Source organism: Cyprinodon tularosa, unplaced genomic scaffold (genome assembly GCF_016077235.1).
Source record: "Cyprinodon tularosa strain WSP-4 unplaced genomic scaffold, ASM1607723v1 ctg131, whole genome shotgun sequence".
Classification (NCBI taxonomy): Eukaryota; Metazoa; Chordata; class Actinopteri; order Cyprinodontiformes; family Cyprinodontidae; genus Cyprinodon; species Cyprinodon tularosa.
The window spans coordinates 219,205-362,517 of NW_024038126.1; the positions used below are offsets into that span (position 1 = coordinate 219,205).

The 143,313-nt window shown below is 36.9% G+C and overlaps 12 protein-coding genes across 15 annotated transcripts; 6 read left to right on the forward strand and 6 right to left on the reverse strand.

The window, feature by feature from the left end:
• The first annotated feature begins 1,184 nt into the window (after positions 1-1,184).
• btbd17b (BTB (POZ) domain containing 17b) lies at positions 1,185-6,031 on the forward strand. The gene is made up of 3 exons (XM_038277411.1): positions 1,185-1,456; positions 2,617-2,902; positions 3,952-6,031. The coding sequence occupies exons 1-3, from the start codon at positions 1,369-1,371 to the stop codon at positions 5,024-5,026; spliced, it is 1,449 nt and encodes a 482-aa protein (XP_038133339.1). The 5' UTR covers positions 1,185-1,368; the 3' UTR covers positions 5,027-6,031.
• Positions 6,032-6,396: 365 nt separating this feature from the next.
• LOC119778260 (dual specificity mitogen-activated protein kinase kinase 6-like) lies at positions 6,397-22,068 on the forward strand. The gene is made up of 12 exons (XM_038277412.1): positions 6,397-6,725; positions 16,589-16,658; positions 17,484-17,532; positions 17,615-17,728; positions 17,837-17,956; positions 18,057-18,173; positions 18,270-18,321; positions 18,422-18,549; positions 18,695-18,772; positions 19,697-19,836; positions 20,064-20,109; positions 20,325-22,068. Exons 1-12 carry the CDS (start codon positions 6,710-6,712, stop codon positions 20,400-20,402), a joined length of 1,008 nt encoding a protein of 335 aa, XP_038133340.1. The 5' UTR covers positions 6,397-6,709; the 3' UTR covers positions 20,403-22,068.
• A 20,187-nt stretch (positions 22,069-42,255) lies between these two features.
• LOC119778261 (inward rectifier potassium channel 2-like) lies at positions 42,256-47,227 on the reverse strand. The gene is made up of 2 exons (XM_038277413.1): positions 47,045-47,227; positions 42,256-45,708 (listed from the first exon to the last, which is right to left on the reverse strand). The coding sequence occupies exon 2, from the start codon at positions 45,482-45,484 to the stop codon at positions 44,168-44,170; it is 1,317 nt and encodes a 438-aa protein (XP_038133341.1). The 5' UTR covers positions 45,485-45,708; positions 47,045-47,227; the 3' UTR covers positions 42,256-44,167.
• A 1,433-nt stretch (positions 47,228-48,660) lies between these two features.
• Positions 48,661-52,532, reverse strand: LOC119778296 (inward rectifier potassium channel 16-like). Its single transcript, XM_038277462.1, has 2 exons — positions 52,312-52,532; positions 48,661-50,017 (listed from the first exon to the last, which is right to left on the reverse strand). Exon 2 carries the CDS (start codon positions 49,987-49,989, stop codon positions 48,847-48,849), a length of 1,143 nt encoding a protein of 380 aa, XP_038133390.1. The 5' UTR covers positions 49,990-50,017; positions 52,312-52,532; the 3' UTR covers positions 48,661-48,846.
• Positions 52,533-54,919: 2,387 nt separating this feature from the next.
• LOC119778262 (5-hydroxytryptamine receptor 3A-like) lies at positions 54,920-60,848 on the forward strand. 2 transcript variants are annotated; one of them, XM_038277414.1, is made up of 9 exons: positions 54,920-55,025; positions 55,111-55,256; positions 55,360-55,404; positions 55,488-55,594; positions 55,736-55,902; positions 57,189-57,304; positions 58,082-58,292; positions 58,377-58,535; positions 58,651-60,848. In XM_038277414.1, the coding sequence occupies exons 1-9, from the start codon at positions 54,986-54,988 to the stop codon at positions 58,905-58,907; spliced, it is 1,248 nt and encodes a 415-aa protein (XP_038133342.1). In that variant the 5' UTR covers positions 54,920-54,985; the 3' UTR covers positions 58,908-60,848. The 2 variants fall into 2 exon arrangements, with proteins under 2 accessions (XP_038133342.1, XP_038133343.1); XM_038277415.1 differs by having other exon boundaries at positions 58,654-60,848.
• A 2,077-nt stretch (positions 60,849-62,925) lies between these two features.
• Positions 62,926-66,000, reverse strand: zgc:112148 (uncharacterized protein LOC550424 homolog). Of its 2 annotated transcripts, none has more exons than XM_038277417.1 (7): positions 65,883-66,000; positions 65,671-65,738; positions 65,437-65,581; positions 65,206-65,295; positions 63,571-63,696; positions 63,337-63,465; positions 62,926-63,253 (listed from the first exon to the last, which is right to left on the reverse strand). In XM_038277417.1, exons 1-7 carry the CDS (start codon positions 65,892-65,894, stop codon positions 63,227-63,229), a joined length of 597 nt encoding a protein of 198 aa, XP_038133345.1. In that variant the 5' UTR covers positions 65,895-66,000; the 3' UTR covers positions 62,926-63,226. The 2 variants fall into 2 exon arrangements, with proteins under 2 accessions (XP_038133345.1, XP_038133344.1); XM_038277416.1 differs by having other exon boundaries at positions 63,337-63,498.
• A 3,160-nt stretch (positions 66,001-69,160) lies between these two features.
• otop2 (otopetrin 2) lies at positions 69,161-72,381 on the reverse strand. The gene is made up of 6 exons (XM_038277463.1): positions 71,933-72,381; positions 71,703-71,839; positions 71,556-71,614; positions 70,607-70,746; positions 69,674-70,521; positions 69,161-69,592 (listed from the first exon to the last, which is right to left on the reverse strand). The coding sequence occupies exons 1-6, from the start codon at positions 72,366-72,368 to the stop codon at positions 69,422-69,424; spliced, it is 1,791 nt and encodes a 596-aa protein (XP_038133391.1). The 5' UTR covers positions 72,369-72,381; the 3' UTR covers positions 69,161-69,421.
• Positions 72,382-75,794: 3,413 nt separating this feature from the next.
• On the forward strand, positions 75,795-86,914 carry ush1ga (Usher syndrome 1Ga (autosomal recessive)). 2 transcript variants are annotated; one of them, XM_038277418.1, is made up of 4 exons: positions 75,795-76,166; positions 83,346-83,799; positions 83,903-84,690; positions 86,302-86,914. In XM_038277418.1, exons 1-4 carry the CDS (start codon positions 76,003-76,005, stop codon positions 86,303-86,305), a joined length of 1,410 nt encoding a protein of 469 aa, XP_038133346.1. In that variant the 5' UTR covers positions 75,795-76,002; the 3' UTR covers positions 86,306-86,914. The 2 variants fall into 2 exon arrangements, with proteins under 2 accessions (XP_038133346.1, XP_038133347.1); XM_038277419.1 differs by lacking the exon at positions 86,302-86,914 and having other exon boundaries at positions 83,903-84,694.
• An 8,024-nt stretch (positions 86,915-94,938) lies between these two features.
• Positions 94,939-101,700, forward strand: LOC119778266 (tripartite motif-containing protein 16-like). The gene is made up of 6 exons (XM_038277421.1): positions 94,939-95,620; positions 95,736-95,831; positions 95,922-96,155; positions 96,897-97,068; positions 98,677-98,751; positions 98,827-101,700. Exons 1-6 carry the CDS (start codon positions 95,243-95,245, stop codon positions 99,360-99,362), a joined length of 1,491 nt encoding a protein of 496 aa, XP_038133349.1. The 5' UTR covers positions 94,939-95,242; the 3' UTR covers positions 99,363-101,700.
• amn (amnion associated transmembrane protein) lies at positions 99,604-101,252 on the reverse strand. Its single transcript, XM_038277420.1, has one exon. It carries the CDS (start codon positions 101,192-101,194, stop codon positions 99,776-99,778), a length of 1,419 nt encoding a protein of 472 aa, XP_038133348.1. The 5' UTR covers positions 101,195-101,252; the 3' UTR covers positions 99,604-99,775.
• A 5,937-nt stretch (positions 101,701-107,637) lies between the features above and the next one.
• Positions 107,638-119,623, reverse strand: hid1a (HID1 domain containing a). Its single transcript, XM_038277422.1, has 19 exons — positions 119,472-119,623; positions 118,758-118,907; positions 118,202-118,372; positions 117,513-117,629; positions 116,953-117,059; positions 116,744-116,860; positions 114,043-114,250; positions 113,890-113,946; positions 113,661-113,801; positions 113,476-113,566; positions 112,997-113,148; positions 112,827-112,905; positions 112,533-112,697; positions 112,221-112,448; positions 110,917-111,068; positions 110,750-110,836; positions 110,576-110,667; positions 110,324-110,482; positions 107,638-108,266 (listed from the first exon to the last, which is right to left on the reverse strand). Exons 1-19 carry the CDS (start codon positions 119,535-119,537, stop codon positions 108,203-108,205), a joined length of 2,403 nt encoding a protein of 800 aa, XP_038133350.1. The 5' UTR covers positions 119,538-119,623; the 3' UTR covers positions 107,638-108,202.
• Positions 119,624-120,931: 1,308 nt separating this feature from the next.
• On the forward strand, positions 120,932-126,108 carry LOC119778268 (protein FAM104A). The gene is made up of 3 exons (XM_038277423.1): positions 120,932-121,475; positions 122,786-122,903; positions 123,313-126,108. The coding sequence occupies exons 1-3, from the start codon at positions 121,459-121,461 to the stop codon at positions 123,526-123,528; spliced, it is 351 nt and encodes a 116-aa protein (XP_038133351.1). The 5' UTR covers positions 120,932-121,458; the 3' UTR covers positions 123,529-126,108.
• Positions 126,109-143,313: the final 17,205 nt, after the last annotated feature.

Genomic DNA, 143,313 nt, shown 5'->3' on the forward strand with positions numbered 1-143,313 from the left:
AAAGGATAGAAATCAATCTGACCTTTAAAGTCCTGATTTCTCAAGCAAGATAGGCAATGACTCACCCTGGCTAACCTGCATAGGGGTAAGCAAACGACTCAGATTAAGGGAGTGATGGTGTAAGAGTTTGATATTAGTGACCTTAAAAAGAGTCACATTGTAAGATATATCCTTTAAATTCACTTAACCACCAACAACTGTTCTGCTTTGAGTTTGTATTCCAAATTTGTTTTTAAAAGAATATCATGGGGGAACTCTGGGGTACTTTTGCAATAAAATATTTTGTAAAAGAGACAGTTGTACCTGCCATTCCTTTGGTCTAGTCATAATACACTCTTTTTCCATGTAGGAGGCACCAAGGAATCTCAAAACTGTAATTGTTCAAATTACCTTGACAGCTAAAATGCTAAAAATGAAGAGGAAAAATCCTTGTCAGTGTACTGTAATGCACAGACTTATTTTAGAACACTGGACCTTTGATAAAACATGCATCAGAAAAACAGGTTTCTATATCTCTGATGCTTTTGATTTTTCAGGATCAGTTAATTCAAGTGAGACTGGCACTTGTATGATAGACAAAGCTCTGGGTGAAAAGCCTGCCTCAGATTAATTTTTCCAGCATTTTGTCGTCTTTATACTGTAAGAAGTACAGGGCAACGAAATGTACTCTGCATTTAACCCATCTCGTTGGGAAGCAGTGTGCTGCCACTGTGCAGCGCCTGGGGATTATCAGACCAAGCATATAATAAATTATCCTTATATTAGGAAGATTAAATGAGCTGTCAAATGAATAAGGGCTGAAGAAATCTGCTTGAGATGGATTGCTAAATTTCACTGATTGCCGTTGGTCACACATATTACAGGCTCAATTACTCTTGGCTGATTGACTTAGCGGCTTCTGTGAAAATGAACCGACTAATTAAGGCAATGGTGGTGCTTTGTTTCAAAGTTCTGCAGGCCCGAAGATCTGCAGCATGTCAGTGTAATTGCAAAAGCAAACTGTGTTTTTATTGATCCCTAATAGGACCAAATGCTAGCACACTTTTAAAAAGACATTAAGCCGAGTTCATGGCTGGCATAGTGCCACTGATCAATGCCATGTTACATCCAAAAAAGGAGAGATTCAAAATCAAAGCTGTCGCTATAGCAACGCCCCTGCCCGAATCCACCAATCAATGGAGTCCGAGGGTTTGTGAGAGATGCGCCAGGGGAAAGGCCAGCGTCCTACATAAAGAGTCCAGGACAGGGAGCCGGGCAGCACACCAGGCAGAACACCTTTCTGTGCACATACGGCCAGGAGGAGAGCGCCACCAACAAAGAGCGGAGAGGGGAAAAGACAAAGGAGAAGCAGTGAATAATTGTGAAGAGATGGAGCGCTCATACAAGATTCCTTGCTGGGTTTATGTGGGCACTCTGCTCTTCTTTTTTCACTTCTACTCAGTCTCAGTTAGTGGAGGTAAGACAATACAAATGTTGATGGCTTGCTTTCACTTCTACAAAAATATATTCTGCATTGTAAAGAAAGCTGAATTGTTCTATTTCAGTCCTGCTTCCCCCATGCTGTTACTGGATAGGGGGAATCAGCATGAGACTGTGTCTTGATGGATGATTATTTAGGCAGCTCATTCGGTTCTCATCTGTATGCATGTAAAGAAAAAGCCAAGTTTATTTGTCATCTGGTGTTAAATTAGGAAAAGAGTTACTTTACAGTCTATACCTGCTTTTCTAGGGAAATAATTTTGACAGTGCTGCATGTAGAGCTACACATCTCTAGATTGTTTTTATGATTATGAACAATATTTATACACATAACCCAAATATAAATAGCTTTTTTCTTGTTAGGTGAAAGAAGCAAATGGGCATTCTTCGTTATTAAGTTTGCATGTGTGGGTATACCTGCTTTGTAGGTTATTTTTCCCTTTTTTCTAAAGAAGTAAAAAATAGTTTATTACATAACAGTTGAACTGCCCTGTGTAATGCAATGCTTTTAGTTACGATTGAATGGGACGTGCAGTCAGTAACATCTAACGGTTCACATCCACATTCCACTTTGGGCTCATTTTCTTAAAAAGAGAAAGGAGACTTTGAAGTGGGGGTTCTTCATTATAGTAGGGAGTCGAAAAATCTGAGGGGAGATAAATATACTCCCCTGATGTCTCATTAAATCCCCAATAGAAGACCAACAAGGCTACTTGAATGACTCTTTCATGTAGGAGTCTCTAGGATGTCCACATTTCTCCTTGTGTTTACGAGAGCCTATAGAATAATAAGCCATCTGCAAAGGAGCTGCAAATGCAGGTTTCTCTTTTGGTGTGCACCTGGTATCTGAGGTTTCCTGTGCAGTTTTTAATCAATTAGGAGCTTGAGAAGAGAGGTTGTGCAAGTCTGAAGTTCCGCTAGCAGGTTATATATTGGTAATACATTTACATTTATCAGCTAGAGCTCAGTTCAAGAGTTAAAATATGCTTTTTTTCTAAATTTTTGCTGTTTGAAGTAAACTTAAAGTAAAATAAATGTCTATCTTCCTCAGTCAAGCAAACTCTCCAATTACATATACAGAGTAATCTTTATAGTCTGAATCTAAACCCACCCCGCTGTTTTTTTTTCTTTGCATAGCTCCAGTGAAGCAGGAAGCAGCATTGGACAGCGGTGCCACAGTTCTCAATCACTCCATGCATTTGGTGCATCGTATGGAGAACCTGCTGACCCTAGGGAACAGCAGCGATGTTAGCCTCCGGGTGCAAACAATTAATACAGACGAGGTGAAGGTGATTCAGGCCCACAGTCTGGTCCTTTCTCTGCAGAGCGACGTGTTTGAGGAGCTGTTGCTGAACCGCAACAACAGCGCTCTAGTTTTGACGGAAACACCTGAGTGCGCTGCTCTCTTTGACAAGTTTGTCAGGTGAGGATCGCTGGGGTACCTCTACAGAGAGACACACAATCAGATAAATTTTTTTGGCCAATCTTTGCAGCAAAATGTGTAGGTATTGGAATAGTAAAACTATGATTTCTTAAAAGCAGCTGAAAGTTATAGAGTGAAGTTATGTTGCAATCCTTTCCAGGAGGTCTTCCAAATAATGTTGCAGAGATATCAAATAATAAAACCAAACTATAATGACATTCTAACTCTTTTGCAGACCTAAATCCTTTTGAAGATCACTCATACATTGTACTTTTACAGCAGCCCAAATTTATCTTTCACAAATAAATCATTAGTTATTCATCTAAAAAAAAAAAAAACAGTACTAATATGTCACAAAAAAATAAATTCAGAGTTAACGCTTAAACTAGGGTTAGGTTGGAATCTCATAACATCTATGAGAATGATTAGCAGGGACTAGTCCTACTTAATGTATACATCAGCCTCAGTGAATTATCCTTGCTGATCCCTATTTGTTGGATTTCCAGAAGACGGGCAGCAGTTTTATATCCAACATCTTTTAAGAAAGAGAAAGTAAAATTCTTCAAAGGGGTGTAATGTTCAGCTTTATGATATCTGCTGATCAAACTACTATGCTGTTGTAGATGGATTGAACGGTGAACATGCCTTTGAAGAAAATGCTATTTCCTATATAAATGTTTCCAACAACCTTTGTGCTTCCTCAAATCTGGTCCAGTGTCCTGCACCTTTAAAACGTGCTTCAGCTTCAACACACCTAACTTAGATAATCAGGTCATTAGCAAGACTAAGGCAAAAGTGACTGCATACTAAAGAGATAATCCAGCCATTTAATACAGGTGTGTTACAAGGTGTGTCGGAGACACATCTAAAAGGTGCAGGGCACCAGACCTTGAAGATCATAACTGAGGAACCGTACTATAGGTTATAATTTTAACAATTGAACAATTTCAGACACCAATCAGTTTTTCTGTTAATCTATAATTCTTTAGAAACCTTCCAAAAATAAATGTTCTGTCTAACAATGATTTTAAAATTTGTATTTTTTTCAGATATTTGTACTGTGGTGACATCTCATTACGGCTCGATCAGGCTGTATCCCTGCACAAGCTGGCCAGCAAATACCATGTGTGGGGCTTGCGGCAAGGCCTAACCCAGTACATGACTCAACATCTTTCCAGTGATTCACCCACAGGCCATGTTGTTAGTTGGTACAACTATGCACTACAAATTGGGGACGCAACCCTGCGGGATAGCTGTCTGCAGTACCTGTCCTGGAATCTGTCCTCTGTGTTGCAGAGTGGAGAGTGGGGTTCTATTAGTGAAGACCTGCTCCTGTCCTTGCTCCAGCGCTCTGACCTCATTCTGCATAGCGAACTGGAGCTCTATGAGGCTGTGGAGGCCTGGATTAACCAGAACCAGCCAGTCAGCACAACAGTAGAGACTGCCCTTAGGGCGGTTCGGTATGGCATGATCCCCCCTCACCATCTCTTCCGTCTTCAGAAGCAGTCACCCCTCATGGCAAAGTATTATGAGACCATCCGTGATCTCCTTTATCTCGCCTTTCAGTTTCACTCTGCCTCACCGATCCAGCTGGCTAAATATTTTGATGTCAACTGTAGTATCTTCACTCCCCGTAACTACCTGTCCTCTTCTTGGGGTTCTCCTTGGATCATCAACAACCCTACTCGTGACGACCGTAGTTTCAGCTTCCAGACCCAGCTTGGGCCAAGTGGCCATGACTCCAACAAGAGAGTAACGTGGAATGCCCTGTTCTCCCCTCGCTGGCTCCCACTGAGTGCGAGGTCTACCTACACTGAGCTGGGTGCCATGCAGCCTACTCGTACAGAGGGAGGCCGACCTCGCATCATCGTAACGCCTGCCACCTCCAGCCCCGACTTTGCCGGAGTCAGTTTCCAGAAAACAATTATCGTGCTGGCAAAGCAGCAGGGAAAAGTGATTGTCCGCCATGTGTACAACTTCCACCAGAGCACAGAAGAGGCTGGAGATTTCTTGATGGATGCTGACCTACAGCGCCGTGCATCAGAGTACCTCATTGATAGCTCCCTCTATCTGCACATTGTGATCAAACCTCTCTACCATAGCTTGCTTGTTGCCAGGAAGTAAAAACAGGAATTCTGTATCACCTCACTGTATCTGCCCACACAATCACATGCACATTTTTCAAAGCACACTCATATCATGTGTCAGCTGTATGATAATCACATTTTAACATTTCCTTTATTCTTTTGTCTTCCAGCTATAGCAAAACACTGAAAGAAAAGATTGACAGACAAGCTGTGATTATCACTGCAATAGTAGTAAGATATTTCTGTGACTTGTGTGTAATAAGAGCAACATGACATCGAAGTTACTGTATTTTTTAAAATCATCTTATTAAGTAGAAGTTTCTCCTTGAATTCATGGATTGTTGTAATTGTTAATGAAGACTGAGTGGGTCATATACTGATATTGCTTTAAGAAAACAACCCCCACTATTTATGGATTATTATTTTCTCTTAAGTCAAATAGAGATATTTAATCCATTACTCACATTTTAGAACCACAGTTGTGTGCACCACTATATTATATTTAAACTAAAATGTTTTCAAAGGTTTTGGTGTGATGTAGTTGTCTTGCAGGACTAGATATGTATGATTACTACCCAGAGATGTTTTTCCTTTTAGAGGTATTGCTTGTCAAATTTCTTTTTTTGCTTTCTTACAAATATATGTGGGTGTGGGCCGCTGTGTAGCCTCATAGAGGAGAATAGATTTTTTTTATTCTAGGTATTGATTTATCTTTCAATATAAGCTTGTTTTCATGAATTATTTACTTATTTTGAATGACATTTTTTTTCTCTCCGTTGTAAAATAAATTATGAATTAAAAATAACTTTTGTTTGTTGATGGGATTCATGACTAATCTTGCATCAGTGCTATTAATGTTTCCCAAGACGAGCATCTTTTTCTTTCATCTATTTCAACCCCTTAAAAGCAAAAAAAATAAATAAATAAAAAATTTTGTTCTCTTTTATTTTTGCTTGTAAATCTAGGTCATGTGCAGATTTGCTATGTACCTTCTGGGTTTATCTCAAAGTTAACAAATACAAATTAAATCCTTGTGTATCATTGCTAAAATGTCTTTTATTTTACGCTTTTGCAAAAATCAGAAAAAGAACACAAAGGGAACAAATCATTTATAGTTTACGGCTAATAAACTTTAGGGTTGATCAGTAAAAGCCACCGAATAAGCACGACCTTACAATGCTTAAGTGATTAATAAATATTTTTCACTGATATTACTGATTTGAAAATAAGTTTTAAAATGTTTTTGCTTTTACTTGTTTTACTTCTTTATTTTTTTCATTAAATGATGAATATGTAAAGTTTCGCTTTCTCAAATTTTATATTAACTCCAGGATCAGGTTAGTGTTTGCCGTTTTACGTCCTGAAACTACACCTTCCATGATGCTTAGCACCTGACAGGAACTACGTCATCACGTTGCTGGAGTCCTCAGCTGTCAGACTTTGGCCACCCCGGCGAAGGTTTTTGTTAGCAAACTAACTCGAACTGCTCGGCTTTACTCAAGGTTTAAAGTTGTGCACCTTGCTGCCAAGCGTTTTTTTTAGCAGGTATTTTAGCGCTAGGCTAGCTCCAAGGGAAAGTGCTTATTTTTGTCCACCTTTAGATATTTGCACCCACGAAACAGCGTTCCTGAGCGGGTTTAAGAGTAGATGCAGGGAGGGGGGAATAGAAAAAGGCAAAAGTCTTTGTGCTTCCCTTCCCCCTCATCAAAGAAAAGGGGAAATGTCTTTATCCAAAGGTAAGTGTTTTTTGGTCAATTTTGCACGCGCATTCTTCTACCGCTGTGCCGGTGGAGGGAAACTTCAGCTAGCTTTGTGTAATGTAACCTTGCCAGGTGGAAGCCTAGCTCAAGCATTTCCTGCCTTTTTGGAAATCACTAAACAAAATGTAAAGATTTTCAGAAGTTGAATACAATCTCCTTATCATATCGCATGTTAATTAGTAGTTTTTAATATTAAATTGGCTAAATTTGCTTTTTTTTTTAAGTTAGCCGTAGTAATGACTAATTGTGCTGACTTAAATGTTAAGATACTTAACATTAAAATCACTGCGATCTATATATGAAGTTAAATCCACAGGTGTTTTTTTTTTTTTTTTTTTTGTTGTTGCTGTTAGTTTCTTCTACACTCAGGTATTTATAACGTTTTACACGTCTCAACAGATTCGTTTCACAAAGATGTGAAATTAGATGGAAAAGGGAAACAAGCAAGAAAAAAAAAAAGAAGACAGAAACCACTCCTTGGAAAAATGAATCAAGCTTCTTGCTTTGCGTCACTCATAGCGTGACTGCAATGATGTCAATTTACATTTCAAGTTCAGCGCTCGCGCTGTTGTTACACAATAATAGCAACGTTACCATGGTGGGCAGCAGCCGCGGCGCGCGCCCCGGCCCCAAGGCGGCAGGTTTAGACCTGCAACACAGTTTCCTCATTAGTTAACAGTTGACTGTCTTCATGTTGCTACACAGGTTCTGCGTTTACGGGACATTTTCTTCGTGTCATTCCGACTTTTTTTTTTTCTTTTTCAGAGAACATTGAGGTCTCGTAGTTTTGCGGCATGTTTAGAGATTGGCTTCTCCCTAACTGTCCTGATAGGGTGGTGTGGAAGATTATCTGTGCATGAGTCATCACTGTCTGTATATGGACCTGCTCTAAGGCTGGTGCTTCCTGATGGTGACTCTGCTCACAGCTATTGACTCTTTGATCCCATACACAATCCAGAAATTCTTGTTCACATTACGTATGTATTTCGGGTATTTTCCACCGAACATCTAGCTGGCTTAGAAGCAGAGGCGTAGCCAGAAAATCCTAATAGGGGTGGCTGAAAGGCACCAGAACCTCGGGGTCAATCTACACTGTATTAATAGGAACAAGCACAACTTCCATATTTTCTAAATAAAGACAGACTATACTTTCCTGCAGCCTTTGCTAACAAATAGACGTATTTATTTCAGGGTTTCCGTGGGTCATTCAATTATTATTTTTTTAAAGTAAGGCCTTAATTGGCATTAAATTCATTAAATTTGATAATCGTGGCATTAAAATGGCTTCGGAAAAGAAGCTTGAGGTGGAGAAAAGGCTAGAGAATGGGGAAAAATGCAAATTTGAACCAAAGTGGCGGAAAACGAGTAACTCGGGATATGGCTGTCATGGGTAGTTGCTGATTGCATTAGGATTATTTCTAAGAGCATTAAAAAGTGTTAAATAAGAGTTGCACATTTATGTATAAACACTGTATTTAAACAGTGGTGGTTTTAGACCAAATGTTTGAGGGGGCTAGAGTGTTTTTATGGGGGCCCAGAAAAGCATGAAATAAAAAACAGGGCAAGGGACTCAAATATATTAAGATAGCTGCATGAAGTGAAATTTCTATTCAGTTATGTTTAATAAAAATTCTATTTCTTATTAGGTCTATATTCATTCATAATTTAGGAATTTTACATATTTTTGACTTCATTTAAGTTAAAATTGCCGTGTTCTATAAAATCTGAATTAGAACTCAAGAAAAACTGATAAATTCAGCTGTAAAAATTTAGAGCAATTTGTTTTGGAAAAAAAAAAAAATAGCAGATGAAAACTGGGATCCTACCTCAATACCACTGAAGGTATCACCTTATTGTTTTTAAATAATTAGTAAAAAATAATTTGTAAAGAAAAAAAAATGAAATAGATCCAAAGGATCTATCTGTAACCATGTCTGTTCCAGCGCATATCATCATTTGAATTTCTTTGAGTTTTATGTCTTCAGTGCAGGGGCCAGGACATGATCTACAAGGGTACTGGCCCCCGTTGGCCCCTGTCTAGAACCGCCTATGTATTTAAACATCTATGCTGTGTAAATAAAAGTGATGGTGGACAAAATTGTTTCAGGTTTGAGTTCTGGCGCGAACATATTTTAGATTGTCATTACCTACTTTTATCAATAATCATTCAGCAAAAAAATTATATTTAAATCTACTAATATCCACATTTAATGAATTTTTAAGTTATTATTAAAGTAATTATCCATTATTTCACTGAGGACTCCTAGGTGACTTGCAGAGGCACATATTTTATCTTTACCCTAAATTATTCAAAATGTATTTCTGAAAAGAGCATTAATTCCGTATCTATCATCTTCAATGTTTGTATATTGATGTGCATAATTAACCAGAGTGTTTCTGTTGTCAAGTAGTTGTTAATATATGAAAAATTTTAATGTTGCCATTGATTGGCTAAGGGTAGCCATGGCCACCCCTGGCACCCCTCTAGCTCAGTCCCTGCTTAGAAGAGCTCATACATTTCTCAGTACTCCCGTTTTTTTTTTTTTTTATATCATTTAGAGAATTTAAAATTCCTAAGACAGCTTTTTTTTTCTCTTTCATTAAACATCCCATTTCTTGGAACTATTGGTAATCATATCCTTTTTTTTTTTTTTTTTTGAAGAAAACAATTGTCATGAGTTGTGTTGCTTGATAAACTTTGACCACAACTGATGCTGATGTCATAGCACCATTGTATCTGATGAGTCAAGATGGCCTAACCCTATTTAGTATTGGCATTAGACCAGAAACTGATGTCATCTATTAGAAAGATGTTTGGCTCAGGGTGGGATGGGTCACATATTATTTTACCTGAAAAAAAAGTTTTCTAATTGTGAAATATTAGCAAGGTAAAATCCTGATTGGCTACATAAAAGAAATTCAATAATATGGACATGCATAAGAATTAGTAACAATATTGATGCATTAGGTTTCATTTGTTTTATCATTGTATCTGTTAACCAATTTGATGATTTTTGCAATGAATACATGCCAGGGAGAAAATGTGGTTTACATTATTAACACATAATTTATCCAGGATACTATACATTGTTTTATAAAAATGCATTTGAAGTTCAGAGACAACAGTATGAGTTTAGTTTTAGTAAAATATATTCTCTTTTTCTGGGCTGATGCTTAAAAGTGTTAAAAAATGTTTTCCTACACTGCAGAAAATACAGTAATCCAATAAAGGTTCTGAAGTCTAATATATCTGATTGATTAGTAGCAAGCCAAGAAGACAAACCAGACATTCAGCTAAATGTTTTGATGACTTATTTAGGGTGAGCTTTAGCTGCCAGGTAGCTAACTGCTGCTGAATGAGAGGAGTGCTCTTGTAGTTTCCTTCTGCCTGCAGTAAAAACAAAAACAATAGTGAGAAGCAGTCTTCCTTGTGCAGCTTTGATGCTCAAAATTTAGCTTCAATAAGCTTTTGCATTACACATAATGTGTTGAATAAAAAAAATCACATTGGGTAAAACTAATTGTCACAAGGGTATTTATTTAAATAAAGTAAACATTTCTTCCTACAGTAAATCAAAAAACACAAATTAAAAATTTAGAAAGTCAAACTGGGGGTGTGAAATATTTTAAGCCTTTCTTACTTTGTTTGTTGTGAACAGATAACAGAAAACCCATTGTCTCCAAAATGTAAAATATCTGCAAATATTTGAGAAGTATCTAGATACCAGTGCATTTAATACTTGGTTGGGCCTCCTGCAATAAATAGTGCATCAGTGCAGCAGGGCATGGCTTCTCCATGCCTGTATCTTAATTTTGAGATTACCTCATCCTTTCCCTTTCAGGTCAGTTTGCTGACCAACCAAGCATAGTAACACTGGGGTCAACATTTGGTACTTTTTGCGGCTTGGAGAGCTACCAAGCCCTGCTGGAAAATTAAATTGGCATCTTAATAAATCATTTCAGCAGAAGGAAGTTCAAAGATCTCTAAAGTTTATTTAGAAAGAAATGACAATCAGTGGACCATCACCAGAAGATAACATTGTGATACTTTACAATTGAAATATTTTAAGCCTTTCTTACTTTGTTTGTTGTGAACAGATAACAGAAAACCCATTTTCTCCAAAATGTAAAATATCTGCAAATATTTGAGAAGTATCTAGATACCAGTGCATTTAATACTTGGTTGGGCCTCCTGCAATAAATAGTGCATCAGTGCAGCAGGGCATGGCTTCTCCATGCCTGTATCTTAATTTTGAGATTACCTCATCCTTTCCCTTTCAGGTCAGTTTGCTGACCAACCAAGCATAGTAACACTGGGGTCAACATTTGGTACTTTTTGCGGCTTGGAGAGCTACCAAGCCCTGCTGGAAAATTAAATTGGCATCTTAATAAATAATTTCAGCAGAAGGAAGTTCAAAGATCTCTAAAGTTTATTTAGAAAGAAATGACAATCAGTGGACCATCACCAGAAGATAACATTGTGATACTTTACAATTGACTTAAAGCATAGTGGTTTAATTATTCTACTCTTCTTAGTAGCAACATTTTACTGTTAAGCCAACATAATGTTAGCGAGCTTCATAATGTCACTATGTTCATGTTGTAGAAAATATCCAAACCTTTCTCCGCCTTTGGGTCTATAGGGTCATCAAACCATTTTGGGTTAAATATGTTGGTTCGATGTTTAACATGACGGCTTCAACAAGGATGCTCTGACGATGTGCTAGCAGCAATTTTGGATTGCAATTTAACAACGTTGCGGGAGTCTCTTTTCACTCCTGGTGGCCGCCACCAAAACATGCCACTATTTAAATAAGATGGTGTTGAGAGAGAGAGAGGCAGTGATTTTCCAGGTTCAACCGATGACTCCCTATGTGTCATAGGTAGAAGCATAAGGTGTTGCTACTGCGCTATCAACTGTGTCACCAAAGATGATCTATTTAGTAGTTAAGGAGCGGCTTGATGCATTTGTGGGCCGTATTTAGGAGTCTTATTTATACCTACTGGCTCTTGATGACTGATTTCAGCTTTAGTTCACTCCTTGGGAAACTTAATGCAACTGTCCTCACTGCTGAAGCACTTTTTCCTTCCACTTAACTTTCTGTAAATATGCTTAGAGTGCTCTGTAAGCAACCATCTCCTTTAACATTGTCTCTTTGTGGCTTACCCTCCCTGTGGAGGATGGCAATGACTGTCTTCTAGATATTTGTCACGTCAGCAGGCTTCCCCATGATTATGAAGCCTACTGACCCAGATTTAGATGAGACCTTGAAGAGGCTTGGGAAGCTTTTGCAGGTCTTTTGAGTTGAAATTAATCAATTTAGTTAAAGGCTTGACATATTTCACTCTTATTGATCTATATAAGGATGGCTTTCTGTAATGAGAGACTAAAAATATTGACTTTTTTTTACACAATTATAGTACTTTTGAGATGTACAAGAGATATACAAAGCTGCATTAAAGGTAAACAATCATCTGTTTGTAAGGGGGAGCATAGATTAACAATGCCTTTAATGTGCTGTGTGAATTTTCTTTATATTTATTTGTTTATTTTTGTTTTTTTCTGCCAAAAATTCTAATTGGAATTTATTTTTAGCTTTTTCCTAATTGTGATGTTGTTTTGTTTTTGTGCACTGACCAAAAAATTTATATGTTTGGCTCCAGGGTTTTCCATTTTTTTTAAATGGCCTTTAAAACTCAATAGAGTCTCCCAACAATAGACTATATTGTTTTGTAAAAAATTGTGTACTGTTAACATGCGTGCATGGGTCTGCACGCTAGCTGCTACTTTTCCTACATGTATGCATGTAAATGTCACACATTTTACAGGGCTGAAGTAAAAAAGTTATTGTTTTACCTCTATAAATGTTAACGCTTTTAATTGTCAAGCCCTACTATTAAGCTTTAACACTTTCTGATATAATATGGCTCACCTCTAGGCTCAGGCCACCTTTCTATCCTCTGATAACAGTCCAGACTTTAATAGTTCTAAATGCATCAATTTTAGATCTTATAGATGTCGCAAGTAAATACTTTGACACAATACGTAGTAGTGAACTATTTTTCCAAGTGTCATGTTTTCACCCTCTGTGTATCGATAAAAAAAAAAATTGTCCAGCTGGATGGACTTTTACTAACCTAGAAAACCTTTGAAAATAAAACTAATTGAAATTTTAAGGGATTTTATGTTATGTAGAAAAAAAAATTTAAAGGTCTATTATTAGTTTGGCTGCATGGTGGCATGTTTGTCATTATTGTTTCCTGACATGAAAAAGATCTGTGGTTTTAAAAGCCTGGTGATCTTTGCATGGAGTTTGCATGTTCTCCCCCCTGCATGTATAGGTTCTCTCTGCACTTCAGGGCTTCCTCCCACAGTTTAGAATGGTCCATGCTCGGTTAAGCTGTCACATCAAAATTTCCCTATGGGTTGAGTGGGTGTGTGCATGGTTGTTTTTTTTTTTCCATTTCTTTACTTGCAATGCTTTGGTTGTACCCTGCATAATGTCCACCCACCACTGGAGTTTGGCACCCCTCCCTCTCTCTGTATACATTGCACAGGTGCAGACATTGGATTGTCATTATTTACTTTATTCTTCCAAAAAACACAGAGTCCAGATTAATTTTTTCCATTTGGTTTAGTTGTAGCTAAGAATAGCTTTTGTTTTGGGGTTTTCCTGTCATCTAACTTTAAATCTTAACTGGGAGAACGAGAAGCTAATGTTTGTCGGTCTTGTACTAAAATCTTTATTATAATTAAAAGGTCTTAAAGCAAGCTTAAACTCTGATAAAATTGCAGGAACTCTGTGATTGGCATTATCCTGTGTTGCTGAGGGTCATATTTGGACAAATTTTACTGTTGAGGTCCAAGCCCGCAGCAAAAACAAAAACGATAATCATAATGTTCTTTGCTGCTTAAATAATCAAGCAGCAAAGAACGAGATTTGTTCGGCTATCGCATTATTCTTTCATTTATTATGATGATTTACAGTGATCTAAAGTGACCAAATGGAGGAAGTGATAATGCATTGATCTCAATGTTTGTCTGCTAAATGCACTGATGAATCTGCATATGCATGTCCATATCTGATGACGTCGATACAAGGAAAAAAGGGTACTAATCAGCTAACCGATGTATCTGTCTATCCCTAATGATATGACCGACTGCTAAAAGGGATTCATGATTTTGACTATGAATATAACAGCATCCTCATAGAGCATCATAAGCTCTACTCTAAAAATAAAACATTGCCTTCATCAGCAAAGGTATTTCACTGCAGCAGTTGCATTTAGCACTGCAACTCTTAATCATTTTTAAAACATAAATGCAACATTGACTAAACTAATTGTAGAAAAGTATTTTTTTAAAAGCCAAGATAACTAAATTCTTATAACCCCCCCCCATCTCAAAAAATCCGTCTTCATGTATTTGATTGATTTAGATGATTTAGAGATTAACTTAAACAAACTCAAACTTAAATTACCTTAAATTTTTAGGCTTAGTTTTAGATTGCTGAGCTCTACCAGCAGAACCCTGCACCGAGCTTGGCCTAATGTTTACCTCAGTAGCACCGCATGTAAGCCAAGTGAAATGACATCATTTTCCCTGAAGGGTCCTGACAGTCGTGGTGTTTTGAGACGATGCGTCCGTTGGGATTGGCTCTTAGTTTTGTCATATCCCTATCCGGAGCCTTGGCTGTTTACTGGACACACCTGTTGCTGACTAAGAGGAGATACTGTTTCTAAACCATTAATATTTTACAGTAGGCAGGCAGGTACTTGGTCTGTGCGGTTGATGCTTTTATGCCAAAAGCACTCAAGCTAAAAGCTTTGATTAATTCGGTAGCTAGCTGCTTAAAGTCCAGCATTGTTGTAAACCTGCAAACTGTTTTATGTAGTTTCATGTGCAAACGACTGCCTAATGTCTTGATCAGCTGCAGCATTTTAATGATTTTGCTTTATGGCAAACAGAGGAAATGTAAAATCAATTTTTGTCTAAGTATGTGTGAGTAAATTACAGACAATTTCTCTCTACCACATCAGGCTCGTAGTCTGTCTGGACACAGTGAGCTTATTTTAGCCTTGCAGCTCAAAACGGCTGGTTTTTCTTTGGTGGTCTTTTGTATCTATGTACAAAACCCCCCACTTCCTTGTCAGCATATTGTAGAAAGGGGGGTTACCCAATCAAACTTCCTCCAAAGCATTGCTTTGTGACTAGGTTAATGGAAAATGCAGTCCTGCAACAATAACAGTTACAGTTGAGCATAGCTTCGATGCTTCAAACACATTCTAAAAGTATAGTTGCATTTGTCTTGGATTAAGAAGAAACACATGCCTTTAACAGTTGTTTTCTAAAAAAAATATGTATATTTTAATTCAATATTTAATGTTAGATTTAGCACTGCAATCCTTTAACTGTCCAGATTACCCCACAGATATGTAGTTAAGAAAAGTTGAGACATTTTTCCTGAGAAGCTGCCTTTAGGGTGAGTAGCTGCGTCATCCTGGCAGAGTCTGCAATGACTTTTGGGAAGTCCCCAAGGCTGCTGGTAAACGGTGTTTATGAGTGGATTGCTATCTCTTATTCAGCAGAGAGGGATCAAATAGCTGCTCATGCTAACTCACAGTGCTGTAGGAACAATGGAAGGGGTTTGTACAACATGTGAAAACCGATGTAGGACGATTTATATAAACAAAGAAGAACGACTTTTCAGTGTTATACCTTGAAAAAAAAAAAAAAAACTTGAGAGGAAGTTATGCTTCCCTTTCACCTACATGCCTTTCACTTCTTACCTAAGCTAATAGTAATTTTTTTCTCAGTTCTTTATTTCAAATTATGCTAATTCTTTTTTTTTTATTATACCAATTATTATGACTTTAGATGATCTCTAAGAAAATACAAAACACATCTGCAATATGTTCTAATGACATTGTGTGCATTACTTATTGTATTTGAGCAATAGGGATTGTCTCTTTAAATAAAATATGAAAAAGAAAATATGATGCTGCCTAAATACTGTAATATATGGATTTTTCACTGATCTAATATAATCTCTACCATGTATTGTTTTATAACTGGATATGTGGATTTAAGCAACATGCTTGATTTAGTCATAACTTTTATTTCATTTTCTTATTGCACCACATATATACCTTTATTTCCTGTTCTGTGATTTGTAGAGTAACATAATTATAACTAGCTGCTTTTTAGCAGGTTACTTTGTTGAACCATCTGCTAAAGAAACTGTTTTGCAGGTGATTGCATAATAGATGTGCTGCTCTTTGCCTAATATTTTCCATAATAAAAAGTTTACCTTTATTAATAGATCTCCTTTAGTGTTTGGATTTTTTATTTTATTGTTTTACCACTGGGTATATTTCTAAATAATTTCTTTAGTAAGAGGGGGAAACGTGTATCGGCCAGCTGACTGGCATTGTGCAGCAACAGGTAGGAGAGGGGCAGTGCTGGGTTTCAATATACTGCATAAATCTGAGGAAAACCTCCTGCTAATCCATCACTTTCTCTAACATGTCCTTTTAAAAACTTCAGTTTGCAGATGTGAAACACCAATGTTTGGAAATCTTGTTGTATTTTGCCCCGACCTCGTCAAAACTGGAATGATAATATTACCAGGATTTTCAGCTTGGAACCTATTGTAAGAATTAACGATCAAGTTGAAGTTACCAGGTTGATGCATTGGTGAATAAAAAGTTTGAGGGGCAATCTTTTGTCTCTTACGGTTATTTTGTAATGATTCAGTTTATGGGATTTGCTAGTTTGGTTTATTGTTAAACATGTGTTGGAGTTGGGGTTGTAATGTATGTTTTTTTTTAATTTGTAGGCAAGAAGAGGAACCCAGGGCAGAAGCTACGCATAGATGATCTTCCACCTACACCGCCCCAAGCTACAGCGTAAGGCTCTTCTCTTCATTCTAGCAATAAAACCAGAAAAAGGGACACCTGATTTGCTCAAAATTTGTTTTCAACAAGACTATTTCCAATAAACAGAAAGCTGTAATTTAACAGTATAGCAAACTGATCACTCGTAACATGTTATTAAGAGCTACGATTGTCTATGGTCTTAATTTATTAAATCATTAACTTGTTTAAAGTTTAAAAAATGATATATAGTATTAAATAACTGGCCTAAAACTTATTTTTTAACGGGCTGTGTTTAAAAACATTGCTATATGGGGACAGTTCTAAAATATAAAAAATGTTTTATTTTTGTTACTTAATTCTTGTAAATCCAAAGTCAGACCTTTAAGATGGCCTAAATATGCGGTTTTTTTTATATAACAAATGGTGTTTTTTCATCAATTTGAATGTCATGTTATTAACTTTTCACAGAAAAGGGATTTAATAAAGAAAAACTCTCTGATGCCCCCTAGAGGCTGCTCTGCTGCATTTTGTTTAGGCTCTAATAAATTAATCTTTTTTTTTTTTTTTTAATAAAAGCCAAAGCAGCAAAGGTCTGACAAATTACCGATATGTGAATTGACCGCAACCATGAGAAACTTGGACTTGATTAGAAAATGCACCCTTTTTCTTCCATTTGACAGTTATTTTAACTTTTTGTTGCACCATTACTTTAAGTTATTAAGGGACAAAAATATGACAATTAGCATAGGTTGTAAACCCTGTAGCAAAACACTGTATAAAGAGTAAGTTAGTAGTTTCACCTCCCCTGGACTGTTTATTTCTTTCATATCATTTTGCTCTTTTTTATGTCTGCAGGCCTCCTCGAGACCTAGACTCTAAGGCTTGTGTCACAATCGGAGATCAGGTAAAGCTTTGTTTTCCTCTACCCTGATAGCTTGCTGTGCCGAAGATGTGCAACAGTAACATTTTCCCGACTGCTGATACAGAACTTTGTGGTGGAAGCTGATGACCTGGAGCAGATTGAAGAGCTGGGGAGGGGCGCCTACGGAGTGGTGGACAAGATGAAACACGTCCCCAGTGGTGTAATCATGGCCGTCAAGGTAGACTGGGAAGCTCACAGTTGTATTTCTTTTGTTTATTGTTACATTTAGTTTTTTTAAGTACCATAAATGGGTTTGTAAGTAAGTCTGTGCTGCTGGTTTCCTCAGAGGATTCGTGCAACAGTTAATAGTCTGGAGCAGAAGAGGCTCCTGATGGACTTGGACATTTCCATGAGAACGGTGGACTGCTTCTTTACTGTGACTTTCTACGGTGCCCTTTTTAGAGAGGTAACAGCTGTTTACCGATGTTATGAAGTCAATATTCCTGCATTTTTATTTTTTTATTTTGTTTTTATCTGTACGTTTAACAACTTTAACTGTTCTTCAGGGAGATGTTTGGATCTGCATGGAACTAATGGACACGTCTTTGGATAAGTTCTATAAAAAGGTTATTCAGAAAGGCCAGACGATTCCAGAGGACATCCTGGGCAAAATCACAGTAGCAGTACGTCCTTCTTTTCAAACTCTCTCTCCAACTGGATAATGGTTTCATTTAATTTGCATAGGTTTTAGCATTTCCTTTCTTATAATTCATCCATAGATTGTCAAGGCTTTAGAACATCTGCACCACAACCTCTCAGTGATACACAGAGGTAAGCAAAAGGAAGATCTGTTTCCCAATGATAACACTGTACAGCTCCATCATGCTCTAAGGGTTTTAAATTCTCTCACATTCTCAACCTCCGTCCTCAGATGTGAAGCCCTCCAATGTCCTGATCAACGCTCAGGGTCAGGTGAAAATGTGTGACTTTGGCATCAGCGGCCACCTGGTGGATTCTGTGGCCAAAACATTGGACGTCGGCTGCAAGCCGTACATGGCGGTAAGGGGGGTAAAGAGGAGGGTGAAATTAACTTGACATCTGCTGTTGGTCCAGTGGAATTGGTCAAATTTTTATTTGGTGCCGAAATAAATGATGGCCTTTGCTGTTGATGTATTCCTTATGTTGCAAATTCTATTCCTTTCAGCCTGAGAGGATCAACCCCGACCTCAATCAACAGGGTTACAGTGTTAAATCAGACATCTGGAGTCTTGGCATCACTATGGTGAGCAATGTTACGTGTGGCTCTTCTTTCTTTCCTTTGGCTCAGTGTTAATGTTTTAGCCTTATGTAATCATGTCAGTTCTCTGTAGATAGGGCTATAGTTACAGTTTTCTGACTTTACCAATGTCACTAATTTCTAAATGGTAAAACAGCACACTAATCAATAAATATTAATATTGACCAATATGAATTGAATAATATTGTTACCTATGTTTTAGTCATATTGCACAGCTATAAAGGTATAGTGGAGGATGTTTTTTTTTCTGGGTGGATCATCAAAATAAGTGGTCCTCCTAATTGTCAATCATTCTGGTGATATGTTTACGTAAGGCCGTCCTACTTGCTCGTCTCCATTTTCAATTACCAGTGGTGAGTCTGACGTAGTGAAAAAACTGCAGTAAGCTTGCATGAGCGATGCAAACAGCAACTTTTTAACAGCGTGCAAAAGGGAAATAGGCTTGTGAATGTTCTTGCATGTGTTTAATAGGCGTTCCCTCTCAACAGCGGGTATGGGGTTGTGCAAGTGCTTTTTTTCAGTGGAGAGGGCAGGTGATTTAAAAAAATCACAAAAATGCTCAAACTATACCATTAACTAATGTAAAACACATTTGATTGTTTATTTTCAAACATAAATCAAATCTTTATTTCTCCTAAATTCCCTAAAACTGCTTCTCTGCAAATCTTATAAATGTATAATATACATTCATATGCAAAATATTTGATAGAATAATTAGGACATTGTGTGACATATATGGATGACATAGTCATACAAATATCCTTCAAATACCTTCAGTTTCAGATAGTTTCCAGCATTTATAAACATTTAATAGATGCATGACCTTAAAGTAAAGCCCTGAAATTGCACAGGAATTTGAACAGCTCTGGTTAAAGCAGGTTTTCTTATTTTTCCTCTCTCTCTTCACAGATTGAGCTGGCCATTCTGAAATTCCCATATGACTCTTGGGGTACCCCATTCCAGCAGCTCAAGCAAGTGGTGGACGAGCCGTCCCCACAGCTGCCTTCAGATCGCTTCTCCCCAGAGTTCGTAGACTTCATCTCGCAATGGTGAGCCTCCCGCAAGCAGTCAGCATCTCAATCACTGCTACAGTTGCAGAGAACATAAAATTCAGAGGCCCTGCAGGGGTCACTATTTGCTCTCTGTTCAATTAAAGGATATTAGGTTTCAGCATTATAACTTTTTTTAGGTCTGCACTCTTTGCATGCTTTGTTAATTTATGATAGATATTTTTATTAATATTTAAAAAAATATGTTTATTTTCTGCTCCTTGCAGCTTAAGAAAGAGACCAGATGAAAGGCCGGCCTACACAGAATTAATGGTTAGTAATTTTTTCTTTAACATTGCTTCCTATAAATAGAGCATAATTACTGTCAGTCCTTCTGTTTCTCTCTTCTGTTTTTCATCCACAAGAGGTCAGACTCATCCCATTAACTCACTATGAGTGTTCGCAGTTATTTGTTTAAACAGCATTTAAATGTAAGATTCTGAGCTCAAAGACTGGTTTCTCACCTCTTCATTCTTCTTTTTCTGCAGAAGCATCCATTTTTCACTCTGCACGACTCTAAAGAGACAGATGTGGCCAGCTTCGTCAAGGTCATCCTGGATGATTGATGGGCTCAATGCAGGCTCCACCTCGTCAACATGTGGACCTGTCATCGAATCAATGGCCCCTCCCAATTTTTTTTTAATGAGTAAAAAAAACAAAACTAAACTCACTGGAATAATAGACTCCCAAACGCTCCCATTATGGGAGGATAAATTAGACTGACAGCACCTCAGGACAGGGAGAGCGATGGTAAAGTGAACTTATGCGGTCACTCCTTTAAGCTTCGTGTGTGGGCAGCTCTCCAACTTGACAAAATATGAACTCGGTTCAATCAGCTGTTTTGTATTGGCCCCCATAACACACACATATTCCCTCTAACTCCTCAGAGCCAGCTCATTATATGTTTGTAACATCTTGTTGATGAATTATATATGCAAAATCAACTCTTTTATTTGGGTGTGCTGAAAGCTATTTTTTGCATATTTAAAACGTTTTTCTCATGATAGTGAAGGTTTTGATACTGTTTATGGTTGAAGTGCGAATACAACGACACCCAAGCCTTCTCTGTCTGACCTCCTTTTGCCATGATGTGATTGGTCAGAACAAAGGCTGCAGCCTGTGGGAGGCTCAGGGGCGAAGAGAAAACTGAATGAAAATGTCAGAGGTTCACCTTCCGGGCAGGAGGATTCATTCCTGGAGTACTCGGCGTTGTGACTGTAAAGCATCCCGTATTGGCTTCGATCAGAAGCAGCCATCGCTCTGTATTCATCCCTCTCTGGTATCAAAGAGTCAGCTCAAGTGTTGTGATGTTACTACCTGATAGTATTCAGGGGTTTTCATAATCAAGCTTAAAGCTTGATCTATTTCTACGTGCCATTTTCCAAGTTGTTCTGATGTAAAACTGCATTAATTCTGTTTCCTATTTTTGGACTTGCTATGGTTTTGATTTATGTTTTATCAATATTTCAATGTTTTCTCTGCTTGTGCCCATCTTTTGAAATCAGAAGTCAGTTTAATCTTTTTGTATGAGGCACTTATGTTTTTGTGTTTGATTGTTCCAGAGAGCTTAATATGCCTTACAAAGATGGTGTTTTAGGGAAGTAATTTATATGCTGAAGATGTAAATATTATTCCCTATTTTTTTTATGTAACATGACACTGTCTAAACCTGTCAGTGTAGCTGGATGGAAGTTGTTAGTGTTAGTTTAAATGCAGTGTGCCAGATATACACAGACTGTACTCATATGGCCAGCTGAATATCCTACATTTATAGGACTGCTGCTCTGGTTTTCTGTGCTCTCCCATACTCTATGCAGAGGCATAAATTATTCCTGTCAGACTATACATACTATGCAGAGGCAGTTTTCCTTTTCCTTTTCAGAAACCAATGATAATACTATAGCTGTCTGTGCAATGTCTCTGGTAAGCTTTGCCACTTTCTTTTTGGAAACTAGTGAGTTGGTTTTCATTATTTGGAATAATAAGGGAACGCTAGCAAAACCTCAGAAGCTGCTGTTCTTGAAACCTTTTTTTTCTATCAGTTGGCCTCCTTTTAGATGGTCAATCCTTTTATGTATAAAAGTCTTGGTTTTATATTTACACTGATCACAGTAAGAATGGAACACTTGCTCTACCTCTTACTTTTTCAATCTTTTTGGCCGCTTTTCATTGGGTGGCACTGACAAACTTGAACTATAGAAAGACAAAAAAAATAAATAAAGGCTGTATTCAGTAAAGCTTGACACAGTCGTCATTTCTGGTAAAATCTTCATCAATTTATAAGGCAAGGCAAATTTATTTGTATAGCACAATTCAGTACAAAGACAATGCAAAGTGATTTACATGATTAAAATGCAGGAAGATAAAACAATCAAAGCAAGTAGGAAAAATAATCTCAATATTCCCAATTACTCATGTAGTTTTGAATTCTCTTGCTTACAGTTTACAGGCTTATATAACATTTGTTTTTCATTTACATTTAGCTGTTTGCGTTTACTAATCTATTTTAATCTCTTCTGAAACAAAAGGAAATGCAAAGAAGGGTAAATGTGAAAATCAAGAAGAGGGGATGCTCCAGCCATAGCAAACGCAGTCCGAGTGATATTAACCCTCCTCCAGTTGACATGAAGCTTCTAGTTTTTTATTTAGTTTATGGTCTACAGATCTTTACTCCCCATATAAAGTATTTAATAAAGTAAAAATGGAGGCTTTTGGCTTATATTTTGTGATATTTTTACTTGTTTGAAAAATGTTGATTATTCCTCTGCAGGTATGTAAAACTTAAAATGAGGCGGTATTCTAACCTTTACAATAAAATGCGCATATTTTGTACCTTAATTCATCTTTCCCAATTTGAATTATGAATAAAAGAATATTCTCATCATAGCAGATCCCTATTAAAAATTAAAATATGCTTAAAGCAAATACATCTGAAGCAGTTTCCATAAACCCACCATTTGCTTTAGTTTGACAAAGTTTCAATTGCCACTGTTCTTGTTAATCTCTAAATTTCTCATCTATGCCCTATTCTAATTTATCTTAAAATGTACAGTTGGTATGACATATTAACAGAAATCAAACTACCAAAATAATAAACCATGAAAGCAAATTTTAGCAGTTAGCCAATAATTTGCTTCATGCTTAGAGACATTGAGTGAAAACCAGCAACTGTGCAGTATAGAGTTGCCTTATAACTAGGGTTGCAAAATAGTCCCAAGGAGGAGTCAAGATATATTTTGTGGTATAAAAAGGTGCAAATTTTAAATCTCTGCAATCTTCTCACTATTAAAACCCAATATGTTGCATTTGTTTGGGAGTTTATTGAAGTCAAATGGTGGTAAGACCCGATGCTTTAAATCCACTCTGATTATTGTTGCAGTTTATATAAACATACTTATGAAAGTCTGCAGAAGTCAATGAACATTTCTTGACGGCCTGCTGCTCTTAAGGGCATAGGATGAATGCATAAAGCCCACTCAGATGGTTATTTAAGTCTCACTATTATTTCTTCCTTTATCTGTGAAAGTTAGCAGCGCAGGCTAACAAAAGCTCAGTTTCAACATGCTCTGCGTGTTTGTCGGAGTCATATAACCTTATGCATGAATGACAACACTCAATGTGAGTCGAATACTTTTAGAGCACCCACGTTGCATAGCAGAGCAGATTCTCACTCGAACCAAAACAGCCTTTTTTATATAATAAAGAAAGGCTTTTTATGGCTTAGAGCTTACATAATATTTCCTTAAAAGACTCATGTGAAAGGAAAAACTCTACTAGATGTATTTGTTGCATTTCAGTTGAATGTGGGCTTTGATACAGAAGTAATTTACAATGTCTTGACAGTTAATTGGCAGTTAAGCAAACAAGGACAGGAGTCAGAGTTGATTAGCTTCTTCTTTCTTTTTTTATTGTCTGGGTTTGCAAACAAGCAAGTGCAGAAGATGGACTCGCTGCCTATTTTCTGCCCGTTAAAGTGAAGTTTGGGAACTTGTGCTTCTGGCCCAAGGGACCAAGAGTTTGACAGAAGAGTGCGAGCAAGATTTAGTATATATGTGCACTCCACTTAAGAAATGCTTCCTCAATCTCTTGCCAGATCTCACGACCTTTTGACTGTTATTAGGCATGGAACTTCAGTATAAGCATTTGCCAACCACTCTTAAGCTCCCCTGAAGTTAGTAAAATTGGTGATGAGACGGAGTTAGATAGAGCTATAGAGAGAGATGACCTTGCAAGTAAATTCACCTGTTTTCTATTTTTTTCTTGTTAACAATCCATCTATTCCTTTGCCTCAGGCCCCAGACAGACAAAAAGGAGAAAACATGGTTTATTTTTGCTTCCCCAATGCAAAACGTAGGGCTAGCCAAGGGTGAAAATTCAGCATGGGTCAGTTTAACGGAGCAAAGTAAAATATGTCTTTATGGACAGAATATGCTTTAGCCCTGGGGTGAAATAACCTTATGCAACATGCTGTAGTGTTTAGGCTTCTATTGCACCATAGCTTTCTGTCTGAAAGGGACAGGGTGGTCAGGGTTGAGTTGACATGATGTGAACTTAGACAGGGTGACTGTCCCCAGCCAGTTCCATTAGGCCATATCACAAGAATTCATAAAAAAAATATATATATATGATGGATACCAAACCGGATTTGTTTGTTTCTCTAAAATACTTCATGTCATCTATTTGTGTTACAACACTATAATGCATATATTAGTTAAAATAAAAGCCATAAGAGGAGGATTTATTATTTCACCTCAGGTGGTCCTAAGTAAAGAGCGCTGTAACATAGAGTGCATGTTTTATTAACATGTTCTTCCCTTTTATTAAAAACTTTAAAGTGTCTTGGCTCTGTGAATACAGAGGTTTGTTTGACAAAGCTGGCCCATTATTACATCCTGGACATAAATTAAGACATTTTAAAGTTGATTTTACAGGATGTGGAAATTATATAATTATTTTTGGTTAAATCTTTGGAATGGAATAAACTTTAAATGAACCAAAAAGAGAAAAACAATTTAGAATACAACCCAGGTCTTATTTTTAGCTTCTTGAACTCATTGGCAGGAAGGATTAGATGTATGATTCTGAACTGCCCGAACCTTTACACATGGGAAAAAATACATGCTTTGTGTTAAACATTCGTATTTAGTCTTTCCACCAACAGGTTGTCTTGTATTTGAATAAGCAGTATTGAAGTATTTTAACTTCTGTTGTAGAATTAACTCTAACTTTTGCAGCTGTATGATAAAATAGAGCCTTATAAACAAATAAAAAAAAATTTATAGGTTTAGAATCACACATAAATGATTATAATAAATATGTGCAAATGTATATAGAGGGTTACATACATATAAAGTATTTTTTTCATATGTAGTCTTAAGCTAAGGTCAATAGAGATATTGCAGCAGACATAAAAATTAGTCGGCATGGAATTGTTTTAACATCAGTGGATCTTTTGTAGTGAGGTTTGTTTTTAGTCTTTGTCTGTGTTTATTAGACCCATTTCCCACTGGCTGGACAAAAAAAAAAAGTTTAAAATACGGGAAAAAATGGCTTTTAGTGGCAGGGCGAACAGCTCCCTGACGTGTGTCTACCCATGGCTCGGATCAGCATGCTGTGGGATCACCAGACCTGGGTTGACCAGCTAAATCATGTGAAATCATTGAGAGCAACGTATAGACATCTACCACACCAGTTATGTCTGATCTAACAAGCCGAAATAACTCTGCTTAAATCTATAAACATGGTGTAGCACTGGTAAGAGAGATTCAGAAAGATAATAGAGCTAAACAATAAAGCACAACTGCACTGGTCACTCTGGTGACATCATCAACACCAACCCTGCACGATGGCATCACCAGACACGCTAGGGGTTAAACCCAGCTTTTTTTCCCAGTGGGAAGGGATCCAAATGCCAATTGTTAGCAGGTCGACCCATGTTTGAAAAACTTGCATTAACTCGCTGTTTTCAGTGGGAAAGAGGCTTTAGATACCCTGTGCCATATTTAACAGCACCACTTACTCATATCTGCTGTCTCAAATTGTGGGGATGCAAAATTTTTTTATTCTTCGATAAAAAGCAAATGAATCTTCAAACTGCATTGGCAGATACTAGCATATATTCAATAACAGAAAATTGATTTAGCTTCACAGGACTGCATGGTGATGCAGAGTGTAGTGATGCTGCCTTGCAGCAAGAAGGTCCTAGGTTCGATTCCTGGCCCAGGGTTTGCATAGTCTCCCCATACATGCAGGGTTCTTTCCACAGTCCGAAGCATGACCAATTAGGTTAACTGGAGGGTGTGTGCATGGTTGTGTGTTTCTGTGTTGCCCAGCAACAGACTGGCAACCTGTCCAGGGTGCATCCCGCCTTTCACCAATAGACTACTAGAGAAGGGGCACCAACCCAATCATGACCCTGACAGATAAACAGGAGAAGATGGATGGATTTACTTTCAACCCTCTACATTTCTAACTACCAATGGCACCATTGGTATTTGGAGTGTTATGTGCAAACAGGATACAATAAGTGAAGATTTTCTGTAATCTAATCAATTCCATTCTTCATAAAAACAGAAAGACCTCAAGTAGTTGAAGAAATGTTGGATCACAACCAAATGAGAACATGACCTTAACACATGATACAACGATGTAAAATTAAAGAGGGAGAATTCAGACTCAGCTTATTTAAGTGATGATTCCTCAACCTGAGCCACCATATACAGTAAGAAGCAATAATAGAGGCAATAACTACATAAACCCTACTTGAAGGATCACACAACATAGCACACGAGGAAAGCCTATGTTGTTTACTGCATGATTCGGATCATTTGCACTATTTTAAAACACAGGGACAGCTAAAGAAGGTGAAAGTTAATATCTTCACATTCTGGAACAGACGTGCTCTGAGCTGATGTCAACAAGTGGAACAGCTGCAGCAAGTTGAGCCTCTCTCTACTGTTAACTCCTCTCGCTGCGTGCTGAACACTCACCATCCAAATCTAGCCACACTATCACTGATTAATATTTATTCAGTGAAGTTAATCTAATTTGTTCATCAAACACAAGGAATGTTTCAACCAGTCGTAAAAAAAACAACAACAAAAAAAACAGTAGAGGACTTTTTTTTTTCCCCTCTTGACCCTTCTTCTGTGTGGCTGATTACATAAATGTGTTTCCATGTTTCAATTGATGACCTCCAGCATGACAAGCAGTTATTGATTCACCAGTTGTGATGTGGGTTGTCGTCTAAGTGTGAGCTCACACCAATTAAACTGCTAGAATATTTGTGAATTCTCCCAGGGGAACAAGGGAGAGGTTCTCTGCCAATATCAACATATGCCAACCCACACAGAAGACAAAGAAACCAAACCGTGCTTGGGTTAACTATCATGAAATCTTGCATAGATAGCATTAAATTAGCTCCTGAGTCTGAGTTTATCGTTTATGGATATACTTGATTTGGGTTAGCCTTTGTTTGTTAAAGGTTAAATCAGTTCCTCTTAAACATCACAACTTCCTACTTTTATTACTAAGTGAGACCTGTAATGGGAGATAAAGAAAAAAGAAAATATAATATATAATTTTGACATCATACCACACTTAACAGAGCCAGCAACTTTTATTGGTGTAACTGATTTGTGTTGTTAAAGTGTAACTCACCCCCAAATCCACCTTTCCCCAGCTATTTTAATGTTATCTATATATAGTTTTATCTTTACATGTGTGATTTCTTAGTTCTGCACAATTTGTATTCAAATCAGCTCAGTGCTACCTTAGTGGCTGAATGGTGGCTATTGTAGTTGAATTTCCTGGTTGGTTCAAACTTTGCATGCTGGTACATGTCTTAGTCACAGATACAGTCATTACCATAGTCCTGCATTCTGGTATAAATATGATTTACTCAGACATACTGAATCATCCTGTTCTCTGGTACCTCTGCAGCACTGGCTCTGGACATTGGTGTGTCAGCACCTTTGAACTAGTTGCTTAAACTGTCCACTGGGTTCCATAAAGCCTTCAACAAAGCCTCTTACTGTTCATGTTTCAATATGTTTACAACTTTAATTGTCCAATCTCAGCATGGAGTTCTTATTTTTGCCATTACTTTGAAATTAATCATAGTCAAATCAATTTGAAATCCACTCAATCAAAGTATAATTTTTTTTCTAGAAGTTGATCAGTTTCTAGTACTTCTCACTGGGGTTATCGAGGCCTCTTTAGCAGCCATCAAGTGTTACTTACATGCCATCTAATCTTAGATTACAGTAATGCCAAAACTGGACTCCAACTGGAACTGTGAGCTTCTGGAAACAAGAACTCAAGATGTTTTTTTACAAAATAAATATGTGGAAAAGCCCCTTTTACCCACTGTTAGGTTAGGCAGAGGATGTGTGATGCTGTTTCTCCTCCAAAAGTGATGGAAGACAAGCTGTGGTTATCATAAAACTTGGAAACATAGTGAAGTTTTGAATGTTTTCTCTCTCTTTTTTTTTTTCATCACAGAAAATTTAACCAAAATTCTGATGAGTTTGGAAAAAGTTTTGTTTACCCCATTTAGAGCTCTAGCATGTTTGGAAAATGTAAATGCAATACAACAACTTCCGGTTTTCTAGCAGGGGGTTATGAGTAAAAAAAAAAGGCTTTTTCGTTGTTTTTTGTGAAAGTATGGCAACATATTGTGCTGGCAGGTTTTGTGGGAAAATTGAAGGATATTTCAAACATATACTAATCAATCAGTCATTAACAGTCACATCATCTAAAACTAAAATGACCCCAACGGCTTCATTTTGCATGCTGGGTCCTGCTATCTTAAGAACAAACATCAAGCTTTAGGGTCAAAGGGTTGACAGTTACATTTGAGAAGAAGACCACTGTTGTTTTTGTTGTGTGCTTCTAGTGGTGCTGAATAATGGCTCTTATCCAGTAAATTTGTTTACAGTTTTTTTCATTTGATCCAATTAAAATAAATAATGCAGGACATGTATTAATGTCATCCCATTCCTTTTAGGTTTGTTGTTCAAAAGTACAGTTTAGGATTTTTGATTGGGTTTAGGTAAGGAGACTGGCAAGGCTGCTCCAGTATCTTGAGATGCTTCTCACTCCTTAGTTGCCCTGGTTCTGTGTTCCTTGTCTTGATTATGCTGGTAGTCTTGATAAATCTTCACCACAGATCGATTTGTTGATCTTCCCATCCGTTTTTCCTTACTCCTGAACCGGATGAAGATACTCAAACTCCTTCACTTCATACAGCAATTCTCCACAAACCTGAAGAGGACAAACCACCTTTTTCTGGTCCAGAACATTGTTCTCAGACTCTTCACTTGACTGAAAAACTCCAGCTCATGGTGTTGGTTTTGAACCTTGTCTTCCACAAAAAAAGGGATAAAAACCGCTGGTCCTCCAAACCATACCTCCTCCAGCCCTTTGCTGCGCCTAAAAGTCCTGCTCATAAAGGTTATGATCAGGACCGGTGACAGAGTGCACCCCTGCTGGAGTTCAACATGCACTGAAGAAAGGTCTCATTTAATGCCAGCAAAGAAGACCAGACCCCTGCTTCCCTTGTACAGTAACTGGAGTAACTCCCTGACTTCGTACTCCTGCAGTCTGAAGTATGTATCACAGGGACATGTATGAACTATGTCCCTGTTGTGGTGCTACAAGGAACATAGTAAAATGCCTTATCCACAATGTACATGTGGACGGATTAGGCAGACTCCAATGAGCCCTGAAGCACCCTGCGGGTAGAGCTGGTCCAGTGTTCCACAGCCATAATAATGAAAAGCCGAGTTTCAAACCGCCGAACTCTCCAGCACCCTAGGATAGGCCTTCCAGTGGATGCTGGGAAGTGTTATCACATCTGTATTTGGAACACACCCTGCTGTCCCCCTTCTTTTGGAGGGGGACAACCACCCCAGTTTGCCAGTCCAGAGACTCTGTCCCCAGCCACCACACAATACTGAAAATGCATGTCGACCTTGACATCCCAACAACATCTAGAAATCTAAAAAAAAAAGTACTGGAATGATGTTATCAACCCTTAAAGCCTTGCCAATTTTTTTTTTTTTTTACCATCTCTATGACTTCAGTGTGAGTGATGAACAAGTCCAGATTTAAGCACCCAGTCTCTGCAACTTCAAGACAAGACATGATGGCCTGGTTGAGGAGACCCTCAAAGTATTTATTTTACCATTGTTGGGCTAATCAACAATGAAAGTCTAGTGCCTCTGACTTCCTACACAAAGGGATAAGGTCCAAGCACATATGGCCTGGTGCAGTAACTATCCAGCTCAACACCAAGAAGAAAAAAAATTAACTAAAACATGAGCATCAACAGGGAAGAAGTGGAGTGGGTCGCAAGTTTAAAGTTTCACTGCCTGCTCGTCTTAGAAGATCTGGTCTGTTGTTTTTCCTGTCACCTTTCAGAAGCAACATATTCCCTCCACCTTATCTGAGGTGACTAACTATACCTATTTTCTTCTGAGAAATGTGATAAAATTGGTCAGAAAAAAACTTGTCTAAATATCATAGCACAAATGCTAAATTTTCACTTAAAGTTTTCCAGCACAATAACAGACCTATTCCATGTATCCACTAGTGCTATTAGTTTCCAATCCTGGCACATTTAATTTAGCACATGGGCATGGAAAACAGAAAACAACAAACAAACATGGTGTCTCTTGAACCAAAGAGGAAAGACGTAGTGTTCAGATCCCAGTTGATCTAATGGAAACCATGGTGTCCCCAGTGACTATGAGTGCATCATGCTTTTCTGCAAGTCTCAGCCTGCTAATTCAAACCAACCACTGCGTACATAAAAAGAACCAGACTGCTGAGACGTTGCTTTATTTTAAACCCTCTCCTGTCCTCTGAAACTGATGAGTGCCTGCAATCATCTCGACCTCTGAGGACTTTTTAATGCAGCCATTGTAACCATACCTCTTAATTAGTTGTGTAGCAAATAATGAGACAACCCTGAATGTTTAAAATTCAACCAAGCTTCAGTTTTAATTAGTAATGATATTGAAGATTACAGCTGAAGGGATTTCATAGAATATTAACAGAAAAAATAAACCTATACAAGCATGTCAAACGTGGACTTTAAAATATTTCTAATACAGAAGGGTTATTAAATCAATAAGGATTTTGATTCCTTCCTTCTGGTAGAGCTCAAGGACTTTCTTTGCACTCTTGTGATTTACCCACAAGTACAAAGTCAGCCTGCTGGTCTTGCTGTATATAGGCCTTTTTATATCTCCAGCATGTGATTATGGCCGTACCCAATTTTCTTTTCTTTTTTTAAACCAGAGAGGCAAAATAATTGTCTCATGAATGGCTGATGTAATGTGTCTCAAAATGACCTGGCACAGTGTTTGACTTTTGCCCAGATTAGTTTCAAGTCTGCCAATGTTTAAATGACATGAAATAATCCGGACTTCTGGGAAAATGGCAATGTCATATGAGCTGTATCTACTTTCCAAAGTAATCTCTCAAGCTGGCAGAACTGTGTATTACATGCACCTCAATAGTGAACTGCTCCACCTGAATATTAGAATCCATTTTTCAGACCTCAGGAGTTTTGTGCAGAATATGGAAAAAATGTCTTGAATTTGTATTCGTCCTGATTTAATTAGTACCTGCAAAACCACCTATTTCCTCAGACAAAGCTGGACTGGGTCCAAAACTGGCTCTGTTATTTTTGGTAATGGCAGCCCACAATGATTAGTTATAATTTATGGGGAAACATACCAGAGGACGTTTGCACACATTGAGTGCTTTCAAAAAGGAACAACTAATTATCAAAAAGCCTACTTAAAAACTGAGTAAGAACTTCTAATATCTGCCATAACCACTTGCCAATTTGTGCCCACAGTTTTATTTATTGCAAAAAAAAAAATGATCAAACAAACAAAATTGGGGGCATAATCTGTTTTTTTAAACACCAAAATGAAAAATATATCAACATAACTTCATGAAGAACAAACTTGTTTTTGAATATTCTTTTTTTAAGACAACAGGAAACCAGTATTTATCGGATTTAATGACTATTTGTTAATGTATATATGTGAAGATCCTCTGTCATCCATCATGATCAAGCTTGAAAGGTTCAGTCTAGGCAAATGGATGCGAAGTTTTCTAGAAAAGGTTGCGCCTCTCATCCAGGAGGCTTCTTCAGTTCTAACTAGTGGTAGGAAACACTCAGATTGAACTGCATTGACATTTTTCTACGTATTTCCTTGTTGCACCTACAGTATATTAATCTCAGTCCTCCCTACCACTAGTTAGAACTGAAGGAGCCACTTAGGTTTGTTACTGTATACTTACTTTTTTTTCTAAATGGCTAGCATTAAAACAACAAATCTAGTGGTCATGTGAGATGTCTCATTTTAAAATAAATGTAGCTGTGTGTATCGGTAACTTTATGGTTAAAACAACTCAGTTCTGTATTCAGTAAAGCAGCCTGTTATTTCAACCACTTAAGAGTAAAAATGTAATGTTTCAAATAGATTTTTATTAAAGATTCCATAAAATGAATACATTTCCACATAAAAAAACAAAATATGTGTTAAAAAAATCTTAGCTTACTTTCTTATTTATTTATTTAACAATGTATTAATTTATTTTTCAAGCTTTATATGTAAAGACATATTTTATTTATTCAATTCATATTCTTTTGTTTATTTATTTGATATAAGATGTATTTATTTATGTTAAAATGCATTTATTCATTTCCATGTAATGGTGGATCTTATTTAGAAGAACTATACTGACTGGGGCTTGCTACAGGATCTATGCAGACTGTGTTTTTCAAAGTTTTGTTAGTAAGAAATGTGGAAACACATATTATTCAACTTTAAATATAAATTATGCATCACTTTCTGTTTTTGTGTTAGGCTACAAAGAATCCTAAAAGGCAACACTGAATTTTATAGGTGCAATATGAAAAAATATGCAAATTTCCAAGGGTTATGACTAGCTTTGGTAATTTAATTACATTAATTACAATTCTGGAGAGCTAATTTGTCTGTGTTCTTGCTCTTTCTTTGCATGAGCAGGATGACTTATTGTGACCCGATCGCTGTGCTGCTTTCAAAAGTGTTGATAGTGACAAGGAAAGTCACCAGATAAGAGCACAATTGTGATTAACTGAACCTTCAGGTGTAACATCAAACCCTCTCTTTACTTCAAGGACATCTTGGAAAAGGCATATGCAATTCTCCTGTTACCCCTTTATTCCTGACCTTCTTAACTTGAAAACCTGCCCAATTGTCAATGCTCCACTAGAGCAGCAACAGCTTCTATTACACAAGTGGTTTTAGATATTGTGCTGATTAGATTCCTGCAGTTGTTCTTCTCTATCTTTAGAAATTAGCTAATATAATAATGTTGCACGTTTTCCATTCCTCGATTGCAGATATATGTAATAATGATTTAACATTCTTTAAAGCATCTGCGTTCTCTGCCAGCTTTAGTAGATGAGTATGACTTTAATGTAGAATTCTATAAGGGTAAATCTTTGTTTATATACTTTTTCCACATCATTCCCTGAGGAATTTCTAATCACAGGTCACATGTCAGAGCTTCTGTGGCTTTGTTGCTTCCTTATGGCAGGCCTATTATAAAAGAAGAAATGCTTAAACCAGGCCGAGCATAAGCCACCTTTGTAATCTCAGGACCAGCAGGACAGGGGAGAAAATTGTGTTGTGACGTAATGAGTAATCTCCTTGTGAAGAGAAATTATACTCTGAACAGAGTAAAGAACCATAAAGACATTTTTATTCTTTAAAAAAATCATAACAATAATAACATTGCATGAACTTGTTATGAACAGATTAAAAAAGTTAAACTTAAAATATCTTCTGTTGGATAATATATACTTGATGTGCCCTAGCATATCAGAGCCTGATTCGGTTTCCGCTGGGTCACAGTAGTACCTAAGGATATTGTCTCACATCTGCATGACATGGGGATGTGAATATTCACTCATGTGGTTTGAGCCAGGGAGATAATCTCACCTGGAGAAGAAAGAAGATGTTATCGACCATCTGCTTAGTCTAGAGGGGATTTGATCAACTTACTGCAGCGGAGCAAAATGATTAGGCCTTCCTGGTGTCCAGTTCCACAGGGTGCCTGGCTCAATGTCGCTGCTGATTGGATCCTTTAATCTTGTTCTGCGTGAATTAAATCTAAAATGAGGAGGAGGATTGCTTTTACTTTTCCTCATGCCCTGTGCCTGTCAACAGCTGTGTGTATATAAATGTATCTTATTTGGTGCTTTTGTATTTTTTTTTTTTTTTTTTTTGGGATAATCTTTTGCTCCATTTCTTTCCAATGACTTTTGAATCATAGAAAGTTTTCTGCAAGGTGTGCTGAAAGTAGCATAGCTAATACTGTATTGCATCAGTGTTGAATGACCCAAACAGGCAATGCAACAATGGCCAGTAGAGAGAAAAAAAAAATCCTTCAGTAATTTGGAGTATAAAGGCATTGTTTTACATTTAAGCTTTTTTTCTATTTTATTCTTTTCATTTAAAATCATAAACCTATAGATTTAAACATACTCTATATGTCTGCCTAAAGCTTTTATCTTTTATCACAGGTCATTTTTCTCTTTGTTTTCGTTATTTTATCTGTGGTCAGAAATGGAATTGGTAAAGCCCTTATATCTACTAATGTTGGCAAATAAAAAAAAATAAAAAAGATATTACAAAACATTTTAAACATGCTTCCAATTGCAATATTTTTATAGGGGCTTTGCAGTTTATTTTTGGAATATTGTACATGACCTGTAAGATTAAAGTAGGTTTTCTATCTGGAAATCCAAAGGATATTAAGTGAGCAAACTAAAACATGCCAACAGGCAAACTCATGTCAACACTGGATGAACATCCGGTGTTTTAGTAAAAATGTTCTATATTGGGATCCATATTTAGATTTAGTAGGATTGCCAGAACATTTTTAAAACAGGATCAATTAAGAGTTTATTTCTAGGCAAGGCAGGCATGAGTTAAATAATAAAATAGAAGAAAAGTAAAAGCAATAAAAGCATAAACATTTGTAAAAAAAAAAAAAATGGACAAACAGAAAAGGAGAACAAGAGCGATAAAAAAACTACAAAGAAAGTAAAACAGTTGAATTGTGTCAAAATATTACCCCAATTAGCAGTTTAAATTCAACAGTCAAAGGCAGTTATTTTAAAAACAACACTTCTAATGTTATTTCAGTTTCAAACAATCAACACTTTCTTTAAAAATTGGCCAGAAAATTAATTGGTTCACAACTTATGACTGGAGTTTTTCTTTTTCCTTTTATCATCATAATAGTTAGATAAAGATATGTAATTCAGCAACAGTTTTAACTAAGGTACAGCAAAGAACTCTCAACTTTTTACTATTTATATGTATAAAAAGGTATACATAATAATTTGGACACCTAATAAATACATAAATGCAAAGTCTAACTCTACAAATCCTGCAATAGAATAAGAAATCATAAAATCGATACATTTATTGGAGCATACATTAATCATGAATGCTTTCCATTATCCAATAGAATATGTGTCCTAGTGTATAAGGCTGCCATCGCAGATTGCCTTGTTATAATCACAGTAACCATGGCTGCCAGCTCTTTTTGGCTCTGACACCACTTTGCCCTGAGGGTGCTGCTGTGCCACACATTGAGTGGAAAGTTGTTCCCCATCCATACACAAAAGATGAGCTCCATTCACAAATACAGTTCTATCCAATTTGCACTCGTTGCAAACGTAGCCAGATGAATTGTAAGTTTGAAACAAAAGAGGCAAAACTTTATGTAAGAGATGAAAATTTAGAAAAAGATGTATTTGAATCTAAAGGAAATATAAACTTAAAGGGTAATTATTTTTTTTTTCTTATACAAATAACACAGCTTTGCATGTTGGGTGACATCAGCACACATAAATACAGTGAGTATTGTCTGGCATCGCAGCAGCTGTTGCTGTTGTTGCAAAGTGTTTCAACATAATCGCTGGCTTGATTTTAGTAACCTTTATCACTGAAGGTCTGGACCGAGTTCATAGGTATCCATCTCTCCTCAGCTGTCCTCATGATGCTGCTCATGTATCTCCTGTTTCACAGATTCTCATATTTCATGCATTTGTTATACAGTATACATAGTATACGTCATTTTACTCAGTGTAAACAAGATGACAGTCTTGGCATAGATGCACCTTGAGAATCACAGACAGAACAAGGATTAGATGCATGACCTTTTCACCTCAGGAAGTTTAATTACTTATAAGTCCTCTGAGGGATATACTACAGAGATGCAGGATGCAAAAATAGTGCCTTTAAAAGCTCTTTGTAGTCTATTGTGGATAGTTTGCAGATAGGCGACAAAGGATGGCACCACACAACGATAACTCCCCTCAATCCAAGGTGGTCAGGGCTCTGCAGCGAGCATCGTGTAGCCTAGGTATCACTTCCTGGCTGCGGCTGTGTTTGCCAACATGCAAGGAGCCGGAGCCAAAAGTATAAAGGTCAGCGGCATGAATAGATGTGCAGTTACTAACGTAGAAATAGCAGTGTGATTGCAGGTTTGTAAATGAAGTGTGCTCATATGACAATGTGTGCAAACATTCTCTGGCTAATGGATATGCATTTGTATGTAAAAGAGAGAGTAAACTGTGAACTGTAAAGTAAATCAATACACTAACAGCAAACAGATACATAGGACTGCGAGTAATCTGCTACGCTGAGGGCTGTTGGTGACGATGCCGCTGCGATAGCACACAGAGAGAGTGAATAGATACACATATTGTCTTTCAGCAGGACAGGGGGATGGAAAAACTCTGATTCCCATCCAACATATTGTACCTGCTGGACTTTCCTCCATCTCCGCTGAGGGTCATGAGACACCCAGCTGTCAGTAATGTGGCTAAAAAGAGCATCAGCTGGAGTGTCTGTTTGAGCTTGTGGACTCACAAGGTTATTATGGTTTCAATGTTTAATCTATTGCAAATAACTTTGGGGAGGGTGGGAGTTTCTGAGGGGTTAACTGCAAGGAAACCCCTTCATACAGCCGTTAACAAAAACAAAAAAGCAACAACACAGCCACTTGAGTGGAAAATGTAAGACAGCAATTTAAAACTCTGTGTGTTTGATCTAAATAAAATTGAAGTTGTAAGATTTTAGGGGTTTCATATCAGGCTGCTCTGTCCACCAAGTTCACTGTGATGTAGATTTAAGATCTTTAGGATGCAAGAAAAACAAGAAATCTGTATGCAGAGTGCATTAAATATATTTTCATATTCAGGTGCATTTTATTTACTGCATGCCTCGTGCTCCTATTAACCAAAGGAAGTTGGCTTTCACTTCAATACTTTTTTTTCAGTGGTGGCTTTATTTAAAATTGAAGGTATTGTGATCAGTTCGGTTTAAAAATGAAAAATCTGTACAATAGTTTCAACCCTAGGCAGTGAGACAAACCTTAATCAGTCACTGGGCTGCCATATTAAACTTATTTGCTCAGCATCACCATTGCACTTATGCAACAGTCAGGTCATTATGGTTATATAATTAAATAGCTTAGACCTTTTACTCCCATAATGATGTTTGTTTTCTGAAGCAGTCGTTCATTTTCATTGGTTAATGTTGACTATTGCAAAATAGAAATAAAGGCTGACTAACTTACATCATGCATTATATTTTTATGGTAGGTTAGTCAAAGTGAATTTTATTGTGAATTCATGAGTTTAAGAAAGATAGAGCTGCACACAATGATGAAAATATTTCATTGAAAAGTTTATGATTTTGTTTTCCTTTTTACATATATATAACACACATCAAGGTGGTTGAAACATGCTAGGAAATAGTGAGAGTTGAAAAGAAAAATAACATAAAGGTTGCCTTTCCCATGTTCTTAACACTCATTACTATAATAGTCCTGATAGAGTAAATGCAAAGCTTTCAAGATTTTAACATCTTGCAGGGCATTGTATGCTCTATCAATTGAAAATGGAAAAAGTGAAATAAAACCTGCCAAAGGATGACTGTCCAACAAAACGGAAAAGGAGAGCATTTATCAGAGGTTGTGGAGAAGCCCAAGATAAATCTATAGAAGGTGTGGTGCTCAAAAGGTTATTTGGAAGAATATACGATATGACATGAAATCGACTCAGTAAATCTTAAAGTTTTGAAATTTTACTCAGTAAAATTTTACTCAGTAAAAACCAGTGTGATCGTGAAATTAATACCTACCTACGAGAAATTGATAGATTTTTGTTGTTTCTTTAAAGGGAACGTATCCATTAAATAAATATGGGTATAAACAAACATGCAGTAAAAAAATACTGCAAATACAATTCACATTTTTTTTAAAGTTTAATTAACAATCCAGAATGAATCAATAAGAAGTTAACCTTTGTTGTCATATTTTCAATAATAAAGCATTTTTATCAATTTAGCTGTAGGCTTACCTGCTGTTTCCACTGCTTTTTTTTTTATTTGAAAATATTACAACTTTACCATAAAAGGGCAAAATTCCTTCAGGTAAAATCAAACGTAAATTTACGTTTTGCTTAGATTGCTTTAAACATGAAAAAAATTAAAAATAGAATATCAATATTCATGTAAAATGATATATGCAATTGACATGGCTTCTGGTGAATTAGTTAAACCTGCTGTTACTGCTGTTAATTGAGAAAGTCAACGGTCAGCTCTATGAAGGGCTAATGTTACCTTGATGCTGCTGCAGCAGCAAAAACAATGACATAAAATGCATCTAGAAGGAAAGAACTACCATGCTTCAATTTGTTATTTCCTAATATAGATACAAATAATTAACTGCCTTTTAAAACAATTTTAGACTCGTTCATGTCGGTTTAATTTATAATTTCCGGGGCACAGATCAATGCAGTTGGATTGCAGAAATAGAATTCGATCCATTGATTAAACGAGTAGTCGATGCACCCCTAATTTATAATTTTTGGTCCATGTTACAGATATGCAAGAAAAAAAAAAGCCATTGTTGATGAAAAGCAATATTCTAGTCTGCATCTTGCAAGAAGCCATAAGCCTACATGACACAAAAAGAAGAAAAAACCTCTGTTCAGATTAATTATATTTACAATATTCAATTATAGGAATGCATTAGAAAATATATATATATTTATAATTATTACAAATATAATTACTGTTTTATATATTGCTCATTTCTGTTGCATGCTATCCTGCACAGGTTTGATTAGTTTCAATAATTTATTGTTTGATTAAATGCAATCCACAAAAAAATGCTTAAGTAACAAAAAAATAAAAAATCTATGAATCAACACCATTTTTAGCAGCAGTAATGGCGGCAGCTTATTACAGGTAAAACAAACTGAGAGTCAAGGTACAGAAATGCATGCAACTACTCCAGCATATAAATAGCCTCTAAGGTTACTGTTTATCTTAATTTAGACAAGTCTAAAAGATAAGTAAAAAAAAAAAAAAAAAAGATGCAGCAAAAACATAAAGCAGAACCTTTTTACTTTGAACTTTTGGCATTAAAATCTTTGCTTACATGTTTTCCAGTGTCTTTATATAGCTGGCAGGTAATTTTTACAGACACAGAATATCATTTAGACATTGTTGTAATCCAGCTAGATGGTAATGGAAACATTTTTCTCACAAAACACCTGCTGGAGAATAGATAAGAGTGTGGAAATCACGTGCAAATAAACTCCAACCCAACAACTAATGAATATATGATATTCACTGTGTCATATATTTACATTTGCAGTTTGCCTTTATAAAAAAAAAAGTTAACATTTTTTTAAATACTCTAAAAATGTGAAAGACAGCATTGATATCAGCGACGCTTCATCGTGACCTCAGCAGTCCAGTGAAGACCCATAAATCTGGCACAAAGAGTAGAGCTATTTCAAGGGTGACAAGCTGCGGATACTCTGCACGTAGGAGTGGGATAATAATTATGATATATCTTTTTACATATCCACAGCAATGATTCTGTCCTGAAATGTTTCCTGCAGAGAAATAAATATGCCAATGATTTCAACACACTATAAAATCATAGGTATAAAAAAAATCTGAATGACATTCATGGAGATAAACCAGTCCTATTTCTTTTTCCTGCTATGACAGCAGGAGCAGAAAAGGTACACTTCCACAGGTCAAAATTGATGTCCTAGTTGTTAATGCTGTGGTCAGTAATGTGGAGTATGGCACTTCTTTTTTCCATTTTGTCTGTTTTCTTCCTCCATTTTAATGTTGAATCGTGCTGTGCGTCACTTTTCAGAGCTTGTGACTTGTTCGTGTTTATGTTTGCCTCATTAATCTGAAGGTCAAGCGGATCAGCCAGTGGTTAATGAGCCAGTTCAGGGGAAGACGTCATCAGCCTCATCGACAGGAGCGCCCCGGCCAACACATGGCAGTCGATTTTTTCAGAGAATCCTGAACAGACTGAGAAGCCATTGTGCTGTTATGTTAAATGCTATTGCTTAAAGTTTTGTGACTTTTTTTATATAAAGAAAAAAACAAAAACTAATTATCAATAAAAACAAACATTCATGTATTAGTTTCCAGGAAACAACTTCTTCTCTTTCCTTTTTCCATCCGAGACAAATCTAAATTCTACTTTAAATGACCTGCATTTTTCAGATAATTCAGAAAAGGATTTTTTTTCTGGCATAAAAGATTGCAATTTAGAGAAAAAACAGCTTTTACTATTCCTAAACCAAGCTACTGGTTTGTGCTGTTCTCATTGGCTAATGTGGAAAAATCCCACAGGCGTCAAGCACTTCCTGTGTAGAACCAAATTCAATCGGCACGCTGCCTTCCTGTGGATGTGTCTGATCAATCACTGGCTGCATTCTGTCAGTCAGTGCAGGCAGGGTCCAGCAGTAAATGGAAAAAGATTAAATTCAGACAATTGTGTCATACTGTAACATCTGCTTAATCTCTAATACAATCCTATTGATCAAAATGCATGGATTAACATCATTTTATGCATAGTAATGTTAATCTAGGAGACCAGTCGATTGACTGCATCTCATCACTGGATTATTGGTTTGTTATGCAATATTACTTTGATCACATCACCATCTAATACCTATAGGTTCTGATAAAAATGTGTGGAACATGTTGCATTTGGAATGAAATAAAATAGGTTTAAATAGTTGGAACAGTGTTGAATTGTGCTCCAGCTAGAAACCTTTTTTCAAGACACCTGGAGGACACATTTTCCCCCCCCCCATAGTTTACTGACAGACTAAAAAAGGTGAATGAGGAGTTCTTTCCACTGCTGTCATTGAAAATGATTTCCAGCAGAACAAGCTGATGTAGCACAGCAGGCTATTGCAGAGCCGGTCTTAGTCAGTTTTGCTGAGTTATAGTAAATGATGGTGTGAGCTGAGACAGATATACGCAGATGTTCACAATAGAGTGAACATCTGCGTAATAATTTTTCTCTTCTACAGCTGCAACAAACGTCAACACTTTCAGTCCAAACCTGTTTGAATAGGGGGAAAAAATAATCTGAAATAAAGAATAAAAAGGAAAAACAGTAATAATAAATAGCTTAACGGATAATGTCATCACAAATTGATGTTCTATTAACGCATCAACATCATAATTAGTCTGTTTTAGTGTTTTATTGAAAAAAATATGACATAAATAGTTTTTCATAACTGCATTATCACTCTACAGTGCAATATAATTTACAAAAGATAAAAAAAAAACCTGTACAATCTGAGTTCTGCAGGAAAGTGGGAAGACAGTAGAAAAATAAAGACCTAAAACAGAAACACTACAGTGCTCTGGCAGCCATAAGGTTGACTCACAAGGACGACTAAGATTAAACCTTCTGTAAGACTAAAATGAGTGCATTTTATCCCTGCAGGATTTTGTTATTATGACTGCAATACCAGTTAGCATTCATTACCGATAACCACCCAAAGAAAGTGTCATGTCTGCCATAACCTCACCAGAACTGGGAAAATGTACAGTGCATTGTAAAAGCATTAATACCGTTTAAACATTTCCACATTTTGTCAGACTGCAACAACCTACTCTTGTGAGTTTTATTTGGACTTTAGTTCATAGACCAACCTGAAGAAGTGAATATTTGTGAAAATGAAGAACCTCAGCTTTCTATAATCATATATCTCCGAACTAACAGAAATATTAAAGTAAGCATTTTGCAAAAAAACTGCAAAGATGCCCAAAGTAACACTTGAGGAGCTTCAAAGGCCCACAGCTCAAATAGGTCTCCATTTGAGCTCGTCTTTCATGGGAGTTTTGCTGAGTCACCATTTTGAGGACAGGTGTGAGTGAAGTAAATATATATATACATATATATATATATATATATATATATATATATATATATATATATATATATATATATATATATATATATATATATATATATATATATATATATATATATATATATATATTATAGTAAGGCTTAAACAATTTATTGGATTAATCGTGATTAATGGAAATTTAGTGATCGATTAATCGTTAACTGGAGTGTAGAGACCCTACAAACCCACTTAAAGCAATAATTGTACCATCATTGTAATAAATTTGATAAACTTTTGCATTTAAGATAAAAACAAAAAAAAATTCTGTCAATATGCTCCACCCAGACCTCCTGAAGTAATCCGATTATAATCGTTTCATCGAATAAATAATCAACAGATTAATCGATTTGAAAAATAATTGTTAGTTGCAGCCCTAATATATGTATATGTATATATATATTGATTTATTTATTTATATAATAAAAAATAATGTAAGTAACCCAGTTAGAGACTGGTTTGCTTGAGACGACTCCAGATTAGGATGGAGGGTTATCTTCCAGGTCAATCATGCCATAAAGGTCTAAATGTCTAATTATCTAATAGGATGTCCAGTCAAATCCAGAACTAAAACCAATCGGAAAGCTGTTGCAAGTGTTACAAAATAAACAGTTAATAGATGATGTACATCCCGCCTCACACTGGTTAAGTTGTTCAGCAAATAAAAAAGGGCAAACCTTTTAGTAGAGCAATAAGCTTGCAGAAAAAAACTTCAGATGTATAATGGGAGCTGAAGAGAAATACATGCCACACTTTTCTGATTTTTCTGAAATTACTTTTTACATCTGTGCAGCACTTGTGTAGGTCTACATCCCCCAAAAAACTGTAGAATACTTTGAAGTTTGGGAAAGTAAATAGAAATGGGACAAAATCTGAAAAAGTTCATAAGTTTTGAATACTTTTGGAATAGTGTGTAACTAGAATTTCTCCAAATTCTGCACATTTCACACGCCAAAAACTGTCATTAAAAACTGTTTGTATAATTCTTCACTCTGTGTATCAGCCAAAGCTGGATGAGGAAAGACAGATTTCATTTTGAACGTAAAGCAAATACGTAAACACCTATCTCTGGATTGTAAAGCAGTTTGTGCTTTTCTTTGGGGAAAAAGTTGTGCTAAGGAAGAAAAAAGTGCTCTAAAGCTTTAGAAAACATTCCACCATGCTTTTCTACAGCTAGATAAAACACCAATGTGCAATTAGCAATCTGACAAAAAATAATAATTATACAGTTTGGCTCTGAGATTTCTGTCTTTACAATATAAAACTTAGCAGCACTTATCTTTAACATTCCTCTTAAGCTTATGTTTGGGTCATGTGTCTCTTCCTAATCCCTGACAGTATTGCACATTAAAACACAAAAACCTGCAAGAACGGGAAAAAAACTGCAACAATGAATAATATTTTCGCCCTGTTGAAATCTAATGCATCCTTTGCTCAATCAAAGCAAAACCAACAGGAGGCTTTGTTAAAGCACATGTTGCAAAAGATTCTCTACATGGACGAAATTACAGCTGAGTAGTGTGCTTAAATTTGTGCAAATAATATTTCTTTTTTTTTTTATTTGACCATGAAGGATTGGAAGTTCTTGCTAAGAGACCAGCTCATTAACAATTAGCCTTTAAAACAAGTTAAAACCTTTTATTCTAATTTTGAACAACCCCCTTGCGACACTTGTAAATAAACATTAAATGTTAAGTTCAGGATGCTTAATGCAAAATGTGCAAACAAAAAAATATGTTATCAATCGAACGGATCTTATAACTGTTAAGAGAAACATACTGCACTATGTGTGCATGATGGCATGTAACCCATATTATAACACAATCAACGCAAGCAGTGTCACCATAAATAATATAACATGTTTATATTTGGTGTTTTGTGCACACTCTGCTCTTGCACTGAGACTTTTAAAACCCGGTCACTACAAACTGTCATGCAATTATTAAAAATACTAACCAGGTTAAAGTTATAGACCAATTAATCACCTTGCAGTCATATCTCTGATTCTGTTGTCAGTGGCCTTGCTTCTAAAGGCAAAGAGTCCAGGGTATATTCAGTGCTTGTAGCCAAATCTATGCTTGTGTCCTCAAGAGCGCAAACATCAACGTCCCTCATCAACTTGCTGTTGTCCTCCTCAAACTCCTCCTCCATATCAACTTTCTCAAGAGCCACTTCGTTCTCGTAGCAAAAAGAGTTCCTCAGACTGGAAGCATTGGATTTCTTTTCAGCCAGCTCCCTGGCAGAACAGGTGGGAGTGCTGGGCACCTCATAAGTATTTTCAAAACGAGAGTAGTCAACTTTGTAGTAGTTCTTCTCTTCAAACAGGACTGGCTCAAAGCGATGGCCCCAGAGGATCTCGCCAGCCACGTAGGAGCTCCGACATTGAGTCGTCATGGCAGTGGCCTCCACCATGCCCTCAAGAATCACAACAATCTCAAATTCAGAGGTTTCCAACTCCTGCTTGTTCATCTCGTAGAAAGGACTGTCCTCGTCAATCTCGTGCACTATGGTAATTGGAGACACAAGGAAGATTCTGTCGATCCCACTGTCAAAGCCGACATCTATGTCTACCTGATCCAGGGGGATGAACTCTCCCTCTGCTGTGGTGCGGGACTTGAGGAGCTGGGCCCTGACATGAGCCTCTACCAGGTGACTCTTCCTCAAGTTTCCCACCCGCCACATCAGGCAAAGCTTACCATCCCTCATTGCTACTGTGGCGTAGTGGCTGAACACCAGAGTCTCATTCCTCTTCTTTGGTTTTGCCATCTTGGCCATGACGGCACCAATAATAAAAGCATCAATAATGCAGCCAACGATGCTTTGAAACACCACCATGAAAACAGCGATAGGGCATTCCTCGGTCACATAGCGGTAACCATACCCAATTGTTGTTTGGGTCTCGACTGAAAACAGAAAGGCAGCAGTGAAGCTGTCCACATTGGAAACACATAATTGAGTCTCGTTCTCCAAGTCCCCATATACCAGTGCCACAACCCAGAAGACGAGTCCAAAAAACAACCATGACAAAAGGAAGGAGAGACAGAATATGACAAACATCCAGCGCCAGCGGACGTCCACGCAGGTGGTGAAGATATCTGCCAGGTAACGCTGGCCTTTTTCGCTCATATTGATAAACTGCACATTGCAGTGGCCATCCTTGCTTACGAAGCGACTCTGACGCTGCTGCCCTGCAAGCGCCTTGTTTACATTGCCATTCCCGTAGCCGTTTGGAACGGCAATAGACGCTAACTTCATGCCATCTTCCTCCGAGGACACAATACTGTAACGGTGGCTACGCAGGCTCCCCATCACTTCCAACTGTGGGGGCTGGGCCGCTTCTGCTTTGGAAAACAGTTTCAGTTTTTGGTAGAAGCGTTGGAGAAACAGTTTTGAATGTTGCAGGGGACAAACTAGGGCAGAAAATGTGGTCAACAGGACTCTGGCCTGTACGAAGGCTGCTCTTCTCTGGCACTGTCGGTGAGGGCAGTTCACTCCTCTCTGACACTTGCTTTGAATGTCATCAGTAAAAGAGGCTATGGAATATAAAGACAAAGACAGAAGCATGAGATCAAAAACTAACATGTACAGTTCCAAGTTAATAGCATTATCCATGTGGATGCAAATATAATTGTGCGTTCATATTCATCTAGTTTTGGGATGTTTCTTCAGAAAAAAATAGCGGTTCAATACACTATGAAGACAGTACAGATGTTTATCTGTGCACACCACAGAAATAGTATCCATAAATTTCTCTTTTAGATTTCTTAATTCAAAATGTTGATGAAGCAGTATTACTGAACTAGTAACCTTGAATTTTGTCCAGCCTAGCACCAAGGGCAACAAAAAAAAGACAATTTATTGACATGTTGCATGTGGTATGAGAAGACCAATAGAATATAATACCACAGGCAACAAAATGCAATTGACATGCTGCCTGATGTGCTCTACTAGTTCTAACATAACCCGGCTCTCCTATTTATCTGATGGTAATTATACATCCCTAGGATTAAAAAACTTAAAAATTATAATTAAATAAATATTTAAAAAGTTACACATTTTGTTTTCCCTAAATTAGTCATTTAAAGTCATTTGAAAAAAAAAAACTGATAAGTAAAACATGTTTCCAAAAAAAAAAAAAAAAAAAAAAAAAAAGCATTAATAAATAATGTAAGCTCAAATATAAGGAAATCAATGGAGACAAAACAAAATTTGGTCCAAGCAACTATAATAGGTTTTTTTTTTGGTTTGTTAATCTCCTGTGGACCTAATATGTGCACAGTGCAGAGGTTTGTTGATGAAAATAGTATCTGTTGGTGCAATGATCGCCTCTTTACATAAAGCATTATTTGCCTTTTGGCCTCTCTACATCAAATCACTTAATGATGTTATTTGTAGCATAGTGATAAATGAAGAGCTGCAGAATCATCACAGTCTGTGATTGTTTGCTTTGCATTTCCTATCTGATGGAGCTAACTACTGAGGCAGATGGGAAGTGGATTATATAAAACTGCTCTCTTTTGTATTTCAAAAATCAATATATCAATAATTTAGGTAAAGATATGTTTAAACTAATTAAATTTATAGATACAATTTAAATTTCCAAAATTTATTTAATTTTCTTTTACATTTTTATTGCTAGATAAAGTGAAGTATTTAATGATTTAAAAAGCTGTATCCGCGCACTTACCCATTAATCTGAATGAATGAAACAAATGTATCTCTTCAGCCCAAAATGTGAAGTTATAATTTAGCTCATTGCTAAATATTAAAACTGAAAATTGTAAAGGTTAAATGAGTTTTCGAATATTACAAATATTTGCCCTTAATAAATTCGATTTTTCTATGTAAAAAAAAAGAGACATCACCTACCTGTTGGAACTTGGAGCGCAAACTGGATCTTCTTTCACTGTTAAAAATATGATCTGCTCCAGATTCACAGTCCTTCTGTCTCTTGATATTTTGTCCGGTTTTTTATCTTCTCCCGCCTTCCCTTGAGCAGCTTTGAATCCAGCCATACCCCTATCCAGCGATACTGAAGCAGATAGTTGTGGTTCTGAACAGAAGACTTTGTAAAACAGTCGTTTACAAAACCCCGCCCCCGCAGCAGAAACAGCCAATAGGAACCAGGTGCGCCTCTTCAAGGTTCTGACAGATTTTATATTTAGTTTTGTCTCATATAAATAGAAAATATGCAGATTAACAGTTTATTTGAACTAAAATTAGTGGTTTACCTTCGTAATTAATCAATCCAAAATAAACTAAGTGTTAAAAGGCAGATTTGAAAGCCGTCTGCGCCGCTTATACCATAAGTGAACACAATGCGGCGCTGTTCAGCTGTTACAAACGCTGCTCCGTTAGGCGCTTAATGAAGAGCCGCTTGCCACTAATTTGGGAAGTAAGACATGTAGAAAATCTGCTATGAAAACACAATTAAAGTAATCTTTTCAGCTTTTAAATGTATAATTAGAGGTATATAATGCATCCCTGATAAGCGTAGACATTGCATCAGTCAGTTTTCCCTGTAATTAATTTGATAATTGATAAAGGTTCACATTGGCTTTTTTTTCTATAATCTTTTTTTCTGCTGTAACACCAGAATTTCCCTAATGTGGGCAATAAAGAATTTCTATTCTATTCTATCCTTTTCTATTCTAATACCCTGTGCACTAACATGTTCCTTTATATTTGATACCCAAGGCAATATCTATATATATAAATACCCATTTATATAAATACCCATCTAAATACCCTGTGAAAAAAACCTGTATAATAATCCTGCTGTAAAAAAAAAAGACTTCAGCTGTCATAAATATATAAACATATATGTGTGTGTGTGTGTGTGAAGATGCACTGTATATACCCCCCATGGACCTTTTCTGCCTTTGGCATATTCTTTTTGACTATTTGAGCCAATGTTACAAGTAAATTTCTCCTTTGTTAGATCAATACTGTCAATCAATCAAGTCAATAATTTAATCCATCAATAAATAGAATAGAATGAACCTTTAATATCAAATACTATTATTATTAGTTTTGTATAATGATTCCTTTTTGATATGCAGTGATGCAATATCCTAATTTGGTGCTAAATGCTTGATAGTAACAAACTAATTGACAAAGATAAGAAGTTTGATCTCACTAATACCCTCTGACCCCACCTTTATTTCAATACTTCTTTTGAATCACATGTTTTTTTAACTAGCCCTAAAAATAGCTACAGCTTAACTTGAATGGGCCATTCTAATTCATGAGTTTAAATGGCCCAGGCAAAGTCCAAACCTATATCCAAATTAAAATGTTATGGCATGATTTGAAATAAAAATGTGCTCATATGCAATCTATTCTGTCCGACTAAGCTTGGGCTTTTTGTGAAAGATGGGGAAAACATTTCAGCCATGTGCTGTATTTCTTGTGGAGAAATACACTAGAAGACAAAGAGCTATAATTGTAGTTAAAGGTGATGCATTAAGTAAAGAAATGCAACCTTAAGGGACAAAAGATAAAAGCTTTATTTGTACTAACAAGGTGGTCATTTATCTTACTCTCAACTTACTTCTTACAAAGCAAACAATAAATTAAAACTTTGGATTTCAATCTATATACAAACACATTGAAAAGGTCTGACCTTTTTATACTAACTACAGTAGAACAATGCATATATATATCTTTCTTTACAGAGAAGTTTGTACAACCACCTCCTCAGGGGTGTTATTGTTGGTCCAGTAGATTTGCCCACTTTCTGTGACTGATGGTAGAAGCGTATCATCCCCATTAAGATGTCTTGTCTCTCTTTCGTAAGCCTCTGCACAGATCATGGGCACAGAAACCCAGGTGGTCTCATTGAAGAGGGCATAGTCCACCTTGTAGCGCTTCTTTCCCACTTTCAGAATATCCTTAAAACGTTGCCCCCAGCGAATATCTCTTGGAGTATATGACGTGCGTGTCTGGTGGAGCATACCTGTAGAGTCTCCTGTATAGGTGAAGGAGACCACCAGTTCAAAGTTCTCCTCTTGCAAATCATCGGGACCCATTTTGTAGAGGGGGCTCCCTGGTTTTAGCTTGTGAATAATTGTCGTAGGAGTAGCAAGGACAACATGGTGGTTTTCAAGCTCTATGTCCTGGTACAACATCCTAACAGAACCAACTTTTTGCTTTACATGGCGAACAAGATAGGCCGTGATTACCCCTTCAAGAATGTGATTACCTCTGAAGTCTCCAAGACGCCATGAGAGACACAGAACCCCATTTCGTAGGTTGACAACTGCACAACTGCTAAATCCCACTGTCTGAGCCCTCTTTCGGGCAGAAGCCATTTTTGCCACGACAATGCCGATAATAATTGTATCAAGAAAGCAGCTAAATACATCATGGATAGTTACCACAATAATGGCCCCAATGCAGTTTTCCGTCATCCCCCTATTGCCATAGCCAATAGTTGCCTGGGTCTCCATCGAGAACAGGAATGCTCCAGTAAAACCACGCACGTTATCCACACAAGGACTGTTATCTACACTCTCAGTGTCTCCGTGTATGTAGGCAATAAGCCAATAACAGAGACCGAAAAACATCCAGGTGACAATGTAAGAAAGTGAGAAGAGGAGGATCATCATGCTCCATCGAATCTCTATGAGGGTGGTGAAGATGTCCAGCAAATATGGGCCCCAGTCTCCGTGGGGTTTTTGGAATGACACCAGAAACCGGCCGTCTTTTTGCATGTAGCGGATCTGCTTTCTCTCCTTTCCATTTTTCCTGCAGGATGTATGAACTGAGGTGTAGTAGGTGTCAATGATCTGTTCATCCCTTTCAGCACTCATGTTGATGATAAGGATCTTTCAGTCTCCTCTGGAATAAAACAATGACATGGCAATACAGATTATTGTGTAACATCATTACATTTGTTCATATCACAGAACATGTGACTGTAGTTTCTGCTCTATAAAATATAGTTATAAAACATCCCTTCATACCCCATTCTGAAATGTTTTATTGCATGAAAGTTTATATTGGTTGTCACTCTTACTAGTTTGCCACAAATTTAGAGCCACAGCACATCTGAATATGTTTTCTTTATGGCTTTTAAACTTCACAGCAGATAGACTTTAACTTTACCTTATAATTTTCAGAGGTGTTTTAAAAGTCATTTTATTTTACTATCTTGTCCTTGATAAGGCCTTCAAGAAAACTTTCCTCTGTTCTACTTTTCATTTCATGTCAAATAAGCATACTTTGTGCTTTTAAAAGCTTATGTAATATATCATAGATTTCAGTGATGATAATGCAGGACTTTTTGTAAGTTTTGGGTATGACGCACAAAGGGGTGAGTTAATATAGAGCCTGATATAAAATACAGAAATAGCAAGCCTAACTTATCATGAAAACTATCAAGCATTCCTAATTTAAATTTGCTTTGCATAGGATAGTAATTGAGTTGGTTCTCGCCTGATCTGTAAACCGGGGGTCTCCCAGTGCACAAGCTCCGGTGTCCTTCAACTTTTATGAGCCACTGCCTCACCACACCTGAGTCAACAATCAGGTTGTTAGCAGGACTCTAAACAACTTTACTGCATATTGAGAAGGTAATTCAGCCATTTGAAAATCTAGACACACATCTAAATGTTCCAGGCCTGAAGCCGAAGACCCTCACTGTAACCAAAGCTTTCATAAGGGCAACCATAGGAATGTAGCAATAAAACTCATAGCTTTCCTGTAAGATTATACTCTATTAAACTAGGGTCACTGTTTTGACCTTACTATCAGACATGGAAATTGACCTTTTCTTAACAATGTATTTAACCGTGACAGTTAGAGAGAATTGTTTACATTTTCCTGTGTGAAACATAAAACTAAAAATAGAAAACTTAATTTATAATCTGCTGGGCTTATCTCTTTTGTATTACACTTTGGTTTGTAATATTCCAAATGTGATATGATAAAGACAAAAATGTTTCCTTAAACGAAAAGTTAAAGTTTCAAAGAAAGTTTAATAGATATTTTTATCCTCTGCAAGCCCAAGCAGTTACTCAGAATCGATCTCAGTTCACTGTTAGTATTAATAAGTTTCAGCCTCTTTAAGAGTAAATTATTGACTCGTCACTGCTTCTAATAGATTTCACCTCCAAATGCTACAGGAAATGTCAAACTTTAACCACACGTCCTCCTTTCCAGAAAAACAGGACAAACGGTAGCGCATTTCTATAATATTTTTTCACTGACAGCTGCTTAACATGCCACTGATAACATGTTCACTATCCGGTGTATTTCAAAGCATGTCAGTGATCAATAATAAAGGTTGTTCTTCCTCTGAAACTGAGGTTTTATTGCCTTAAGGAAGTGAACATGTGTATCACAGTTTATGATGAATGGTTTATTATGTGTTCTAATTTTAACACCTCATATGGTTTAATTACGCAACTGAAGGCGTGAGGATTGCAGACTCTGTTGATTATAGTGGAAGGTAGAGCCAAGTGTTGTTAAAATAGTGTTCCAGTTAATCGAATGTTATCCAAGGCCCCAAAAAAAAGGCTACTGTTCGTGAGTAGGAGAGGAATGTAAGCGAATTGTATTAAAAAAAAGTCAATGAAAAACAGGCCATCATGCAAAATAAACTTCGGTAATAGAGCAGTTGAAACATAAACCGAACATAAAAACCCAACAAAATGTATAGCTGTTTTTGTTTTTCTTATAAACAATCAGGATTTTTTTCTACAGCAGAGTGGACACTCACATTGAAGTCAATAAAGAGAAAAAAAGCACTGGAGACAAAATTAACCACCATGAAGAATTTAAATAATAATTTTTTCTGATTATTCCTGTGACTGGTTTCAAGCCAATCACAAAGTTAAATTTTGTAAAGAATAGACAAAGAAAGAGACAATTTTAAGTTTAGCTTCAAATCAAGACCCCAGAAACAAACAAAAATACTATAGTTAAAATATCAAACAAGTAATTCTGTCATTGATTTCATTTCAGTTTGCTAAAATAGCCAAAAAATATGTATCACCAAAGCTGGAGATCACTTGTTTTAATAGCTGTTCACATAAGTTGCAATTAACCTTTGTTGGATTAAGCATATAAAGTAGTTATCCTCTATGCTTTGGTCTGGTATGATAAATGAAATATGTGAATGCTCAACTTACTTGAAGCGTAGAAATCAAACTGGATCGCGTGTCACAGTGGCCATAAGTTCCTCAGAGCATTAAGCAAGGTGTGCTTCCAGCTAAAATAACCTTCAAGGGTAGGAGCGATTGACATTGTTGGGGGCTGGCTGTGTCCTAAGGCAAAGTCCCATTTTTTTGTTGTGATATCACAGTAATCACTACCACCTCAGAGCCCATTGGACACAGTGGAGATTTATGACCTATGGAATATTTTAGAAGTTTTTGAAACACACAGAAAAAAACAAAAAAAAAACATCAATGTCTTATCCACAGGTCCAGGATTTGGATTTGGCCACAATTTTGTTCTGATAAGACAAGATCTTACCTGAGCCGCTGGGATGGTGGTTAACTTGGAAGGCACATCTAAAATCTGCACATCTGCTTCAAAATAGGGCAAGAACATCAAAACAACCTTGTGGGTTTTAAGAACATATGTACAATAAATATAAGTATATTGCATAACCTTTGACCTTTCATGGAGGTTAAGCTATCTGATTTATTGCTGGTTTTGTAAGACTTTAAATGAAAAGTGAGATAAGAGTTATTCTACTGAGAGATAACAAATGTGGAACAGACCACAGCTTTATAACGATTAAAAAGAACAAAGGCAGACCTAATAATATTCCTATATTACAAATATTACCAACAAAATTCTTTTCATTAATTTAATTTAAAGAGCAGTAAAAAAAAAAGAAAAAAAGAAAAATTGTAGATAAAAAATGCATCCTATTGTTTTTGCATCCCTGTAATCCTTTAAAAAGGTATCAATTGGGAAAAGAAAAAAAATTGCCAGTATTTAGTAAGAACCCAGTTGTATTAACTTAATTTTAGAGAAACCTGTATGCAAAAAGAAAAAAGATATCTGACTTTTCACATATTATCATGACATCGGCAGACAGATTTTCCATAAAAACCTTTAACTTTATTGATGGATACCCTTTTTTTTTCACTCTTCCTTGTTACTTTATGAAGGAATGTGGGAAATGAAAAGCCTAAATTAAAAAGAAAATCTTACCTTTGGCCTGAACTTTCTACAGAGCACTGCTTTGTCAAACCAAGTAAGGCGGAGGTCTTTAATGCAGTTAAAATCATTGGTTATAAAGTATCAAATTAATCAAACATTCACCAAAATTTACTGATAATCTTTGTTAGGATACGTAATAAAGCAAACTAGGAACATATATCAGGTCTGCAAGGAACTTCAAAGACTTTCGATTCTTAATGACGGAATTGATTTGCCATCGTGCTAAACCTTTGTCTTGCTGCTGTGCAGTCTCAGAGCAGATTTGATCTATAAAAAGGTGGATGGAATATTAGCCCTGTTGCATAATATGCTTTATTGAACTAAAGTGACATAGAGTGCTTGTGGCAACAAAGTGGACTCGAGCCAGTTTTATTACCGTATGAGAGAAAAAATTAATCTTTAATGGGATATGTGATGATCTATCACATACTGATATTGAAAATGCTAAACCGTTATAAGGCTACTGATCTGTGCATTAATTCATGATTGTAAATGCAAATTAATATAAATGGGATTAGTGTAGTTAAAACAGTTTTGGTTGGTCAGTATATCTAGAAAGGCTATATTTAATTATTTAAAAAGATGATATTGGAGTGTGTGTCTACTGCCTCCATATATATGAACATATGGTCCAGAATTTATCAGCAGCATGCTATTATATGTGTGTGTTTGCGTGTGTGGGGATGCATGAAGAGTAATGGAGGAAGTTACTGTCTAAAATTTAAGTATTGAGGTCGATTTATAGGAGGATGTCATTTGCCTAATAGCAGACCCTACTCTCTGGAGAGATAAAGAAAACCACAATGATGAGGTGTCCACAGAAAAAGAGCCAAGAACCAGTCCGACTTTAGAAAATCAGTAGTAGTATATTTAAACTTCCATTCAACTAAACATTAAAGAACTTACTGGGTGTAAATAAAGAAAGCAGCCCCCATGCCATTACACAACACCATCCAATCCTCTTTCCCATTTTCATACCGGATTACTTTAATTTAACATAATGCTGAGACTTTTCTGTCATACACGTTTTTTTTTTCCTGTTTCAATTACATATACTAAACTCTCACCGACCACAACATCCATAGATTCAATGCTGTGTTCATATCAATATTACTGTACATAACCGGAAATACATATTGCTTAAGGTAATACATACAAATAGCCTAAACAGTTCTAGGAAATACTACAATTGATCATTTAGGTTTTTTAAGCAGAGTATTTAAATGCCCCTCCTTTATTTAACCACTGCAGGCTTGATTCTTTGTTCTGCTTATTTTTTTTTCATGCATCTCAATTTTTCAGCTATTTCAAACATTCTCATTGTACCACTTAAGAAGCATCTTCTGTGATTATGACAAAAGCCAGCTGTATGTGCTGTCCTGAAATTGGCAAACAATGGGCAGTGCCGCACCTGTGTTCTCATTATTTGCTTAGTCTTATTGAGAAAGCTGGCAGTAATTAGTTAAACAAAGATGTAATAAAAGGTTTTGTATGACAGTCGTGATGGCTATGCCTATAGCGTTCTGCTTGTTTAGAGAACTATTTAAGAGTGACATCTGGCTGAACACTCAAGAAGGAAAGCTGTAGATGTTAGCTCTATGTAAGGACCACACAGCTCAGCAGTGAAATATGGAGAGTTTAGTTGTTCTCTTAAGTTTGCTGATTACTGGTAAGTACATTTTTGAAACCTCTTTTCTAGGTTAAAAGGTTTGGGAAAGACTTTCTTAAATAATTGGAGACATATCTCCTTTCAGGACTCGCTCAAACTGAAAACATGTGCACAGATCGCAGATGTCTGGCTCAAATGTTAATAAGTAAACAATATTTATCTTCACCTCAGTCTGAGAACTGCACCATGCTTGTTGAGGTTCCCATAATTAGATATGAAACTCTGTCTGTTGTAAGTATTTTTTTCTACACACTTAATAGATGTAGCAAAGAAAAGATTAAGACTATTCTCTTTTTTTCAAACACTATTAAAATCTATCTTCCTTTGTTAACAGAACATGAAGGAACTCCATGTAAAGAGTCGTCTACAGGCTGACATTGTTGGTTCAAACATTCATTTCGCAAGTTGAAAAGGAACAGAAATAAAATCCAGTTTCAAACTTAATTTCATCTTAACTTGCAGAAATGGATAGACCCGGAGTTGGCCTGGAACACATCAATATATCCATTTGAAAAAGTAATATTGCCTGTAGATAAAGTGTGGACTCCAGATATAGCTATAGAAAATGGGTGAGTGTCCTACTTTTAAGACAAGCTAAGTCTCCTGACTTGAATAAAGGCGCAATATAAGTACATGCCATTTACCATTTACGAGTAGAAACTTGACGCTTTCTGTGATTCACCCGCTGTCCCTGTTGTAAATGTGTGCAGAGAGAGCACCATGCAGCACAATTCTCTGGATCTATTGGTGCATAGTAATGGTACAGTGCAGCACAAGGTCGTCGTAATGGCAACGGTACAGTGTGAAATCAACTTGTTCAACTATCCGTTTGCTTTCGATAAGTGCCCTGTTGGACTCAAATCTACCCCACCAGATGGTAAGTCATTCACTAATGACATAAGGTTGAGCTAATCTTTTATTCTTTCAATGTTGTGTTAATCAGTAAAAAAAAAAAATCAATTAAAGCTCATTGGCAACTACAAACCATTTTCCTCAAATCCCAAATGACAACATAAAGAACAAAACACCTGTACTCTAAATTGTAGCAACATGTCTATTATATCCTTTACAATTTCAGTGACAATAATAAAATGTTTCCAGATTCTACGGTAGCAAAAATCTTTGCTACCGTGGTGCCCTAAAGCAACAAACCCAATTTGGTCTGTTAGTTTTCAAATATCAATCTCTTTAAATAAAAATTTACTTATAAAAGTATCAAGAAAGTAACAAGCTGGGATTTAATTAGTAATATTATTTTTCAAGAAGAAATATTCAGTTTTTCATCTATTAATTTTTATATATAGCCTATATGTATATATTATGGATGCACGGCGGGTAGCGATGTCTCCTTGCATCAAGAAGGTTCGATTCTTAAATCTTAAGTCTTTCTGCATGGAGTTTGTATGTTCTCCCCGTGCATGTGGGGGTTCTCTCCGGGTACTCCGGGATCCTTCAAAGGTGCAAAAATCTTAGTTAGGTTCATTGGTTTCTGTCTGTGTCAATTGGGTTTGTGTGTGTCTTTGTGTTGCCCTGTGACATACTGGAGACCTGTCCAGGGTATACCCCACCTCTCACCCATAGACTGATGTAAATTGGCACCGGCCCCACCTTGATGGAATAAGGGGGAGAATATACATATATATATATATATATATATATATATATATATATATATATATATATATATATATATATATATATATATATATATATATATATATATATATATATATATATATATATATATATATATATATATATATATATATATATATACATAGGTATCTTGCAATATGTCCATATTAGTCTGAGTCTGTCCATTCATCTTCTGATATTGTCTCCTATTTGCTGCTGATGACAACACATTTAGCATGATGTTTTTTCACACCTTTTTTAAGGTTTCAAATGAGGCTTTCTCTACCTGACTTTCAAGGGGTGTGTAAGTGTGTATGGACATGTGTTTGTTAACTGGGACAGAGGGGCAGTGTATGACAATTTTCTTATTTAGTGTTTAGTAATAGTAAGGGCTGGGATAAGGGTTTGGGTTAGGCCATGAAAGTAAAATGATTGGGATAGTTGGACAAAATGTGTGTGTCTAAAATATGTCATATTTCTGTCTGACAAAATATTGATGAATTACTAAAGAAAGTGTTGTTTCTGCAGAGTGCGGGATAGTCATAGACGTTAACACTGTGACTTTAGGAAGCACTTCCCATGGAGACTGGGAAACAGAAGAGGTTAAACTAGAGAAAAAGCGAGAAGACCGTAATTATATCTCTGTAAGTTCATGAAATTAAATCCTAACCAATTCAAAATGAAATCAAATGCTACATTCATAGCAAATCCACCCAGTTTAACTGTCAAGCATGGCTGAACCTAGAGATGGAGGCTGAGGGATTGCTGCAAAATCAACAAATAACTCAATAAAGTAATGAAACTGCTAAGGTTATTTTATAGCTAGGTTAGGTTTTTCTGATATTAAAGTTTGTGTGATGATCTAAAACATGTGACAAAAAAACAAAAGCAGATAAAGTTGTTAGGAGCATACACTTTACCATAGAAATGTTTATTGTTCATTATGAAAAATGTTTTATTAAATGTAATATATTTGACTTTTACCAGTAAATTGAATTGATTCCTAGATTAATCACTTTGTTAATTAACTAAAGAAATATAGGGAGAGGGAGGAAACTTTTCTGAAAACAACCTTAAAAATGTTTGAGAAGCAACTTACAGGATTTTTATATAAAAAAATGTATGTTTGCCTGCTAGGTAACACGCTGTACAAATCTAGGTCTTTCTTAAGATCTACGTTTTTTATTTTCTCTGAATAGTTTTTGATTAGTTAAAGCCATGTTCAACATTTACTAAACTCATCAAACGTATTTTTTTTTAGGAATAATAAGAAAGAAAAAATAGAAACATTACTAAAATAACCTAAATACATTAGCATGACACTTCCATATTGCATCCATACTTAACTGATACAATGCAGACTCTGTTATGTCCTGGCTTCGTTAGTTCCCTTCAAAATTGTGTCTTTGCTTACATTGAAGGTGTATCTCAGAATCAGAGTCACCAACCCCTTCATCACATTACTCCTGCCTACTTATCTGATCATGATCGCAGATATTGTCAGCTGCGCTCTGCCATTGCAAGGTGGCGAGCGCAACTCATTCAAGGTAACTTTGGTGCTCAGCTTCACCATGTTTCTGAACATCCTCACCGATGTTCTCCCTGGAGACAGCAAGTGCAGCCCAGTTATCCGTGAGTCACAAACCAAATGTTACTGTGCTAAAAGATTAGATAAAGACGTGCAGCAATTCCTAAAACCCTCTTTATGTCTCACAGGTATCCATTTCTGTGTTTGCCAAGTGCTGATGGTGATAAGCACGCTGGTGTCTATGCTGTTGACAAGGGTGTCTCAAGATGGATTCTTCCTCTTCACCTTCTCCTTCAGTAGGTGTTCTCGTCAAAATGCAGGAGGCAACGAAGAAAACGATGAAGCAGGTGAGTGAGGCTTTGCTGTCAGGGGAAACAAAACATGAGACTGGATCATTTTTTCATTGGGGTTTGTCACGTGAAGTGACTAACTAACTAACTAACTAACTAACTATAACCTCAGCAGAAGCCAAGGGTGCCATCAGCATCATTCAGCATGATGTGTCCCAAGACTCTCTGATGCTCAACATGATCGTCAAGTTCTTGGAGGCTTTTGACACCAAACAGCAAGAAACTGAACGTCGTCAGCAGCTTGCAGATAAACTGGATAAAATTTGCTTTTGGTTATATTTAGTTGTTACCTTTGCATACTTGGCTGCTATGACTTATGTTATGGTAAGGTATGAATGCATAGTTGACCATTTTACATTTTGGGACTGATGCATCTGTCAAAAAAATTCAAAATCGTCTCTGATCATGTGTGTTATAAAAGATATAATTAGATGACTTTGAGGATATTAATCATAGACGTATGTTTTGTTAAACTATGTAACCAGTCATAAGTCAAAGCAAGACAGGTGTGTTTGTTTACATTTTGTTTGTGCAGTAAAAGAATAACAAAAAATGAAGCTACACATCAAAATAAATGCTTAAACCTACTTTTAAAACACGTGGATTGGATTGCAGTGGGACACATGCAAGGCTTTTGTGAGTATTTTAATTAAGTTCAAACAGATTGATTTCAGTAATAATTTGCTGGACTGATCCCAAGTTTTCTGAGAAACAGGACACAGAGAGTAAGAGTTAAAAATTGTCTCTTAACTTATTAAGCTTGCAAAAATGTGCCAGAGATGACATAACAACAGCTCCATCATAAAGTATACTGATTATTATGCATGGCAAATTCCTGACTCAATATTTATATATATATGTATGGGTTAACATCTAGCTTTTATGGTTGTTGCTATAAGGTTCCGCTTGATTATTATATATGACGCTTTGCTTAAAATTATACATACACAACGGACAGGGAGAGGAAGGTGGGAAAGAAAGAAGGGGTAAGAAATATCGAAATAATCCCCAGATGCCCCAGTGGGGGAAGAGGTGCCGGCCACACCCCATCTGCGGCGTCCCACAGAAGCCGCAGATCAACCCCACCGAAGCATCCAGCCAATCACAGCTGCTCCAGGCCTCCACATTCATACGGTCTGTATGGATAGAGGTTGGGCGGATCTAATCATCCTTTGTCTTTGGTTCTCTGTAGCATTTTTAACCTAATTTCCAAAGAAATTTGTTACTGGAAGAATCTGAAGATGTCATAAGTTTTCTTTAACCCAGTACATTTTGGAACCAGCTCCCTCTGGACATGTATGCTACGTCATTGACCAAGGTCTTGTCAAATCTAAACTTAATAGGTTTTTTATGTAGTAAGGGTTTTTGGCATGTCATCTATATATTTTTATGTTCTAAATAATTTCTTGGATTTTATTATCAAGCAATTTTCCTCTCTGCGCGGCTCTTTTTAAGGACTATATGAATCAATAAATTAAAAATTCTGTGAATGTTAGACTGCTAAATGAAAATAAAAACAGCAGTTGCCCAGTGATCTATGACGTTTTAAAATAGCACAAAGATTCTTAGCTTTACATGATTATAAATATCATCAAAAGCAATCAAATAGAATTTTGAATATGATTATTGGTTAAAAAGAACTTTCAATCCCAATAGCCAGGAATTTACAGGAATCAATCATTTGAATCAGGTCTGCTGCAGAGACTTAACTTAAAACATGCAAAGCAGCGGTATTTTAAGAGTTTGGGAACTACAGCTGTGGTTCACAACCCTATAGACCATAGGATTGTCACTTAACTATAGGCTATAGTCCTCAAATATATTATCTCTAACAAGTGACTTTTGTCAAAGATTGTCAGTGTGTATTGTTGCACATTCCTTGGAAGTATTTTAGATCAAACATGGATTATTGAAACTAAGTTCAGGATAATGTGCAAAAAGTCACGTCAGCACTGCTTCTGCTTCAGGAAACTGTCATTTTAACACTGATCAAACAACAATGACTCTTTTTATTGTACTCTTACTTAATCAATTCCTTCCTTCTCCTTGGTCTCATGGTTGGGTCATATAACTTTAAGGAGTTCCTTCCAGTAGGTCATGAAACCGCCATCTAGACTGGATTTTAATGGATTTGAAAGATTTTATTAATTTTTTTTTAGGGTTTTTACCCATTAGTTTTGAAAAAATGTTTTTGGATATTAATGCATCCAATCATTAAGTCTTTCTCTCTTTCTCTGTGTCAATTATATTTGTTTGAATTGTTCTGCCTATGTGTTAATTATAATCAATGTAAATAAAAGATCATTACTATGAATGTGTGAATGCTTTGAACTATTTTAAAACTAAAATAGCTAGGGCTTATTATTATTAAATAACCTTGGACCTTGAACGTTATCAAAGCAAATAGGTAACAGGTTCCAATTGGATAATAATGCTTTGAAGATTATGTTTGAGTTGTCAACGAGTCAATAAATCAGAGTTGATGGTTATAAAATTATATTTATCCACAAGGGACCAATCATCGGTGTGCATTAGGCATATAAGGAGATTGTGAAAAATACCAAACTTGGTTACAAATTCAGACATTATCAAAAACCTGACTGACAGTGGCGACTCATCACCTTGAAAGAAATGAGATGGAAAAACACGCATTATCACTTAAATCATTGGTGAAACCAAAAAAAAAACATGACAAAAGAATATAAATTCTGATTTTTTTATTAAACTAATTCAGTGGATGTGTTAAACGGGCATCAATTCTGTTTTTATATTAACATTGAAGGCTGTATCCATACATATTCAGCCAAAAGCGCCAACACGATGTTGCAAAAGCAATCTGAACCAATTGTGGACTCAGTGGGAGTGGATAATTAATTACTAAATTAGTCAGATTGTCCTGAACTAATATTACCCATACTATTTAATCAATATCAAATATTTATGAATTGTTTTACTAAAGGTTGATTTGTCATGCTTGGTAAATGCTTTTCTTAGCTAACACAATAAACCATTAAGTATGTGAAAGATGCAGCATTTGCATATTAAATTCATAATAAAACTATCAGATGTTTTAAACTAAAATTAGCTTCTATTTGTGAAAAGAAAGTCTTAAAAAATATATACTGATGAATGTTTAACAGGTGCTTGTTCAACATGAGAAGAAACTATTGTGTTTATTCTTAAGCATTTATCAGTTATATCAGCATAACAAAATATTTTATATATAAAACAAGAAAAACTAAGTCTGGAAATACACTGCATGCTTTATAGAGAGTTCAGATTAATTTAAGTGTGTGTTGAGATGATCTACTTGAACCATGATGTATGTTGCCACCTTGTGGCCAAACATTTTCCTAAAGAAAAAACAAGGTTCCCTTCACTCTTATTCTTAGTTAGATTTATTCAGTATTATTAGACTTGGACATTTTTTTACACACAAGTGTAAACAAAAAGAAATGTCATTAATTACATCTTTCTAAACTATTTCATTTTTTTATTTTTTTATTTGTGATGAAAAAAAGTGATGTAAACATATGACTGTATAGTTACAGTTCCACAGATGCTTCAAAGTCTATTTTCAGAGGGCAGCAGGGAGGACAGTCCATGGTGGGGGTGTGAGGGGTCATTTATGATGTTACGGGCTCGGGACAAAATGTCTTTTATGGAGGGAAGAGGAGCCCCGATGATCTTCTCTGCTGTTCTTACTACTCTTCTCACCTTCTTCCAGTCTGAGGCGCTGCAGCCTCCACACCACACAGTGAGACAGCTGGTCAGAACGCTCTCTATGGTGCTTCTGTAGAAGGTGGTGAGGGTGGGTGGGCTCTCTTCATCCTCTGCAAGAAGATACGCTTTTGTGCCCTTTTGACCAGTGAGGTCGTGTTTACAGTCCAGTAGAAGGGTGTCTATGATGTGCATCCCCAGGAATTTGGTGCTGTTGACCACCTCTACTGCTGAGCTGTTGATGACCAGTGGAGTGTGGTTAGGCTGGTTCTTCCTGAAGTCCAAGATGATCTCCTTCATCTTCTCCACTTTCAGGATCAGGCTATTATCTTTGCACCAGTCCTCATCTCAGTATTTCTGGTCGTTGTCGTCACTGATGAGGCCCACCACCGTGGTGTCGTCTGTAAACTCACAGTGCAATTGGTGGTGAACCTGGGGACGCAGTCATGTGTCATCAGGGTGAACAGCGGGGGCTCGGGACGCAGCCCTGATGGGAGCCTGTGCTTAGGATGATGACATCAGAGGTTTTCTGTCTGACCCGCACTGACTGAGGTCTGTTTGTTTATTTTAGAAGTAATTGGTAAAAATGTATAAATCCTAAGAATTCTATATTTGGAAATGATGGAGTTTGTGATTTATTTTAGGAATCACAACACTTTCTCAAAAATATTTGAAATTATTATTTTTATTACAATTATAAATCATACAAAGGCTTTGATTCGCAACAAACATTTGAACAGAAAAATAGAGTTTATTTAAAGTAACAAAAATATTTTTTTATATATTAATGCACTTTTCCCCCAACATTCATACATCCTAAAGCCTAGGAGAACTTACAAAAATAAACTTTACCATCATCATGACAGTGAATTTCCTTAAAATCACTACGAAGTAACTCAGAACATAGAATAGATCCACCGGGTTATGAGCACCACCACCTTTTTAGTCTGGATGTCTGCAGTTCAGTTTTATGTTTTCTCTGTTTCCTTCATTACCTTTTGAGATGAAAAAAAAAGTGTCATAATTTTATATGATATTCATATAAAAAAAAATGAAAGAAATAATTAAATTCACAAACCTGTTTGAAAACCTGCCCAGTGAGGTAGGTCTGTGCCATGTTTCTAAGGCTGGATTTTCCACCCACTTTGCATCTGACATAACCATACAAATTGGCCCATTGCAAAACCAGTCCCATTATTACCACCGCCTGAGGTACAAGGTCACAGCAGAGAATTACCACCTATGTGACATTAATACAGTCTGACAGAAGTATGACTCATGCAAAAAAAAAAAAAAAAAACAGTAAACTCACCAGCCATTTGATGTTAAAGGAGAAGATGGTGCTGAATAGAAAGATGACCCAGAAGATGGGGCACACAGTCAGTCCCAGCCAGAAGATCCGTGACTCTGCAGCGGTGGTTTTGCTGACACTACCGGCCTGTTCAGAGAGGTAGACTTAATTTTACAGAATCCTGACAAATTCAAATCTAAGAGTCAATTTCATTGTATTCTATAATAACCCTCAAAGAACAGGATAGATCAGAGGTTAACTTAGAGTCATAAACAACAACAAATAAAAAAAGAACTGAGGACACGTGTAAATTCCTTCTGGATTTCTATTCATCCAAACTGGATCAAAACTATACACTCAGATGGAACCATTGAATTAGTCGCTCTATGATTTAGTTAACTATCTCTCAGTACTAACCAAAGACAACTGTACCAACTATCAAGCATAATAGAGGCAGCCTAATGCTGTGGGTCTTTCTGGTGGTGAACCTGAAGCATTGTGCAAAGTGGACTATTTCTGCAATTCCCTTAAATTGTTATGGGCAATTTGAGAACACTGGTCTTCTTTATCCAATTTCAAAATGAGTTAGGAAGTCTTCCAAAGACAGAAAATTAAAGACGATTTTGAAATTAAATGGCATTCCCATACCAAAGAACCTAATGTCCTGAAATTTCCCCAACCTTTACTTTATTTGACATTCATGGACTACATTTAAAACTAAGTAGTAAAAAAATAATTTATAAGGCTCCTTCTATAGCTTTAAAATAAAAAGGGCTTCACAGCAAAACAATAGACTGCAAACCTAAATAAAATGCCTACAATCGCATGTAAAAGAATGACATTACTTTAAAAATAAAGGTGAAAAATAAGCACTTAAAACTGAAGATCAAAAATAAAAAGTGCTTTACCCTGCTTTTTTTAAAGAGAAAGCATATTTTTTTCAGGAAATCTGGGGTTTCCTTTTATAAACCATTTAATTGAATTTTACCATATTTTCTTAAGAATAAGGATCACATATTTAGGCAGAAATATGGTGGACCATAATCTGATAGAGTTTTTATTGCAGCAGTTCAAAGAAACTTTCACCAAATGCTTTGAATGTTTAAGTTACTAGTATGTCCAGGTTTTGTATTTGTAGGAGCCAATTATTTTTTGTTAATAACTAACAAAGTTTTTTTCTTCATTGAGTATAATCTAGCTAAGATTATTTGCGTACTTTTATTTACTACTTTTTATTTACTTCTTGATATCTGTTATGAGATTATGTTTCTTGGTTATTTAGTCATGTTCCTTTGTTTTTGGTTAGTTATGATTAATTTGGGTGAATTATTTTTATAAATAGGCATTCAATGGTAGGGCCAGCATGCATCTCGGTGGGCGTATGTTTTTTTTTTTTTTTTTTACTTATGTTGTGGCCCAGCTTTTATGACACAAAAAAAATGGAAATCCACAAAGGCCACAGATGCACCATGGATTAATTAATTTACACAGTACAAGAGAAACTGAGAAAACTAAAGGAGTTTACCTGGAACTTTTGTTTTTCTTTTGCTTGTGTAAATGACTTAGTCCATGGTGCATCTGTGGCCTTTGTGGATTTCCACTTTTTTTGTGAGTGTCATCAAAGTACAGATGGATTAATTCATTATGAGGAATTACCTTCCTTGATTCAAACACCCATCGGCTTCTTCCATCTTCATCGACTTGATTCCACCACCGAAGGCCAACCAGCAATCTGCCAGATACATTCTGAACAAAAAAGACAATCATTTAAAACAAAATTATAACAATGATCTAAACACTAAAAGTCACAAAGAAACATTTAGTTAAACATAACAAAGTATATTAACCATTTTTCCATGGAGTTTTCTATTTAAACCAGACAGTTACCTTTACAGTCCAGAAGTCACATGAGAGCAGGAGGATGATGGTGACCATGCAGACAATAAATCGACCACTGAGAAAATCACACAGTAAATAAACCAAGATGGCACATGTCCGGAAGAAGAGGTGGAAGAAGGATGTCAAAGGATGTCTGAAAGACATTGGAGTTTGGTTTTAATCATCAGCTATTAGGGCACAGTGAATGGATATACTTTCTGAAAATAAAAAAAACTTTAAAACCTAATATTAGACTTTTGTTGCCTGTAGTTCTCGTCCTCCTCACCAAAAAGGGGTGAATCTTGAGAGTCCTGGACACATAAAAAGTAAATCAACATAATCCAAATCACATATTTCTGTCTTCTTAAAAGTTTAACAAACATGTAACTGAAAATACTCAATCAAGCAATAACCTCCTAAGTGATACAATAAACACGCCATTAGATATATTTTACCTGTCGATCCATTTCTCACACAGGAGGATGACTTTCCTGGTGACGTGGATGTAAACAAACTCGTGTGCTGAGGACCCAAAAAGGGTGGCCGACAGTTTGCCTGAGTCCTTCTTCTTCTTTTCTATTTTGGCGTATCGCAAGCAACTTTAAGGTGCATACCGCCCCCTACTGTACATGAGTGTGTAGCAACATTACTTTACATCAAATTATATTTTTTATTCCGTATATAAATAAATAATGCTTTCCTTATTCAGTAAATATCCTTTATATTTCCTTAATTTCCCAATATTCCTTTTAAGACTCCATTATTTGCCTGTCCTTCCAACCATACTTCTCAATTTCTCCCTTTCATGTTCATAAGTTTCATCAGTACATGTTCTACATTTTCTTTTTCTCCACATCCTTCACATTTATCATTATTTTTCCTTCCTATTAAACATAAATTGTCATTTAAATAGGTATGACTCACTCCTAATCTAATGATTATTACTTCTTCCCCTCTGTTTCTCTCATCAATGATTGTATTTAATACTTATTTTTGTACCTTATATAATCATCTTCCTTTCTTATCTTAGTTCCACCTCTTTTGTCATTTTTCCATTTCTTTAATCTTAATAAGTGATTTTCCTTCCCCTTTCCCAAAAGGAATTGCAATGGTTATTGTTCCATCTAAAGCCCTTTTTGCCAATACATCTGCATTTTCATTTCTAATACTAAATCTTTTCTATCATTTCCTTCTCCCTGAATACTTTCTAAAACTGCTTTGGATTCTGTACAGACCACCACCCTGTCTGGCCTAACCTCCTGTACCCATTGTAAGCTTAGTATAATTGCCACCATTTGTGCTGTGAAAACAGATAATTGATCTGATATTATTTTAGAAATGTATATTTTAAACTCTGGTATATGTTTGCCTGAGTTAAATACCGCTGCTCGTTAAGAACTAAACAACAGTCATACAAACAGATTGCGACTGTTAAAGTGTGGAGGATTTGTCCCCTTGGAAGTAAAGGCTGTAGCGCCCCGGGGGGCCTCCTCACCGGTTCTTTTCCTGGGAGCAAGTTATTTACTACTCTTAACTCAAACTGGGTAAAACCATATAAAAAAGGACAATAAAAACAGGAGTAAAAAAGTAACAGAGTTTATTCCAGATCAGGTCGTTACAGGACAGAGAAAAAATGCTTAGAGCTTGCACAGCTGTGGTCTCAAAAATCACGTCCGCAAGCGTCCGGCAAAGTTTGAGCCCCAAACAACGTCATCTCCTGCTTCTTATACTTTCTGAGTCTGTGTTGCACTAGGTGGATGCTTAGCTGTCTGTATCAGAAACTGACATGCCATCCATGTCTTGAACCCCATGCAGGTTGCCTCTCTGTCTCAGGGTTACAGATAGCCCTCCTCTATCAGACCGGCTCCAAGATGTGCCAATATCCTGTGTACTTCTAAAGACACGAAGGCTGTCTGATTAGATGACCTCCGTACACACAGTGACATCCACAATGTGAAGGAAGGCCTTCTGCTCTGTCTAATCTGGCTAACAGAATGCACATGATGTATAATTAATTAAACCTAACACGACCCATAACCAAATCACCAGAAAACCTCATAACTTGAGCCCAAAAAACCATATCAACATTGAAGATTGTTTCATGGAAAAGTTGTTGACATTTATGATAAAATTAACACTGATAAATAGTTGTTATAATGGTGTTGCTGATTGTTTTTTCCTTAGTTAAATTTCCTAAATAGAGATAGCTTTCACTTTTCATTTATATTTTATAGATTATGAACTCAAAAGCATGGTCCGTCATTTCATCAGGTTTGGGACTTTGGTACCACAAGAGGGTTTAACAGGACATTAATTCTTTGGAATATAAAACAGGTATAATCAGGGACTTTATTTGGGTATTTTAGATAACCTTATTATGATATTTTCTATAACTAAAGCAAGGTATGTAGAATAAATCTGCAAATGAAATTGCAGGGGCGGAGCTAGATGCGGGGGCTAGGGGTGGCCATGGCCACCCTTATCCAATCATTGGCCATCACTGTGGCCACCCCTACCATTTTCCCCCCTCTAATACAGATGGTGGCAACAGTAATACTCTCAAGTGGAATATTCAAAACATGTTTACTTTTTTGTTGTTAATTATGCACATCAGTATTCTAAAAACAAAGATAAGTACAGAATTCATGCTCTTTTCAGAGCTAGATTTTGTGTTATATAGTGTTAAGAGAAAAATATGTGTCTCTGGAAGTCATCTAGGAGTCTTCAGTGAAATGAAAGATAAATAACAATTGAAATAAAATATTATCAAATAATCAATTTATGTAGATATTAGTGCTTGTAAATATAAATTTTATGCAGAATGTTTATTGATACAAGTAGGTAAGTAATGACAATGATGATTGATCCACGCCCCAGAACTCAAAGCTGAGTTTTATCCACTCTACCTTTTATCTAGAAATTAGGGATGTTTCAATATGTCATGGTTTTGGTAATGTTGTGCTTTACTTTGTTCCTTGTTTTCTAGTTTTATTGGTTTAATTCCTATTTTGTTGTAGTTTCTAGATTTATGTTAGTTCTCAGGTTTTTCTGCTGCTTTCCTCTGTTGCCCTCTTGTGTGTGTTCCTTTCCCCTTGGCTCTCTCGTTGTCTCCTCACACCTGCTCCTTGTTAGCCCTGCCATTGTCTCAGTCAGCTATATATGCTCTCCCTCTGCTCTCACTCTTTGCTGGTTCCTTGTCTTTGCTTTCCTCCCATGCTCTTGTCCACCTACCTCGTCTCTCTCTGGCTCCTCCTGTTTGGTTTCCCCAGATGTCTCCATAGTTCTAGTTTGCTTTTCATTATTAGTTGGATTTTTTTTGCATTCCTGCCTTTGTTTACTTTTTTGCCCCATTAAACTGCAAGAAATCTCCTCAGCCTCTCTGCTTCTGCATTTCGGTCCTCAACCCACAACTAAACCCTGACAATATATATGCGTCTATTTGTTAGCAAAGGCTGTAGGAAAGTCTAGTTAGTCTTTATTTATAAAATATTGCTGTTTTGCTCATTAATTTTTCTCTTGGAACCGTGCAGATTGACCATGAGGTTCTGGTGCCTATCCGCTTTCGGCCACCCCTCAATGTACATTGGTTATTGCCCTGCAACCCTTATAAAAAATTTCTGGCTACGCCTCTGTGAAATTGTAAGGAAAAAGAACATTATATATTTTCTTGCATTAGACTGAGGCCAGCAAAGTCAGCTGCAAACAGAAAATAATGACAATGAATAAAAGCGAATTCAGTTTCCACAATTTTTTTTTATTATTTGCAAATATAATAGTATTAATCACGTTTTATATGACATTATTGGTTTAAATTTTAAAAATAAAATCTTCAAACACATTTACATTGTTGCATAATCAAGCCACTCTATAAGAAAATATAGTAATACAGTCTCTTTCAGAAAAATAATATAAAGTGCTCATCAAAAACCGTCTGTACAAAATAGTTTAATAGTGCCAATTATAGCCTTCTGTACACTTCCTGCAAGGTGCTGATTTAAGAGTTGAGGTACACTTCAAATAAACTGGACACTGAGTGCATTCGATAAAAGATGCCAAAAGGAAGACCCACGTTCACAATAGCAGCCCACATGTTCAACTCGTAGAACTGGGTTTCAGTGTCATTATCAAACTGGGGACGAGCACCAAAGGCTGGCATGATCCACAGCTGTAAAAGACAGAAAGAATGGGCTTAGCGTTCAGTCAATCAGCGAGAATGTCAGACAGAGGGATAGAAAGAGATACTTACAATGATGTTACCCAGAAGCAGGAACGTGGAGACCTCTCTCAACACTCGCCGCTTCCACAGCAGCTTGTGTTTGTGCTCTGATGTGGCACCGTGGCCATGGGCTTCCACATCAGCGGTGGGTTTATTGCCTAAGTTCACATTTTCAAGTTTGTTCCCATCTTTGCTGGGCTCAATTGCGTATGGATTTGCTACCACTGTGTCAGACTCAACCTCATGGAAGGGTTCCCGGTGCAGGCCCTCAATTATGAAAAAGTTCTGTAAGGCGAGCTGGATCACCATCAGTATGCCCCAGGTCAAATTGAGCCTGTTCAAATGGCCCTTGGCCCCAGTTGCAACCATGGCTACAATGGAGAAATAGCTGATGATGAATTGCCCAAGTGAGGCTCCCACTAGCAGCCCCACATCCAGACTACGGGTCGGGTTCTTCTCTGAGACGTGCTCCCTGTGGTCTACCTTGAATATAGCACTTCCGATGATGGTGCACACTGACATCATGGTCACAATGACTATATTCATGACCAAGTGCATCATCACCGCTGATTCATGGTCTTCTTCATTAAAGAAATTTGTTTTCATTTCGATCTCATACACAATGAATGTTGCAAGGCCTGCAACCACAAGGAGGATCCCAAAAACAGGACCGATGAAGACATCCTTAAGACTGAATTTGACATGGTGGTGGTGGCTGCTTTCGGACACTGCTCGGCCCACATTCTTCCACATGACAAAAGCCATAGCTGAGGCAAAGAGGCTGTACTCAATGTTGAAGGGGTACAGGTAGTAATATGCATCCTTGAAGATGGTGCAGGAAGTGTGGCTACACTTACAACTGTCATCTCCATAACTGGCTGTAAAGCAAAGCATACAATCAGATATGAAAAAAATGCAACTGTTTCTGACCGTTTCTAGCTCTTGAATCAGCGTTTATCATACCTCTGGCATAAATATCTCTTCTTGAGAGCTTGGTGACATTAGTAGGAAACTCTGGAATAATGGTTTGGTGAAGGGACTCCTCAGTAACTTCAGTCATCCATACAACAAGATTTGTGGAGAGGATAAGCATCAGCCCACAGCTAAAATATGAAAGCAGGAGAGAAAATGAACAAAGAAATTCCTCATTCGATTGATTATTGGACTCAGATTAATGGACAAATATTCATTATCTAGTATATGTGTCAAAACTAAGAATCTCAACCATTTTGGTGTATACCAGCAATAACATACAAAAAAGAAGAATCTAGAATTAATCAAATGCAGAAAGAGTACTTTAGTTCTACTGGCCAGCCACAGTTATAATGATTAGTTAAAAATGCACTTTTTTGTTGCTGACTAAGTCTATGAAAAGTCAAGGACAGTTACAACATCTATGCGGTCCGCAACACCCAAATTAATTCGTAATGCAAAATTTTGGGATATGTGAGAAATTTTAAATGTTGTAACCCATACTACATCTAGATGTGAACCCTTTATGGACTTCCTTCAGCTTTGTTGGCTATAAAGTGTAACTGGGCTAGAATGGGCCTCTTTTATGAACCCAAAGAACAAAAACATGTCAGCAAAACTAGAGGAGCACTCTAAAGAGACCATACTTTAAATGTGGGATTTAAATGTCTTTGGGTATGGATATTTACTAATGTAAGCCATACTCATGCTTTTCTCAGAATTAACTTACTTGGTGAAATACAACATAATTAACATTTGGCTACTGCTTAACCTAAGGCTCGTTTTCAGGCACTCATCTGGACCCCATATGGATAAAAAACCTTGCCTGAGATAGAAAATCACAATTTATGTTTCTTCGGGATTATGTCATTATAGATAGACTTGGGCATAATACTCAAAAACCTTAAAGAAATATATATATATATTTTTTTAAACTTACCGTGAAAGGTTATTTTGGACCTGAATACAGTCTCTTGAATGGATCCACAGAAAGTATGTCTGCAAGAGTAATAAACATAAATCTTAACACTTTTCAACACTGGGACTTTAGAACATGAAAAATTTTTGTTTGTCTTTTTTTTTTTACCTGCACGAGAACAAAAACAAGTTGCACCACTGGAAAGGCAACTTTAACAGCTGAATCACAGTGGAGGTATCCTACATAGCTGGCTATCTTAAAGATATCCATGATGATACTGAGGATTCCGAACAGCAAGAGTCCACCTGAAGGAAAATCATCATGCAGAGTGGAGGAACATGATTCAGCTGTCCAAGAAATTTTTTTTACATAAATTTAGTGTTGGAGTTGTACTTTACCTCTGAGCCAAATGGGTCCTGCATGCTTATCCTTGAGGACAACAACATTTTCTGCCTTGGAGTTATAAATGGTGTAATAGACCATCCAAATCATTGTTAGCAGGAACAATAAGATGATGTAAATCTGCAGGTCCGGGGTGCTGATTTTGACCCCACCTGAAGCGGTCCCGCTGACAAAGGCACATCCCAGGATCAGGATGTTCAGGCAGATAATAGCAGACAGCATCCATCCCCAGTTTCTGCCCCGGTCCCGTGCAACTTCAGTTGAAGGGGTTTCCATCTCTGGCTCACTCACGCTGCTGACTGGCTCTGCTGAATTTATGTTGTTGGAGAGGTGTGCCTCCTCCTGCTCTCTGTCCTTCGCTGTCGTCTTGCATGGCTCACATAAATTACCACTGGTCAAACATTCGCACGGGTAGCCCGGGTTGAAACACATGGCTTATATTTTAGAGATTAGGTTTTAGAGATTTTAGAGATATTTACAATGAGCTGTTTGCTGCATCTGGGAGACAGATACGAAACATGTCAGACTCAACGACTACACACAATCACAGATTCCCTAATATAGGCCTATCCTAAAACTATTTTAAATATTACTAAACAATTACTTGTCATTCTGGAATTTTCTTTCTCTGTTTTTAGCAGTAAAAAAATTACACATACTATGCAGTCTATCATTAGATATTTTGAACTGCATCTTTGGAATTGAAGACAGAGTAAAAGCTTTTAAAAGTTACCAAATAAAACATTTTACATTCTACCAAACAGCATAGCTTAAGCAGAAGCTTCTAAAACTTTTAGCATGTCAGCTTACCTGTTGAACTGATGTCCTGAGAGTGAGCCTACACTGATGTGGCTTTTATATATCCTCAAAACCAAAATTGTTTACGTGCAAAGAACCATAAGATGCCTGCCTATTTTGAAAAACAGCATGGTATCAACAAACATAGTGTGTTTAGCGCAAAACATTAGATGCTAGATGCTTCCAGGAAAACCCTCTCATCAGTTTAAAAGTTTGGGAAAAAACAGTCCCCATTATGGATTAACAGAATTTTTTGATATTACACAAAACATTTCAATATTGCTTACAAAACCAACACAAGGAAGCAGGGTACCAAATCTGGGTTAAATTTTTTTTTTTTCATGTAAGGATTTTTTTTTTTTTTGTGGCAGATCGTATTTTATTCAACATTATAGATAAAATATATTGCAAAATATCTTAGAAGATGGGATGTCTTTAGATTATTATTTAAAGGTGACTTTTGTATAATGAACAGCATTATAATTTGGTGCATGAAAAGGTTTGATAAACTGCTGGTGTCTTTTGTAATGCAGATTTTAGTCATGCTTTTGGTCAAAGCGTGCTCATTTTAAACGTCTTGCTAGTATTTGCAGTTCATGATGGAAATTTTGAAATTGTCAATCTCAAATATTGTGGAAAACTACAGCAACGTTATACTGGTTCTTCCTCCTAGTTATCCAGTCACACTGAAACATTGTGCTTATCTTTACACTGCTCAATATTTTTCATACATTTCATTTTATTTTTTGATTTAAAACTCATTTAGAGAAGGTGCAGAGCATGAATCACCAGTAGTAAGAGCAGAAATTTCCCCTGCCCTGATGACAGCTGTATAGGTAAGATAACACTTTTAAACCTTTTAAATTATCATGGTAAATGAGTGGACTTACTCTACATTATAATTATAAGAGAGATTAATAGATGCATCAAATCCAGAGTTTGAGGCAGGAAGAAATGTTGTCAGGAGACATTTTATTAAAACAGCTATACTGTTGATGTACCAGTTGCACCAAAACTTCACACTTTAAAAGTTTTGTCAAACAAATAATTACTTTAACCTGATTTAGTAATTTTATGCAGCTTGTAATGGAGCAGAACAGTTCTCCTACGTGTTGAGTGACAGTAAATAGGTCAGCAAGTAATGTTGGAGTCAGTGCAGAACTGGGTTGGTTTTTCTGCTGCAATTCTTTACTGGTTTGAGTCTAACTTGAGGGACAAAACTTTCTTTCATTAGATTACTTTACATTTGAGTTTTAAAAAAATCCTACACAGAAGGTTTATCCCCCAAGATTTCATCGTTGGGCCCCTCCTAATTAATATCTAACACACAACATGATCAGATACTATGAAGATGACACAGCTCTATTTTTTAATGTCACCAGGTGACTATGAGTCCATTCGGGTGTTGGGTTGAGGACTTCTTTTTTCAGTTCAGCTGCACTCAAAAATAAATGGATTATTTTTGGACCAAAGGACAAGTAATCAAGAGTCACCATAAGGTTTTTAGTTATTACAGTAATAAAACACTGATCAGGCATGAAACCTGGATGTGGCGATGCATTAAGACCTGAACCTTCAGAGGCACGAATGTTTTCAGGATAAAAGAACTTATGTCAAGAAAAATTTGGAGAAATGCATCCGTGTGTTTAGCTTTAGTTGAATTCATTACTGTAGTGTCTTCATAGGTCTGCTGGAAAACTCATGCAGGAAGCTGTAGAACTCTTCTGCTTATCTCATTCCCAAGACTACAAAAAGAGAAAAAAATCAAGCACACCATGCCAGTTCTGAAGTCTTCCTGTATCTGAGAGAATATTCCTCGAAATACTTCTGTAAATTTATAAATCACATGTTTAACCTTCTAGACCACTCGGTTCTTCTGCTTAAAGTCTACTCCCCAGTTTCAGAATCCAAATATAGCAAAGCTTCAATCAGTTTTTATGTTTTTCCAGTTTTGAACAAATTTCCAATGAAACGGTAACAATAATGAAAGTCTAAGTCATTTTAAAAGGTGAAACACTCCTTTGTTAAGAGCTGTTTTTCTAGAGTATAAACTATTTAAAATTCTTCACCTTAATTTATTTCCCATCTAGTTTTAATATTCTATTTTCTTATTCTGGTTATACTATTAAAAAAAATAGAAACTTGCCTCACTGGCTTTTTTTATACAGTGTCTTGGTAAAAGTCAGACAGGGAAGCCCCAACTCTATAATATGAAATTAACATAAAGAGCAATAACATCATACAGGTGCATCCACATAAATTCAGTGTAACTGAATGTCATTTTGCCTTCCACTCTGTGAGCTGTGGGCTCATCAGACAATGACTTTGGTTTAGCCTCTGTTTGGAGGTTGTCAGTGACCATTGGCAGTTGACCCCCAGCCCCTGTTATGGCCCCTGTACTGAAGACATAATACTCAAAGAAATTCTAATGATGATATGCGCTGGAACAGACATGGTTACTTATAGATCCTTTGGATATATTTCCTTCTATTTCTTTACAAATTCTGTTTTACTTATTATTTCTAATGTTACTGTAAAATTCCTAAATTATGAAGGTATATTGACTTAATGAGACAAATAATTTTAATTAAACCTAATTGAACAAAAATTTAGCTTTATGCAGCTATCTTGATATATTTGAATCCCTTGCCCTGTTTTTTCATGCTTTTCTGTGCCCCCATGAAAACAACCCTCCTGGCCCCCTCTTGGCCCCCTGCTACATTTGGTCTAGAACCACCAATGTCAGTGACTGTTATTCAACTATCTCTACGTGTAGTTCTTTAGGCTGTGCCATTGTTATATGAATGTGTGTATTACATATAAGGTTTTATATACCTTTTAATTTTTGAATGCTGCAGCTGTAAAGGTATTGCTGTGGATGGTAGACTGTCTTAAGGTAGGGGCCACAATAAACGTCATCTGATCAGAAAAAACATGCTTTGAGTGATCTTACAGTTGACTTTTTGTTTAGTTATAGTGTTAATTTTTTTTTTTTATTTTTTTTTTTTTTGTCTTTTTATCTCTGGACTAAGTCGTCCACCAGGAGCACTGTTGGTCCAGGCTGTGTGCGCCATCCCGTCTCTGGAAACCACCAACTGGCTTCGCTTTGCGTTTTCTCACCCTGCAGATCAGCAGCGAGTCCCCCCAGATAAACGAAGGGGCCAAATCGGCCCCGTGTAACAGGACAGCTGCCGCTCCATGACTAATACCATGGAGGTGGTTGTGTTGAAAGCGAACGGAATTGCGCACGGTGGACTGATTCAGCACCATGGATGACAGGTATCATAAGGCGGCCAGGGACGGCTACCTGGACCTGCTGAAGGAGGCGACAAGGAAAGATCTGAACTCGCAGGATGAGGATGGCATGACTCCGACATTATGGGCGGCTTACCACGGCAACCTGGAAGCTCTGAGGCTGATCGTGGCCAGGGGGTGGGTATGATTTATAAAGGAGGTTTCTCACAAGTCATAATTCACCTAAAGGTTCAACTGAGCGGCTACAGGTTAATTGTGAAGATATATGTACGGTGATTGTTCCTTATCTACTTTAATTTGAGATTTTTATAAATCAATTATATCACTTTTTAATTCAATTCAATTCAGTTTGTTTCTACAGCGCCAATTCACAACACATGTAATCTCAAGGCACTTTACAGTTCACCAGATCATAGTCAAATTGATAAAAATATTTCTATGTAAGGAAAACCAGTTGATTGCATCCACTTGCAATCAACTGATTGCATGCTTGTAGTAACAGTGGAGAGAAAAAAAAACTATCTTTTAACAGGATGAAACCTCCAGCAGAACCAGACTCGGTTTGAGCGCTTTTTATATAATTAAATTCGGCTCTAAAGTTGATGAAGGGACATTTTGCATAGCGGCCATATAAATCAGACCATAACATCACACTTCGCTGTTTTTTAGAGCAACATGGGGAATTAAGGCATATGTGACATTAAATACATGCTTGTTCATTTTAACCTTTTACTTTATTTCTAAATGAAACCTAAGTTAGCGCCTTGCAAAACATAGACTCCCTGATTATTATTATTTCACATTTAACAGCTTACAATCAAACATTTCTGTTTAATTTTATAAGATTTTACATAACACATTGAAATGAAGTAGTAAATTAGACTTAGGATGATTTGCTATCTTTTCTATTATATGGACAAAATGGGTAGTTGAAAAGTCTGCTTTTGTTCCTTCATTCAAGTACCAAATTTTACTCGAGTTACATGTATCTGTCTTGGGGAAGCGTCAGAGATCTGTTACCACTTGTCTTTGCAAAACATCTAAAATTCATTCAGATAGCTTGAGGAGTGTCATTGATTTTAATGTTGAATCTTAAGTATTGCCAAAGATTTATTTTGTTTTTTTCACACTAAATTTTGAACTGGGCAATACATTCCTTTTTCATGATAACGATCTAAACAGTTTAATCTAAACCTTACTATCTACTATCTCTTACTATGGTTGATTGCTTAGTGTCATAATGCAAATGTAATGTCATTCCCTTTATTGTCCCACAATGGGGAAATTCATTCTGCATTTGACCCATCCCCTTGGGGTGCAGGGGGCTGCGTTTGCGTGGCACCTATGGAGCAGTGTGGGGTTAAGGGTTTTGCTCAGGGACCCAGACCGGAGGCTGTGGGGATCAAACACTTGCAACCTTCTCAGAGCACAAGCGCACTGCTCTAACCCACTAGCCCAACACTCCCCATCCCTGTCTGTCATCCTGCTGGAAGGGAAACTTCTTCTCCAGTTTCAAGTATACTGCAGCCTAAGACATGTTTTCTTTCAGGATTGGCCTTTAATTAGCCTGATCTATTTGTCATCAACTCTGCCAGTATCTCTGATTCTGATAAAGAAAAGCATGTCCACAGTGTGATGCTGCCATTACCAGATTTTAGCTAGATGTGTTGTTTAGGGTGTGGTCTTCAACTGTCTTCTGCATGGTTTCCCACCAGCCAAACAGCAATATTTAAAGGTCTTCTTAAGGTCTTTGTGCATGACTAATGGTTGCCATGTCATCTATCTGATCTGAGCTGTGCATCTCTGGAGCTCCTCCAGAGTCCCCATGAGCTTCTTGAATGCCTTTCTGAGATTTCCTCTCCTTGCCAAGGCAGTTACGTCAGGTAGAGGGTATGTCTCGATAGTTTTGCAGTTATATTGCTGTTTTTTCCATTTTAATATTATTCATTGAACAGCGGTTTCAAACATGACATGAAGGTAACTTTTTAAAAAACTATTCTTTCTGTGTTGTCTCACCAGTTTCACTTATGATTACTGGTGTTTATTTTCCCATTCAGTTCATGAGAAATACTGATACAAACTGCGATGAACTTACAGTCAGCTCGCAAAGTCTGTGAACCTTTTGCCAAAATACCATTCTCTTTTTGATCTGAGGGAAACATTAACAGCACCAAAAAGTACCAAAACTTGAACTCTGAGCCACCTGGTGTGTTCCTTGGGCTCCATTAAGGAACTTGAGTAATTGCTGTTTCTATAATGAAATGAAATGACAAATTGATTGGCTCATTTTAAGCTATGGGTTTTCTGAAGGCAAGTGGTTGCATTTGAGTAAATGAGGTCTGAATACAAACATATGCTGAACATTTTAGGCTTTTAACTGACTTTTATTCCTTTTTCTTCCACTTCACAATGATACACAGAATTCAGTTGATATATCACATGAAAATAATCTGAGATTTACTGGGAAAAGGTACAAGAGAAAAGATTTTGAAAGGCTTTGTATCGCAATTCATAAAATAATCCCTTAAAGGCTAAACAGAGGTGCAACATCTCTTCATCTGCTCAAAAACACAATTAAACTCAGTCAAATGTTTCATTAATTGGGTTTTTCCAATTTTAACGTCAGCTAATTTCAGTATTCTAGGATTATTTTGGGTTCTGTGGGTTGCTTGGTGAGTCTTACCAAGTCGCAAAAATTCTACAAGCGGAAAGACTAACATTGATCTAAGAGGGGAAAAAAACACATCAAAACACATCTACAAAGAACAGAACAAAAATATTACCATAAGTAAACATATATGGGAAGACCCTACTCACAATATTGTACAAAGACATTAACTGGATGTGGGAGGGTGTGCAAAAATAAAGAAGAACAAAGAAATAATGAAAAAATTGACAGACATCACAACCAAAGCAAAGCCGTCCAAGGATAGGAACAATAGGAAGTCTTCGTCTTCGTCGTCTCTCGCTTTATCCGGAACTGGGTCCCGGGGGGGCAGCAGACTAAGCAGAGACTCCCAGACTTCCCTCTCCAGCTCTGTTGGGGGAAGCCCTAGGCGCTCCCAGGCCAGCCGAGAGACATAGTCTCTCCAGCGTGTCCTGGGTCGTCCCCTGGGCCTCCTCCCGGTGGGACGTGCCTGGAACACCTCCCGAGGGAGGCGTCCAGGGGGCATCCGAAGAAGATGTCCGAGCCACCTCAACTGACTCCTCTCTATGTGGAGGAGAACCGGCTCTACACTGAGCCTCTCCCGAATGGCCGAGCTCCTCACCCTATCTCTAAGGGAGAGCCCAGCCACCCTGCGGAGAAAGCTCATTTCAGCCGCTTGTATCCGGGATCTCGTTCTTTCGGTCATGATCCAGATTTCATGACCATAGGTGAGGGTAGGAACGTAGACCAACCGGTAAATTGAGAGCTTTGCCTTTTCGCTCAGCTCTCTCTTCACCACGACAGACTGGTGCAGCGTCCGCATTATTGCAGCAGCCGCACCGATTCGTCTATCGATCTCCCGCTCCATTCTTCCCTCACTCGTGAACAGGACCCCAAGATACTTGAACTCCTCCACTTGAGGCAAGGACTCTCCTCCAACCTGAAGGGGACAAGCCACCTTTTTCCGGTCGAGAACCATGGCCTCGGATTTGGAGGAGCTGATTCTCATCCCGGCCGCTTCACACTCTGCTGCGAACCGCCCCAGCGCACGCTATAGGTCTTGGCAGGAGGGAGCCAGCAGAACTACGTCATCCGCAAAAAGCAGGGACGAGATCCGCTGTTCCCCAAACCAGACCCCCTCCGGTCCTTGGCTGCGCCTAGAAATCCTGTCCATAAAAGTTATGAACAGGACCGGTGACAGAGGGCAGCCCTGTCGGAGTCCAACATGCACTGGGAACAGGTCCGACTTAATGCCGGCAATGCGAACCAGACTCCTGCTCCGCTTGTACAGAGAACGGATGGCCCCTAATAAAGGGCCCCCGACTCCATACTCCTGGAGCACCCCCCACAGGGTAGCACGAGGGACACGGTCGAATGCCTTCTCCAAGTCCACAAAACACATGTGGACTGGTTGGGCAAACTCCCATGAACCCTCAAGCACCCTGCAGAGGGTGTAGAGCTGGTCCACCGTTCCATGGCCAGGACGAAAACCACACTGCTCCTCCTGCAGCCGAGGTTCGACAATCAGCCGGACTCTCCTCTCCAGCACCCTGGCATAGGCCTTTCCGGGGAGGTTGAGAAGTGTGATTCCCCGATAGTTGGAACACAACAATAGGAAGTACAGTATGGTTTTTTTTTTTTACTTTTAGGAGGGAGCATCACAGCATTAAGGTGTATTTTTTGGGGCAAATTATCAAACCTGCATGGTATTTTTTATAGAGCCTGGCATTTCTCATCTCATCTGGTTGGCCTGCTTTCCAAGTCAGCCAGAACAAAAGGGCTTCATGAGATTCTGCTTCAGTGAGCAAATTTAAAGGGAACCTCTGATCCTGAATGAATTTGTTCTAATTAGTCAGAGACAAATTAGGTCTTAAAAATAACATGGACAGGTTTAGAGTCTCTGTTTGAGAAAAAAAAAGGGAATAAAACTGACCTTACCTCACTCTTCACTGAGTACTGTACAATCCAATTGTACAATAAACAGTTTGAAAAGGTAATTGGACTGTTATGGTGCTGATCTTGTAGATGATTTTGTTCATTGGGGTCATTGTACCTAAATACTCCAAGTAACAACACACCCTAGCCTTAAATTAGTATTTCCCATGAACTCAGTGTACACAGAGCTGCAGTAATTATGCAATGACATATAAAGTACTATTTGTTCCCTGGAATAAAAATAAACACCAGTAGTAACCATAAGTCAAACTTGTGAGACAACACCCAAAGAAGAGAGGTCTAAGGGGCATGGGAAACATGCCATATCTTGCTTATTTAGCTCATATATTGCAGTGGGCTGCATGAAGTTACATCAAACTGTCAGTGGATGTAAGGAACAGAAACTGACCATGAGATAATAATGAGACAGGAGACCTGACACTGCTGTGTTAAGTATTTTACTGCAGACATAAAGTATGACACATAAAGCCATCATCTTAGATAACTGTATAATTTGACCTCAGAAGATCATATCTGATGTAACATCTGTATTTCTTATTTCTTCGATATATTGTATGTTCCCTGATCTTTCTTCAAAATTGTGCTCTGGCTGTATTTTTTTCATTTGATCATTGTTTTATTGTTATCGGTTTGTTGTTGTTGTTATGACCACTAAGTGCTGAATCCTGCAAAGTCAATGACAATGCTGGATTTCCTTTGATAGAAAACTTTTAACCAAACTGATGAACTGATTGGATTGTTCCTGTGAAGTGCCTTAAAAATCAGGTTTTAAATCGGTGCTGCTGTATATAAATAAACTGAATTAAATCCAACTGAAATGAACTCACGGCCTGCTCACAAAATCTGTGAACCTTTTGCCAAAATAGCATCCTCTTTTTGATCTGAGGGAAACATTAACAGCACCAAAATCAGAGCCTTGAAAACCGCTGCCATAGAATGACACATATTAGAAATCCTTACAGTGACACTCATCAATTATGTATCTGTGATAGTTTCATCTCCATTGCATCAAATATTCAGGAGTCTGTATGGCTACAGCAGAGAACAAATATATAACAAAGCAGAGTTAGATAAGAAGTGTTTTTTGTTTTGTTTATTACCACAAAGACAAGAAAAAAAAATAGTTGAATATGTTTTAGCTAAAGTTAACTTAAAACTGTGTAGTAATAGCTGTCAAAAGTAATACATATAAGCAAATATCGTAAATTTTTAAATTAAAACACTTTCCCGAAAAAAAACATTTAAATATTAATTGTTTGGCCAAATCTGAGGCGAAATAAATTGACTTTGTTAAAATTGGATATTGGTTTGTTTTGGGTTAATACAGCTTAGATATACAATTAATGGAAAGTCACCTTTGCTCAATGTCAATGCAGAAAATGTCATGTTGTTTGATCTGACTTGAGGAATTCAGCTGAACATCACCAGTCAGGCCAAACTGTGTCAGGTGCAATTTATATGGGCTCCCTTGAAACAGGATACAGGTAGTAGAGCCGTGATGCTGGCATGGTGGTGGTCATATTACAGATCTGAAGCACGCAGTGCAACACTTACGGAGGTAACCTTCGGGTCGTTGGTAGTCAGAAGAGGAAGGTCTAAAGTGTTGCAGACAGGGACATTATTTGATTGTGGATATTTATGAACACACTCCAAATAGGGGCAGAGTGCCACCATTTAGACCATCAGTACTAAAAGTACGAACCGAAGGTCTGTCCCAACAGGAATTTAATGAAGTCATATTAAATCCACATACCTTAGGTTTAGATTTTTCCTCCACCAGTGTCAGGGTTAGAGTTAGTCCTCAGGGAAGAAGTTAGACCAAAGGTATTAAAATAGGTTTAGGTATTAACTCCATGGACTTCGGGTTTATTTTTCCTTGAAAACTTCAGATGAATGTTTTTTTGTGTGTGTTTTACACAATATAGATTTACCAAGTAAACAAAGAACAGTGTTCAAACATAACTACAAACAGTAGTGAGTTATATACAATATCCTTGAAATTAGAATCTGATTTAAAATTTTAGTTTAAAAAAAAGTAACAGATTTTTTTTTAATTATCAAATTAACTGAATTCAAGTGTGTATACTAGTATACATTGTAAAAAAAAAAAAAACTAGAGACCATCCTGTGGAGGTGGCTTATTTTAATCAAATTTTAATGCATTAGCATTTTTTTTATTATCTTTTAAAATGGAAATAAAATTACAATTCATTTTTAAAATAAGAAATTAGTTGAATTTATTGTCAGTCCCTAAAAAAACTAAAAGAACCAGTTTTTCTTTGGTGCGGTCACATCCCCAGTGAAACCAGTAACAATATTCTGATGCAGTTACCACTTTTTAACAAGGTTCTTTTAAATGATCAAAAATAATGCATTAAAAAAATAGACAGCACTATGAGACATCTTTTTATAGAAATTAGCAGAAAAAAAGCTGATTTAGGGATGAGTAGTTATTTAAATATCTTATTTTTTTGGGTCTGGCAGGCCTAGCTGTCAGCAGTAATATTTCAATGGGCTTAAAATTAAATTAGTGGGTTTTTTAGGTTGCCTTCAGAAGTTACCGAGTTTGAATAAATAAATACATACGAGTTAATCAAAAAGTTTTTTTTTTTTTTAATCTACGCTGGGTAATTGTTTTTTTGTTTTTTTTTACATTATCTCAAACATTTTATGCACGTTATTTTTCCCAGCACTTCATCTATTTAGAAAAAATTATGAGTTAAATTTATTAAATGACTTTCTTTTGCCTACAGAGGCAACCCAGACAAGTGTGACATATGGGGGAACACGCCACTCCACTTAGCAGCTGCAAATGGTCACCTTGACTGCCTTTTCTTCCTTGTGTCCTACGGTGCCAACATATGGTGCCTGGACAATGACTACCACACACCCCTGGACATGGCCGCCACCAAGAACCACATGGATTGTGTCCGCTACCTGGACTCTATTGCTGCCAAGCAGACCAGTCTTAATACAAAAATTATCACCAAACTAAAGGACCGAGCATTTCGTGATGCTGAGCGACGGATCAAGGAGTGCGCAAAGATGCAGAAGAAACACCGCAAGCGCATGGAGAGAAAGTTTCATAAAGAGGTCTCCGAAGCTTCCGCTTCAGATGTCATGAGCTTTTCCAGTTACACTGGCAGCTCAGTTAGCCACAAGCTACGCAACTTCAGCGCAGCCACTGTCAGTGTGCCATATTCTCAGGTTGGGACTTAAGTCTTGATACAACAATTGATATATTTAAGTGTACTTGAAATATTTCAAATCCTTTGATTACTACATTTCTGTATTGTTTCTGTCTTGTTAGGCAACTCTCCATGCCACAAACCGAGGGAAGACAAAGATTCAAAAGAAGCTGGAGAAGAGAAAACAAGGAGATGGGACCTTTAAGATTTACGAAGATGGAAGTAAGAGTGTGCGCTCCCTTTCTGGACTTCAGTTAGGAAATGATGTCATGTTTGTTAAACAGGGGACGTACATTAACCCAAAAGATAGAGGGCGCCGAAATATACGTAATATGTTCCCTGGAAATAATGAAGATGCAATTTCTCGTGCCATCAGTGAGCCAAACCTTCACAGGTCAGATGTGGATTACTCTGAGATCAGCACAGACTCTGGACATGATTCCCTATTTAATCGGCCAGGTCTCGGCACCATGGTCTTTAGAAGGAACTACGTCAGCGGAGGCATGTTTAACCTCAATGCTCGAGAAACAACTGGATCAGGAAATAATGTGCGTTTGCGTAGTCGGTTGCAGCATTACCCGAGTATAGACAAAGACAGCATTGGAAGTGCACAAAGCCTGCAGGAAAGAAACATGGAAGAGTTGCCCTGGGAAGAAGTTGAAATAGGGCTGGACGATGACGATGAGCCTGATACAAGCCCTCTGGAGGTCTTTCTTGCCACTCTGAGCATGAGCGAGTTCTATTCTATCTTCAAAAGAGAAAAGATTGATTTAGAAGCTCTTCTGCTTTGTACTGACCGAGACCTTAGGAGCATTCATATCCCTTTAGGGCCAAGAAAAAAGATTATGGATGCCTGTCAGAGACGAATGGAGACCATAGAGGACCCCGACTCCATTGAGGACACGGAATTGTAAGCATTAGAAATGTTACTTTTTTCAAACATCTAAGCACACAAATATTTCTATGCAGTCAAACACAGTGACAGCCTTTTCATTTTATCTGTAAAGCCCTGTCTTATTACTGAAGAGCTATTATTCAATGTAGATAGCCAGATGGTTATTTGCCAAAGACCAAATAACAGTCTAGTCAGACAAAAAAAATAAATAAATAATCCACACAATAAAATAAAAAAAAAGAAACAACCGTCAAAGCCACAAAATGGCTCTAGGCTAAATGCTTCAGGTCAAACTAAATTTAGAGTGTCTGGCCAATAATGTGAGGGTTGAGATACCACCCAATGGACAGATACCCTTACGCTTTTACAAAGTATTGGGTATCTCTTGAGTGAGAACTTAATTTAGATTATTATCATTATGTACAAAAAGACCACCTATGACTTATTCTAATGAAAATGGGAAAAAGGAATTTCACATCCATGTTATGATAAGGAGCAATTTACAGTAAAATTTGTTCTGTCCCTTCAGTTTTTATTTGTTACTGTGAAAGTGGACATAATATGTTTCTGTCAGTTTATATTTTAAAGTATGCTGATGTGTCATGCAGCACCTCTGGAAGTTAAATACTAGTGTTGCACCGATACCGATACCAGAATCGGGCGGGGCCCCGATACTGCACTAAAATGGTGTTATCCGTATCGGCGAGTACCGACAAATAGGGCACCGATACCATCTGAAAGCCAAAAGTGTTTTCAACAATTGTCATCCATTCCAGGTAGGCAATAAAAATTTCTACTGGATTCAATTTGTATTAGTCTTTTTCCTGCTTCAAGGTAGGCAGCAGCTTGACAAAGCCATGATGGCAATTATTTTCCACCCAAGTAGTATGTAGTTCTTTATATATACACACACACATCAATTTTAAACAGATGGTACTGGTATGGTATTAGTATCGGCCAATACTGCACAGCCAGGTATCGGTATCGGGGCCAAAAAAGGCATCGGCGCAACACTATTAAATGCCCAAGATCTTATTGCAAGGGGGCTTTCTTCTGACATTCATTCTATTTATGCTTCCTCAAATTCAAGATATACTTAAATTAGAGCTCTGGAAAAAATGGAAGTAGCTTTAGACAGAGGTCTATTTAAACCATTAAAGGCACAAATAATTTCAGACCAATGGTCTTTTTTTGTTTAATAAAATAAAAAAAAAGAATAGCACACCTTAATTTGTCTCATCTGTGTATCTGTACAGTGAAGCTGTATATCAGAAGTGATTAATTACAGGTTTGGCACATGCCCTCGGTGTTTTGAGTATGTGACAACACTGTAAGCCTGGTTTAATTTTTAAAGATCCAAGAAATAGATTTTGTTACCTATCAACTTTTTACATGGTTACAGTATATTGAATTTCAGAAGTAGTTTATAAAAATAGAATTGCTGTCACTTAGCTATCTTTTCACTAAATACAGTAAAAAGCAAAACTCAATAGATTTTTTTACTGATAAAGCCTTTTTGGCATTTGAGAAAATATTTAGGAACTTTCATGACAAAAAAAATCAAAAATAAAATTGGAATCTTAAAACATGAAATAAATAATCAGATTGTGGTCTTTTTTTTGACAGGTAATGAGAGCGATGGATGTTCACTCTACTGCAAAATGGGGCTATATGGAATTAATCTGATAAAAAAGACTAAGAAGGAATTAACAGCTTTTGAAGCAAAAGGAAATAAGTGGAACAGTTTTTTTTTTTTTTTTGTAATTTCACAGTATATTATTCTGTATATACTGAGATATTGAGTCTAAATCAATTCCCCTTTGGGTTTAATCCACCCACTTTATGTGCCTCTATTGTTTGTGCCTGTCCACTTGCTTTAAAAAGGCAATGTTAATATGTTTAAAATTATGTGCATAGACAAAAAACTAATGTAAGAATATTATACATTTTCAAGCATTTACGTTTTTAACACGATATGTTTACACACAGAATGCCATGTTTGTCTAAATATACTTTAGCGGTAATAAACGGCCAAATGTCTAAAAAGACTTCTGCATTTTAATGTGGTATATGTGATATACGTATGTCCTTTTTAAAGTCTTCCAAGTGTTTTAACCTCAGTATTGTTTATAATTTACATATGAACAATTACATAATAACGCTTATTAATTTAACAAAAAAAAAAAGAAAATTTCAGTGTGAATAAAGTTAAGCTTGCATTTCTACAGTACTGCTTTGAAAAGTGTGGTTTTGTAAATATTTGTCTTTTATTCCTTTAGAGTCCAAGTATGAGCGTAATTGCAGATGTATAATTAGCTATTTTGGTCAATATACAGCACTGAGCGAGTATTGATGCTTTATGCAGACTGCAGACCTCTCAGAAACTCGCCGAATTGGTCATGTGACCTAGATTGCCCCTTGAGGTCGCCCTTAACATGAAAGCTAACTAAGCTAAACATTTTTATTAGGCAAAAGAACTGAATGTTATCTGACCTAAACCTGGAGAGGTCAAGCTCCCCCTGGTGGCTGAACATTAAAGTTTTGTTGCTTTAAGTCACCATATTGAAACCAAAAGCTTCTCCACTTCTACCATAAATTGTAGCTTTGCAAGAGGGAAGCCTTTAACAGAAGGGTGCACACAGGAAACCATGACATCCTGCAGGATAAAGTGATCAGGCTCAGAGCTTTGGGTACTGCTGTCAGAAGAAATCATGCACCCATAATGTCTTCAATGTTAAGTAAGACTGCTCTTTGATCGTGTGACAAATACATTATTAGCTGAATTACAGCCTATATTTTCTCGGCCTCTTATTAATCTTTTGCTGTGCAATTTGGAGTTGTACAAGCTCTACAAAAAGCTTGGAGTTATTTTATTTTGGGAGCTCAAAGAAGATCCATTTTTTCTATCTACGAATCTGGTTTCAGGTGTGGATGTGAAATCTAATATCTGTGTAGCCTTTCAATAAAGTGAGCATGGTGAGTGTTACAACAAATTCTCTGAAGATCAGTTCCCACAGATGCACAAGGGGGAAAGTTATCAAGAACTGCTGCCACACCCATAATCAAATATGCAAATATGCAGCCACAACAAACATGAAATACACTAACCTATATGGAAACTTTATGCATGCTCAAAACTTTCAGTGAACTCCAATTTTTCATCACACCTCTCAAAAAGTGTACTGTGTACTTGATGTGCTACAGAGACCCTTTCCAAAACATGGCAGTCCATTAAAATTCTGGTAGATATTTAATGTAGAGGTGCAACTAGCCTGGTATGAAGGGGAGCTAATTAGACTTTCATTAGGTGAACAGTTTGTGAAAAAATTAAACCATATTGGTAAAAACAAGGATGTGTATTTTCAATCAATCAATAATTTTTATGTCAAATTTGCAATATTATGTGTATGTGGCTGCAGAAGATATGAAGTCAAATTAACTGCTGTAGACCTTAAACAAAAGATTGGATTGATCATGATTAAGCAATTGCTAAACTAAATGTCATTTAATTCAGCAATCAATTACAGTTAAGCAGAGTATACAGATAAAACATATTATTTGCTGAAAGAACAGCTCCACTCAGAGCAGTATTTAAGTAAACATTGTAGACAATATATACATTTTGCATTCAAGATTAAAAAAAAAATCCTTTTCAGGATATATGCTCTATCCAGAAAGCCTGAAGTGGTGTAGTTTTAAATTAACCTTGTTCATATTCTTTTGAAATCTCTTATAGTGATCAATTTTTCCTGCGATTAATGTGACGCATAATTGAGAGGTTATTTGATTAGTCAAACAATTGTTTGTTGCAGCTCTAAACTACTTGAAACACATCTTCATCAGGCAGAAATATTCCAAACAACAATGTTTTTTCATAAATGACTAGATATCTGACCAGGAGCCTGATATCACAATTCCTGAGCAAACGCCGCACAATGGCAGCCCACTGCTCCTGACGGGGATGGGTCAAATGCAGAAGTAAAATTCTCCAATGTTAGATAAAAAAAGTTCCATTGTTATCAGTTATTATTATTAATGCCATAAATATTGCAGGCGTTATAAAGTATTTTGTGGTATATATGTAGGAAATTTTACTGAGGAGACTTCATCTAAAAGTAGAATCAAAACCCTTCTTAGAGAAGTCCTCGGTTATGATAACACAGTAAGGGAGGCCATTTTTCAGAGTTCAATTAGAAGACAAACCGGAAATCACCCAGTTGACATTTTTCATGTTTCTTTGTAAGGAAAATGTAATTTGAGGATTTCCTTTATACACATTTTGATTAACAGTGCTCTTAACATACTATACATAGGGTGACCAAACGTCCGTATTTCCCGGGACATATCCGTATTTCACGTCCTGTCCCGGGCGTCCCGGGTTTTTTTTAGAAAGTGAGGAAATGTCCTGATTTCACTGCGCACGACGCTGCGTGTGACGTAATCCCTGAGCCGCGTCAGTGCAGGCAGCCCTGTTCTTAATCAGAGGCTCTGTTCAAAAACCTGTACCGTTTCTCAATATGCGTTCTTGAGCGTTCTCGTGTGCTCGTGTACTCGTGGCACGTCATCAGCCTCAGCCCGAGTACCGTTCCAATTCTCAAGAACGCCAGATCGAGAACGCATCAAATCCCCGGATGTTGTTCTCACCCCGCCCTCTTTATCGAGCATGCATCAGAGCAGACTTGTGCGTTCTTCAGACTGACCGCTTTCCCAGAATGCCCCGCGGCCGCAGCTTGATTCCAGACAGCGCTCACAGTGTTAAGTTAAACATTCCCTTTTCTGCTGCTGTTGTTCTTCAAAAGTACGTTTTGAAATCGTTTGAGGCGATAACATTATACATTTAAGCCTCTCTGTGTGGTCTGTTTACAGAGTTAGTGCGAAATAAAAAAAAAAAAGTCCGACATTGAGCGGACCAGAGTGACCAGCAGACCTCCGAGGGTAACCGCAGCCAGGGCTAAATTTACCCCGTTTGTAGTGCACTTCTCTCGGTCTAGTTATGTGTGAACTACCGCTCGTTCTGATGGCGGTTTTTTGCGGTTCGGTAATTTTTTTTTATGTTTTTTAAGCTTTAGAAATTAACAATATTGTTTTCAACATGTTTTGTGTAGGGAATAAATAGTTTTGACTGTTAAAGAAATGCTAAACAACGTTGCATGTGATGACGTCACGAGTACACTTCTGCTCCAATACACATACGTGCTTGCGTGCTCGCGTGCTCGCGTTCTCGTCAAGTCCGCTCTTCGCGTTCTCGTGAATTGAGAAACGCCCCTGGGCTGCATCCTCCAAGGACGCGGTCTACCTAGACTGGAACCTTCGAAGTCCTTGAAAATAAGGAGGCCGGAAGAGTTCTGTCTGTAAATTCGAACAGGTCCTCCCTTCGGCGGGTTTTACCGCCGTATGCTCTGTTGCTTAGCATCCGTGAAAGTTGACACACAAAGCAGGAAAAGAATGAATACCGGGGTTTTCAAACCTGTTTGTTTATTTATTTATTTTTTAAAAAGTTAAAGTGAACAAAGACTACACTCACAAGAATCCAGAGTGGAATAAAGGTTCCAACCACTGGGAGCAGGAACAAATCAAATCAAATGTAATGATAGAAACCTTAGTCAGTTAAATAACATGCTGCTGTCATTCTGCACATCTCTGATGTTGCTGCTATTTTCAAATATCCATTACTGTAAAAATGTCCATAGCTGCATATTGGTTATTTATTCTCCAGTTTTATATTGTTAAAACACTTTACAGAATTTTATTTTTTATATTTTAACTCTTCCCTATTATGTTATTCTTATACATTTCTCTAAGGTCCTCATTTGTGTGACCATTTTCAATAATCTTTTTGCTGCTGTAAATTTGCCCATTGTGGGAAAATAAAGGGATTTTCTATTCTATTCTATAAAAGGGTTAGAAATATATAAGTAAATCTAAACAATGTATCTACAAAATATATCTGCAAAATCTCTAATATTCAACAACAAAAAATACTTAGTTAAGCATATTGTGCAAAACAACAATAAAAAAATTAAAATCCTATCAGATTTATAGTCCCCACTCTGCAGATCTATTAGAATCTGTCCTTAAATTACAGCCAAATTCATTTACACAGTAACAGATTAAAACCTTTAAATAAACCAAACATTACCGCCACATATCTAACTCAATAACTATTAAAACAACTATTTTCATTAATTTCAGACGGAACTATTCACAGAGTTGTATTATATTAAACTGAACTTCAAATTTTCACAACTGTTCTGCGCCAAGTAACATTTCCTCTGATCACGGAGCAAATCCCGATGATGAGACATTTGTTCTTTCAATATCACCCCCCCCCCCCCCGCTCCAAGGTGTCCTGGTTTTCCCAAATGAAAATATGGTCACCCTACTATACATCTTAAAGCTGTAGTAAGTATATGTATTAAGTTTTGACAAATAACAGGAAGTCAGGTTGTGTTATTGTAAATACAATTCTTAAGATTGAACCAGGTCATTGGGATACACCCATAACACACCCTGGAAACAGAAACTTGCTTTGTATGATAAATGAGTTTCGCCTCATGTTTTTTATAAAGGTGAATTTGCTTTTTATAAAAAAGATATTTACCCTCTTTGAAGAGTTTGTTTAAAAAAAAACTCTTAAAAAAAAAACTCTTCAAAAAAAACTCTTTGAAGAGTTTGTTTATCACAAACATCTTTTCTACTTCCTTGAATATTATATCAGATTTTAGATTGGTCCTTAGTTTAGATGATAAAATTTCTTCTTTCAAAATAAAGTGATATACTGTTTTATAAATACAACAGAAAAACTTTTTACCAGGGAGGGAAACATACCTGGAACTCATTAATTACTTTTCCGTGGATTTGCTGTAGGCACAACGGATACATTTCTCACTCCTGTGTTTTTCTTAAAGGGTTTAGTCTGGTCTCTCGCTGATTTCAAATTTTTATTTGTGGATTTGCATTTTTATAAAGGTTGAACTTTAGCCTTTTCTTTCTTTCTTGTGCCACTAATTGTTGTTCCATTATTTGGGTTTAAAATATACTCAAAGAAGAGACAACCAAATGTTCTAAACATATAAATAAGTAAAGGTGTGGAACAGTAGATGATGCAGAAAGTGACACAGTCCTCTCTTAACTAATTTGATGTCTGCAAGAAATTATTTTTGTCAACTCATTATCCAAATGGTGTTAGAAAACCCATGAATAATGGAGATGGTATTTGTGATGAAGAGAATTACCAATAAAGAGAGGAAGTTCTTTTTAAATAATCAAATGTTAAATATAAAAAACTGAGTCATGATCCCATTATAGCTTCTCCCAAAAATATATTCTAATCATGATTATGCCTAAATTAATAGTAACCAGCACAAATGACTTCACATCTCTTCAGGTGGTCATGCTGGGGTTCAGACAGTTGCTTTGGAAGAACTTATATTGATGTCTGTATTAATTAATCCCATTGCTACATTAATTTGCTATAATTTATTACATGTTTTAAATGTATCTATTTTGGTTTTGATTTTGAAAATCTTTTTTTGTCTAAATTGGTTTATCTTTTAACACATTTTCTACAAATTTAAATGGTGTGTGAGTTTAGCTTTGTGCTTAAATTTAAAAAGGAGTCTAGAAGACAGACTAGTAATTAGGATCAGTTCCTTTAGCACTGGTAAGGTGTTTCTGTTTCAGCTTTCAATCTATCTGAACATCTCAAAAACAGATGTAGATTAAAACTGGTTTTATTGAAACAGTGTTTCTAGTAGTATATGGAACAAGTCACTCTTAAAAAAAGTATAAGACAATGAAATGGGTTATCCATAAAAAAAATAATGAATTAGTAAATTTTTTATCTAACTTGATTGAAATTGGCATTAAATGTTCAGAACCTGTTAATTAATCCGTCAAAAAAATTAAGTCAGGTTGCTTCATGTGAATGCTTCATATCATCACATAGTGTTATTTTTGACAGTTTATGTTGAGCGATTAGCTCCAGGTCTTTCAGGTTTGAAAGCTTTCTTTCCATCACCCCAATCTTCAGAACTGTCAATAGATTTTTTTATTGGATTTCATCTGGATTAAAGATATCCATAAACCTTTGAATCTGCAGAAAGTGATTGAAAATGTATTTATTTTGGCATATGATCGTCAATATAAAAGCAACATCATAGAGAAAACAGTATGTAATGTATAGAATATTCTCTTACCACACCTTAGACCCCTTAGTAGCAGCTTTTAGTAAACAACACTCCTCTAAACATTTTGTTGTTTTGAATTTGATAATGAACATAATGATTAATTGAACTTAAAATATCTGGTTAAGAGATCCCTTCTGTCTGTCAGTATTTTCCCAACAACTCATCGAATGTATGCCATAAAAATTTAGGACAGTTCTTTAAATAAAAGGCATCCAATGGGGTAACAGCAGGTTATTTCACTAATGGCTAATAGTGTGTGTATGTGTCCACAACAACAGTCACTAAAAAGCTAATGTTCTACTGGGGAATGGTGAACTTTTTATTTATAATCTCTTACTTTAATAATTACACTATATTGCCAAAAGTATTTGCTCACCCATCCAAATTATTGGAATCAGGTGTTCCAATCACTTCCATGGCCACAGGTGTATAAATTCAAGCACCTAGGCATGCAGACTGTTTTTACAAACATTTGTGAAAGAATGGGTCGCTCTCAGGAGCTCAGTGAATTCCAGCGTGGAACTGTGATAGGATGCCACCTGTGCAACAAATCCAGTCGTGAAATTTCCTCGCTCCTAAATATTCCACAGTCAACTGTCAGCTGTATTATAAGAAAATGGAAGTGTTTGGGAACGACAGCAACTCAGCCACGAAGTGGTAGGCCACGTAAACTGACGGAGCGGGGTCAGCGGATGCTGAAGCGCATAGTGCGAAGAGGTCGCCAACTTTCTGCAGAGTCAATCACTACAGACCTCCAAACTTCATGTGGCCTTCAGATTAGCTCAAGAACAGTGCGCAGAGAGCTTCATGGAATGGGTTTCCATGGTCGAGCAGCTGCATCCAAGCCATACATCACCAAGTGCAATGCAAAGCGTCGGATGCGGTGGTGTAAAGCACGCCGCCACTGGACTCTAGAGCAGTGGAGACGCGTTCTCTGGAGTGACGAATCGCGCTTCTCCATCTGGCAATCTGATGGACGGGTCTGGGTTTGGCGGTTGCCAGGAGAACGGTACTTGTCTGACTGCATTGTGCCAAGTGTAAAGTTTGGTGAAGGGGGGATTATGGTGTGGGGTTGTTTTTCAGGAGCTGGGCTTGGCCCCTTAGTTCCAAGGAAAGGAACTCTGAATGCTTCAGCATACCAAGACATTTTGGACAATTCCATGCTCCCAACTTTGTGGGAACAGTTTGGAGCTGGCCCCTTCCTCTTCCAACATGACTGTGCACCAGTGCACAAAGCAAGGTCCATAAAGACATGGATGACAGAGTCTGGTGTGGATGAACTTGACTGGCCTGCACAGAGTCCTGACCTCAACCCGATAGAACACCTTTGGGATGAATTAGAGCGGAGACTGAGAGCCAGGCCTTCTCGTCCAACATCAGTGTGCGACCTCACAAATGCGCTTCTGGAAGAATGGTCAAAAATTCCCATAAACACACTCCTAAACCTTGTGGACAGCCTTCCCAGAAGAGTTGAAGCTGTTCTAGCTGCAAAGGGTGGACCGACGTCATATTGAACCCTATGGATTAGGAACGGGATGTCACTTAAGCTCATATGTGAGTCAAGGCAGGTGAGCAAATACTTTTGGCAATATAGTGTATCTTTACTCAGTAAGATCACCAGGTTGACTTTTTGAACAGATAAAGTGCAACTCCTATGCCCTTTCACTAAATCTCCTGCAAAAAAATGATCAATTCACAATTTCTAAACATGAAGCTGTTAGAAGAATGTTGATGTTTCTTTCTCTGACCACAGAAAGCCGCAGAACAGAGAGTGAAACACAATTGTTCTTGGATCTTTGGCCAAATATTCAATTGTCCACACTTGTTGCTCACAGACAAAAGACAAGGGTCTGTGTTGCCTCTGTGCTGCATGATAGGACAGAAAGGAAGTGGATATGGAGATAAGCGGTATAGTCAGGAAGTTGTTGCAGTTCTGTTGTCAAAAGATAAAAAAAGGTCTAAACAGCCTCAACGTTCTAATTAAAGGGAAATTTTTTATTCTTGGCTGAAAAACAATCAAAGCATTTATATGCAGCTGTGTTCTTGTGATATTCACCTGTAAAAGCTAAATAACATTTGATTAACTACATCTATTGTTCTACAGCACTGGAAAGCTAAACACGAGTTTAACTCCCATCTTTGGAAGCCTATTTCCTGTCTATGCTAAATCTAGAGAGTAAAAACAACAAGGGAGGAGTGAAAAATGATACAGTCTGAGCTGAATACCATAGGCGTGGTTCTTAATTCTTTTCTCATGCACTCAAGGGTCTTTGTGCCTGAAACTCTATCTTCTTTCGTTTTCGAATGAACAAAGTAGATCTTATGCTTATTTAAATTATAGTTTAGCAGGTCGTGGTTTATGGTAGAAGTACTTGAATATGGTGACGATCAGCACTGATACTGAGGAGAGCTTGAGAGAAAAAATGGAGAATCAGAAACCAAACACACAACTGCTACAAGACGTGTTGTGTGATTCCTGTATGGAGACCCCGAGCAAAGCGCTCAAATCCTGCCTGACGTGTCTGGTTTCCTACTGCAAAGCCCACCTCAGACCCCATCTGGAGAATGCCAAATTTCAGAACCATCGTTTGGTGGATCCACTCCATGACACTGACCGTCAGACCTGTGAGGTTCATCAACTTCCCCTCGAGAGCTTCTGTTTTCTGGATGGCTGCTGCATCTGTGCGGAATGCGAGGGTCAGGAGCACCACGGGCACGAGACAATATCTGTGGAGGAAGCTCGAGGAAACATTGAGGTCTTTTGAAATAAGAAAAAAACAAGAATATTAATGTTTGTACTGATTTTGAATCTGCTAAAGTTTGTAGAATCCTTTCAACATGTGTTACTATTTTATTTGAAATAATATGCAGACTGAACTCCTGCAGAAACAACAGAAAATCACTCAAACTGTCTCAGATGTAGAGAAAGTGATACTAAAATTACAAAGCAATGGCGTTTTAATTAAGGTAATCTTACCTTTAAAACATTTATTTAAAGCAAAATCATCTGCACTATAAATACATAAAGCAAATTTTTTCATTTTTTTACCCCTATAGTCTTCAGTACAGGAGCTGTGTGTTATGGTTGAAGAGCAGTTCACCAAGCTGCAGAAAACTGCAGAGGAGGCCAGAACCAGGGTGGAGGCGGTGCTGAAAGGACAGCAGAACCAAGCTCTGAGACAAGTAGAGGGCATACAGGCACATCTGGAGCAGAAGAGGGTCGAGATGATGAAAACTGCAGCCAAGATGAACAAACTGTCTAAGAGCAAATCTGATGTTGATTTTCTAAAGGTAATGTCTTTCAGGAGTTAACACACCTTTCTTATATCATGTAAACTTTTTGAACATTTCATGATATTTCCTGTACTATTTAAACAAGAAATAAACAAAGAAAAATAAATATTTAAGGCAGAAAAACAATTAAAAGCTAGAAAGAATCTTACTCAAGTCTATCTTCACTGGTATAATTTCGATAAACAATGGGATTGGTTGATTTACGGGTCTTAAAGCAGCTTTAATCAAATTTAACCAGTTTTAGTTTGAATCACCCCTTTGTAACTTATGCAGTTACGCTAATCATGTGCTTACTTTTGACATGATTTTACATGATATAACAACCATGGGTTAACACCATAATTTCCCCATTGTGGGACAATAGAGGGGTTTTCTATTCTATTCTATTTTGATAGTTATTTTTACCCTCTGTTTCAGATTAACTGGTAGAACAGAGTCAGTCAAAAAAGGTTTTCAGGTTGTTATGAAGAAGGAAGATTACAGAGTCTGGTGTATGTTTAGGGGTCAAAGGTTTGATGTAATGTCAGATTAGACCAAGATATTGTGTCTGAGAAGGGGTTTATTTTGGATACAGGCCTGTTGACAGTGTACATAAAGGTTTTCTGTGGCTCCATAGAAAAATTAATGGGTTCCAGTTCAGAGAAAAGAGAAATAATGGACTTTTTTTTTTTTTTTTGGTTTGTTTCTAAACCAAATCAACTTGATCCATTATATTTGTATGCTGTGCTCACATTATAGGATTACACAGAGTGGGGAAAAAGATTGCCAGATGTATGCATCCCCACTGTGCACATCAGTCGACTGGACCATTTACAACAATGCGTTCAAGCAGTGACTGATGTAACTCAGGAGCTGTGTGGCCTGATTTTGGACTCCTACAGTGAAAAAATTAGCTCCATCTGCAAAAGTGGTGAGCTCATTTTTGTTAAATCATCTTCCAGATCATTGGAGATGAAGCTTAGACATAATTACTTCAGCATATTATTTTTTTTATTTTTTTTTATTTATCCTTTAATGATATGTTAATCCAGGGGCTGTATCACATTCCTTAGATTCAGACTTATCTGTTTAAAGAACTGAATTGATCAGTCAAACAAATTTGTATATAAATGATTGAATAAGCCTTAAATCCGGCATCAGTTATCACATATACTGTACTTCTACTGAGAATGGCTTGAGATAACTTGATAACTCATGTTTCAGAAGTACTAATTAACCCCTGCTGTTTCTGGTTAACTGTTTTAAAAATGTAGATATGCTTGAAGTATATAGCATCAAGCTTAATGATGTAAAAACCAACCTTGGAATTTTTAACTAGAGTGAAATTATATCAGACTTAAATTGAGCATATTTATTGATTAGAGAAAAAAGTTAAGATATAACTTTTTCAACAAAATATACTATGAAAACTTTGTACGGTACCATTTCTCAGTACACCATGGAACATTTTCCCAAGGGAAAAGCTGCAGGTCCCTCCCTATAATGTTTCACAAGGTTGGAGTATACATATGAAGCTATTCCATTTCCCACTATCTCTTTCACTCATCAAACTTGCTGGCTTCACTTTTGTCATCTATTTATAGATTTACTGTGGGATTTCAGTCTAGACACTAAACTTTCTGGGAAAAAAAGGTTAATTTTGTTTCCTTTGAACCATTACTTGAATTGACCAGAGGTTTTAGATTATAATTCCCTTAAATAGCCCATAATGGTCAAATATCGATTCTCTTGTGGAGTCAAAAATATTCTGGCATTAAAAAAAAGTTCTCAGTGTTAAAAATCCTCACCAGGATTTAACACTTTTTGAAGGAGGAACAAGCACACTGCCTCACATATCCTCAGCCACACTTATGAGTAGGTCCCATTTGCTTTTCCTCATTTTTATAAGCATTATGTCAATGCTGCCTGAAATGTGTCTAAACCTTTATTTCCATAAAAAGGTTTGCAATCTTCAAATGTTTACATTTATGATGGTAGGATGGATTAGTTGGGGGTATCACTAACAAATAACAGTTAACATGGGTTATCTAGTGTTTGGTAATGAAGACTTCAAGATTACGCTTTTCAATGCAGTTCAGATGACAACATTCTATTCTTTCCTCATCCTTACTTGTAAGTCCTTACAAGGCACACTTGGGTCCTCATTCAGCCTACTGACCATTAGTTAGTTGAAATGTTCAAAATCTAGATAACCCCAAATTAACTACCAATCACAATTTCAAAAAGTCAATTCAAGCAAAACATTAGTCTACATCAAATAAAGGCTTTATTACATTGATTTCAATTGATTTTTAAGAGATACCAGCAATCATTTCACTTGGATTTTTTTCACAATGATTATTTTATCCTCTGAATAGTTATTATTAAAGCAAAAATTTGACTTGGAGTGGTTAGATTTGTAAAAGATTAACCCGCTGCAATAAAAAGTTCATTTTTATGGCTTTTTGCATGTTTGCTATGGGAGCTGTTACAAGTTTAACAATTTTGTGCTTAACTTTTCTGCCAACTGATAAAACAGGTGCTAAACACTTCATGCAAGAGTGTGCGCCATCTTCTCTGCCTGATCCTGTGAACCAGGAGGACTTTTTGACATGTAAACACTTTATATATGTCCTTTTTGTCATTGCCATAAAACTAGTGTCCCATAAAACTACATTTCCTGTTTCAGACACAACGAGATTGACCTTTGACCCTGACACGACTCATCATTTTCTACGTCTGACAGCGGACAACCGAAAGTTAACCAACACCAGCCCCTGGCAACACAGCTACCCTGACCACCCCAGTCGATTTAAATATTGGCGTCAGGCCTTGACATTGGAGAGCCTCTACTTGGGGAGATATTACATTGAGGCAGAGCTGAGTGGGGAGGGCGCCCACATTGGAGTCACTTACAAAAGCATAGATCGTAAAGGAGAGGAAAGCAGTAGCTGCATCACTGGGAATGATTTTTCTTGGTGCGTTGGAAGAAACAACAGAGGTTTCTCTGCCTGGCATGCTGGGGAGGAGACTTCTTTGGAAGTCTCAGAAGTCACCAAGGTTGGCATATATCTGGACTTTCAACGCGGCTCAGTGTCTTTCTACGATATAACAGGCCCTATGATGCTACTCTACACATACATTACTGACTTCATAGAGCCCCTATATGTTACGGCCTGGCTGTCAAAGAAAGACAATGTTGTGACTCTGGTTCATGCAAAATGACGGCAACACGTTTTCTGCTGAGTTATAAATATCTACGGAGGTTTCATAATACGGGCAAAAATGTAGTGTGTCAGTGGCAGGTAATTCACATGCATGTCAACGAATGAGAAATTTATAACCACCTTGTGCATAATCTTGTAAACATACGAGTCATATACATCAGTGGATTGTTTCAAATCTTCTGCAGCTTTATTGCTGTTTTACTGCCATGGAATGTAATGTAAATAATGGGGAGAGAGCCAAACACAATAACTCACAATGTCACTTTTTCTCTTTATATTTTGCTTTAATTAATTAAACTCCTTGTACAGCACTATTACATGATCAGTTTGATAATACTAAAATCTATGATCATTCTGTATATTTTAAGTGCATGCTTACATTTAATCAGGAAACTGTGTGAAAAATCTACTTTAAACTGTAAAGTCGGTTTCATTCTCATCATACGCTGGATTCACAAAATGAACTCCGGTCTGTGTGATGATGATGGAATCGGTGCTGCTCACACCGGGAATGTTACTTAGCATGTCAGGCTTATCAAATATCGGGTTGTCAAATCCACGGTCAATGGCCCCATTGAGGTCGTCATCAACGTTGATGTTCCTCTTGAAGAGGTTTAGAGTTGGCAATGAGGGCATTGCAGGCATTGAGGGCAGTGGAGGCATCTGTACAACTCCCTTACGGATTAGCACAACCACAATCACTACAAGTGCAATCACAAGTAAAACTCCACACACAGCTCCAACCACAGTCCCTGCATTGCTTCCAGGCTCACTACTTGCTTGAATGTCAGCTCCTGTTATTCCCAATTTGGAGCCATGAACTTTGATATCTTGGATCATGTCCTGAGCCAGAGCTTCTGATAGCTTCCCTGTCTCTCCATCCAGAATAACGACCTGTATTTCAGGGGATGATCCATAGGGGATTATTCTCATCAATTGCTGTGGCTTCAAGACTTTAGACATGCCCAGCTGAATGGACTTGTATTGTGGAAGTATGAGAAAAAGGTGACGGATTCGTTCTCTGTAGTTCTGCAGGTTGAAGCCATCAGTATAATGGATGGTAACAACGGCACCACACACCTCACAGCAGTGTCCAACAGGAAGCAGGGGGGTCTCACACCTCAAAGAGCCACAGGTTACTGCACTGCAGATACGTTCATGATTGACAGAGTTCCCACAGTCACAGCCAGTAGGATCCCCACAACCTGGGTTGCCAACGGTGACAGCTGATGACCCATGAAACTGCAGCTGCCCTGAATCTGAGCTTAGATACTCTGAGAACTCAGATTTGCTTTCAAATACCTTTCCCAGCACAGACAAAGATTTGACAGGGATGGTGTTCTGGTTGGAGCTGGTGTCCACGCGGAAGGAGGAGAGGGCTTTGAACACAACATCATCCTGCTGACAAGGGACCATCTCTTCATGCACAGAGAAGAGGAAATTTCCGTCCAGCAGGTCGTTCTGAGTGGCAGCTGTTTGCCACAGAGTTGGATTAAGCCATTGCAGAGCCTCTGAGTTTTTGAACTTGGTCTTCACTCCTGTTCCACAATCTGGGTCCTGTCCGGCGACAACATAAAAACCAGCTCCCGAATTCAGAATAATCTCTCCATCCATCGGTAGCATCATCTCCTGCACGGCGTGATTGGTCTCCACAAACACAGACACCTTCCTCTGAGATGAAAACTGGACTATGTCACTGCCACACGGAACATCTCCTTTATCCCAGTTGGTCTTATTCTCGTAGTTGGTATTAGGAATCCACTGTTTGTAAAGGGCATTTGCTGCCCCAGCAAAACAGAGGATAAGTAGCACTTGTGGCATTTTCGACATCTTGAATATTTGTGGCAGTGGAAGGAAATTTTTTTGACCTTTGAGTCCAACCTTGTGACAAACATGAGACCAGCTCCACATACTGCTAAAGTTCATGAGCTCATCCTGTTCAGGAGCAGGTGACCTGTCAATATTTACACCTTCTGATGTGACACTCCTGCAATATGAACACCCATCCAAACTATCCTTAAGCTCTTTTTTCTGTGGTCAAAACAACTTGTAAGAAGGTTGAAATAATATGTAACATTTTAAAAGACTAAATTATGGCTTTAGGTTGCTTATTTTCTGCTTTTCACAAAGAAATAAATAATAATAGTTAGCAATATAGGTTTAATAAATAAAAAGTTGACACTGGAGGTAATGTGCATTTTTGCAAAGAATATGACTTTTCATGACTACATTAGCCAAAAAAATCCATTATTTAATTATAAATCAGAATAAACTGGACATAAAGATGATCCTACTGTAACTACTTTAACTATTCTGACTGATCTGCAACATAAAACCTAAACATTTAAACCATTTTCATAAGTATTCAAAGCCTTTACACTTCCCCACATTTTGCTATTACAGAACTCATTGGAATTTTGTGAAATTTTGCAAAAAAAAGTAGTCCAGTATTATGAACTTGAGGGAAAATAAACATGATCTGCATTTTTTATTTTATCTGAAAAGTTGTGGCACATTTTTAGGTCAAGCTGTACATTTTGGGTTCTGCTAAAAAATTTAATTACCCCCCCAGTCTCAACTCTTTGTTAGGGTTTAATTGGTTTTCTTTTAGGGTTTCCCTCTTTTCAGCTCCTTCTATCGCACTTTAGCTTTGACTCACTCCTGTTGAGCAAAAACAAAAACATCTTGTCAAAAACAAACATTTTGGCTTTATCTAATCCCATTTTGGTGATATCCCCTGCATGACAGAAATATTAAATTTGAAAAGAAAATGACTAAATGTTTTCCCATCTACAGATTGCCCACATGAGCTTTTTATCTCTGAATCTTCTCTAGCACCAAGGTGGATCATCTCTCTTTTCATTCTTTTTTTTAAAACACCCACCCTCTCCACTTTAAAGAAAAAATGCACAAGGACAACCCTGTACCCGCTACCGAGAGAGAACACCTATTAAACGTGTGCAAGAGCATGCACAAGCCATTTCTCCTCGTGCACCCTCTGTTTAAAAGTTGCTGTTTGCATCACTCATAAAAGCTTATTTTCCAAAAGAAGATTGACAGTTTTTCCATTATGTCACTCTCACCACCGCAAGCACGTAGGAAGGCCTTATATAAACATATCACCAGAATAATTGAAAATTAGGAGAACCACTTATTTTGACGATCCACCTGAAAAAAGAACATCCTCCACTATACCTTTAAGTAAAGTGAGATGTCTAAAGCAGAACATAGCTTGAGAGCCTATCTAAAATAAATATTTAGGGGTATCAGACTTCAGAGGGTTGGATGCATTATTTTGCTCTTTATATTGTATTTTTAAAGGATTTTAAAACCAAGTCTAATTTATATCTCACTGAACAACTATGCACAAATTTGTAGGGTTGTAAATTTAGTTGTAATTTGACAAAATGTGAAAAAGGCTGAATAATTGTACAAGGTGCAGTAGACCCTGTAGATTGCACATAGTCACATCATTTAATATAGGTCTAGAAATGATAGATAGATAGATAGATAGATAGATAGATAGATAGATAGATAGATAGATAGATAGATAGATAGATAGATAGATAGATAGATAGATAGATAGATAGATAGATAGATAGATAGATAGATAGATAGATAGATAGATAGATAGATAGATAGATAGATAGATAGATAGATAGATAGATAGATAGATAGATAGATAGATAGATAGATAGATAGATAGATAGATAGATAGATAGATAGATAGATAGATAGATAGATAGATAGATAGATAGATAGATAGATAGATAGATAGATAGATAGATAGATAGATAGATAGATAGATAGATAGATAGATAGATAGATAGATAGATAGATAGATAGATAGATAGCAATTTTGAATTGTTAAATGCAAGTTCTTCTTCAAGGATTGTCCAAATGCCCAGTCAGCAAGCCTTGCATAAAAATACTTCCAGGAATATGTTTGTGTATTATTAAAATATATCTAGCAAAAAACCTTTTATTTCCATTAACTACAGTAGCCTTTTGTTTACATTAAATCATATGTAGCTAAGTGGATGACATAAAACACAAGACTCAACATGTTACAATTTCAAACATATTCGTGGAACCTAAAATTGTTTTTATTATAAACAGTATCTTGAATTCATAAATGTCTCTAGATTACAGCTGTCTGTTTTACTTTGAACAACCCCTTGACTGCACTTCTTCGAATTGGACCTGCGTCAAGGCTGCGTAGTGAAACCCGCACCCCCTCCGCCTGACACAAGATGGGGGAAACCTGCAGGACCTAATGGAATCTTTGGGATTGAAGCAGTGCAGGAAATATGTGAAAATATGTTATTCTGCATAGAAAGGAAACAAAAGCTACAATCCCATAAATAAATTAAAGAAAAAAAAGGAAAATTAATTTGCATTGGCAAGAATAAGTTAATAAAAAATGTCAATTGTGTAATGCAGTTGTGCTTGAAAGTTAAGATACCCTTCCATCAAAAGCAGGAAAAAAACAGCTGCCAGTAAAATGAATTGAAATTGACAAAGTAATATAGAGAAATTATAAACAAAATAAAAATATTGGCATTGATTTAGAATACTTACCAATGTATGAATTAAAAAAATAAAACAAGAAAAAGAGCCTGTTGTTGCGCCGTACTTTTCTTTAATGTTTAGTAAAACTTCTTTTGACAGGTATGTCGGCTCACTGTTTGTTTTTTTAAATAAACTTCAAAATTTATGTTTTAATTTACTAAAATACAATTCATTATTTTCTTTCTGTTTTGTGTTATTGTAATCACTAGTGCGTATTTATCATTTGATTTAATGGGTGCTTATGTACATAGTTAAATGTGTAAATCATCCATTTTAAACTTGGTAGGCAGCTAAAAAATTACTATTTTGAAAAGGTTTTTCATTATTGGATGTTTTATATGCAACCCAGCCAGACATTTAATTGCTCAACAGGCAGAGCAGCTTAACTGCAAGCCAATCACTTTGAATAACCAAAATAATAAATTTGACACATAACAAATTATTCCAAAAAAGTAACACATTTAAACAAATAAAAGATTTCTTAAAATGATTTCCACATTATTTATTTTCACATTTAAACATTAATGTAGCTATATAAACTTTATTTTGGCAAGAAAAAATAGAGTAAACCTTAGCTTTAGCTCATTACATACAACACACCCCTCCCGCACAGACGTCTCTCTGCTGTGTGAGACGAGAAACATGTCACCAAAAACACCTTTCTCTGCTCATTCCAATCAAGAAATGTATCTTATTAAGTTAAACATTTTGCAGATATGCTGACAAGTAGTCTTTAATTTAATTTTTTAACTTATTTGAGCATAAAAAAATGACATTTTTTTGTATTTTGTATTTTTTTTTTTTTGCATTAGATCTCCATGTTTAATTTTTTTTTTTTTTTTCCTTCATCTGCATCAAAATCATGACATGCCTGTGTAAATTCTCCCTCATTTGGCTGATAGCAACCACAAAACAGGGATCACTTGGAAGTCTTTAATTTGGGACCTACACATAAAGACCAATATCTGCATTTTGACTCGCATCAACCAGTGGAACTCAAACCTTCTGTTATCAGAACTCTGAGTTACCAGCCTGACAATATTCCCTCAATTAAGGAGGAAAAAAACCCAAAGAACACAAAAAGTTTAGGTAATCACTTGAAGAATGTGGTTATCCAAACTGGGCATTTGTTAAACGGCCAAGAGAAGGATTTAGGGGGTATTTTTAAATCCAACAACATACTCATGCAAAATCTAGTTAATCCTGACATTGACAATCTTGACATGTGATCCAGTTTAGCAAGGACAGCATGTACTGCCTCATATACAGGATAAAGCACACAACAGCTACACAAACACATGGCACAGTATAGGAGAGCCAGTAGCTCTGAGCAAGAGTCAGCTGAACACTGGAAACCTCAAGAACAAAGGATACTCCTTTGAAGAACAAAATGTTCAGATTTTGGACAGAGAAGACAAATGGTTTGAAAGAGGGGTGAAGGAAGCCGTCTTTGTGAAAAGGGAAAAACCATCCCTAAACAGAGAAGGAGGGTTTCAATTTCGGCCTCCAAGCACCTACAATTCAGTTAAGGACAAATGAGTCCAATAATCCAGGAGAATAGCTGATAGCTATTTGATTTGCATCTAATTTTTGGAATGTGCTTAGGAGGATGGACCTCCATGCTACTTAAATACACCAACCAGGTAAGGAGACTGGCACAGGGAGGCAACAGGGAAGAACTCAAAAATATGCAACACTGTTAAAATATGACACAAAATGGAAAAGAAAGCAAAGAACAAAACAGAATGACATGAATAACTGAAAACTCAAAAATAAACTCAAAAAGAAGACCACAAAGCAGAACCATGTCAGTTTTGTGGGACTCATATTAGAAACATTTGGTCATAGATGACAGACAGCCCTTTTTATGTGTAACGTTTGGTCCATTTAAAGAACAACAGCTACTGTTAACAGTTAAGATGGTAGGATGCAAGAATAACAAATATCAGTTCTTTTGACTTCTGGTTTTCACTCAAGCTGACAATGAAGGTTCAGTTTGACTGAAAGGTGAGCACTCTTTGATCTGTTGTCTGTTTTGGTTTACCTACGGTATCTTAATTAATTCTGTTGGCCCTCCCTATTCTGCAAGCTGTGGTTTTCTTTGTTCGGGTCTCTTAATTACTAGGTATGGTAAAGTTAATTTCATCTTGTGTAAGATCAATCATTAGTCATAATTAAAGATGGAAGACAGTGTTTGCAAAATTTGAACTTAAATTGTGGGTTTTAGACCTACCGTACTTTTTTGTGGACTCATGCAAAAGACTGCATTCAATTACACTCATTTACAAAACAAGTTATGAATTCTTGCTTATGTTTGGAAGTTTTTACATTACTGGGTATTATGTGTTCAGTTTTTCAGGTGTGCTCTTGAGGTGCATTCACAGGGTGTGCATGTGTCCCCATGTAAAGGCATTTTCAGAGGCCAGCTAATGGTCAGTGATGAGGCACACACCTTTGATCAAGCAAAGTTAGTGTTTTACAGGCCCTAATATTTTAACTAAATACCTATGACAAAGGATATAAACTGAGGAGAAGAGTTGTTTATCATTCATTTTCACTTTACAAGGATTTCTATAAAAATAAACAAAGAGGGTTTTTGCTTTTCCAAAATAAAGGAACAAAAGGTCATGTGATTATCCAAAGCTTTTAAGAGTTACAGTTTTTACTAATAATACAGCTGGAAGCCCTTAAATCTGTCTGACTTGCATTTTCTTTACAACAGGAATTTTGACTGATGCAGGGCTAAATGAGATATTTGTAGAAATAAAGAATAAGGCTTATAAGTAAGCTTGCTGTAATGTGCTTGTGCATCCCTTACAAACCGTGAAGCGCTCTTCATGCCTCCAAATGGTCAAAAATTCAGCGCATGTATGTGGAAATAATGACCTTGCTGTCAGCTTTTCTAAATGTATGCTAAGGTGTGTCTACATTGCACCTGGATAAATTGGAATATCAGCAAAAATTTTACATATTCTCTAATATAGTTTGGTAACTGTAAATGTTAAACTGTATTGCATACTCTATTTATTTTTCTGTTCACATTGATTTTTTATTTCAAGCTAATGAAATCTGTTTCCTAAGAGAGGGAAAGCCATGGCAGATCATTGCATAAAACACTGGCTGGACAAGTTTAGTGACAGAAATAAATTGCATAAAAAACAAGGACAATGAAATTAGAGGACAAGAAACTTCCATATAATTCAAATGATTACATTTTCTGATAAGTTTAGTGATTAAATATGCTTATTCGCTGAATTATAAAAATAATTCAAGCATTTATCTTATGCATTAAATTTCCAGAACTAATTCTGCAGACTTTAGTATCCCTCTGGTTGTCATTTCCCCAGTACCAAAAATATGGATCATAAGCTGGACCTTGTGAACAACTCTAAACAAATGTTTATGCAACCAGTTTCATTATGTTAAAACATAAAACCCCGATAGGTGGCAAATAATTACTCACATTCCTAAAATAACCTTATACAAAGCATAGCTGCAATTTCTTTGACTAGATTTTTTGTTGTCAAATAATCCAACTCAAAAGTTTTATGCAAAACTCCTGCATAAGTTGATCAAATAAATAGGGAACTTGAGTCAAAAATGATTGTACCGCCCTCTAGTGGATAATTTCTGAAGTTACGCTAAAATGTTGGCAAATCTTATTAACCAAGAATGCCAATATCAACACAACCAACACAGGGTACACAGGTCAATAGTAATATATATTTTCAGGACATTTCAAGAAAAATACAGTTTTTAAGTCAAGCACTGCAAATATCGCAAATCAGAACAAAAAAAGTCTAAAACAAACCCTGTTGGTTTACATTAAAAACATCCCCATATCTGACACATCACATTTAAAGCTCACTTTAAAGCATAGGAAATACAATAAATAAATAGTAATGCTAATAGTGCCATCCAAAATAACTTACATGAGTTTGCTTAAAAACGCCACATCCTTTATAACAAATATGACAAATTCTAAATATTTCTGATTTACTTCTTTGCTTTTTGAAAACACTTCTTTCTTCTCAGTGCTATAACAGACATTCGGCTGTCTCAAGGTTTTAAAGAAATGTTGAAACACAGTTGCTTATAGACATCAATGATACTTCATATATCTTTAATCTTTCCAGGTAGGAAGGTGTTTGGTGCAAGCATAATGATTAGAGGACAGGTCTAACACAGTGAGGTTCTGTTTTTCTTTCCCAGAAACCAGTGGATACTTGTAGAATGAGAAAAGTGCTTTTCTTTTAGTCATGAGGTTTACATCCTCTGGATCTCAAAAAGGCGCACATCGGTGTCGTACCAGATGGGAGGATCCACATTGCTGGAAAAAAAAGACATGACATTTTATAAAATGGTTTAGCCAACATAAATATTAGATGCTGATATGAGAATATTTTCTAAACAGAACCACAGGCTGCAAAACACTCCCGGTGTTGCTCCCCCTGCCATGTTTGTTTTACAGGTTTTAAGATTGCTGCCTTCCCCCTGGTCCATGGAACACTAATAATGCCACATTCGAGAGGATCTCCCAAATGTTGTCCCAGCAGGCTTAGAGCCAAAGACAAAATGGCGACGGAACCACACTCTTCAGCCTGCTTGATTCAAGCGTTTTCAGGCCATTTAAGAACCAGATTGCTACAGAACAGATACTACTTTTAATATATTTTAGAGTTTACATGAGTAACCCAGAGGTCTCAGCCTTGCTGAACCAAGAGACCAAAAAAGGACAAAACTATAATTACCAGCTAGGTAATCTGAACATGGGCCAAACCAAGAAAACAGCTTAGGCGAAGCTTTTCTGAAATTTGGAGGTGATTAGGGTTGCCAAATATCTCTTAAAAAGTGTATTGTCTAATCTCAGGTTTGATTTAAATGAAAAGGCAAAAATAAGCTCATAACATTGGTAGGGTGGAAGAAAATGCCTGGCTCCAGCTCTGGCAAAGTAAGGGAAAGAAATTCCAGCTGAACAATTTGGGTTTTGATGATTATTTTCTGATGTTTTCATGTTTTTACCTAAAAAGCACACCCAGCTAAAGAAGCAAAAGGATCCCTACCATTAACTATTCCCTCCAGAACAATCACACAAGGTCAACAATTAATTGTACAAATAGTTATTGATTGCTTATTTGGCAAATCCTTTAATACAGATATATAATATTTTATTTACCTCTTGGATTTGGATTATTAATTAGTTTGAACAGATTCTAATTGCTCTAAATAAGTATAAAAGCCAATATGACCTCAGATCAAACTCTTCAAGATAAACTTTGGTGCTCCAACATCAAATCCATGACACACTGTAACATCATGACTTTATTTATTTTTTTATGTTTTCAATTATTTCATTTCTTTTCCTATGTACAATGGAGCTTATTAGTTTAGTTGAGTTTCACTAGTTTAGTCAAGAGTTTTTAACTGATGTTAGACCTCGAGTTATAGGATTTTTGCTAGCAAATTGTTATATTTTTAATGTTGTGAATTTACACCATAGGTGTGCAGCTAACTGTTAGACAATGATTTGAACTTAAATCTCACTTACATTTGTTGTTTTTACAAACAGCCTGTTTGGTGTGTTTTCATAGAACAACAAAAACCTGAAGTAATTTTAATTAAATAAAGTTATAAGAGCATTTAAAGTAGCTCTAGAGAAATCTAATTTTTAGTCGACTGTGGCTCCCCCCAGTGGACAAAGGCTGTATGTTTTGCCTAAAGAGTGCTGTGATAAATATGACATAGATGTCATATTTGAATCTCATTAAAATTATACAAGCTACATGAAATTTGTCAAAAAATAATATTTTTTCTTAAAAAAAATGTAATAAACAGCCAACTGAAAATTTTTTAAGCTCAGTTTGGTTTTGTCATTGTTCTTTGTATCATAAGTGATTTTATGCTTTAATCATAAAATAAATTGTTTCATACATTTTGTATTTTTATAAAGGTTTAAATTTGCATCACATTTGAAACGTTTTTTTTTTTTTGTGGTGACAATTTAGAAAAACAGGTTGAGGTCTCGACAATATTTGTATCAAAACCAATTCAGTGTATGCATTTTATTGAAATATCATAATTTTCATACAGCCATGCATAAACATTTATACTTACAGAACTTAAAAACAAGGACATAGAATTTAAATTAGTCTCTCTTTATTTTATTATCATTCTCCTCTTTATAACCTCTGTACAATACTTTGCTTTAAACCTACAGTATGCACACAGAGAACCTAAAACAACAGAGCAAGATGAATTTCAAAATCTAATTTTCACTTCTAAGCTAAAGTTTAGTTCTAACTTCCTTCCAGTTAGGATTAATTTTAATAAAAATATCAGGTGCCATAATCAGGTGTCTAAAAGTGTTAGATATATTGCCTGACTTACCGCAAATAAACAACACCCCACATGTAAGTACGGAACCACATGGCCGTACCAGCATTGGCTTGATATTTTCTGATCAGGATGGGGTGAGGAACCGGCAACAGTCCAACTAACGTGCCGTGTTGGAGAAACTTCAGGATCTCGGATTCATCTGTCAGGCCTCTGGAATGAAACAGGAATCAAACATCTGCATTATTTCTGACATGTTTTTTAAAGGTTCGATGGGATTTCTGCAATTCTGGAAATGAAACTGACTTATCAATGCAGATCTTCTCCACCTGGGGAACGAGTACTTGTAGGAGACGCATAATAGTCTGCAGGGGCAACTTGCACTTCCAAGATAGGATCTGGGACAGAAAGAAAATGTTTAATTGGTTACCTTGTAAAATAACCAAAATATATCTAAAAACAGTTCTATAGTTTGCTCACCCACTCTGGTGTGGGAACCCATAACGAAGTCGAAGAGGCATTCGATAAACGCCTTCTTTCCATTTCTGCCTCAGTGTAGAAAACATCCTAATATTGCCCAGATATTGATTAGCTAAATTACCATGAAATGTAAGGAAAGCACACTGAGACAATAACATCAGACTTACTTCATTATCTCTGCCTGAGTTTGACTCTGTGTCACTGGTTCCAGCAGCTGCACTTTGGTCTGAGCAAACTGTCTGTGGAGAATCCAACTTTGGGATGGAGACCATGGTCCCGTCCTCCGATACCTGCGACTTCTCAGTCAGTTTATCAATACCTGAAAGATTTCATGGAATTAAGAACAATAAAAGTGGAAAAGTTCTGAGAGCTTTCCTATTTATAAAAAGAATGGTCTGAAAAGCTGGGGAGCTGGTTGGATTTTAACTCCTTTGTGGCGCAACCTACTTACAGTAATACAGCAGCTGAATTTCTCCTCATAATTTCAAATAATAAAGGAAAATGTTTTATAATTTAAGTTGCCCCAAACATTTCACTGCTTAAATGTGAAGTTCCTTTGTTTTCAGAACAACAGAACACAGAGTTAAACAGCAATAAAACATTGTAAGATTTTTTTTTGTCTTAAATTCAAAAAGTGCTAATCTTTGAGAATCTGATAGCTATCAATTTCCACTTGTAAGAACATATATAAATGCAAATACAAAAAGCTACTATAGTACTGTATGAAATATAAATGTGGTTCATAACTATATATTATTACACACACACACACACACACACACACACACACACGTCCACCCACTGTGCCTAAGGCACCAAGTACTGAAGGAAGTAACCCTACCCCCAAAGAAAAGAACTTGTGAAAAATCATAACTAATATTATCACAATAAATATATATATATAAAAAATTAATGGATAATAGCAAATATAAGCAAACCAAAAACATGTTCAATTAAAAGATTGACCTGTCTCCAGTCTCCATATAAAACTTGTTTAAATTTGGAACACAACAAAATCCCACTGAATTGTTCTGCATTAAATGAAACTGCTAAAAATATCAAATCATAATTCCCCCATATACCTTAGACACATTTAATTATGCAAGTAGAAAGAGCCACACTGGATATCTTCTCTCAATACTACTGCAGTTAAAGTATATGATTACAAAGTCCTAGCGGATACATTTGGCCAGCTGTGAATCTAAATATAAAAAAATGGTGAATTATGTAATAAAAAGATGACTCTAACCACTGAGCAGCTGCTCTTCTAGCACAGCATGGAACACACTAAGCTTTCAAAACAGGAACTTGCTCCTCAATTCCAAAAAGAGCTGCTCCAAAAATGGGTTCATGAATTATTTCAGGTGTTACAGCTACTGAAGGAGCTTTTGGATTTCTTATAAAATAAAGAAAAGGCATATATTAATTATGTGATGATTGGGCTTAAAGTATTCAGTTGAAAAGCAATTACCTGGTATAGCGACTAGGCTTGTCTTCAGTGTACCCGGCTCTGCTGGCACTGCAGGGTGAGAGCCCTCCATGGACACAGTCTCTTGAGAGCTTGTGCGTGAAATCACATCTGGTGACTTCTTTTTCCTTTGCAAAGCCTTTTGGATTGTAGCGGGATCAGAGGGCAGGTTGGCCAGCTGATGGAATACATTGCGTTTGCGGATGATGGCATAGACCAGATTACAGTTTCCTGGCAGTGAGATAAAAAAAAGACTTTTAGAAACAGGCAAAAGAAAAACAGGTTCCACATTACCTCAGAATGGATCCAACTTACCATCAAACTGATACTGAATAATATTGTTGAAAGCCTCCAGAAGGAAAAAGACAAGGTGATGGTTCTGAGCAACAGAGAACAGAAACCAGGTGGTGGAAAAAGCCTCCAGCAGGTGGAGTAGTTTATTTGCAGCAACCATGGACAGGCTCTTCAAGTAGGGGGAAACTGCAACAATATATTAAAAAATATATATATAGAAATTTTTTTACCATTTGTGAAAACTCTATCATAGCATGTGGCTTCAAATATTTAGAGGAATTCCAGTAAAATAAAAACAGGAATATGGATATTCACCATTTACAATAATGGTGAGCAGGCAGTCAAATAGAGGTTGGAGGCGCTGGTGTCCAGTAGTGATAATCTTGTGAAAAACCTAGAAATAAAAAAGAAAAAAACACACCACTAAGACTTCATATAAATTCAATAATACTCATTATCTCTGATGATTAAGTATGGTGTCTCACCACGATTAGGAGGTCTGCATGCGTCCCTGTGAACACTGGGATGTCCATTGGAACATGGAGAGAGTACGGCTTATTTAAGCGCACACCAAAGTTTCTCTCACCACTCAGTAGGAGCAAAATAAACACACCGATGTGCATGAGTCCAACACGAGCTGCAACCAAGACACAACACAATTGGACCTATTGCAAGCTAAATATTCTTACCATTATGCAGATCTTATTGCTTGGTGACCTTGCAACAGTTAAGATATACTGATCTATTATGCATTTGTTCATATTTTTGATAAAATATCAGTTAGTATTGAGCATCTCCTTTAATGTTACATAAAAAAGGTTAAAAAAAGATCTATATCTCAATAATAAAAAAAAATTGGAGTTAGTCAAAAGTCAGCCTTTCTATCTTTGCTTTTTTGTTATGTACTTGTTATGTCTGATTGCTCTAGAGGAGTTTGTTTCACATCACCAAGATGAAGACCTACATTGATCAGCCCTGGCATCATTCAGATAATAGAGTATAGGAACAAGAACATCCAGCACATCACTGCTCTTCAGGACAAAAAACAAGAACTTCTGTGGAGGAAAGCATAAAAGAAAAAAAACTTGTGTTATTTAAGAAAAAATATATATTCATCTGATGTCTGGCTTTGTTTTAGTGCAGATCTACCTTGTTAAAGTCGCAAAGTTTCCAGAACAGCACCAGTAACTCTTGGTGGAACTGGATTTTCTTGGTGGAATGTGGCAAATATGTCTGAGTGAGAGGATTGGTGAGCAAACGAGCGAGGCCCTTCAGCACAAAGTCAAAGTCCTATACCGATTGAGAGATGTATGAGGACAACTTTCAATTAAACACAGTGAGCAAACAATTGAATTATGTTTAAAATAACTAAACAAACCTCCTCTCTGTGAATCCGTGACAAGTAGTTGACAAAGAGATTCTCAGGGCCAGCATTCTGCACACAGATCAAGAGACTTTTGTTTGGTTTTTTAAAGGTATACAAAGAAACATTGCCAACAGGGCGACATTCCTTATTGCCCTCTTCTCATACCTCTAGTTCCTCTATACTGGATGAGGAAGCAGCAGGTCGGGGAACCCCTCCATCGTGCTCAAGTGTCACAATAAGGATCTGCACAGCCTGCTCTACAAGCTGCTCGCGGTAATCCGCAAACAGCAGGTGGTTGTAGGGGATACCGTAGCCCACCGGATCATAAGCACAGACCACATTAAGAAGAGATGTGAACAGAGGCAGAGCGTGTCTAGGAGAAAAACAAAATATGAAACAACTCTTAGAGAGACATTGAAAAAGTTGCTCTGCAGAAGGGGAAATAAGGGAACTTTGAGCATGTCTACATCATGACAAAAATCATATTAAAGTGGAACTGATGAGATACAAGTTGAAATTTTTTTTGGACACCAAATATTAATCTTATGATAAAATGAAGCTAACTCAGATATCCATATTTCTATATTTGAATATGAGCTACAAACGGGAAGTATTTGCAGCTTGGCTGTTTTCTATTAAGACCAGCAGGCAATTTCACCTGTGAAATAGAGTCCCATGAAAAGATGCTCAAAGTAATTTGCTGCAGAGCTAAGATTGCACATAGAAGATTCAAGAATTAAACAGCATTTATTTCCCTACTAAGAAAAAAAAAAAAAAGTACTGCAAAATTGCTGAGTTCTTTTTTGAAGACAAGCTAAAGTTTTGGCAGAGCTGGATCAAGAATCACAAGGCAGAAATCATCTGCAGTTAGCGTCAACACACTAAAGGCTTGGTTGTGCTTGATGCAGGTACTTGTACACAATGGATGTGTTCGTTTTCAGAGGCTACATCCTCCAAGGATGCGGTCTACATGGACTGGATCCTTTGAGGTCCATGAAAATAAGGAGACCGGAAGAGTTTTGGCTGTGGATTCAAACAGGTTCAGCCTTCCCCGACTATCACTGCCGGTATGCTCTATCGCCTAGAAACCGTGACAGTTGACACAGTTGAGTTATTGAGGTGCTAATAACATTTCCGAGGAGCTTCAACAGCAGTACCGATCAGATCTATAGCCCCCACACTGCAGATATATCAGAATCTGTCCTTAAATGACAGCCAAACTCATTTACACAGGGACGGATAAAAACCTTTTGATAAACCAAACGTCTTCTGCCATATATCTGACTAAATAACCATTTAAAACAACTTTTATCATTAATTTCAGACAGAACTATCTACATACTAGATTTATATTAAACTGCACTGACAATATTCACCACTGTTTGGCGCCAAGTGCCTTTTTCCTCTGAGCATGGAGCAGCCAGCATGCTTGGACTCACAATGAATCACAGGATACCCAAGGCTACGTAGGATGCACAGGACCTGTCCTTTAAAACAGGCAAAAAGAAGGATGCATTTGTCGGCCGCATAACGTGGAGTCTTCCGATCCAAACAGGCCTCGGCGCCATGCTATGACATAATGGGCCTACGAATCTGGCCTTCAGAGGACGCAGCGCCTGAATTCGAACTCAGCAAATCTCTGCAGCTAATATACTCCATGCACCTTTTCTCTTTGTACCCAATAGTCTGACCGACTCTATTGGGCCTTTTACGGCACAGACTGCAAGCTACAGCACCACGTAACATGTAGAATTTGTAAGCTGATTCCAGCGTTTTAAAAGCCTCTTCATGTCAGCCAAGAGTGACGGTTTCTTTTTGCACAATCTGTTGATCATAGTGATAATTATGGGCCTAATCATGAGATGCTGTCCAACTTATTCGAGGTGCACGGTGCGGAAATTTAGAAAGCCACATGAGGATCATGGATACTAAAATGATATCATTTGGCTGTGCTGACCTCCCAGAAACAAGAAGCATAAACCAGGATTTATCCAAACATTTTTTAAGCCAACCTGAAAATTAAAAAGTTTCTTCCTGTTAAGAGGGAGTTTTTCCTCTCCACTGTCACTACAAGCATGCTTAGTGTAAGGGATTGCATTTGAGTCATTGAAGCGATGCAATCAACTGGTTTTCCTTGAGATAGAAAACTTTGAATTAATTTGACTGTATGATCTGGTGAACTGGAAAGTGCCTTGAGATGACGTGTTGTGAATTAGCACTATATGAATAAACTGAATTGAAAATAAATATATAAAGTTATATAGGATAAGTTAAATATTATTTCTATCAAAGATTTTTTTTCATAGAGCTTAAAAAATAATGAAGATTGTGATCTGATAGTTATTTGAATAACAGTCACCACAAAGCGTTATTGCTGAAGAAGCTAGCCTTTTAGAGTGGTGTATCTGAGCATATACATGGAAAGGTGAGTGCAAGAAAGAAAAAACAAACAAAAAAACATTGGCACTGGATTCACAAGGCTGTATCTACATCTAAAAACTCTGTTTTTCAAAAGGAGAAAAAAAAATCAACAGTAGAAAAGAGTTCCTATCATTTCTAACAAACAGAATAACTTTAGTCCTATACAGAGAAGGAGGTATAGGAAAAACCCTCTAACTGAAATGTTGGAATTTCAAAAGATTTTTTTTTTGGCTTTTTGTTTTATTAATACTCAACATTTCACAGAAACACACTTTTTTATCAGCTCTAAGCCAAAAATATCAAAAATAATCAACACTTGAACGGCATCACTGACCAGCTTGATGTAGATTCACAACACTGCTGACTATCAATTAAATCTGGTCTTTGATGACCTCCTAATTTAAACTGATCCGAGCTTAGACCACATACAGTAAAGACATGTTACCTATTCTCTGTTGAGCAGAAGAATGTGACCCAGGGGTTGAGGACGCTGTTGTCAGGTGAAGGAGGTAGGTACATGGCCTCTGAGAAGCAGGTTAGTAATAATCTCAGCAGCTCTGCCCTTAAGATTAAAATAAATTATTATTTGACAGAATAAAAATACACCTTTAAAGTTTAAAGGTTTTCAAATGCAGGTGTTTTAAGCCAACTGACCTGTTGAGATCATGGATGTAGTTTAGAGGGGGGGACTGGGCGAATCCTACCCCAGCCTCCCAGATATACTCACAACTGTCTAAAGACTGCATGCTCTCCACTGAGTCCTGAAAGGGTCACAACAAACATTTTTAAACAAATTAATCAGGTTTAACAATTGCCAACAACGATCATCTTTTAAATAGAATTGTTTTAGACTACATCCTAATTTTGAAACAAAATGTAAATAACATTAAAAAAAACACTGTAAGTGTAGGATTGCTTCCTGGCTACATTCTTTACATTCTGAAGGAGAGAAGTTGCCCTCTTTCTGGTATGACCAGCAAAGCATTGCTTGTCATTATCCTTTGGCAAAACTAGAGTGACAGGTTAGTGAGTCTACTTCAGATCAGGAAGAAGGAAACAGTGCTGAAAAAACAGGTTCTAACCTTTCATTCATGAGACACAATTAGAGTGATTCTGGGAAAAGCCACAAACTATTCCCGAAAACCTTATCAACCACAGCTAATTTTACTGCTCAGTAAATGACAATTGAAAATAATTTTAAACTAGATACTCACAGGGCCTCTTCTGTGGCTGTGCACAGTGAAGTCAGGGCAGAAGAGCAGGTCAGCGATTGCAAGGAGCAGCGACTCGGCCAGAGGCCGGGCTCCATCGTCGTCGTCCAGCTCATCTGTCTGAAAAAAGATGGCCGCAAGGGCTTTATCTACACACAAATATTGTCTTCTTTTTATGGAAAAGACTCAAAACGATTAGAGTAAAATGTTATGACTAAGATATATATATAAATATAAAAAATGACAAATATATACCCCACCTTCTATTCATTGACTACAGGAAAATGTGTCTAGGTGGCTTAAGATATTTACTGGTTTCATATAACCACATCCCTTTATAATAGAACGTAGGTAAATTTAGAAAAATATGTTAAATTCTAACTGATTATAGTATGAAATCACCAAAACTACAATGTTACAAAAAAGAAGGAAAACCCAAAAAGTCACCAGCAAAAAGCACTCAAATATGAAAAGTAAAAAAATTCAAAAACACAAGAGATAACAAACAATATATGATACTAATATAATAAAGTGATTTGAACAATGCCAAACAGACCGTTAGAAATGCAATATGACTAAGGTGATCTAAAATGTCCCAAATAAATACATATAGACAACCAGTAACAAAACCTTAAATAGGTGTGAAAAATGTTCAAAAATATTTTTGCTATTTAAACATTGCCTTCACTTACCCCTGCATGCCCAGCACCAGGCACTGTTGACCAGAAGAACCCCCTCCAGTCTTGGTCCTCAAAGATGTAGGGAAGAATCCGGGTCAGGATGCGAGTGCAGTTCAGGACCACTTGCTTCTCCCTCTCTGTGGGACAGCCAGACTCTGCTCCCTGTACCAGCTTCTCCACCGCCTATATAAATATTACACATAAAATGTTTTCCCTGATGCATCTTGGGTGCAAAAGTAATCAAATGTGCTATAAAACTTGGACGTGTTTGTATAAGGGAGCATTGTTTTGTTTAAGCAAACCCTTTCATCAACTCTGAAACTGATAACAAACCCAGGCAACAAGCCATGGCTCTCCTGCTTCCTATTTAATTATGCTGCCTGTGTCTGTTTTGCTTCAGATAGGAAGCTGGGAATACGAGAGGCAGGAAGCAAAGAAAAGGGAAGGGGAATTGACTCATTTTTTTCCCACATCTGAGGAAACAAAATCCTGCAGCCTTTTTTCATCATTTCACTTCAATAGGGACATCCTCATATAAACCTGTTATGTATGGTATTTCAGTGTGTACCTTATAACAGAGGGTTGCCAGGTTTGAGGGGGACTCCTCTCGAACAGCTCTTATCTCTGCAGCTGGCACTAAAGCGAAAACATCCTGGACTGTGATGGTGTTGTCTGTCCAGAACTGATCCCAGAAGGCATCCTCTGTGGCTTCCACCGGCTGAGGACATCATGAACCACAGATTCACCAGATGGATCACATTTCAGACACAACATTCATATATAATGTTAATCTCTTTTTTATTTAGCAGAGGGACACGTTCAGCATTATGGTAAACAAAAAAAGACAATGAACGTGATGGCAGTGCAAACACACTCCTGCTTGTTTTAGGGAGATTGGACGCTTTTGCGCACCAACCTCAGCGTCCACCTGCCGCATCTGCAGACGTGTTTATTCCCGGAATGACGTCATCAGCTCTGATTTTTGCCCAACGCCACTGATTATCATCGTCAAAAACTGAATATGTGGGCTATTGTCATGAAACACGATTATCCACTTTTTATTCATACCACATAACACATTCTAAAAGCGCCGTTTAACGATACAGTTCATGTAGAAACAGCAAAATTCAGCAGAAATTAAAGGCTTTGTTTTCCAGGTCTGTTTGCTGATGGAGATTGATTTGGTTCTGCTGCTCGATCCCGTCTCCTCGGTGATGCTCCTGGGTGCGCTTCTAGGCTCTAATGGCAATGATTTGTTCAGACCACTGAAGCTTATATATACCTGCGTTTTGGTCGTGAGCTGGATCACCGCTTTCCTGAAATTCAGCTTTGAATCGCTGCTGCCCATTGCGGTCGATTCCCTTCAGACACGCAAGTCTGCTGCCGCTGAGAATCCCTGTTAATCTCACCTCCTTCCTACGCTTGAGTCATTGGCGGAGGCGTTTTCTTTTTTTTTTTTTACTTAACTATTGGCTGGCCGGAATATATGGAGCGCCAAAGGTGCCTGATTGTTTAAACCGTAGAAATCTATAAGTAAAATAAAAATTTGAATTAATAATGAATATTTGCTTTAACGAGCCACTAGTTTATTATTTTAAGAACTAAGAGTAGAAATTAATTACTTTAATGATAAAGTTATGATATATTTAAACTTTAAACTTTTCTCCCGGTGCACAGTATATATATTGCGAAAACACTTTACAGTACAATATTTTATTTGTTTTTTTGTCTGTTTTTTTTTAAATAATTTTTTCCACATTTTCTGACCACTTTTGCAATAATCTTTAGCTGCAGTAACACCACGATTTCCCCACTGTGGGAAAACAAAGGGATTTTTGTATTCTAATAATTTCCATATTATCATGAGCATTTCATAACTCTTTTACTTTTTCATAAATAAAAATACGCCGAGGCTGTAAAAATATATCCAAAAAAAATTACAAATTACAGGATTAAATAGACAAGCTTTTGGCTAAAAACAACAACAACAAAAAAAATAAAAAAAATGAAAAACTACCATAACTGTCCATTTTCCAATGTCAATTTAGCTATTCCTAATTTAAAACAATCATGAGTAAACCACAAACAAATTATATATCGAAACCTCCAGACCATCTTAACAAGCTTAACAATAAAACAAAGGAAAACAAAAAGGATTCTATACCATTTTTTTAAACAAAACTATGTGGTAATTCCTAGATAATTGCATGCCTTGAGCTGAAATATATGGTTACATTATATGAAAGTTAACATAACAAATGTGAACTTAGTTTATATGCCATTATCAGATATCTACATGCATGTTATTTTAACAGATTATTTATTTTAAATTGATAACACTTTAATACTAATGTGATTAAAATGCATTGTTTGATTTTGCAGTATAGAAATAGCTTTTAAATGACTTATTTGTTAGGAAAAAATACAAAGAAAACCTTTGGAAAGTCACGTTGGATTATGAAAATGTCGGTATTTTTCTAGATTCTACAGTTTCTGCTTCTCCCATCAATGAGAGCACTCTGAGTCTTAAAGCTAAAATAGCATGAGAAGTGCAACTGTGGACTAAAAAAAAGAGAAGTGTACCAACATCCTATCATTTATACAAAAAATATATACATAATATCTAAACAAATATAAATAGATTACGAGCTCCAAGACGGGATCTGGTTCTTCTCGTTCATATAAATGAGTCAGCAGATTAAATCTGATCAGACACGGAAGTTTAATCAGTCATCGACGCGCAGCCGCAGTGAGTTGTAAACACAACAGTTGCGGTTGGCTGTGTATGTTCAGTAGCTAGCGCGAGCTAAAGTCCAGGACATTATTTTGGCTCTAACATACACGAACATTGGGATTGAAATGACAGTACCGTGAGGAAATGCTGCTCTTTATAAATCTGTTTTAAAATCCCGAGGAAAGATTTCTAATATATAGAATAAAACGTTAGCTCGCTGTGACGTTAGCGTTAGCTCCTAACCAATGACAAAGCGCCTGAGAGGAATTGTTAACTAGCTAGCAAGAACGTTTAGGTGTTTCTCTGTTCAACGCTGCTTATAGTTGACTGTATTTCTTAAAATGGCAACATACTGACGTACCAGCGTATTAAACATGGACTATTGTATACTCATCTTATTTGGTGTAATTAGTTAGTTTGGGAAAAGTTAGCTTAAGCAAAGCAATAGGCCAGTAACAGACATCTTGAGACGATAAAGAAAAACACGAATAATTACTTCGGATTTAAACAACCACGGAAGCTTCTTCGTTGTCATATGTTGACTGAAAACAGGTTAGTTATTTCTTTATTTTGCCTTTATGGATATTGCAGGTTTAAAAAACAAAGTGCATTCAAACCTCGCAGAAGCCATTTTAGGCAACGTAGATTATGCTTGAAAGAGGAGCGGTTGTTTATGCGCTGAGTCCTCCAAACATAACGGTACTGGCTCCATGGTTATGAAGAGGATATTTTGACTTTTCGGTGGTCTTTCATATTTATATTTTGTACGAACCCATACGTTCAATGTTTTTTTGTTTGTTTGTTTGTTTGTTGTATTTTTTAAAGACCAAGGCCATAGGGTTTAGTTAAATGATGCATATTTATCAGAAATTTTATACCATTACAACAAAAAAACTGGATTGTATTTATATAGACTTACACCCTGTAGCAAATACTGTGTTTTTTGCAATTCTAGCAGGATTTATTTTGGGATTCAACTCCATTTGGAGACTTAAATGTTGAAAATGTTACTATAAATAGTTCAAGCTCTGTCCAGCTTGATATAGAACAACTGTAAAGATGGACTGTTGGGATTCTCCAGAGATTTCCAGGGAGAATTCGCTTTATACTTTGGGACCTTCTAACAGATATATGTTGGCCAATGTAACTCATTCCATTGCAGCTTTTAGGCTGTATGTTTACCAAGCATTGGACATTGTTTTCTATGACTAGCTTTTTTTCTGGAAGGTGTCCCACACAATGAATCTTAATGGTCGCCATCCAACTTTAAGGTGATTGTAAGCCTCGGTTTCAAGTTACTTTCAGCCTCAATGAGATGGGGCAAAAGTATTTTCCCTCTGGGATTATTAAACTATTTCTGATTCTGATTTTCTTTTTTAAGTAGAACCTCATTCATTGTCACAATCAACTCTGAACAGCACCCTTGTTCCTACTGAAAAAGTCTGTCCCCACAACATGATGCTTCCACCACTATGTTTTACTGGTGTGTTGAGTTCTTATCTGACTAGAACACCTTCCTCTGTGTGCCCTCTGTGGCAAACTTTGTAAGGAACTTGACATGTTTTTTTCTTTTGCCAAAGGCGCCGTCCTCTTTACTCTTTTTATTTTCTACATACATGACTAATAGTTATCTTGTCAACCGATATTTTTCCACATGAGCTGTGGCAGTGACATAAATGTACATATAATTTTACTTGTCAGGTTGTTGTTTGCACTGGATTTATTGAGATATATCCAAGTAAAGAAGGCCTTTTTTTTGTAATGTAATGATGTGAACCTCACACATTGTTTGGAGAGAATATTCTATTACTGTACCTTTTATCTCAGTTTCAGGGATTTTTCGTGTATTTCTTTTACTGCAGGAAGCGGCAGCACAGCGGTGGTGATGAGGAGAGTAGCCACCTGGTGCCTCAAGCCAAAAGGCAGAGCAGAGCTCATCCTCTCTCCCCTGAGCCAGGTCGGGATGCTTGGGACTCAGAGGTACTCTTTCTTTATCACTCTCTCTCTCCCACAGCATAAAAAGCTGTTGTGATTTCTCTTTGTGGGGAAAAAATGAATGAGTCCAGCTGTAAAATGTGTCAACTAAAGGCTTAATTTTCATTTATCCCCGTCTGTGGAATGCCCTCCCAGACCACCTTAGGGCCCCACAGACGGTGGATTGTTTTAAGAAAGGACTAAAAACTTTCCTTTTTAGAAATTCCTACAATTGTTGATTTTAGATTTTTTTTAATAGGCTACGTATGCCTTTTAATGTATTGATTTTAATGACTGTCTTTTTACTCTGTTTTTAATGTTATGGTCTTTTAAACTTGTTTTGTAGCACTTTGAGATTTGAAATCAAATGTAAAGTGCATGATAAATAAAATTCATTATTATTATTATCCAACAGACATCCAACAGTGAGAGCAGCAGCAACATAAGCAGTCCTGAACATGCAGCTGGGAGTCGGTGTGCTTTGGGCCCCTGCAGTCCCTTCAGCTCCGGCTTCTCGTCAGAGCTGGGTGGCCCAGCGAATCAGCTGTCATACCTGCAGATCAACCGCATCCTCAGGGAGGCTCACTTCCATAGCCTGCAAAGCCGAGGTCAGCTCAGAGACCTGAGATGAAATAAAGCTCTACTCTGGGATGCCAAAGGACTGAAAATGTGTCGCAGCATCATTTGCCGATGGTTTCTTTCAGCTCTCCCTCTCCCATCTTCAGTCATTGCAACATATCACAGTTGTACATATATGTGGGTGGAGGAACAGTTCATTTCTCACATAGATTGCAGTGTTTTCAGTTGAGCAATAACAACTATAACTGTGATCTACTCCAAACATTCTATAATCCACTTATTTTTCTGAAAGATCCGATTTACCAACTGCTATGAGAGCCTTACTGTGTACAGGATTGTTGGTTCTCCTGTGTCCTCTTTAAATTGTAAATTGAAAAGAATAGAGATGCTGAAGTGCCACCAAAAAACAAACAAACAGGTTTTGGACCAGTCAGGTGGGAAGTGTTTAGTCTTACAGTAGGGTACTTGCAGAATCGGAAGGCTGTGGGTACATGGACCAGTCTCAGGGAGGATGTGTCTTAGCCTGCTCTCTTGCTTTCATATGTTGGGGGTGGGAGGGTTAATTTGGGTAGAACTATTACAATGTTATCTACTAGACTTCAAATTAGTTAAAGACAAGCCATGTCATAGAGCTTAGGGTTTGTCGTAGTGCTTCAAAATACTTCATGATCATCTCAGATCATGTTGAAGGATAACCCTACTTTGGTTGAAGTTTTCTCACACATTTTGTACTTTGTGAACAAACGCGATTATTATAATTTTTGTAGCCTAGTTCATCCCCCTGCTTTGATTTTTGCCTCAGGATCATGCTTTCTCCTGATCTGAACAACAACTTTGATGAGCTGGTTGTTAGAATCGCTTTGCTGCCTTATAATAGCTACATTCTCTGATCAAAGGTATTGAGTTCCTAGCAAAAGTCTTCATGCCTGTTTGACGTTTTATTTTTTGTTAATGTTATCCAGTCTACGCATCAGCCTGTTTTTTTTTTTTTTATAGGTTTCGTTTCGCGCTAGAACAACTCAACATATTCCACCAATGTAAAGGTGAAAAACAAACATGGTTTTTCATATTTTTCGCAAATAAAAGATACTGAAAGTGTGTCATGATTTACCACAAGGTTTACCACAGGTGTTTTTAGGCATTTATATAACGATCCAGTACATTCTTATTGGCTATCATATCATTACAGCATATACTGCTTAAAGAAAAGAACCTTATATAAAATAGTGTACCCCATACTGCTTACATTAAGAAGTGCATACAAATGATTTGCTTTTAACTACATATTTAATGTTTTTTTTTTTTTTTTTAGTTAAGGTGTCAGAAAAGAAAAAGTTTACAAATCAAGTCTAACATTTGGACTGTATTCCTGGAATCCTGAAACGATCCCCCTAAGTTACTACAGACCTCATGACTCCCTCTGATAAACGCTTCTGTTACTCAGCCCATCAGTTTACATGAGAACAATGCTGCGCATGCTTTGTAGTTGTGCCAGTCTTTACATTTAATAACGAAAAGTAAAACAATGGCAATACAGAAAATGACCGACGGTGATAAATTTAAGCTTTTAATTTATTCCCCCAATTGCTATGTTAGAAACCCTTGGATATTGTTGAAAAAAGAATATTTTAATTTGCTCCCTTGTTCAACCCTCAGTAAATGTTTTAATTACACTACTCCAGAACTTTCTCCCTCATCTGTTTGCTGTGATTCTTTTCATAATGCCGTTTGCTCAATGTCTAAAAAAACAAAAACCTAAGCGGCCTTCAGTGAACATTTAGATTTATACCAAAATCCCATTTTTGAAAAAATAAATCTATATTTATCATTATTTTCCCTCCGTTTGATGAATATGCACTACTTGCTCCAAAACACAAATTCCAATTAAATACAAGTAATGTTTCTGGTTATTAAAAAAATATAAACACAAATGTAGGAAACTTCAAGGGGTATGAATACTTTTGCAGGGCACTGTAACCCATTTCAAGTAGACACACTGATGAGCGTTTCTTTGGAAAGTCATTTAACGATAAAGCATCTTCTTACATCTTATGGTTTACACTAGCTTTTTAGGAAAACCAAAATCACCAAATCAGGGGATTTTGGTTTCCAGTGTCAACTTCCAAGAATCATGAATTGTACACTGATAAATTAAAGTCATTGTGATTTAATACTTTAAAAGTATTTCCATCTGCCATAAATGGTTTAGATTCTTATTTTTGTGGATATACCTAAAATCTGATAAGCACAACTGTTGTACTTTAGTTTCCACGTGACCATCAAGAGAAGTGTTTGTTTTTATAAGAAATATATTGTCTTTTGACGATGCTCCCCTTCATTTTACCCAAAGTACAAAGGAATGTACGGAAATGCTTTGACAATATTTACACATGCTTTAATACATCTTTCTGTGTATTAGTCGCTGTTTTATGGTTTTCAGGATCTGCTGATGCTGGTAAAGACGTGTACTTCCATTTGTATAACAGCTAAAGCCCAATGGTCTGGGGAAGGAATTAGAAAGTTACCTTTTTGCATAGTTCCTGGCCAACCAGTTATTAAGTTAATCTAATGGAGGTCAGGTATGATGCAGATTGTTGCAAAGTACCATCTTTATGGCATTTTATGGGAGGGGGGAGTGTTTTTTTTTATTTATTGTATTTGGATAGTTTATCAGAAGCATCCCTCCTAAGTTCAAGTGTTGCTGAGTTTGTGTCTCTGAGCTGTTTGCCGGTTGATTTTCCTGACCCGTCCTGATGAAGGAGAAACATCGCTCCTAAAGTGGGATTAGTTTGTCCATTAAATCTGAAACCAAGGTGTCAAAAATGAAAGCTTTTTTTGGAGCTGTGGTTCATATTTATTTTTTGGTATTCTATTTTTTTTTATTTAGAAATGTAAAATATTAACATTAAAGATTTTTTCTGCTTCAGTGGATATCCTCATTAAAAAAAATAAAAATTTGATTTTAAAGTGAAACTGTCTAATTTGATGTCTTTAAAAATGATACACTAAAGTCTCCGTTTTACTTACCACCACAGTGTTGTTAATAGTAATATCAGTAGGTTATTCACACCATCAGCATATATACCTGCCAGGTTGGTATGTATTATATTCCTTGTGTTTGCCCCCCTACAACCCCCACCGTCACAAATGTCCATAATGAATGGTTTCCATGGACTGAGACCCTTTTTAATGAGACATGACCTAAGTCTTAAAGAGGAGCTTAGAAAGGTTTCTTTAATTAGCACAGTGTGTGTCCTTGTCGCAGACACAGTAACAGATTACATACATTAATGCACTGCTCGTAACCACAGTTACCGTAGTGGAGGCGCCGAGTCCTCATTACTGGCCTGCTTCAATCCCCCCACTCAGCTTCTGCTAAATTTGAGATGACAAGTGGGCCGGTGATACATGAGAGACCTACACGGCAGCAACAACACTCCTTAATCAGTGCTTGTTGGAAAAAAGAGGGCATCCTCTAAAAGCCTCCTTTTTTTTTACGTGTTTGGAAATCAAAGTCAAACTGCAAGATTAAAAAAAAACCTGTGTAAAGATTTTAATATTTTCAAAACATTTTGATAACTAAAATTGGCAAGTAAAATTAATACATTTAGTTGGGTGTGCTGTTGACTAATAAGTTAGATGCATCAGCATGGTGAGAAACAGTGGTAACACTTTGAGAAAGAAAACTGAAGCAGGTTATGAGTTTGGTGAGGTCTAAAAAATGATTTACACAATGTGCTGCATATAGCCCACAAAAGGAGGACATTAAAAATTATCTGCTAACGGGGCTGCAGCCATGGTGCAAAGAAGTTCCCAGAAAATCTTAAATGCCATGTTGTACTGCTAAGATGGGATTGCTCGGTATGTCTGTATAGTGCAAAATTGAATGCATACGTTTCATGTGTTAATGTTTTGAAACGGGGCCCAAATGCAGGAATAGCAGGAGCTTCACTTTGATTTTAAAAATGCAAAGAAAATCAGCACATTTCAATCAGCTTTACAGAAAAAAAAATGTAAACTTGATTTTTTTTTTCTATCAGAATGCAATATAAATTAGATTAACAATGAAGCAGAGGTGTTTAGTTTGGGTTTGATGTCATTGAGATATTTAAAATGCCAGTGCAATGGTTTTAATAGACAGTTCGGCAAGCTCTTGGTTGAACTACGTAATTTCATTTTAATTTGTTCAGACTGGATTAGTATGAAAAATAAAAATAGGATATGTAGTTTTCTTATTATTTCCAGACTTTAATCACTGTCCCATTTACTGGTAAATGACACTGAGGATTTCTAGAAATTAGTCTACATCATTTTTTTTACCCTATCGTAACCTTGTCCTAAGATGGACACATAATATGTTCTTCTCTTAAACAGTATCAAACCTGCAGTTCAAACTGAGCATCAGTATGGGGAAGAAAGGTGATTTGAGTGACTTTGAACGTGGCATGATTGTTGGTGCCAGAAGGGCTGGTCTGAGTATTTCAGAAACTGCTGATCTACTGGGATTTTCACGCACAACCATCTCTAGGGTTTACAGAGAATGGTCCGAAAAAGAAAAAACATCCAGTGAGCGGCAGTTCTGTGGGTGGAAATGCCTTGTTGATGCCAGAGGTCAGAGGAGAATGGCCAGACTGGTTCGAGCTGATAGAAGGGCAACAGTGACTCAAATAACCACCCGTTACAACCAAGGTTGGCAGAAGAGCATCTCTGAACGCACAGCATGTCGAACTTTGAGGCAGATGGGCTACAGCAGCAGAAGACCACACCGGGTGCCACTCCTTTCAGCTAAGAACAGGAAACTGAGGCTACAATTTGCACAAGCTCATCGAAATTGGACAGTAGAAGATTGGAAAAACGTTGCCTGGTCTGATGAGTCTCGATTTCTGCTGCGACATTCGGATGGTAGGGTCAGAATTTGGCGTCTACAACATGAAAGCATGGATCCATCCTGCCTTGTATCAACGGTTCAGGCTGGTGGTGGTGGTATCATGGTGTGGGGAATATTTTCTTGGCACTCTTTGGGCCCCTTGGTACCAATTGAGCATCGTTGCAACGCCACAGCCTACCTGAGTATTGTTGCTGACCATGTCCATCCCTTTATGACCACAATGTAGCCAACTTCTGATGGCTACTTTCAGCAGGATAATGCGCCATGTCATAAAGCTGGAATCATCTCAGACTGGTTTCTTGAACATGACAATGAGTTCACTGTACTCAAATGGCCTCCACAGTCACCAGATCTCAATCCAATAGAGCATCTTTGGGATGTGGTGGAACGGAAGATTCGCATCATGGATGTGCAGCCGACAAATCTGCGGCAACTGTGTGATGCCATCATGTCAATATGGACTAAACTCCCTGAGGAATGCTTCCAGCACCTTTTTGAATCTATGCCATGAAGAATTGAGGCAGTTCTGAAGGCAAAAGGGGGTCCAACCCGTTACTAGCATGGGGTACCTAATAAAGTGGCCGGTGAGTGTATAAACCCATTTTAAAACTACAGTATAAATACTGCGGTCTAAAACCTGAATGCTCATAGCAAGAAAATGTGTCTTACTAACACTATTTGAAATGAGGTTTTATCTAACACACGACAGCTCTCAAATGATGACTAAATTTTAAATTTTAGAAAAATGTAGAGCTGAAAACTGTTTCAAGCTTATAGTGTCACTGCTAGGTTGAGGGTTTTTAAGCACAGAACAAAAAGTTGCAGCACCAGAACAAATACCCCTAAAATAGTGGATAAATGTGTGTATTTGTCTATGAAAACACAAATGGAATAATCTAATGTCTATGTGTTCAATACATGCATGAGTATTTATTGAGAAATTTGTGCAATTTGTGTTATACTGACTTTTAGAGAAATTATTCTTTCATAAGTGTAAATATGATCTAGCATTCTTTACTTTTTTTAATCCAGTAAATGGAGTAAATTGGGTGTTGGAAGAGTTCAGGATTGAAATCTCTATTGTCATTTTTAAACTTACAATACATTTTTAACATATGCTCACTTTCTAAGAATGCTGCCAAAATGTTGGATTAGAACCTGAATCTCTGCGCTGCCATAGTCCAGCAGTCTATTATTTCTCTCTTTCCATCCATCATGGTTGAATATTTTGGGGCTGTTAACTACACCATCCCCTGATTGATTCAAAAAGCATGAGGCTCATTCTCATTTCTTCTACTGCATTAACAACAGCTGCTGCAGCATATGGATTTCTACAAAAAAAACTAACCTGTCTTTTCAGCTCGATTCACAAACACTTGGAAGTGAAGAGTAGATTCGGGAAGCATTCTCTGTAATTATGATACCAACCTGGAAAAATAACTCTCAGCAGGAACTTATATTCCTCCCGGCTTACATCTCAACTTCATCCTTTCCAGTTTGGACACAATCATCTGGAGCTCGGCAGATTAGATTGTTTGTTTGGAGGCTTCTGCTATGACTTCCAAGTTCTGTAAAGTAGCAAAAATCTGCTGCGTCTCAGACTTCATCTGAAGAACAATGCCAGGCGTTGCTTCAAACTACACATTTTTATGGACTGTTACTAAAGAACTGGGCAACTTGAAACGAGTGTTTCCTGAAAAATGTAGCCATTATGTCTTTTGCTCTTCCTCTCACATCATGACAGAAAGAGGAAGCAGCCAGTTTGCTCATGTGTTGAAGGGCAAATTGGTCACTTTCCAGTCTGTGTTCTCCTTGTTTTAGAAGCACAATCAATGCTCGCTTATTTCAGCTTTTGCCTTTTGAAAAAAAAAAAAAGTAATTAAAATATATTCTGAGGTCATAAAAATTGCATCAAGCCAAAGCATCTAAAACATGAATACCAACTCAAAAATGGATTGAAACATGCGTGTCAAAACCCTAACCCTTCTGTGCTACTTAACCAACCTTTGATTTTTGAAGGGTTGTTGATGCTAAATCCCAGAATTTTGTCCACTGCATGGAGCTCTCTTTGAGATGTTGGGCTGAGTGGTAGTTTTTCCACAGTGGGTAACCAAGGCAACCAGGGGCTCTTTCTTCTGGGCAGTCTGGATTGTCAACTCCAATCTAAATAAATGGCTTTGCATCTTTTAATCAATAGCACTTCTACCTTTTATGCAGAGTAGTTTGTTCTTAACAGCTGTATTAGGATGTACCCAAGTGGCATGCAGTGAATTACATTCTCTTCAACATCCTTCTTTAGCAGAGCAATTACACCTTCACAGCATCCTGTCTTTGAGGCTGCATGTTGATGCTCCAAACTAGCCGGTCCATCCTTTCCGCTGATCCTAGCTTCCAGTACGCCTTAAAGGTATAGTGGATGATTTTGTTTTTCCAGGTGGATCATCAAAATAAGTGGTCGTCCTAATTGTCCATCATTCCGGTGATATGTTTGCGTAAGGTCGTCCTACGTGCTCGTCCCCTAGTGGAAGAATTGCAAATCTTCTTTTGGAAAGTAAGCTTGTAGAAGTGCTGCAAAAAGGAACTTTTAAACAGAGCGCACAGGAGGAGAAATGGGCTCGTGCATTTGTCTCGCAGGCGTTTAATGGGCGTTCCCTCTCGGGAGGGTACAGGGTTGTGCATGTGCATTTCTTTTTTTAAGATGGAGTAGGCGGGTCTTTTCAGAAATTTGCAAAAATCCTCCACTATACCTTTAAACAAATGGATAACACAAATCAGACATAGAGGCAATGCAATTGCAAATTTCATTAGCATGTAAAATCTATTATGTCAATCCAGAAAATCCAGACATTTAGTAACCATTACCATTTCCACAACTGGTATTCATCTTTAACACTTAAAACTAATTTAGAAGTAATTTTACTCACCAACCGCATGCCTCTGTTTCAGGTTTTGAAGCCCAACTAGCTTCCATTTTCAATCATTCTGATATAAACTATCTTACTTTTCTTGTTTAGAATGTCCGTGTCCATCACTGAGATACAGCAGGTTTGTAAATTGGTGTGGTGGAGCTGAGGCAGTCCAGGTGGACCTGATGAGAAACGGGCATATATGATTAAGGGGCTGGAAATGGAAGCACCATGAAATAAAATGAAAGTAAAATCTACATCATTCAGTTTTTGTTTTTGTTTTTTTTTGTTTTGTGTGTGTTGCAGATCCAAAGACCCTGATTTCAAAATAAAATTTTACTTTAAGCTGAACAGGTGAAATGGGCCGCTTGTTCTTTATTTTCCAAAATAAGATATCAATCTCTACTCTGCATCTATATCTGTTGTATGCGCAACATTTATTAACACTCTTTTTCCTTCCACCCAACTTTTCAGCTATATGCTTGCACACAGCCAACCTGTTTTTTAATCAAAGACATTTTAATAGGTTAATAGCCTGTACTTATATAACTGTTTTTTCAAGTCAGGAGACTTGACCAAAGCACTTTACATACACTGACCTCCATCAGAAGGCAATGCAGGTGAAGTGTCTTGCCCAAGGACACAACAACATTGAAAGCTGCTGCCAGGGCTCGAACCCAAAGCCCTCTGGGGCAAACTCCTGCATCTGACACCACTGTCACTCCCCATCTCGATGGAGGCCATAAAAACGCTACGTATTTTTTATTCATCTTGCATAATAAATCTGAGATGTTTCATTATCTGATTGACTTTAAAAATATTATTTTGCTGCAAATGTATAAAATCCTGTATTTATATTTTAAAGACTACAAAAAGACACACCATAGGATATGACACTAATTATCAGAGGCGTGCACAGACATTTTGGGGGGCAGGTGCTCAGGAGGGGGGGGAGGGCACTTTTTAGCGCACGTGGAACACTTAATTATAAAAAAAATACACGCATGTTGAATGAAATTTGACTTTTATTTGTAACATTCTCTAAACATGAGTTTTCAATGAAAAAAAGTCACACCACCAACAGAACAGACTAAAGCTCATCTTTCTTTTTCTTTCATCTGGCTCATCTCCCCGTTTTCCCTCATCCTGGTCTTTTTCTGTCTCTGTGTCTTCCCTGAACTCTTCCTCATCTCCTGCTGGTAGATGTTGATGGTATAGAGCTTCCCTGCTGTGACTGGCTACCATATAATAATAATAACCATCATGACAATAATAATGATAATAATAATAATAATAATAATAATAATAATAATAATAATAATAATAATAATAATAATAATAATAATAGCTTTAACAAATATGCCACATTAGTTTAAATAATGGGCTATTAGGGCAACATGACTGGAAGTCTTGTCACGTGGATATGACTTATGGTAGCCTACAAAATAATAGCTATTTTAATACCTGCTTCACAAACCACTTAAAAATAAAATGTGAACAGCTTTTAAGATTTTTCAATACGATTAACCCTCCTTTCTTGGCATTGTACTGCAGTTACTAAATCAATATACAATTAAGACAGTAGAGACCAAAATGTGTTAATTTATGTTGCCTAACGAAACCTATACAACAGAATTCTGAGATTAAAGTCAAAATTCTGACTTTTTTTCCCATACTAAACTGAAATGAAATTTAAAAATCAGTTAACTTATTTTTTTTTGTCAGTGGCCCTAATCCTCTTCCGTATTTGCAATTGCAAACTCTACCGAAATTATTTGTAGCCTATGTGGTCGTCCTCACGTTATCTGTCATTGACTTGGGCTACAGCGTAAAACTAAAAAGAATCAGAATCGGGTTTATTGCCATTGTTAGTGAAGGAGTTCACAAACTAGGAATTTTTTGTGGTACAATCGTGCAACATAAAACATATAATATGGAATAGGTAAATAAAATTATAAAAATATCTAAAAAACTGTGGGTATACGTCATGCAATAAAATAGACTAATATATACACTTAAGATAAAAATATGGATATAAAATATAAAAAGTAAAATAGCATCTTACAAGGAGACGACTAGTTTATCAGGTGACCAGTCGACAAAAATGGGTGTTTGGTGCTGCTGAATGAGACATTTTAATGCACAACAAAATGATTTGCTTGATCTGTACAGGTGCTGGTCATAAAATTAGAATATCATGAAAAAGTAGATTGATTTCAGTAATTCCATTTAAAAAGTGAAACTTGTATATTATATTCATACATTACATACAAACTCATATATTTCAGATGTTTATTTTGTTTAATTTTGATGATTACAAATGACAACAAATGAAAATCTCAAATTCATCATATCAGAAAATTAGAATATTGTGAAAAGGTTCAAAATTGATGGCCCCTGGTGCCACACTCTAATCAGCTAATTAACTCAAACCACCTGCAAAAGCCTTTAAATGGTCTTTCAGTCTAGTTCTATAGGCTACACAATCATGGGGAAGACTGCTGACTTGACAGTTGTCCAAAAGACGACCATCGACACCTTGCACAAGGAGGGCAAGACACAAAAGGTCATCGCTAAAGAGGCTGGCTGTTCACAGAGCTCAGTGTCCAAGCACATTAATAGAGAGGCGAAGGGAAGGAAAAGATGTGGTCGAAAAAAGTGTACAAGCAAGAGAGATAACCGCACCCTGGAGAGGATTGTGAAACAAAACCCCTTCAAAAATGTGGGGGAGATTCACAAAGAGTGGACTGCAGCTGGAGTGAGTGCTTCAAGAACCACCACACACAGACGTATGAAAGACATGGGTTTCTGCTGTCGCATTCCTTGTGTCAAGCCACTCTTGAACCACAGACAGCGTCAGAAGCGTCTTGCCTGGGCTAAAGAGAAACAGGACTGGACTGCTGGTGAGTGGTCCAAAGTCATGTTCTCTGATGAAAGTAAGTTTTGCATTTCCTTTGGAAATCAAGGTCCCAGAGTCTGGAGGAAAAGAAGAGAGGCACTTCATCCACGTTGCTTGAAGTCCAGTGTAAAGTTTCCACAGTCAGTGATGGTTTGGGGTGCCATGTCATCTGCTGGTGTTGGTCCATTGTGTTTTCTGAGGTCCAGGGTCAACGCAGCCACATACCAGGAAGTTTTAGAGCACTTCATGCTTCCTGCAGCTGACCAACTTTTTGGAGATGCAGATTTCATTTTCCAACAGGACTTGGCACCTGCACACAGTGCCAAAGCTACCAGTACCTGGTTGAAGGATCCCTGTTCTTAATTGGCCAGCAAACTCTCCTGACCTTAACCCCATAGAAAATCTATGGGGTATTGTGAAGAAGAAGATGCAATACACCAGACCCAACAATTCAGAAGAGCTAAAAGCCACTATTAGAGCAACCTGGGCTATCATAACACCTGAGCAGTGCCACAGACTGATCGACTCCATGCCACGCCGCATTGCTGCAGTAATACAGGCCAAAGGAGGCCCAACTAAATACTGAGTGCTGTACATGCTCATACTTTTCATGTTCATACTTTTCAGTTGGCCAACATTTCTATAAATCCTTTGTTTTTATTGGTCTTCAGTAATATTCTAATTTTCTGATATGATGAATTTGAGATTTTCATTTGTTGTCATTTGTAATCATCAAAATTAAACAAAATAAACATCTGAAATATATGAGTTTGTATGTAATGTATGAATATAATATACAAGTTTCACTTTTTAAATGGAATTACTGAAATCAATCTACTTTTTCATGATATTCTAATTTTATGACCAGCACCTGTATATTACCTGGCTAATGGGGCACGGGAGAAGCAGCCTGTCAGCGAGCGTTCCTGCTATCTGAAGACGCTACTGAACCGTTATGATGCTGCGCATCTGGAATGCCCTGCCTCGCGAGGTCACGTGACAAAGGAAGTGAGAGAGGGTCGTTTGTGCGCAAGTAGGTGGCTCATTTCGGGGCATTGTTTCAGTCGTTTTTAATGGCTTAGGTTTTCAAATCATCATTTCAAAACCGACCTCAGTAAAATCTTATTAATATTAATAATAATAAAAAAACGAGTTCCAAAAGGGCATTTTCTTTGATAAAGGGCAAACTTCCTAGTGCTTTAGCACCACCTAGTGTCTATGTATGCACGCCCCTGCTAATTATGCTGCAGTATTAAATTCTTCTAAGCAGATGTCTGGATTGTCTTGCAGATGTTCATAAAAAGACCAACAGATGGCAGCAGACACCATTGGCTTTTATACTGTAAGCTTCACAGCCAAAACTCACATTCTGGGACATTTTACAGTAGGATCAAGAAATGTGGGCTTTGTGAAAGATTATTCATCTTTAATCTATTTTCTCACACAGAGACGCACAAAGATTGTCCTCTTGTGTGCACCAAATAGATATGAGGCTGGGTGATGATGAATGGTTCGTTTTAGCTGAGTCCAGGGGCAAGAGAGAGTTAAATGGACTGTCCTTGTTGGGTCTTTGTATGCGCATATTTGTTTTTACATTTTTACCATGGCCAGTGAAACAGATCTGGGTTGGCCTATCTATGGTTTGTTTTATTCCCCTACTCTGCTGCTTTTTTGCATTTTCTTTAGAAGATGAATGGACGGTTCAAATAAGAAACATGCAAGATTTAAATGATTTAAGTCAGGCTTAGCTTTAGCTTAGGAGTTTCTACCAGTGGTAGCACAATCTGATGTAGAAAAATTAACATGAATTCCACATTTTATCTCAATTATTTTATTTTGTGTGAAGAAAACACAATTTAAAGGGATTTTTTTATCCAATAGTGGCAGGATTGTTTGTACCTCAACAGTTGGTGCAAAAGTCTGATAAATTTCTTTCACCATCTTTGAAGTCTAAATTTCCTAGTGTGAAAAAGATTTAGCTTTTCAGCTGTTTTTCATCTATTTAATAATATTCAAATTACATGAATATGTTTGAAGATTTTAGTTGTTGGATCAGAAAGGTGTTGTTTGCTGTTGTTTTATTGACTGACTTAAAAAAGGCTTTTCTTTTAAATGGAAAGATTAAAAAAAAAATGCAAATTAACCATTTTCTAAATTTGAAAATAATTTAGAATAACATAGTGAAATAATCCAATTTCAGCATTATTTGTTAATAATTTTTGAAATCTACAGGGAACATAACCCAATTGCTCTTCAAGCCATTAAAGCTTAAAAAAACAACAACAAATCTATCATTATTAGATGAGAAAATGTTTAAAAAACCTGATCGTTGTGATAAAAATATAACAGAGCAGATTAAATAAATGTTGTCGTTTCTTCAATATAGTAAAGACAAGAGAACATGTTGAAGTTAGATACATGTTATAAGTCCAGAAATGACTCAGAGGAAATGCATTTAATTAATATTTGACACAACAATATATCAGTTTTATTTAGCCATATTTGTAGCAAAATTAGCTGTTTATCTCCTACTTTCCTTCTATTTCAAAACTAAATCTGGAACCAAAGTGCTCAGATCAAGAAGTTTTATACAAAGAAGTTTAAAAACTGTGGCAATATAAGTTAAAAGATCTGGTAAACCTTGACATTTTTTGTTAAACTTTGGCTGAAATTTATTTGAACAGCTGTTGCCTGGCGTGAAATAGTGATTTAGTTGGCATTAGGTAGGACATTTCTCATCCCAGCCAACTCAAACATCTGCTTTGCCCTGACCGATATCAGCCAGCAAACCTTGCCTGCCCCGCCCCCCCATGGACAACCTAAAATGGAAATATACTTTATTTTACATTGACCTGTCTGCATCTAACCCATTATAAAAAATCTTTCAATGCTTGTGTTTTTTCTTGTATTGGACTCTCTTTACTTAATCAGTTCTGAACTTTATGCAATATTGTACAGTTTATACAAAATTATTTTGATCATCCTAGCTGTTGAATCCTGGCCGCTCTGTTGCGAGGCAGAAACAGTCTGGCTATTTTCCTTAGAGCTGTCTGCGGTTTTAGTGCTTTGAACAGACCGAACAGACCAGCCACACAAGCAGCAGGCCCTTCATACATAGGTCACTGTCTCCAGTTCCATTTTATGGCCTTCCTTATTCAGTTTCACACAATGCGTTCCAGCAACAATTTAGCTTTTATTGCTGAGCAAAATTACTGTCAAGTCTATCTATCTAGAGTGATGTCTATACTTAGTTATAGGATTAGAAAGAATTCCATGTAGAGAAATAACATTTTTTTTGAATTCTTCTTCAAATCGAATAAAAGAAATGCAGCTGAAGGATTTTTGTGTATATTTACAAAATTTTGTCTATATATATATATATATATATATATATATATATATATATATATATATATATATATATATATATATATATATATATATATATATATATATATATATATATATATATATATATATATATATATATATATATATATATACACACATATCAAACTTTCAGAGTAACATTCGATTAATTGACCGCTTCCTGGACCGAAAACATGCCATCACAGAGAGTCCACTTTCTCTTTTCAAAAATGGAATTAAAAAGAACATGACCTTGTTGAATACATCTGTGTTAATTGTTTTAGGTAAAAAAAAAAAAACAGCCAAAAGAAAATAGTTGCCTAGATATCAAAACATATACAATCAAAATAGCAAGTGCAAAGTTTTCTTTAAGGTTGATTTGCCTAGAAATAGGGATAAAAAGGCTTACAGATATATGAAGAAAATTGGACACCCTGCAACACTTTTTTTAAACATACTTTACTTGGACATGTGGATACTAGGGAGTTAAAATGTTAGATAATTACAAATCACGGTGGGGTGGAGGTTTGACAGGACCCAAATACAGACGCTGAAGTGGTTTCTTAATAACAAAAAGGGTAACAGAAGCAAAAAAAAAAACATAAATCCACAAAAACTGAGAACCAGAAATACTCACAACAAGGGGTCAGAGAAATGACGACAAACCAGCAACAGTGATTGAGCAGAAGGTGCATATATGGGAGAGAGAAACAAAGGCCAGGCTAATTAGCAGTTTGGGAGCCGGTGTGAACAGAGGAGTCTTGAAGGGAGCAAGAAGAAGGAGAATGACACAAGAAGGCAACAGAGGGCAAACAAGAAATACCTAAGAACTTGAATACATCCAGAAAACACAAAAAAATAGGAATTAAAGCAAAAAACTAGAAAACAAAGAAAAACATGGATCAAAATGAAACTGAAAACTAAAAAGAACTTAAACAGAACCAAAAATCGTGACAAAAACAACTTTTACAATTACATATTTACAGTTTTCTTTAAAATGTAATTAAAGGGAAGTATATTTTAAGAAAAAGTTTAGAAATATCCCACGCTTTTTCCTCTTTAAATGGCTGAAATTAAGCATAGGCATTTAAGTGATTAAAACAAAATTACTCAGCATTTCGGAAGCATGTTTGGCAGAGACAACAGAGACCAAGACTTCTGAAATAATGTTGTTCAAATAGATCTCCATTACATTGATGAGTCATCTCATAATATAATCTCCCTAATCCACTTTAAGAGCTAGTCACAAACCTGTAACCAGTGTTAACTGCCAATGACAATAAGATTATAGAATGGGTGTAGTGACTTAGTGTTCTGTCAAGCTTCTGTGGGGTAGCGGAAGTTTAGAATTGCTCTGAGAGCAGGCACTGCACAGCTTTCCAGAGTATTTCTAATCCATTTAAAATATTGCAATAGCAGAATCTGATGGAGATAATAAAATTATGAGGATGGTGCACAGCAAAAGCTTTACTGTATTTATAAAACCTGTATTAGGATGTTGACATACACTTCTTTGGTGGTTATCAGGGCAGTTCTCACGGGAATCCTGCAAATTCAAAACCACGTCCCTTTAGGTTTGCAGTCTCAGAACATGCTGTGTAAGCACACAGAGATTGGGGTTTCAAGTTTCAATGAAGCTATCATCCAAAAGGAGTTTAACATAAATTATTTTACATCGAAATTTAGATTGCATTCCAAGTATTAAGCTTTGTAACTGCTGTGAAGCATGGAAGTGGAAGCATCATGGTTTGGGGATTCTTAATTGCTTACCATCAGAGGATTCAAGATGAATTCAGAATCTCTGAATTCTACTGTGCGTAAGCAGAACTTGTAATCAGACCTGACTACAAATTCAAAAGTAGAGTCCTGGCCAACCCAAAACCAAGATTAATGTCCAATTGAGTTCCTGTGGGGTGTCTTGAAACATGCTCCATGCAAGAAATGCAAAATATCTCAATGTTTAATGTTAGGAGGGACAAACTTTCCTCTTATGTCAGACTAGTGGACGGCTACATGAATAGAATACAATAGAAAATCCCTTTATTGTCCCACAATGGGGAAATTCTGGTGTTTACAACAGGAAAAATTCAAATCAAAAGTTTATTTCAAACCTGCACACATTTTACAGTACATATAATGACAAACAATACATATGCATGGCTTGAAAAGGGGATGGAAGAAGCAAAAGCTTATACATGTCTAATCCCCTCCCGCTCATCCCAGGGACACTCCCAAGACCTGCAAATGACAAGACAAAGACAAGACAAAGAACATATCCACACTCATGCATACAAGACAATACACTTGCCCAACGCTCCTCGTCCCTGCAACCCCCTCCCTACACCACACCACCCTCATAGAACATCACTCACTCTCTTCCAGGTATTTTCTCAGGACATCACGCTTAAATATTTTTTTGAAACGGTTTATGTTTTCACAACACTTTTGTTCCTCCGCTAAACTATTCCAGAGGGTGACACCACTACTTGAGATGGACACTGATTTCAAGGTAGTTCTTACTTTGGTTGGTATAATCAATTTTCGCCTCTAAGATTATACTGTAAGTGCGAAGTGCCTCCCGCTCCTGAAAGAGTTTTAAGACATTTTCAGGAAGAGAGCCAGTTGACGCTCTCAACATTATTTGCGCAGTTCTTAAGTTTACAAGATCAAACAATTTTAAATTGGAGGATTGTAGGAAAAAACTTAATTTGTGGGATGTAAATAATTTACTTTATGAACGATTCGAATGGCTCTTCTTTGCAGTGTAACCAGGGGCTAAGGATTGGTCTTAAAATTGTTTCCCCAAACTTCAATACAATAATTCAAATACGACATGACAAGTGAGTGATAGCTTATACATGCAAAATAATAAATATGCAAATGATTAATGTGATCTTTCCAGGACAATGTCTCACCTATAATCACACCCAAAAAAGTATTTTGTTTAACCCTCTCTATACTTACATTATCAATAATAATTTCAATTGGTACATTAGCTTTCCGTTTACCAAATAACATTAGTTTAGTCTTTTTCAAATTTAATGATAATTTATTGTTGTTGAACAATATCTTTAACTTGTTCATTTCGATTGTTACTTGCGCCAAAAGTTGATCCAAGTTGTCTTCAGTGTTTTTTTTTTTTCGTTGTTTTTTTTTTCAAAATCCCAAAAAAAAAAAGATTATAGAAAAAATGGTTACACAAATCTGGACCTTAGAAAAGTGTATAAGAATAACATAATAGTGAGGAATTAAAAGATAAACAAATGAAATACTGTACGGTAAAGTGTTTTAACAATATAAATATTGTGCCCCTAAAGAGTAAATAACCAATATACAGCTATGGACATTTTTACATGGGTATTTGATATGGATATTTGAAATGGATGTTTGAAAATAGCAGCAACATCAGAGATGCACAAGATGACAGCAGCATGTTATTTAACTGACTTTAACTGCAAAATCAGAAGGACTGTATCATCTTATTGAGGTTGTTTGGAACAGTGGTGGTTATAAAGTCTTACAGCTGCTGGGAGGAAGGATCTGTAGTAACGCTCCCTGGTGCATTTAGGGTGCAGCAGTCTGTCACGAAGGAGCTCTTCAGTTCTGCAACAGCTTCATGCATGAGGTGGGAAACATTAAGTGAGAAGCGTCTCACTTCAGGCAGTTTAAGAATAGCAAATGGTGGTTGAGGAGTCTTAAACCTTTCCTGAATGTCATTTTTAAACCTTGTAGTTAGCTTTGGATGCCACTAAATATATTGTGTATTAAATAATACTGTTTTTCTGTGATGTTTTTATTATATATATGTTGGTTGCTTGTAGCTGTGATACTTTTCTTGTTTGTTTTGTTCTTTCTCTCTACATTATGTAGTTGCAGACTGTTGGGATTCTATCTTCTATTCTCTTCGTCATCTATTCTTATTTGCTTCCCTTCTAACTTTTTTCTTCTTTTTTCATTTTTCTATCCATGTCCAATGCATTTTAAATAATGTCTAAATTAGTGATTCTTACATACACTTGTATATCAAGTAGATCATTATAGTGAAAGCTGTAATGCTCCACTTGTGAAAGCTAATCTGTTGGGCTTCACATTGGCATGAAGAAAATAATCCTGAGTGCTAAAAAAAGGTTGTTGATGACCACTGGGCCTGGTTCTGCAGGAGGTTTCTTCCTGTTAAAAGGGAGTTTTTTCCTTTCCACTGTTGTTACATACATGCTTGATGTGAGGGAATGCTGTTGAATTAATAAGTCAATCAACTGGTTTTCCTTAGATAGAAAATGGTGCACCAATCTGACTGTATGATCTGGTTGAATTGTCTCTGTAAAGTGCTTTGAGATGACGTGTTGTGAATTGATGCTGTATAAATAAACAGACTTCAATTGATGACTTTAGTTGGGGTTTGTATATAGATTGGTTTAACATCAATATTTCAGCTTTTTATTTAAAAGAGTGTAAAATATAGCTTTTTTTCATGATTATTTATGTTATTTCAGGTCACATTCAGGTCCGAACCTTTTTAACAGAAAGTATTCTCATGCAAACACAGACACACTTATTATGTCCCACAATCCTTATAGGGATTTTCTATTGACTTCCATTAATTTCCCTTTCTTTCATTTGAATGGCCTAACCCAGACCATTACTCTAACCTTAACCATTACCAATACACACCTATCTCAAACCTAACCTAAACTCAATTTACCCCTTAGTCCTAACCCCCAACTCAACAGGATAACCTTTCCCACTTGTTTGTTCCTTAAACTGCAACATATTCATGGGAAATTGGATTTACACTGACCCCACAGGGTAAAAAATGCACACACACGCAAACATACTGTGGAGCATCTTAGTAAAATTGTGATGTTTACTTGGTTCAGTTTTGCTCCGTTGAGCCGTTAACACTCAGAGCTGAAGAGGTGCAATATTTCATAGGGAGTCATGCTAACTGGGACTGTTTAGGCTTCACTGGGTCGAGCAGGCACTTAGAGCTCCACCATATACACTGCTGTTTTCTAAATGGCCTTTATTACTGAATGGGAAAAGGTTGAACTGCAGGAGTGTGTTGTTAGCTCAGAGAGGACAAGGCACTCAGCTCTCACTGCCCAGTGTTGTCTCCACAGTAGCTGACCCACCGCATTGCCATGTTTCATCACCACCGGACTGATACGGCATTGCTCACAGCCGCTAAGGTACAATTTGTTGCATTTGGACAATAACTGTCAAGAAGAGATATACTGTACCCTCACTGAAATCGTGGCCCATAATCTGCCCCTCTCCCTGTATTATCCTAATTGAACCCATGGGCGGTCAATGCCATCAAAAGCTGAGCTCATCTGCAAATTAATAAAACATGGCCCCTCACCAGCTCTATGTCTGGAATACAGCTTGGAGCTACTCAGACACACTAAAAGGGAAGAGAGTTTACAATTGTTATGGAGGCACAATAAAATCGTTTTATTTTGTTTTTAGCACTGATGGATCCCACAGTCTTACATGTATTCCCAGTGAGCTCTTTTCCCTTCTTCTGGCTTCCTGGGCGTAATGGAAAATGCTTATTAAAGTCATCAAACACCATTTACCAAAACAGGCTTCTGCAATTTCTTCTAATGCATTGTCGTTAAATCAGCGGCCATAGCACTTTAAGATGCAGATTCCCACCAATTCAACAGGTGATCAGCCACCAGAACATTTTTTCCTTTTTTTTTTCTTCTTCATTGCTGGTTAATGTGAAGCCATATCTTCCTTAGTCAGGACCTAGACATGCTGGCACCATTA

Coding starts and splice junctions, on each gene's coding strand:
- btbd17b (XM_038277411.1), top strand. CDS start 1,369: ATGGAGCGCTCATACAAGATTCCTTGCTGGGTTTATGTGGGCACTCTG. Junction 1,457..2,616: donor CTCAGTCTCAGTTAGTGGAG/GTAAGACAATAC, acceptor TTCTTTGCATAG/CTCCAGTGAAGCAGGAAGCA. Junction 2,903..3,951: donor CTCTTTGACAAGTTTGTCAG/GTGAGGATCGCT, acceptor TATTTTTTTCAG/ATATTTGTACTGTGGTGACA.
- LOC119778260 (XM_038277412.1), top strand. Junction 16,659..17,483: donor ACACCGCCCCAAGCTACAGC/GTAAGGCTCTTC, acceptor TTATGTCTGCAG/GCCTCCTCGAGACCTAGACT. Junction 20,110..20,324: donor CGGCCTACACAGAATTAATG/GTTAGTAATTTT, acceptor CTTTTTCTGCAG/AAGCATCCATTTTTCACTCT.
- LOC119778261 (XM_038277413.1), bottom strand. CDS start 45,484: ATGGGGAGCCTGCGTAGCCACCGTTACAGTATTGTGTCCTCGGAGGAA.
- LOC119778296 (XM_038277462.1), bottom strand. CDS start 49,989: ATGAGTGCTGAAAGGGATGAACAGATCATTGACACCTACTACACCTCA.
- LOC119778262 (XM_038277414.1), top strand. CDS start 54,986: ATGGAGAGTTTAGTTGTTCTCTTAAGTTTGCTGATTACTG. Junction 55,026..55,110: donor CTTAAGTTTGCTGATTACTG/GTAAGTACATTT, acceptor ATCTCCTTTCAG/GACTCGCTCAAACTGAAAAC. Junction 55,595..55,735: donor GATATAGCTATAGAAAATGG/GTGAGTGTCCTA, acceptor AAATGTGTGCAG/AGAGAGCACCATGCAGCACA.
- zgc:112148 (XM_038277416.1), bottom strand. Junction 65,296..65,436: donor GTGACTTCTGGACTGTAAAG/GTAACTGTCTGG, acceptor TTTTTTGTTCAG/AATGTATCTGGCAGATTGCT. Junction 63,499..63,570: donor CCTTTAACATCAAATGGCTG/GTGAGTTTACTG, acceptor AATGTCACATAG/GTGGTAATTCTCTGCTGTGA.
- otop2 (XM_038277463.1), bottom strand. CDS start 72,368: ATGTGTTTCAACCCGGGCTACCCGTGCGAATGTTTGACCAGTGGTAAT. Junction 71,840..71,932: donor AGGACCCATTTGGCTCAGAG/GTAAAGTACAAC, acceptor ATTTTCCTTCAG/GTGGACTCTTGCTGTTCGGA. Junction 69,593..69,673: donor TGCTTCTGGGTAACATCATT/GTAAGTATCTCT, acceptor TGTCTTTTACAG/CTGTGGATCATGCCAGCCTT.
- ush1ga (XM_038277418.1), top strand. CDS start 76,003: ATGGATGACAGGTATCATAAGGCGGCCAGGGACGGCTACCTGGACCTG. Junction 76,167..83,345: donor AGGCTGATCGTGGCCAGGGG/GTGGGTATGATT, acceptor TTTTGCCTACAG/AGGCAACCCAGACAAGTGTG. Junction 83,800..83,902: donor TCAGTGTGCCATATTCTCAG/GTTGGGACTTAA, acceptor CTGTCTTGTTAG/GCAACTCTCCATGCCACAAA.
- LOC119778266 (XM_038277421.1), top strand. CDS start 95,243: ATGGTGACGATCAGCACTGATACTGAGGAGAGCTTGAGAGAAAAAATG. Junction 95,832..95,921: donor GCAATGGCGTTTTAATTAAG/GTAATCTTACCT, acceptor TTACCCCTATAG/TCTTCAGTACAGGAGCTGTG. Junction 97,069..98,676: donor TAGCTCCATCTGCAAAAGTG/GTGAGCTCATTT, acceptor CTGATAAAACAG/GTGCTAAACACTTCATGCAA.
- amn (XM_038277420.1), bottom strand. CDS start 101,194: ATGTCGAAAATGCCACAAGTGCTACTTATCCTCTGTTTTGCTGGGGCA.
- hid1a (XM_038277422.1), bottom strand. CDS start 119,537: ATGGGCAGCAGCGATTCAAAGCTGAATTTCAGGAAAGCGGTGATCCAG. Junction 118,373..118,757: donor TGGCAACCCTCTGTTATAAG/GTACACACTGAA, acceptor ATATTTATATAG/GCGGTGGAGAAGCTGGTACA. Junction 112,698..112,826: donor GCTCACCATTATTGTAAATG/GTGAATATCCAT, acceptor ATATTGTTGCAG/TTTCCCCCTACTTGAAGAGC.
- LOC119778268 (XM_038277423.1), top strand. Junction 122,904..123,312: donor GGGATGCTTGGGACTCAGAG/GTACTCTTTCTT, acceptor ATTATCCAACAG/ACATCCAACAGTGAGAGCAG.